This window comes from Schistocerca nitens, chromosome 3 (assembly GCF_023898315.1).
Source record: "Schistocerca nitens isolate TAMUIC-IGC-003100 chromosome 3, iqSchNite1.1, whole genome shotgun sequence".
Taxonomy (NCBI): domain Eukaryota; kingdom Metazoa; phylum Arthropoda; class Insecta; order Orthoptera; family Acrididae; genus Schistocerca; species Schistocerca nitens.
Genome location: NC_064616.1, coordinates 154,538,659 through 154,682,837, shown reverse-complemented (window position 1 = coordinate 154,682,837; position 144,179 = coordinate 154,538,659). Strand labels below are relative to the sequence as shown.

The window sequence follows — 144,179 nt, the reverse complement described above, 5'->3', positions numbered from 1 at the left end:
GAAGGTCAACCCATTTTCTAGAAGATATTGTCCTAAAGGATAACTGCTATAATAGTTGTCCTAGTTATATTCCTGTGAGTGCCCTTGATTGGTTCAACTAATCTCTTCACAATATCCATAGGTTGGTTAGATGCAAGATATGCTCCAGTATGCTGCAGTATACTTCAACGTTACAATTGCGAAATGTCTTGCTATCGCACAATGCGTACAACTTCAAACCATGCTTGGCAGGATTATTGGGCATGTACTGCACAAAACCACAACGTGCACGAAAACGAACAAGCATTTCGTCTATGGTTGCGAACTGAGGGGTTTAGTGCAGAAACGGTGTAATCCACAAATACCCATTTTTTATATTTTTGTGTTTTTTGTTACTTAATGACATTCATTTAATAGCCTATCATTTTTGTACTTCTTTCAGGTGACATTCAGGAGTAAAACATTATTAGTGTAACTTGTAGACAACTATTTTGAAATTAATCGAGCGCGAAATTGGTGTAACCCACTATGGATTCATTTAGTAAAGAAAATCTGAGTGATCCTGGTTTTATCATGGATTTGTTCCACATGCTTCTTCAGATGAAGATGACTCTGATTATGAAACCTCCAAAAGGAAGCTTAAAAAGAGAAATGTGAAAAGACAAAGCAATGCTGAAACAGCAAGACTACAAACATCTGCTGTGTCTGCTCCTATAAATGAGCCACAAAGTAAAAGAGGTAACCTTACGCTCAAAGATCCTGAAAATGATGGACAAATGCCAAGTATCTCAATTAAAACAAGTTACTTTCGTTGAAGGAGATGAAATTGCTAATCTGAATGCGAGTGGAAACTTTATTAATGTTGAGGATGACACTCCTGCCATAAAAAAAAAAGAAAGGTAGGAAGAGAACAAGGAATCCTGTTTTGTGGAAACGAAATCTAAAGAAGATGGAACGTGTTACTGGTAAGTACATGAAGTTTTGTTTCTATCATTGCAATTGTCCTAAAAAGTGTGAGGTTAATGTTCCTCAAGAAGGCAGGCAGTGCAATTTTGAGCCGGCCGCGGTGGTCTCGCGGTTCTAGGCGCGCAGTCCGGAACCGTGCGACTGCTACGGTCGCAGGTTCGAATCCTGCCTCGGGCATGGATGTGTGTGATGTCCTTAGGTTAGTTAGGTTTAAGTAGTTCTAAGTTCTAGGGGACTAATGACCACAGCAGTTGAGTCCCATAGTGCTCAGAGCCATTTGAACCATTTTTCTGCAATTTTGAAAGGTGCTATTCCCTTGGAAAAGAAGGTGAATTAGCTCAAAAAAGTTTTGTCTGTGGATTGGTGCAACAAGCAATGAAGACGTAGTCATGTAGTACAACAGAATCACGTCGTGCATTCACTCGTACATACACCTTAAAGAAACAGGATGGTACTAATGTTAATGTGTGCAGACTTGCTTTCCAAATCTCATCTGGTTGGGTAGATCGTGCTGTTACTTCTTACAAACAAAAAGGAGAAGTTGCTCCAGATAATCGTGGTAAATGTGAACCTGCAAACAAAACTCCTTCAGAAGTCAAATGTCAAGTTAAAGATTACATAGGATCATCCCAAGGTACCACTCATACTACTCCAGAAAGAACAATCCAAATCGAGAACAGTTTAATCTCGAACTGAACATTGCCAAAATGCATCGTTTGTATTTGGATTGGTGTAAAGAACTAGATTACACTCCAGTAAAGGAATCTATTTACTGTCAGGTATTTACTTCAGATTTCAGTTTTTCATTCCAGCCATCACATTCTGATACATGTAAAAGATGTGAAATTAAGAAAACAGAAATAGTAGCTTTGACTGATGAAAATGAAAATGCTGGAACTGTAACATCAACTACATCTTCGAAGAGCTGAATTGGTGAGGTCCCAAATGAAAGACGATTTAGAACTGGCCATATCCGATCCTGAGATGTGTGTTATAGCACTCGATTTCCAGAGTGTTCTTGCACTGCCTAAACTCGCAGTTTCTGAGATACACTATCTACAGCAGTTACGCTGCTTCAATTTCTGTATTCACAATCTAGTGGAAGACAAAGCTTCCATGTATTTCTGGACAGAGCCACAAGGAGGTAGAGGACCACAAGTAGCTGTTTCATTTATTTTATATGTAAAGAAATTGGTCTGGAATAGTTGTGAGGTCCTGCCCACTCGTCGCTTGTAGGGTGCCTATAGGATGCTGCGTTCTCGGAATGTTATACAACAATTCAAGTAAAGTCACATTAATGGTTTTTATTACAAATAAGAAAATTGCCATTACCTAACTTTAAATTTACAACGATGTCGCAAGCGATGGACGACATGCAACATAATTCAGAGTTCTTTGCTATGTACGATGTTCATGCAAGTTTGACACACAGTTTGTGGATCACTAATAACGGCTATCTAGCATTCTCTGCTAGGCTGTCCGTATACTGAGCGACCGAGGCTGCTAGGAGCGGCGCTTATGTTCTCCCTTGTAGGGGCTGGGCGTAGTTTCACCGCCTTCTCTTCTCTAGCGTTTTTCATCTTCGGTCCGGCGCTTGTGGTTAAGCCAGAATAATAGTGGTACTTGTGTGGGGAAAAAAATCGAAATTTCAATCTGTCTGTTACGTTGCTAGATATTGTCACAGATCTAGAGATTAGTGTTGAGACAATTGAGCTGTAATTTTTTGTACAAGGACAATCTTTCATAGCCTATGACAGGATTTCTCATTTATAGATAATGGGATGAAGAAAAAACAATATATTTTTGGAATTATTGGGGTGGCAAAGAAGAAAGGAAACAAATTTCAAGTCACTCATCTACAGGAAAATGATTTTAAAAGCATCAAGCTTTTGAGAGATATAACTGTAAAGAAGAAAATATGTATGCACAGTGACAAAATCGACTGGCTGAAGTTAGAGTGGCTGAAATTTCACAAGGAAAAATCTTTTGAAATCTATTTCTGTGAAACAGTAAATCGAGATATGCCATACAGGTCCATGACTTGCAAGAAAACCAGGAAAGGGTGTTAAATATATCAACCAGGTTGTCTCACGCTTTTAAAGTTATCCGAGGTGAAAAACCCCACAATAACACATGTTGTTGTTGTTGTGGTCTTCAGTCCTGAGACTGGTTTGATGCAGCTCTCCATGCTACTCTATCCTGTGCAAGCTTCATCTCCCAGTACTTACTGCAACCTACATCGTTCTGAATCTGCTTAGTGTATTCGTCTCTTGGTCTCCCTCTACGATTTTTACCCTCCACGCTGCCTTCCAATGCTAAATTTGTGATCCCTTGATGCCTCTAATTATGCCCTACCAACCGATCCCTTCTTTTTGTCAAGTTGTGCCACAAACTCCTCCCCAATTCTATTCAATACCTCCTCATTAGTTCTGTGATCTACCCATCTAATCTTCAGCATTCTTCTGTAGCACCACATTTCGAAAGCTTCTATTCTCTTCTTGTCCAAACTATTTATCGTCCATGTTTCACTTCCATACATGGCTACACTCCATACAAATACTTTCAGAAACGACTTCCTGACACTTACATCGATACTCGATGTTAACAAATTTCTCTTCTTCAGACACGCTTTCCTTGCCATTGCCAGTCTGCATTTTATATCCTCTCCACTTCGACCATCATCAGTTATTTTTCTCCCTAAATCGGAAAACTCCTTTACTACTTTAAGTGTCTCATTTCCTAATCTAATCCCCTCAGCATCACCCGATTTAATTTGGCTACATTCCATTATCCTCGTTTTGCTTTTGTTGATGTTCATCTTATATCCTCCTTTCAAGACACTGTCCATTCCGTTCAACTGCTCTTCTAAGTCCTTTGCTGTCTCTGACAGAATTACAATGTCATCGGCGAACCTCAAAGTTTTTATTTCTTCTCCATGAGTTTGAATACCTACTCCGAACTTTTCTTTTGTTTCCTTTACTGCTTGCTCAGTATACAGATTGAATAACATCGGGGCGAGGCTACAACCCTGTCTTACTCCCTTCCCAACCGCTGCTTCCCTTTCATGTCCCTCGACTCTTATAACTGCCATCTGGTTTCTGTAGAAATTGTAAATAGCCTTTCGCTCTCTGTATTTTATCCCTGCCACCTTCAGAATTTGAAAGAGAGTATTCCAGTTAACATTGTCAAAAGCTTTCTCTAAGTCTACAAATGCTAGAAATGTAGGTTTGCCTTTTCTTAATCTTTCTTCTAAGACAAGTTGTAAGGTTAGTATTGCCTCACGTGTTCCAACATTTCTACGGAATCCAAACTGATATTTCCCGAGGTCTGCTTCTACCAGTTTTTCCATTCGTCTGTAAAGAATTCGCGTTAGTATTTTGCAGCTGTGACATATTAAACTGATATTTCGGTAATTTTCACATCTGTCAACACCTGATTTCTTCGGAATTGGAATTATTATTGAAATATGCTCTTCCCATACATCACAGCTTTTATGAAGATATTAATTCACAGACAACACTTCCAGAGTCTAATACAGACATGTCTGAGTGAAAACGGCGAAAATGAGTGAGTGCTTGTTTACTGGGAGAAACATCTAGACATTTGATGTATTATTACCATAAAAAGTTACATTATTTTGAGTACTAATATCAGTAAAGAGAGAAGTTGTATTTTGCATCCCATGTTTGTAGTAAAATGTGAAATAAATGTTGTTTATTTTCTTTAATACATACTGTTTATTTAATTTAAATATGTTATTTCAGTCATTTTTCTTAAAACTATGACAATGTAGGTTACTGCATTCTGACAGTAAATATACACTCCTGGAAATGGAAAAAAGAACACATTGACACCGGTGTGTCAGACCCACCATACTTGCTCCGGACACTGCGAGAGGGCTGTACAAGCAATGATCACACGCACGGCACAGCGGACACACCAGGAACCGCTGTGTTGGCCGTCGAATGGCGCTAGCTGCGCAGCATTTGTGCACCGCCGCCGTCAGTGTCAGCCAGTTTGCCGTGGCATACGGAGCTCCATCGCAGTCTTTAACACTAGTAGCATGTCGCGACAGCGTGGACGTGAACCGTATGTGCAGTTGATGGACTTTGAGCGAGGGCGTATAGTGGGCATGCGGGAGGCTGGGTGGACGTACCGCCGAATTGCTCAACACGTGGGGCGTGAGGTCTCCACAGTGCATCGATGTTGTCGCCAGTGGTCGGCGGAAGGTGCACGTGCCCGTCAACCTGGGACCGGACCGCAGCGACGCACGGATGCACGCCAAGAACGTAGGATCCTACGCAGTGCCGTAGGGGACCGCACCGCCACGTCCCAGCAAATTAGGGACACTGTTGCTCCTGGGGTATCGGCGAGGACCATTCGCAACCGTCTCCATGAAGCTGGGCTACGGTCCCGCACACCGTTAGGCCGTCTTCCGCTCACGCCCCAACATCGTGCAGCCCGCCTCCAGAGGTGTCGCGACAGGCGTGAATGGAGGGACGAATGGAGACGTGTCGTCTTCAGCGATGAGAGTCTCTTCTGCCTTGGTGCCAATGATGGTCGTATGCGTGTTTGACGCCGTACAGGTGCGCGCCACAATCAGGACTGCATACGACCGAGGCACACAGGGCCAACACCCGGCATCATGGTGTGGGGAGCGATCTCCTACACTGGCCGTACACCACTGGTGATCGTCGAGGGGACACTGAATAGTGCACGGTACATCCAAACCGTCATCGAACCCATCGTTCTACCATTCCTAGACCGGCAAGGGAACTTGCTGTTCCAACAGGACAATGCACGTCCGCATGTATCCCGTGCCACCCAACGTGCTCTAGAAGGTGTAAGTCAATTACCCTGGCCAGCAAGATCTCCGGATCTGTCCCCCATTGAGCATGTTTTGGACTGGATGAAGCGTCGTCTCACGCGGTCTGCACGTCCAGCACGAACGCTGGTCCAACTGAGGCGCCAGGTGGAAATGGCATGGCAAGCCGTTCCACAGGACTACATCCAGCATCTCTACGATCGTCTCCATGGGAGAATAGCAGCCTGCATTGCTGCGAAAGGTGGATATACACTGTACTAGTGCCGACATTGTGCATGCTCTGTTGCCTGTGTCTATGTGCCTGTGGTTCTGTCAGTGTGATCATGTGATGTATCTGACCCCAGGAATGTGTCAATAAAGTTTCCCCTTCCTGGGACAATGAATTCACGGTGTTCTTATTTCAATTTCCAGGAGTGTATATTTTGTTCATAGAGAGCAACAATGAGGTATAAAAGTACAAAAATGTGGAATACAACAATAAAGTTTCGAATTTTTCTTTTAGGTAAAATGATGTAACCCACAATTTTGGCACTGAAAATGCAATTTTTAAGTTCATGTAGAGAGAAAATATTTACTCCTTTTTTTTATAAACACGAAACTTGCGGGTTACACTATTTCTGCAGGAAACCCCTCAACTCCCCTCGGCTGTAGATATTTCTGCAGTTGTGGATCGCAGATGGCAGCAGTAGTGTGAACTGCAAGTCGATTTTTCTGGTTGAAGTATCATCAAACCTCAGTGACAGGAGCAAGAACAGAAAGCGCTTGTAGCTAAATTCTGCCCTGAGAATAATCGCCGACCGCGGGGTCTAGCGGTTCTAGGCACTCAGTCAGGAACCGCGCGACTGCTACGGTCGCAGGTTCGAATCCTGCCTCTGGCATGGATGTGTGTGATGTCTTTAGGTTAGTTAGGTTTAAGTAGTTCTGAGTTCTAGGGGACTGATGACCTCAGATGTTAAGTCCCATGGTGCTCAGAGCCATTTTAACCTGTGTCATTTGATGCGCATAGTTCCAATATGTTTGTGCGTCCTGTTTGTACAGCAATGAGAAACAGTGCTTCTTAAGAGAGCCATTATCGCAGAAGCAGAAGTATATTCCTGCAGTCTCTGTACTTCGCGTAATTGATAGATGATCTCTTGTTATTTATCTATCTATTGGTATTCGCAACAACACAATCAAGTATCTCAGGTTCAAAATATTAGAAAAAACTTACAGTTTGAGTTTTAGTTCCTGTAGCATTGCGTTTCAGGTCAATAAGACCTTGATTATATTCTTAAGTTTTGTTTTACCCGGCACCACTTACGGATTATTTATCCATAAAGGTTCCTGGTCCTTACCGATATAAAAATAGCACTCATCATTTGGAAATTCATTCACTTCATTCACTTCATTCCTGCCATCATACGATGGTTCAGATTCGTTGGAATAATCTGCAGCCTCGATTATTTCTGCTTCATCATTGCTGTCAAAGAAATCAGCATAATCCTCTTCTTCAGATGATTTCAGAAGAAGGTGCTCAGTTTCGTCTGACGTCAGTCCTTTTCTTTGTTTGAACCTTCAAGACAATAGGAAAAGTATAATACTAATCTTCAGTAACTATAAACCATTCATTCCAAGCGCTTTTGCAAAATATAGCTTCTGATCTTCAAAACATTCAGCAGAGATTACGCCACATTTACTTTGTAGGTGTCCACTTTACAGGCCAGTCACGGCTATTGTGGAGGATTTTATGTGACAGTAGTGAAACTTGTCGCCTGACAGTGTCCTCGAAGCGTATCTAGCGCCACTGTTGTGTGCTTGGCGAGCTAACTTGATTACGGAAATAAACCCGAACTGGCGGTACCGTTTGCCGCCACATTCTCGCCGCAGGGTTTTAACCCATTATACCCAGAAACTGCGTACATACATGTTGCTCACTGCAACAACAATTGTTACTCACCAGAATGCATTTTCGCTTTCCGTTACCGAACTAAAGTCGATTTTTGTTTAGGAATACGATTTTATTAACCAACTGGTCTTTTAGTCTGCTTAAAAGTAGTATTATTTTGGAAGATATTCTCTCACTGCGAATAGAAGTTGCAGGTACGCGAGCTATATTTTTGTCACGTCAACTACGTGGTTAACTTATTTTCCTTCCAGAACGGTACAGGATTTTCCGTTCGTTGTAGATACGGTTCCTCCTAAATGTCGTTGGACCTCCAGGTCTTCCCTCTGCAAGTGGTTAGGAGTTGCTGATTACTGGAATAGCTTCCAAAAGAAAAGTACAGTTATCAGTTGAGCTATCACGTCTTACCAATTCGAAAGGCTCCGGTACACTTAAGCATTTGTTCAAAATTTGCCACTCGTCAGATGCGAGTTTGTGAACACCTGAATAGAAAGACGATAAACAGGCTGCAATGCATTCCTTTTGCTCCAGCAGACGTTTTAGCATATAGAACGTACTCTTTCATCGGGTTTCGGTTTCCTGAATTAATTTATCAACAGGTTTTCTTCATTACATCCTGAATCTTACAGAGTTTTTCCATTAGCGTTGCAGTTTGTTTTAAAATAATTGAACAATTTTGTCGCCTTTTCCAGCATAATGCAGAGCTCGCTGTTGCTATTCGAATAACTTTTCATAACTAAATTGATAGTGTGTGCTAAATACGACACCTGCTGCATATCTATGCTGTCACTGTGAATAAGCTGTACCGATGTCACCATACTACTGACATTGTCAGCTATGATTCTTACAACTTTGTTTCCGATGCTCCAGCTTCAAATCAATTTATCTAATGCCTCACTATTATTTAGCGCTGTATGCTTTTCTGGGAAACGGAATGTCTCGAGAGGTAAGGCTTTCATGCACCAATTACTGTTAATGAAGTGACCAGTTACAGCCGTATAAATGCCTCACAATAAGTGAGATCCAAGTATCGGTTGTTAAACAGGTCTTAAGTTTCAAATTTACAGTCTATTTTTCTTTTTGGCAATTTTCTTTACTCGTGTGGCGCATTTTTTCGATCTGGTAGCGAATATTTTTATATTAACAGTACAACAAAACGTCGAAATCCAGTGTCCTTTACGACTGAGTGTGGTAGAAAATCGTCCTTTATTATGGTCTCTAGTGCTGCATCTAGTACTTGTTTCCGTTTGCTTCCCTCTACGACCTATGGAGCGAAAAAAAAAATTAGACCAGTGCTCCTGCAAAGAGATAAGTTATGCTGGAAAACTAGACCATGCAAAAGCTTGGATAGTTTTGATTTTGGGGTATGTTTTATGTTATAGGAGTCCGATTTAAAAGTCAGACTTTGGCGGAATGCTTCGGGCACTATACGACCTTTTGCACGGAATTCCCTTTCTATGCGATTTGAACGAATAGCATAGCCTACATTGCTGGGTATTTTGTCGGACTTGCATATTAGAAGAATGACAATGAGCCTCTATCGATGGAGGTCGATGTTTCATTGCTCAATAAATTGTTTAATTTAAGATGTCTGATAACGCCCTTTGTATTTTCTGAAACATTACGGAGGTTTTTGAGACAATTGTTGCAACTAACGTTATCTGCATCCTTCGTAAAGTATTATCAGTTCCATGACCTCCATTTCGTGTATCCATATTGATTTGAATCACAACTTCATTAGAATGAAACCTGAGACACACGAGTTACTAATGCAGCAAGCCGCGAGCGTTTTTTTTTTTTTTTAGGGGGCAAAACTGCTATGGTCATTAGCGCCCAGTCTGCGACTTATGAAAAGGTAAAAAACGAAAATGGAAACCAGCAGCAATGGGAACGAAACTCAAAAAATTGGAGAAACTAAAAGCAGAAGGAAAGCTTAAAAAACCACTACAGAAAGGGGTTGGTTGTCCCCAAAAAGAGCTTCAAATGACTGACGTCATCTCACTGGCACTAATAAACTCGAGAACGCGATCGGCTGAGCGCGTGTCATCTGCTAAAATGGACGATATTTCAGGTGACAGCTGTAGACGGGCGCGTAACGGAGTAAAATAGGGGCACTTAAGTGAAAGGTGTCTTACCGTCCACAGCTGAGAGCAGTGGGGACAGAGTGGGGGAGGATCGCCGCTTAAAAGATGTCGATGGCTAAAAAGACAGTGCCCTATCCGGAGTCTAGTTAAAATTACCTCCTCCCGACGACGCGTTCAGGAGGAAGAGGTTCAAGCACAGGGAAGAGCTTTCACGTCCCGCAATTTATAATGGGGAAGTGTCGACCAATGTGCATGCCATAAAAGAACAACACGACGACATAAAATATTCCGTAGATCGGCGAAAGGAATCGTGCGAATAGTTGGCCGAGGAAGAGAGACTGCAGCCTTGGCCGCTATATCGGCCGCCTCATTTCCATAGATACCAACGTGTCCTGGGATCCAGAGGAACGTCACCGAGACGCCCCCCAAGTGGAGCAAGTGGAGGCAGTCCTGAATCAGGTGGACCAGAGGGTGGACAGGGTAGAGAGCTTGGAGACTGAGGAGAGAGCTGAGAGAATCTGAACAGATAACATACTGTATCCGCTGATGGCGACGGATGTATTGGAAAGCCTGGAGAACAGCGTAAAGCTCCGCAGTATAAACCGAACACTGGTCGGGAAGCCGAAATCGATTTGGGGTGTCGCCAACAATACAGGCACACCCTACACCAAACGATGTTTTTGAGCCGTCAGTGTAAATAAATGCGGCTTCCTTCATTTGTGTACATAGAGCAGAAAATGCCCGACGATAAACAAGTGAAGGGGTACCATCCTTGGGAAACTGACAAAGGTCACGGAGCAGGCAGGTCCGGGGACGGAGCCAAGGCGGTGCTGTACCCCAAGTTGTCAAGAAAGTTTTAGGAAAGCGGAAGGAAAGAGAATGGAGCAGTTGACGGAAGCGGACTTCCGGTGGTAGTAGGGAGGAAGGGCGGCCTGCATACCCTAAATCCAAGGAGGCGTCGAAAAAAATGTCATGGGCCGGATTAGCAGGCATGGAAGACAGATGGCTAGCATAACGACTTAGGACAGCTCGCCGATTGGACAGCGGAGGTTCAGAAGTCTCAGCATAAAGGCTTTCCACAGGGCTGGTGTAAAAAGCTCCAGACACTAAACGTAATCCACGGTGGTGGATAGAGTCGAGACGCCGAAGAATAGACGGCCGAGCAGAGGAGTAAACTATGCTGCCATAGTCCAATTTCGAGCGCACTAAGGCGCGATAGAGGCGGAGAAGGACCACTCGGTCCGCTCCCCAGGAGGTACCATTCAGGACACGGAGGGTGTTAAGCGATCGCAGGCAGCGAGCCAAAAGATAGGAAACGTGGGAGGACCAGCACAGTTTTCCGTCAAACATAAGACCCAAGAATTTAGCGACGTCCGAAAAGGAAAGGTTGACAGGTCCTAGATGTAAGGAAGGTGGAAGAAACTCCGTACGACGCCAAAAATTAACACAAACGGTGTTACTGGGAGAAACGCCGAAGCCTGTTTCGATGCTCCAAGAGTGGAGGCGATCGAGACAGCCTTGAAGACGTCGTTCAAGAAGGCTGGTCCGTTGAGAGCTGTAGTAGATCGCAAAATCGTCCACAAAGAGGGAGCCCGAAACATTATGAAGGAGACAATCCATAATTGGATTTATGGCAATGGCAAACAGTACAACACTTAGCACGGAGCCCTGGGGTACCCCGTTTTCTTGGGAGAAAGTACGGGAGAGAGTAGTGTTCACCTGCACTTTAAATGTGCGTTCTGCCATAAATTCGCGAAGAAAAATGGACAACCGACCGCGAAAGCCCCAAGAGAACAGTGTGCGGAAGATGCCTGTCCTCCAACAGGTATCGTATGCTCTCTCCAGATCAAAAAATATTGCTACTGTTTGGCATTTCCGGAGAAAATTGCTCATTATATAAGTGGAGAGGGCAACAAGATGGTCAACTGCTGAACGATGCTTTCGGAAACCGCATTGGGCAGGTGTTAAAAGACTGCGGGACTCCAGCCACCAAGCTAAACGGCAATTCACCATACGCTTCAAAACCTTACATACACTTCCCGTGAGAGAAATGGAGCGATAGCTAGAGGGGAGATGTTTGTCCCTTCCAGGTTTCGGAACAGGAACGACGATAGCTTCCCGCCATCGTCTGGGAAAAGTACTGTCGGTCCAAATTCGATTATAAAGGCGAAGGAGGTAACGCAGACTACGGTATGATAAATGCAGCAACATTTGGATGTGGATACCATCCGGTCCTGGGGCGGAGGAGCGAGAAGAAGAGAGTGCATGTTGGAGTTTCCGCATGGAGAAAACAGTATTGTAGCTTTCGCGATTTTGAGAGGAGAAAGCAATAGGTTGCACTTCCGCTGCACGTTTCTTCGGGAGAAGCGCTGGCGGGTAATTTGAAGAGCTCGAAATCTCAGCAAAGTGTTGACCCAATGAGTTAGAAATTGCAACGGGGTCCACTAACGTATCATGCGCGACAGTGAACCCAGAGACCGGGGAGAAACTAGGCGCGCCTGAGAACCGTCGAAGCCGACTCCAAACTTCCGAGGAGGGAGTGAAGGCGTTAAATGAGCTAATAAAGAATTTCCAGCTTGCCTTCTTGCTATCGCGGATGACACGACGGCATCGCGCTCGGAGCTGCTTATAGCGGATACAGTTGGCCAAAGTAGGATGGTGGCGGAAAACGCGGAGAGCACGTCGCCGCTCACGTAGTGCATCACGGCATGCCTCGTTCCACCAAGGAACTGGGGGGCGCCGGGGCAATTCGGAGGTGCGAGATATTGAACGTTCCGCAGCTGTAAGAAGAACGCCTGTAATATGAGTGACCTCATTGTCGACGCTAGGAAAGTGACGGTCATCGAATGTCGCTAGAGACGAAAAAAGTGTCCAATCGGCTTGGGCAAACTTCCAGCGTCGCGGGCGCATGTAGGGCAGTTGAGGCTGCAGTCTAAGGACACATGGAAAGTGGTCACTCGAGTGTGTATCAGCAAGGGCGAACCATTCGAAGCGCCGAGCTAGCGTAACAGTACCGACCGAAAGGTCCAAATTAGAGAAATTTGTCGTGGAGGCAGACAAAAATGTTGGGTCCCCAGTGTTGAGGCAAACAAGATCCGCTTGGTGGAAGACGTCTAGCAATAGTGAGCCACTCGGACATGGATGTGGAGATCCCCAAAGCGGGTGGAGGGCATTGAAGTCCCCAACCAGCAAATATGGGGGGTGGAAGCTGACCAAGAAGATGAAGGAGATCAGCTCGTGCCATTGATGTGGACGATGGAATGTATACAGTACAAAGAGAGAACGTGTATCCAGAAAGGGAAAGACGGACAGCGACTGCTTGGAAGGAAGTGTTTAAGTGGATTGGGTGATAATGGAGAGTATTATGGAGAAGAATCATGAGACCTCCATGTGCTGGAGTGCCTTCAACAGAGGGGAGATCAAATCGGACTAACTGAAAATGGGGGAAGACAAAGCGGTCGTAGGGACGCAGCTTTGTTTCCTGAAGACAGAAGATGACCGGCGAGTAGAATCGTAGGAGGATCGTCAATTCATCCCGATTGGCTCGATTGCTGCGGATATTCCAATGGATAATGGACATAGGGTGGACAGAAAATGGAAGAATGGGACCAAGGTTGCCGTCAACTCAATGACTGCTCAGAGCTTGCGACCTACAGCGTGGAACGGCACTCAGCCGAAGGTAAAAGATCCTGATCGATAGGTTGTTTAGGAGCAGCTCCTGCCACCAGCGATAGGCCGGTTGATCGGCCGCCAGCAGTGCGCCTCAGCAACACAGAAGATGGCCGAGGGCGGTTACCACCAGGTGGTGCTGTAGATGAGACACGCCGTGGAGGAGGAGAGGAACTGGGTTTCTTATTAGCCTTCTTGGAAACATGATGTTTAGATGAAGGAGGAACCGATGGTTGTGAAGTTGGGGTACGTAAATAATCTTCATGGGTATGCTCTTTTTTGGAAGTCCGGGTGTCTGACTTTTCGGCTCGAGATTTAGCAGAACCCGATGAAGGGTGAGACATAGATTGAGCAGGCGAAAGTGGGGACGTTGAACGGGCGATCTTTGCGCTGGCCGATCTGACGACCGTATCGCTAAAGGTGAGATCACAAGTCTGCATGGCCGCCTCCTTTGTTGGCTGAGGAGAGGCAAGGACAGTGCTGTATTTTCCTGTCTGAGGCACAGTGGGCTTTCGACTTGCGAATAATTTTCGAGCAGCAAAGGTCGACACCTTTTCCTTCACTCTGATTTCCTGGATGAGCTTTTCGTCTTTAAATGGGGCAATCTCGAGAAGAAGCAGCGTGGTCACCCATACAGTTGATGCAGCGAGGGGATGGAGGTGGACAAGCACCCTCATGGGCATCCTAGCCACACGTAACACATTTGGCCGGGTTGGAACAGGACTGGCTGGTATGATTGAACCGCTGGCACCGATAGCAATGCATAGGGTTTGGGTTGTAGGAGCGAACGGAAATTATCTCATAGCCCACTTTCATTTTCGATGGGAGTTGAATTCTGTCAAATGTCAAGAAGACAGTACGGGTTGGAATGATGTTCGTGTCAACCCTTTTCATAACTCTATGAACAGCCGTTACACACAGGTCAGACAGGTACTGCTGAATTTCCTCGTGAGACAATCCGTCGACGGAGCGTGTATAAACGACTCCAAGTGAGGAATTTAAAGTGTGGTGCGCTTCAACCTGGACAGGGAAGGTGTGGAGGAGTGAAATACGCAGCAATTATTGTGCCTGGAGGGCATTGACTGTTTCTAACAACAAGGTGCCATTTCGTAATCTGGAACAAGACTTTACTGGACCTGCAATTGCGTCGACACCTTTCTGAATAATGAAAGGGTTGACCGTGGAGAAGTCGTGACCTTCGTCAGACCGAGAAACAACAAGGAACTGTGGCAATGATGGAAGAACTGTCTGTGGCTGAGACTCAGTGAACTTACGCTTGTGAGCAAACAGTGGAAGATGAGGAAACCACTGCGGAAGAATCCCCCATGATTACCGGCGTCTCCGATGGCGCGCTCCTCCCTTGTGGGGGCCCTCTCTGAGGGCACTCCCGCCTTAGGTGACTGTTCACACCTCAGGTCACACCTCCCGAGAAACGGACAGAGGGACCAATCGGCACTTTAGGAAGGTATCAGCTCGGGTAATCATCTCTGCCTGGGCCTGGCCGTTACCAGGGGGTACGTACGTGTCCTACCTGTCTACCCGGGGTGGGGAATTACGCGTTACCCCATCACCGGCTACGCACGAAAATGCGTGGGTCGGCCTTCAGACATGCACAGGGAGGAAGAAAGGGAAAGGGGAAAAACAAAGAAAGGGAAAGGAAAGAAGAGGTCTCAAACGCCGCAGCAGAGAAAAGGGTAAAGAGAAGAAGTAAGAAAAAGAGAAGGACAACGGAAGGATTAAGACATGCAAGCAGAGAAGGCGAAGAATGCGTTACATTTACGAGCGTCCGTCTCCGGACGTAGGCACAAACCATACCCCCAGAGGGGGAGAAAGGGAAGGAAAGAGCCAGAGGTGTGGTGGGGGGGGGGGGGGGGCGAAGATGGGGGATAGGGAAGGATGCGGAAAATGAAGGTATGCAGCCCGGAAAGGAAAGAAGGCGACATCAGCTCGGGATCCCGTGCTCGCTACGCACGTATCCATGAAAGAGTTGTGGACCCCCTGGGGGGAGCCGCGAGTGTGTCTGGTGTCCACATTCACAACAACCCTGGCACATGTCACTGCCGCGCCTCTTCTCGTGAATTTGTTTGTTCGTTTGTTTATTTATTTATTCTTTGCTAATGGACTCTAGCTAATAGTTTTCAGCTGAGAGTATAGGATACTTTCATACAATTTTATATTTACAAGATTGACTGAAAAAGTAATGCCTTCACCTTTGTAACTCTTCAACAGTTGGCAGCATTGGTATGCGGCAGGTACTGGCTTGTTCCGTAGCCTCTTCTCTACAGCTCCAGTTGCTGGAAATCCTTAGCATTGAACGGTTGTGTTGTTACAGTGTAAAGTATGGAACCCTGTGATGACGGTCAGTCAATGCGATTTAAGCAACGTGCAGTAACTGAATTCTTGACAGCAGATGTCACCCCAAAGGAAATTCATCACGGAATTAAAGCAGTTTATGGTGATTGTGTTGATGTGAGTGCTGTGCGTCATTGGGCAAGTAAGTTTAAAGATGTTGAGGGAGGAACATTTGACCTGCGTGACAAACAGAGTTGGACGTCCTGTGACAGCAACCAGCCAATTTCACAAGCAAAATGTTCACACACTTCACGTGCCACCACAGCAGAACTTCAGAGATGGAATCTCACCACAGTATGGTATCCTGCATACAGTCGAGATTTAGCACTGTCTAACTTCTGTGTGTTCCCAATAATGAAAGACGATCTGCTAGGACATCATTATGCTTCTGATGACGTTGAGAGAACTATGAGACTGTGGTTGCGGAAACAAAGTGTCGACTTCTTCTGTGACTTCAGAAAACTTGTTCATTGTTGGCAGAAATGAATCCAATTGGCCGGTGATAATGTGGAAAGTGAATACTGGTAATTGAAGACCACATTCTAAGGATTATTCCTGCGTATGTTTTATTAAAATATTCCCATCCAAACCCAATTAACGGAGGTGGACGCATTACTTTTCATTCAACCCTCGTACACTAAGTGCACAGTAAAGAAAATAATTACATTTTACAGGTACATAAGAGGTTAACATAATTGTCTATTACAGTATAATATCTGATAATCTGATATTTAATACACACTCATGTTGTATATACATTTCTCTGTAGGAGACACTTTAAACGATTTTTAAATAAGTTTAATTCCTTTACTTCCTTAATTGATTTTCGAAGCTTGTTGAAAAACCTTTTGCCTGCTACATCAGGAGCACTTAGTTCCAGTTTTCGCTGTCTTGTATGATAATTTTTTTATTCTTGTTAAGTTGTCATGTCCAACTTTATTCATGAGGTGTTTATAGCTTACTTTAACTGCTATAATTTCTGATATACATTGAAGCGGCAAAGAAAGTAATATACAGTAGGCATGCGTATTCAAATACAGGGATACGTAAACAGGCAGAATACGATGCTGTGGTCAGCAACACCTAATAGCACAACAAGAGTCTGGCACAGTTGCTACATCGGTTACTGCTGCTACAATGGCAGGTTATTAAGATTTAAGTAAGTTTGAACATGGTGTTATAGTCAGCACATGAGCAGTGGATCACATCTTCTCTGAGTTAGCGATGAAGTGGGGATTTTCCTGTACGACCACTTCACGAGTGTACTGTGAATATCAGGAATCCAGTAAAACATCTAATCTCCAACATCGCTGTGGCTGGAAAAAGATGCTGCAAGAACAGGACCAACGACGACTGAAGAGAATCTTTCAACGTGACACAAGTGCAACCTTTCAGCAAACTGCTGCAGATTTTAATTCGGGGCCATCATTAAGTGTCTACGTGCGAACTAATCAATGAAACATAATAGATATGGGCTTTCAGAGCCAAAGGTCCACTCATGTACCCTTGATGAATGCACAATACAAAACTTTACGCCACACCTGGGCCCATGAACGCCAACATTGGACTATTTATGACTGGGAACATGTTGCCTGGTCGAACAAGTCTCATTTCAAATTGTATCGAGTGGATGGATGTGTATGGGTATGGAGACCACCTCATGAATCCAAGGACCCTGCAGGTTATCAGGGGACTGTTCAAGCTGGCGGAGGCTCTGTACCACTGTGGGGTGTGTGAAGTTTGAGTATATAGTACGACCGAGTACTACAGACAGGTGACATGCGTAAGCATTGTCTGATCATCTGCATCCATTCATGTCCATTGTGCATTCCAACGGACTTTGGCAATTCCAGCAGGACAGTGTGACACCCCACACGTCCAGAATTGCTACAGAGTTGCTCCAGGAACGCTCTTCTGAGTCTAAACACTTCCGCTGGCCACCAATCTCCCCAGACATGAACATTATTGAGCATATCTGGGATTCCTTGCAGCATGCTGTTCAGAAGAGGTCTCCACGCCCCTCATACTCTTATGGATTTATGGACAGCCCTGCAGGATTCACGGTGTCAGTTGCCTCCAGCCTTCTATGTCACATCGTGCTGTGGCAGTTCTGCATGCTCGCGGTGGCGGTACACGATATTAGACAGGTGTATCAGTTTCTTTGGCTCTTCAGTGTATATAGCCTGAGTACACTGGTAATACTATACAAAAGCTTGTATAGAAGTTGGTCTTGGCTATACACTGAGGTGATGAAAGTCATCAGGTACCTCCCAATACTGGCCAGACCTTTTGGCCAGCATGGGTTCCCTGCAGCAACACTGAGCCATACTGCCTCTATAGCCGTCCAGAACTGCAGATGTGTTGCCAGTGCAAGATTTTGTGCACATATTGACGTTTCGATTATGACCCATAAATGTTTGAAGGGATTCATGTCTATCTAGAATGTTCAAGGCAACTGCTTACGAGTGTGAGACAGTAACATGGTGCACTGTCATCCATAAAACCTCCATTGTTGAATGGCTGCAAATGGTCTCCAAATAGCTAAACATGACCATTTCCAGTCAGTGATCGGTGCAGTTGGACGGGAGCACCCAGTCCATGGCATGTAAATATGGTCCACATGATTGTGGAGCCACCATCAGCTTCCATAGTGCCTTGTTGACAACCTAGATCCACGGCTTTGCGAGGTCTGTGCCACACCTGAAATCTACCATCAGCTAATAACTTAAATTGGGACTCATCTGAACACGTCACAGTTTTCCAGTCTAGGGTACAACTGATACAGTTACGAGCCCAGGAGAGTCGCTGCAGGGGATATCGTGTGTTAGCATAGGCACTCGCATCGATCATCTACTGCCATAGCCCATTAACACCAAATGTCGCCACGCACTCCTAAGTTCGTTTTAAGTCCCACATAGATGACTGCATTTATTTCATGCAGCGTTGCTTGTCTGTTAGCACTGAAAATTTTATGCAAACGCCAGTGCTCTTAGTCTTTAAGTAAAGGCCGTCAATAGGGGAATAAAACCGAAGTGATGCAAGTCTGTATTGTTGCCAGATTTATTTAAGCTGTCGTCTCTTGTTGAGTGGTCCCCCACCTGTATGGGGTAAGTGTGGCACTGTCGCATTGTCAATGTCACCATCCCCTCCCCCCTTCCCGCACTTGTGAATGGAAGAAAAAGACTGCTTATTCTGAGTTGCTGGAAAGGGAGAATGTAAGCTACTGTATTGGGAATTGTATTCATTTATTTGTGTGTTATCCGGCTGGAAGAATTTCTTAAATTTTGGTGGGGAAACCGGACTGACACCCTAAAAAAAAAATGGTTCAAATGGCTCTGAGCACTATGTGGCTTAACTTCTCAGGTCATCAGTCACCTAGAACTTAGAACTAATTAAACCTAACTAAGGACATCACACACATCCATGCCCGAGGCAGGATTCGAACCTGTGACCGTAGTTGTCGCTCGACTCCAGACTAGCGCCTAGAACCGCACAGCCACTCCGGCCAGCACTTACCCTACAGCCTTGCTGCTTGAAATTCAAATAAACACAACTACTTGAAACTGGTGGGGCGATAGAAAAATGGTCTCGTGGAAAATCGATCTCTTGATATGAAGTAAGTGGTAAATTCGATCAATATATTGCCTATTTATTGGAACATTAAGTTAATCAATTACGTTGCTGCAAAACGTGTTTTATTGTCAAGATGTTGGTTTTTGCAGGGGGAAGAGTTTAGTAAATGCATCACTTAAGTATACAGCCGAGGCCTGGGTGCATAGCCTCCTACATGAGGAATGGAAATAGGTGATAATGGATAAGTGTAGGGGGAATACTTTTCAGCAAATAATGGTGATTCAGTAGAATGAACTGAGGATGCGTTTCGCAACCCACAGAGACTACTGCCTGTACTGGAGCTGCTCACGTTTTTGAAATGGTCAGTCAATCCACAGTGCATTGGATAACTTTGCCATACTGTACTGGCTCATTCAGTCTGGGACAGAGGTGCTCTCCTTGGTGTATGGGGCTCAACTGAGGTTGCGTGGAAAGTGTTTTGTTCCCTCTTTCGGCTTGCGTGTATTTCGACCTTGTGGTGAGCCTTAATCCACAATACCACTCGAAACTGGCGGGGAACTGTTCTATAGCCCCTGCCGGAAGAATTGCCTCCCAGTGATCTTCAAATATATAGCTGCTGAGGAACGTGTACATGCATGCATGGTAAGAAGGGATAGGACAGCAAACTATTTCTGAAGTGTAGGATGTCCAAGACACGCTACCACAACTGATGGAAAAGGCTTCACTACTCTAATTACACATCGAAAAAACCAAAAAACAAAAAACTCGTAAACAATGAATTATAATGCAATACACGCATTGAGAATTAAGAAAATAATTGTAATAACACAATCACTGCAAAAACTGACTCCAAAAGATCTCACGAGGAGAGACTGATGGCATCTGCATGTGTATTCATCTCAATTTGTGGTTACAGACGAAGCAACTTAGAAACAGTCTTACCTCCCCTCCTCCCTCCGCAGGTAGGGATACCTGTTTTCCAGGCCTGTTCTATCTTGTCATTAATGGTAGAAAGCGATTCATCTGCTGGCTATGATATGCCGTTACTGGTCTGCAGAAAACAGTCACAGATGGACAAAAGACTCAAGAACAGACACTTCCTGCAAGCCATTAAACGTATTTCTAGGACTTGCCAGAGTTTTGTGGGTCCTGATGCTTTCAGAGAGGTCCATAAATCTGATGAAGGAATGAGCAACAGAAACAAACTGGAGGGGATTGAGTTGCATTGCAACAGATACAACAGTTGAAGAGGTGTTTGAAAAACATTCAAAATGGCAGAACATTAAACAACAAAAAAATTAAATCTTAAGTGCTTTTGAAAGAATGACTTGCCCACAACAGTTAAAGATAAAATATGAGACCCATTAGATTACTCACTGGAGATATGGTTCATACTGATGGCAAAGAAGAAAACTTTACAGTTGTTCAAGATGATCACATTTTAGTAGACTGCCATGGGAAGTACATGGTTCACCCTTTTGGTAAAGTGATGGCGACTGATATTTCTCCCTCTGGGTGGGGGTACAGGTGGACAAGAATACATTTGTAGACAGCTAAAAACATGGACTGAGAAAGGTCTAAAATAATCGACAGACAACGAAGGTCTTGAACTGAAGATTAAACATCTTACACCATATTGCTAAAATGTGTCAAGAAGTAAAATGTGCTCAATGGCCTGCATGTTCGCTAAAACAAGCAGTAAGTCAGAAAACCTAATTGAGAACTTAAGTTGTTTTAAAAAACAAGGCATTTCACCAGGAAATTAACTGAACAGTTGAGGACAATGGGCATGAAGTGATGGGGGATCACTAACCCTTAACTCACAAGGTGTGGTCTTTCTCTCTCCAAGGCTAGTTGCAGAATGCTTCTATACTCACCCTACCCTCCTTAAATTACCAAGCCTACAATGTTTTGTTTTCAGTTGAGTTATCACCTTCTGTGTTAATTGATTGGGGGAGGAGACCAAACTGCAAGGTCATTTGTCTCATTGGATTAGGGAAGGAAGTCTGCTGTGCCCTTTCAAAGGAACCATCCCAGAATTTGCCTGGAACGATTTAGGGGAAACCACAGAAAACCTAAATCAGGATGGCCGGATGCGGGATTTAACTGTCGTCGTCCTCCCAAATGAGAGTCTAGTGTGTTACTGTGTTTATTGTTGACACATGTTATTGATAAGTGTGAGTCTCTTAGACCATACCTCATGAACTATGTACCTGTTTTCTTCAATACAGTACAACATAGATAAAAATGTGTTGGTACGAATGTCATTTTTAACTTTCCCGAGTTTGATGAAATTGTTAATCTATGGAAGAGGATGTCAATGTTATAGATCACAAAAAAAGAGACCAATTTCACATTAGCCAGTGATCACAGTTCTGTTATCTAACAGGAGTATCATTCAGAGGAATAACTTCAGGAAAGTTATGAAGATCTGTCTCTTCAATGAAATAATGTGTGTTAAAATTTAATGTGTTCCGAGTGGTGATAAATTTAGTCCCAGCAATTGTCAATTTGACAGACTGTGCACTTATCACATGGAATTTTTATGCACAAATTTAAATCCTGGAATTTACTTTTATTTGGAAATTTATTTGCTAAAATGATTGTAAAATTAAGTACTCCAAGAGATTTGTGTGTACTATTTGAAAGAACCACACAAAATTATGTGCTTTTGAGTGATAAATAGTAAAATGCTGCAGGCTTTGTTTAGTGCAATAAAGTTAACTAAAAGCATTTTAACACTAATTGTGAAAATCAGTATTATATAGCATAAATTTTCCAAATGATTTTTGCCTTGAATCTCAGTTTAAACACAGAGTCCCAGAGACCACATCTTGTGGTGTACATTACACCAAAGTCACCTCACTAGTTAAGGGTTATCACATGGTGATGGCTAAAAAGACAGTGCTCAATGTGCAACCTAACTAAAATGATCTCATGATGGCAAGAGGGTCAAGAGGAGATTAGCAAAGCTGGTGGGAGGTTTAATAACCCAGAGTTTGTTCCCTTAAAGGAAAGACCAGTGGTGATGCCAAAGTGGCCACTTGCTGACAGAGCAACACAAATCTGAGGGAATGAAGGAACTAGCAGGTCAAGGTTCAAGGACTGCAGGCTTGGCAGCTGCATCAACAACCCCAATGTCGAGAGTGGTGTGACCAGGGACCTACATAAACACCATAGTGGATCCATCAAGAGTGATGAAGTGAAAGCTTCTTTGACCCTTTGCACTGCAGGATGGACAGTGTACAGCACACACAAAAAACCTTTAACAATACAGGGAAGTTACCTGTATAAAATAATACTGCTTGGATAGCAGACAAACTTTCCTGTGAAACGGCTGGTAGTCTGCACAAGATGAGCAGTAGAGAAAATTTATATAGCTTTCCTAATATCCATGAGCTGCCACCCAATTCCTATTTGTTACCAAGAAATAACTGTACCCAGTATGACCCACAGATTATCATGAGGACTTAACATATTTCTGCTCTAGAAGAACAGGCATACTAAAACCTACAGCATAGATTTCATTTTGGGCACTACTGTAAGACTTCATGTTTCTTCAGTTGAAATACTGTTTGAAAGCAGTTATTTCAGAATCCTCCAAAGTTTAATGTCTCCACCACCAATATTTTGAACCAAGAACACGCACACATGCAAGAATCAAGTTTTAGACAACAGCTGATACGTGGCTTTATCTGACAGCAGAACCTTCCAGATTTTTAATTACCCCTAAGTTCATTTTCTCACCTGGCCAAGAACACAGCACTGTCAACCATTTCTCAACAAGCTTTACAAGATTCTTGAGATGAAGGCTACTTTTGCTGTAAATTCAAGCAATACCAATCCACTTCACTGTAAGCAATGCTTAGGAGAGGTTCTCCATCTTCACACATGCCTTTCACTAAAAGCTTAAGCATGCCTTATGATGAATGGTAGAAATGTTATTTCCACATCCTACACATAACTGATCAAAACTTGAGTGTTAGGAAAAACAAATAGGGACCAGTTCAGAACTGAACAAATAACTTAGTTCATACAATCTTTATTGTGCACAGTATTTCCAAAACACCACTGAAAATTTAAAATTTGCAGAATGCTTGCTACAGCTTAAGTATTTTGTATTTAAAACTAGTTCACAAAAATTATATAAACTGCAGTAAAAATATCAATATCTAAAGCTAGTGCACAAAACAATTAAAAATCAATTCTTATAAAAGTGAAACTTCAAAGATTAAAAAATTCAAGTTGAAACTGTAGTTTGAAATTTTGACACTGCTAATCAGGTGTGTAAATTCCATTAAATTTCATCACAACTTCAGGCTTTTTCTTTGTTGCTCGCTGTCTCTTTCCTTTTATCCGGTCTTCAAACTCACAGTCTGAACATGAGCAGGAAATATCACTGAAAAAAGATTTTTAGTTAGGCTGATTGCTGTTTGAAGTCAAAAAGAAATAATTCTAATCAAAACTGGAACCATAGCTCTTAAGTTATTAGAGTATCACTGGCACTATGATTTTTTCAGCTCTGCTGTTAGGTCTAATCTAATCAGTACATTTCAGAGGAAAGAGTCAAATGCATTTGCCATACAAGATTATTAATTTCATTACTGCTCATAAAAATACAGTGCCACTTTCCTCACCTCTGTGTTTAACTATCCACCCAGTGGCAAAATGTAACTTAGGTGTTGGCAACATATTACCGTAACTGGCACTGCTCCAGTCTAGATTTCAACCAAGGATGGCCTCCCCTGGGCTACACCTGCTTGTAATATAACAGCGTATGTGGTGGCACCATCAACATATACTTTGCACTGTCTCAGTAATTTCCATGTGAGTTTTTGTGAGTATTCCTGGCTAGTTTGTGCAGCACTCTTTTTCCTTAGAAATTGGTTAATGCACACTACAGCTAGAGACAGTTTGGGCACAGTGCATGGCATTTTGTTGTATCTGTGGTAACAGGTCATGAATTAATCAGTTTCTACAGACCAGCTTGTTTGCTTACTGATAGGTGGTGACAGTAAATTTTGTTGGAGTGAAATTGTTTCAAAGGTGTCTTATGTCATCTAGCAGTGGGATTTCGGTAAGATTTTGGGTCAATTGGTGGCTTCTCATTTGGAGTCATTATGGTGTTTGTCCTCTATGCCAATGGTATAGTTTCTTTTAACCAAAATTTAACATGCACCCATCACTAAAGTCTAGCTGTCCACAGGTATTGGCCCATTGCCTCTTTATTGAAATTTTACTGCATTTGTGCATATGATTCCACAGATGTTTCACATCAATTTCTAGTCATTTAAATTTCCCACTAAATTGTTTATTCCTTTATTAGTGTGTCACATTAACAGTACACCACATTTTCAAATTTCTTCAGCAGTATGGCTGCATCCATACCAGTTCACATTTTCCACTGTTGCTTATGAGCATGTAACTGACATGCAGAATGTCAGTCTCCCTTCATAGTGCCCTGTTTGCAGCCATATAATCAGTTGTCCACTACTTTTGGTGGTGGTCCATTTCTGAAGTCTTACACTAAGTGCAAAAGTATTACATAGTGATGAACTGGTAACAAACAAAAACTTACAAAGTTTTCAATATTACAACAGAAGTAATTGAGGACTTATCACTGGTATATGGATAACCAGCTGTTTATTAACAGGACACAAACAGAACTTTATTTCAATCTCTGAGCAACAAAATGTTAATGAGAATGTGAAATTACTTTGACTTGTGATTGCTGGGGGATAGTATCAACTGAAATGTGAGGAGCAATCTGATATTTAACAGTTTGAAGAAGGTAAGACAAACAGTGTGGTGTCAGTGAGGGGAAGGCATCCTATCCTGGAAGACAATGCCATGCCGCACATGTTAGTGCTTATGCAGTGTCACAATAATTGTCCATCCATGCTCAACAGTATCTAAAGCTCCACTGGCTGTTTTACACTGATATCTGTACAACCTCTATACTGTGCACAAAGTGAAACCTCATGACCTGCAGCAATTTGCTCTTCAGTTGGTAGCACAGACTGAAGTTTGACATGTGGCTGGGAAATATTCTATGGAGTGATGAGGCACATTTTTCACTACAGGGTCCAGTGAATACACAGCACTGCTAAATTTTGGGTACTGTGAACTGTATGTTCTGCACAAAGAGCTGTTTCACTTGCCATACAAAGTATGACTGGTGGGTATTCACAATCACCTGTATTCCCTGTCTGAAGAGACTACACACAGGGCCTGTCAGGTGTCCTGTGATGTCTGCACATTGAGACTATAGCACATTAATCATTTTTTGGAACAGCACAGCTGTGTGGAAACCACTGTTTTCATTCAAGATGGGAACATCTGATTTTGCTCTCCCAGTGAGAGATCTGCTTATAGCAACCTTCCACCAACTTGTGATCAGTGTTTCCAAGATGCATGCCTGCCAGATTACCTGCATCCATATGATTTGGCTCTGGGATTTCCTAAAATGTTTTTACTGAGAACACATTTAGTCTACCTGATCAAAACAGGAACACATTTAGTCTACCTGATCAAAACAGGAACACATTGCTCAGATACCACCTGGACTGCTACAAGGTGACCATTTTATGGATACAGCATATATCCAGTGCTTAAGTTGAACATGTTTATGTAGTGGGGAATAAAGTCAGCATTATACCTTTCTGATTTGTTTAACCTTTTCTGCTCACATCCACAGCACATGGAAACATTTCAATACATTTCATTCACAGCGCCAAATTTACATCTGGTGGTCAAAACTAACAATTGTTTTCCAGTGTAAATCAGTTCCACATCAATGCATTAAAATGCCTACCAAGTTTCACTATTATACAATAATTAAAGCTAACATGGGACATCTGAATAGCTGAACTTCAGTTATAATCACCTCATAATATACCTGTTTTATGCTTTCTTCTACTTATAACCAAATATGAAATGCTGTCATGGGGAAATGGTCAAGACTTTACTTTCCAATGTGTTCTAGGTTCCAGAAAGACCTGTGAATGTCCATATCACATAACAGCCAGCCTGCAGCCTCTGTATCTATAGTTACCTATTTTATGCCAAAGAAATTATAAATGTACTTAGAGCTTTGACTAGTTGTCAGTAAAATAACCATAAAATAGTAATTACACATTTACACAAAGTATAGTAGTATCCTGTTGCTTTAAGCAGTCTTAAATAATGGTAAACTGAATATATGTAATATTTAGACATATGTAAACATACCACTGTAAGAATGTAAGTGCACATAACTGCAAACCTGAATTTTACTTTTATTTGCTAAAAACTTTAGTATGAACTGTACATGTTTGCACTGCTAATTTTACCAAAATATGCCAAATAGCTTATAGGCCTTGTTAACATTCTAGTTTAGACCTTTTTCCTATATTCCTGTTTACATAACATTACACAATTCACATATTTGACAGGTACAGCTGATGGGTCAAAGCTTATACTGTATTTTGTATGCAACAATAACCTGGGCCACATTTCTTTAATGGAACCATTGTAGCCTACACACAATCAAACTTTTAGTACCATTTGAATGTTGCAGAATGTGTGAAGTTTTCCAATTCATAATTTTTCAACCATTGCTTTGTGCATTCATTTTTAATTCAAAGGTAGTGTGTTAGTTGAGTATGTGCCAAACTATTCACAAATACTGGATGAAAGAATTTCAAAAACTTGAAATATACTGTAGTAAGAAACAGTTTATAGGAAGCTGCCTTCTCAGACTTTTCATCATTGGTGAGGTGTAGCAGGTATACATGAGTTTAAGAACTTTAATCACAAAAAATACTTCTAATGGCCAAATATTCAAAGGAAATTTATACAAAAGTTTGTTGCATGTAAACTTTTGGCAAGTCACTTTAATGAAGTTATCATATATGACTTCAAGACTGATTTGCAACATTAGAATTACCATTTACACTATCTCCCTCGTGTGCCAATTTTTCCTTAAATAATACATTGTGCCAACTTAAGTTCAAGATTTCTGGCTCATACCATTACATTAGTACAGAACAAGTACCTGAAGCCAGCAAATCAGTGACAGAAATGATGCAATTATGATCTAAGAGAATTAAGTATCCGTTGTTAGTGTTTCATTGTGACTATAAACGATGTTGAAAATTTTCAACTTACATGAATTTTGAAACCTGCAATTGTGTGATTTCTCCACAACAGAGATCTCACTGAATAAATTACAGACTTGTCACCATACCTGATTTTATTTCTCACTGTTCACCTAGAACCACAGCAGTAATCACCTGAAGTGCTTAGTGGTTTGCCACCACTTGAGAGTACCACAAATGTTCAATTGTGTTACAAGTCATGATACAGATACTGGAATTTTCTGCTAAGTTGCCATACCTACTGTGGTGTCACCACCAGACACCACACTTGCTAGGTGGTAGCTTAAATCGGCCGCGGTCCATTAGTACATGTCGGACCCGCGTGTCGCCACTGTGTGATCGCAGACCGAGCGCCACCACACGGCAGGTCTAGAGAGACGTACGAGCACTCGCCCCAGTTGTACGACGACGTTGCTAGCGACTACACTGACGAAGCCTTTCTCTCATTTGCCGAGAGACAGTTAGAATAGCCTTCAGCTAAGTTAATGGCTACGACCTAGCAAGGCTCCATTTGTACCATTGCATGCATCTCAAGATAGAGTCTCACTTGTATCATCCAGAATGCTGTATACCAAAGGACAATATAAAAGTTAAGTGTTTTAGTAGCTACGTTCTTTTCTTTATCACATTCATTACGAATCCTGTTCCAGACTTAACGCCAGACGGCGTGAGTTGACGCGTGCCCTTTCGGCTACTTCACTGTGGACTGGCTGCCTTAACAGTCCACTACATTGGCGACGAGTCTACAAAGGGACTTTCGCGTTCGTATTGCACTAATTTGCTTGTGTCATGGCTTCGCCACATTCTCCAGATGTACTGTCCGAATTTTATCGCTTGCAGAATCAGCAGACGCAGGCATTATTGGATGCCCTTGGACAGCTCGTCCAGGGTCAACGTGCGCTGCAAAACGATGCGGCCGCCGCCGCTTCATCGCTACCACAGCCACACCATGCTGTTGTACCTCAATTTAGGCCCTACGAGGCGGCCAACGAAACATGGCTGGAATGGTCTCGACAATTTGGATTTCATCTTGCCGCCTACAAAATTCAAGGTAATGAGCGGCAGACGTTTTTGCTTTCGTGTGTAGGTGTGTCCACCTACCGTGTGATAGTGAAATTGTTTCCCCAACGCGACATAGCAACTCTGTCCTACAAAGAAATTTTGTCTGCTTTAGATGCCTATTTCAAGGAAACAGTCAATGTCGTTGCAAAACGGTATACGTTCTTTCGTACAAAACGTACGGCCGGTCAGACTAATAGGGAGTGGGTTGCAACTTTGCAAGGACTTACTAGGGAGTGTGCATTTGAATGTGACTGTGGACTCCCTTATTCAGATACTATGGTGCGTGATGCAATAGCACAGAACATTTCTGATGTTCGCATACGGGAACATATTTTGAAACTAGTTAATCCCTCCCTTCAACAAGTGATAGACATATTTGATAGGCAAGACACACTTGACTTTGCTCAGGAATCATTTGCAACTTCGGCAGCCGTGTGTCACATTAACCTGCCCGCCGGGCCCGCAGCACGGGACGCTAACCGGACCTCGCGCACGTCCGCGCAGCTGCAGCCTAGCTCGCAAACACGTGCGCCACGTAAGCGTGCCAATGCAGTTCTAAAATCATGCCCGCGGTGTGCAACTTAACATTCGCGTGAGAATTGCCCGTCACGCCGGGCTATCTGCTTTTTCTGCAACAAGAAAGGACATGTTCAAAGTATTTGCCAGAAAAAGTTCAGATCTGACACTCACAACCATTCCAGGCCCTTTGCTTCGCGCCGGAATCGAATCAAGGACACACAGGCTCGGGAACCTTCGCCCATGGACATTCATGTAGTTAGTGCCACTCCGCCCAGTGTTCCTCTCGCTAACAGTGACTGTGTTCGTCCCACAAAGAGTGTGCGTCGACGTCGACGTAAATCCCGTCACGTCGCGTGTGATTCTGTTCCAGTGTCTGATCAAGTTGCACAAAACAGTCGCTCTTGTCAGCAGGACAATAAACTTTTTGTAGATTTGGACTTTGCCGGACAAGTGATACCGTTCCAGCTCGATACCGGAGATGCAGTTTCATTGCTCAATCATGCCACGTACAAACAACTGGGCACACCTCCGTTGCATGCCACAAATGTTCAGCTCAAGAGTTATTCCGGACAAGCTATCCCTGTATTAGGACAGTGCACTCTTCTTGCAACATACAAGGGACAAACAAAACTTGTGTCTTTTTACGTTCTTCGTTCTTCTTCGGCAGTGAACTTGTTTGGTTTAGATTTATTTCAGTTGTTAAACTTGTCTATCGTAAATCAGGTCCTATCAGTGAATCAGACTGCGCCTTCAGCCGGTGTTTCTAGTCTATGTGAAGAATTTGCAGACATTTTTGCACCAGGCCTTGGTTGCGCTAAGAACTATGACGCACATTTGGAACTGAAAGTTAACGCGCAACCGAAATTTTTCAGAGCGCGCAATGTTCCCCACGCATTGCGTTATGAGGTCGCCAATCGCTACGATATCTTTTATCGGTCCGCTGCTAAGCACGGCGACGCTGCTGCGTTGTCCCGTTTGCCTGTTGCTGCGGATAAAGCATTCGATTCTTCCGAACTTGCTTGCATGTTCATTGATGCGGAAACCGATGACATGGTCGAATCGTTTCCGATTGATTTTCGTCGTGTAGCTACAGCCACAGCTACTGACCCTGTCCTTGCTACTGTTTTGTGTTTTGTTGCTATGCGCTGGCCCTTGTCAAAGTCGCGGATCGAGGATCCGCTGGTTCGCCGATTTTTTGCTCACAAGGAGAGACTTTTTGTACGACGTGGTGTTTTGTTGTTGCGTTCTGATAATGATCAGTCCAGAGTAGTGGTCCCACGTTCGTTACAGTCCTCTGTCTTACGGCTCCTTCACCAAGGACATTGGGGTATAGTGCGCACGAAACAACTTATTCGTCAGCACTGTACTTGGTTCGGAATCGATGCTGCGATTACGAATACGTGCTCTTCTTGCATGGCGTGTGCCGAACAACAATCCGCCCCACCGCAGAAATTCTTTGCATGGCCAAAAGCCACTTCCCCTTGGCAACGCTTGCACATAGATTTTGCCGGTCCAATCTGGAATGCTTGATGGTTAGTTGTGGTCGATTCTTTCAGTAATTTTCCTTTTGTTGTCCAGATGTCTTCCACGACATCGTCTGCCACCATCCAAGCGTTATCCGCTATCTTTTGTATTGAAGGTCTTCCACAGACTATTGTTTCCGACAATGGCCCACAATTCCTGTCCGCAGAATTTCAGTCATTCTGCACGGCCAATGGTATTCAACATCTGACATCCGCGCCGTTTTCGCCTCAGTCAAACGGTGCCGCTGAACGGTTGGTCCAGACTTTCACGTGTCAGATGTTGAAATTGAACGAGTCGCATTCTCGGGAGGACGCATTATTGTTCTTTTTGTCTTATCGCTCTCAGCCCCGCGATGGTCGCTCGTCGGCTGAGTTGCTCCACGGTCGTCCTCATCGAACCTTTATGTCTTTGCTGCATCCGCCGCATCAGGTTCCTGTGCAGTGGCAGACTCCTGCTTTTGCTCCTGGCGACGTTGTCTTCTATCGCAACTATTGAGGTTCACGGCGTTGGCTCGCAGGGCGCATTCTTCGCTGCCTCGGCCGCGCGATGTATTTGGTTTTGGATGCCTCTGGTGAGGTGCGTCGGCATCTCAATCAGCTGCGCCTCTGTCGTCGCCTGGGTTCTGCCGCTCCCCGTCTGCTTTCAGCGACGGTGCCGTCCGGTCAGCACCCTGGGGACCCATCTACTGGCTCGCCTCATCCCCAGGTGTTACCGACGATGCCTTCCATTTTGCCCCATGGCGTCGCGCCGCCGCCACAGCCGCCGCAGCCACCGCCGGCGCCGCCCGCAGTGGACGCTTCGCTGCAGCCGCCCAGCGCCTCCCTGGGTCGCACGCTGCCGATCGCTTCCCGTGACCAGCTGTACTCCGCCATGGAACTCTTGCCCGCTCCGGACCAGATGTCGTCTTCGCTCGTCGGGTGCCCCGACCACATGGAGGTCGACCCTTCAGCCCCTCCTGTCTCATTACGGGCGCATACACCGCATGTTGACGTGCACCCTGGACTAGGTTTTCAGGCGTTTCCTAGCTCCCCTCGGACCGAATGGCAGGGTGCGGGTGGCACAGCCTCGCCTGTTAGGCTCCCCACTCCATCGCATACGTGAACATGGGGTCCTCCCCACAGCGGGCGGAAGCCTTATCACACGACCGTTCGCCGATTTGAGGGGGAGGAATGTGGTGTCACCGCCAGACACCACACTTGCTAGGTGGTAGCTTAAATCGGCCGCGGTCCATTAGTACATGTCGGACCCGCGTGTCTCCACTGTGTGATCGCAGACCGAGCGCCACCACACGGCAGGTCTAGAGAGACGTACGAGCACTCTCCCCAGTTGTACGACGACGTTGCTAGCGACTACACTGACGAAGCCTCTATCATTTGCCGAGAGACAGTTAGAATAGCCTTCAGCTATGTTAATGGCTATGACCTAGCAAGGTGCCATTAACCATTTGTAACGTTGCATGTACCTCAAGATAGTGTCTCACTTGTATCATCCAGAATGCTGTATACCGAAGGACAATATAAAAGTTAAGTGTTCTAGTAGCTACGTTCTTTTCTTTATCACATTCATTACAAATCCTGTTCCAGACTTAACGCCAGACGGCGTGAGTTGACGCGTGCCCTTTCGGCTACTTCACTGTGGACTGGGTGCCTTAACAGTCCACTACACCTACAATGAAGCAAAGTAATCTCCAGAACATCTGCATTGAGTTTCAGAGCTGTAGTCCAAAGATAATGAAATTTGAAGGCATGCAGGAACTATTGGTCATGTTCCAGAGACTGCTAAACAAATTTGAAACAGGTCTCCAGATAAATTACACCAGTATTATAGCTCCAAGAGGACTCAATCTAACATAGCATAGTATAGTATTTGAAAAGGGTAACAAAATTAGCTTAACTATCAGTTACATCTATTTTATGGGCTGTTTGGAAATTACAGAAGTGCCTTAGGCTTTGGATCTTTCTTTGAATGCACCTGGAAGAATACCAAAGCATTGTGTTTTACACAACATGAAGATCAATACCACTCATTAAGAGAAACATGAAAATTCATGGCAGATTTACTTTTCCATGGCTGTTTATAGATTAAAACATGTGGAACACTGTACAGAGGAAGCTGGCAATTAAATACTGAGCATATCAGAGGCATTCATTACAATTTTAGTGGAGGTAATCTGACACCTTAAATTTGCATTCCCTCTCAAGGTACAGGCATTGCAGAAGCATGCAAACAGGGCAAAGCACTGAAATTTGTATGCGTTTTTGGAATGTAGTTTATGACATTTGTGAGTAGCATAGCATTAGGTATAGTTATTGACAGCATCACTTGATCTATAGTGTTTTGCACAGAGGGTGTCTACATTAACAGCTCGAGTTAAAAACCATTTGTACCACAGTTGTCTCAATACGGAGCCAAGAAATTCAGAGGCAAATTAAAAGATTAGTTTTACACCAAGGAAAAGTTCACTGAAACTAAACAAGTACTTTGTTGTATTATGTGCAGAATTGTGTAACTGAATCCAGAGAGAGAACAGTACAGTATCCTCTACAGTACTGAAGGGGACTAATGTCATTTAGGTCCTAGAGCCATTTAATGCAGACTCCTAATCTACATCTCCATGTGGTAGAGTGGGCAACGTCACTTCATGTGATGACTAACAGACAGGGACTGAGGGATGACTGGGATAAGTCTTCAACTCAGCATTTGCTGGGCAGGGCACCCTCTTGCCCTGGAAATAAGAAATCATTTCTAAATGTGGACAAACCAGCTGATTGTCAATGGTATAGGATGTGGAAGGCAACAGGAAACCACCACATTAAAGAACAACAGTTATTCCAGGCATCAGCAGTAAGCAATGCTAGTATCTTCTGTAAAAATTTACAGATATAAAATATTCCCCGAATTGCATCTCTGGGTGGGGACTGCAAAAGACAGAATGTGTAGGAAAAATATCCCAATTTTAACATAGCAACTAGCAATGTGAGAACACTGCCTCAATGAAGCAAGCTAGAAAATCTAAAACTTTAAATGGAATGACGAAATTATATCCTAGGTGTATCAGAGATGATATGTCCCCAACCAAGTGATTTCTGGTCTGAAGAATCTAGAGTCATTCAAACCAGAACTGACCAAGATAGACCAGGAATGGGAGGAGTCGGAATAATTGAGGTAAAACTATGGCTCACGTGTCAAGGAATATGTGCAATATAGCTCTCCAATAATACTAGTCAAACTTTAAACTGAACAGAAGGCCACTGTGATGATACGAATATACATGCCAACATCAAAAGAAGATGCAGTCACTGATGAAATATACGAAGAAATAAGTTATGCAATGAGAAATGTTAAGGGAGATGAAAACCTAGTTACCATGGGGGACTGGAATGTGATTGTGGGTGAAGAACAGCAAGGAAAGAATTGTCAGCAAATATGGACTTCAAAGAGGAAATGGAGGAAATCCACTAATCAAGTTCGGCTTGAGGCACCAATTAGTTGTTGCAAACACTTTTCCAACATCACAAATTAAGAAGATACTCATGGAATGCCCCTGGAGATCTGAGGAGACAAACTGAGGACATTCCACTGAAAGCACATTTTAGGAACCAGGTGAAAGATTGCAGGGGCTATCCACCTGCAGACAATAACCTGCTCCTGATGAGAAGTTCACTCAGTTTCAAATGTTTAAAAAAGAAGCCAGGAAAACTTAAATAGGGAACTAGAAAAACTGAAAACTGATGGACTGGCAAAGCACTATGCTCACAAAACAGAAAACTTTGCTAAAAAAATTTAACATGGAGTAAATTAAATCTGGTATATACAAAGCAGCAAAAAAGATAGTGGGAAACTAAACCCAAAAAACAGGAGTAAATGGCTTACAGCAGATAATATTGAGCTTATACAAAACAGGAGAATATACAAGAATACAATTGACAAATAAGGAAAAGCTGAGTACAGAAGACTAAGGAATTTAGTTAATAGAGAAACTAAGAAAAAGTTTCTTGAGGAACTGTGGAGGTAAGTGGAAGAAAATATGCAAAATGGGAAAAAATGGTTCAAATGGCTCTGAGCACTATGGGACTCAACTGCTGAGGTCATTAGTCCCCTAGAACTTAGAACTAGTTAAACCTAACTATCCTAAGGACATCACAAACATCCATGCCCGAGGCAGGATTCGAACCTGCGACCGTAGCGGTCTTGCGGTTCCAGACTGCAGCGCCTTTAACCGCATGGCTACTTCGGCCGGCGCAAAATGGGAAACTGATTTAGCCTACAGAAAAGTAAATCAATTTTTTAACAAACATAAAACTCAGGCACATTAGAAAATAAAGAGGGGAAAATGCTGTTTGGTGAAGACATGGAAAAGAAATGGAAAGAATACATACAGCTGTATGCCATAACACCTCTTTCAGAGGAAGTAATAGGAAGAGAAGAGCAAGTAGACAAAGATGGCAAGGGAGATGACAGTCTCCAAGAAGAATTTGACATAGCTCAAAGAACTACTGGACAACAAAGCAACAGGTATTTATGACATCCCTGCAGAACTGAAAGAATGCTGGTGACAGCATGAAAACAATGCTGCTTAAACTTATGTCAACCTACAACACAGGAGATATACCAACAGATATCCAGAAATGCATCATTGTTCCTATATCAAAGCAGCCAGCAGCTACAAAATGTGAACAGTACCAAACTTTATGCCTAATATCACATGCACCAAAAATTCTCATAGTTCTGAAGAGAATTTAAGAGAATGTGGAGGATATGCTGAGAAGATCAGTTTGGTTTCAGAAGGGGATTGGGAACAAGAGAAGTGATTCTGGCACAGACTCGCTATCAAAAAGCCATTATAGAAAAATAAACCAACCTATATTGCCTTTGTAGACATTGACAAGGCCTTTCATAACATTATCTGGCAAGATACATTGAGAGTGCTGAGGAAAAGTGGAATGAAGTACAAAGACATCAGTGTGATACTCAGTTTCTATAAGAATGAAGGGGCACTGATTAGGGACTGTCACCAGGAACAAGAAGCAAATATTAGAAAACGGTAAGCCAAGGATATGCTCTCCTATTTATATTCAACACTTGCATCCAGGAAGCTATAGACCAAGTTTAAGAAACTACTGGGGTGGGGATCAAAATTAATGGGCTGAAGATACACATGCTATGTTATGCAGATGATATTGCTATTGTCATGGAAATTAAAGATCTAGAGGAAGTCCTCCAAACAATGGGAAGGATTCTTTGCAATCAATACAGAATGAGAATAAACAAGAGAAAGACTTAAGTGATAGTATGCAGTACAGGAGCAGAATATGAACCCCTGAGAATGAGAATTGGAGGAGAGGAGTGATGGAGGAATTTACTTACCTGGGAAGCAAAATCACAAGGGATGGTAGAAGCTGGTAAGAAATTGTGAGAATAAGAAAGGCCAAAATTGCATTTAATCAGAGAACGAACTTACCAGCAACAACATCAGTCTGAAAATAAGGAAACTTATCATGAAAGCTTTTGTTTTGAGTGTGCCCCTATATGGCTGTGAAACTTGGAAAATTGGAAGAGAAGAGAGCAGACAGCTAGAGGCCCTGGAGACGTGCTGCTATTTAAGCGTGATTGTCAGCTGGAGAGAAAGTAACAAATAAAATAAGTGCTTAGAAGATTACAGGAAACTAGGTCTCTGGAGGTACATCTCAACAAGAGAAAATTGTAGGGCACATCCTACATCATTGGAACAATAGCAGAAGGAGCTATTGAGGGAAGGAATCAACTGGAGCAAACAAGGATACCATACACACAACAGGTTATGAATGATGTTGGATGCAACATACGTTGAAATGAAGAGGAAGGCAGACAAAAGAGGAATGTCACTCTGCTGCAAACCAACCTGTGTTTAACACTAAAAGAAGAAGAATGTCAGATGCAGATTTACACTGAGTTTGGTGTGCTAACAAGATAGGTAAATACGGCATCAAATTTCAGTAACTGATATGAACACCACATTTTACAGATTTTTTTGACCAAAAGGTAGTATTAGAGTCTGAAATGCTTCAAAATGCCATTGGCATGACTTACAGCACCATTCCTTTCCAGAAAGATCATGACCTCTAGCACAGCTATACCAGGTGAAATATTGAATACTAGGGATGTAACACTAGTGCTTACATTAAACTATTCAGTAAGAGAAATTATTAATGACAATTTCAAGAGTACCACCACATTACATTGCTTTGATGAAGCACACATCAAGAGATCTTTGTCTTGGCTTGGCAAGGAAACAAAAGTTCATTCTTAACACAGTCCATTGAAATATGGATATTTGGTTGGTTTGTGGGATTGAAGGGACCAGACTACTAGGGCCATTGGTCCCTTTTTTGATGAACTTTAAACAGGCATTAAAATCACACAGTCTGACAGTGGTTGGCTGACCACAGAAACAAAAAATGGAAAAGCCAACCACCAAGAAATGCACTAAAAACCCCAGTCTCAAATCGTAGCCCAAAGACCAGACTCAACACACAAAGAAAGGACAAACTCTTAGATTAAGCAATAAAAACCCCAGCAATGAATAAAACTCAAAACTAAAGCTCCTGTCACAACATCATTTCATGAAAGTGCAGGAAGTTTATCAGGTAGCGCAAACGTCTGCCTGAGCGGAGTTGAAAGCAGGCAGTCCAACAAGATTTGGACCGCTGTCAAAGCTGAACAGCAGCAACAAAAGTGGATCTTCACAGCACAATAAATAGCTGTGTGTTATCCAGGTGTTGCCAATGCACAGCCGACAGAGGACAGAGTCCTTGCGAGAGACCTGCAAGGAGGAGCGCCATGCACTGGTAGCCCCCTTGATGGCCCGAAGTTTTTTGTAAAGGAAGGGTGCACCATTCTTCACCCCAGGTGCGAAGCACCTTCTGCTGCAAAACTGACCTGAGGTAACTCTCCGAAAGGCCAATCTCCAAGGCTGGTGCATTGACAGCCTGTTTTACCAGCATGTCAACATGTTCATTTTCCAGGATGCCAACATGACCCGGGGTCCACACAAAGATCACAGAGCAGCCGCAACAGGCAAGAGTGTGGAGGGACTCCTGGATAGCCATCATAAGATGAGACTGAGGGGAACACAGGTTGATAGCTCATAAACCACTCACAGAGTCACTACAGGTAACTAAGGACTCACCTGAGCAGGAGTGGATACACTAGGAAGCTTGAGATGGCAACCAGCTCAGCAGTGGGAACACTGCAACCAGCCAGCAGTGTGAGTTGTTCATAATGATCTAAAGTAAGAGCATAACAGACATGACCAGCAACCATTGAACCATCAGTATAGACATCAGAGCCTTTAAACGTGGCAAGGATTGAAAGAAAGTGGCAGCAGAGGGCCTCAGGAGGAACTCAGTCCTTCGGGCCCTGTGCCAAATCGAGTCAAAGGCACAGGTGGGGCACATGCCATGGAGGTATACGCAGAGGGACCCGGAAAAGAGGTGGATGATGTGGAAGATGGAAAACCTCAAGCTCAGAGAGAAGAGCTGTGATGTGAACCGCTATCTTACACCCTGACCAGGGCCGCCATTCCAGAAGATGAACAATCGACTGAGGGAATAGGTGACTATAATTGGGATGCCCAGGCAAGCTACAAAAGTGTGTAGCATAAGTGTCCAGTGATCGTTGGTGCCGGAACTTCAATTGAGTGATACCTGCCTCCACAAGTATGACAGGGCTTGTCGTCCGGAAAGCTCCAGTGGCGAGTCAGACCCCACTGAAGGATGGGGTCCAGCAACTGCAATGTGGAAGGGGATGCCAAACTGTAAGCCAGGCTCCGATGATCTAGATGGAACTGAAATAACGCCTGGTACAGCCGTAGAAAGGTAGACCGATCGGCACTCCAGCTGGTGTGACAACCAAACGGAGAGTGTTAAGATGCCACCAGCACATCTGTTTAAGCTGCCGAATATGAGGGAGTCAAGTTGACTGGGTATCAAATACCAATACCAAAAACCAATGCATCTCCACCACAGCAAGAGGTTCGCCATCAAGATAAAGCCGTGGCTCAGGGTAGACAGTGAGTCGCTGGCAGAAATGCCTAACGCAGGTCTTGGCAGCCGAAAACTGGAAGCCATGTGCTACATCCCAAGACTGCGCCTTGCAGATAATGCACTGTAGCTGATGTTCAGCAGCTGCAATGCCAGTGGAGCTAAGTATAGGCAGAAGACGCCAGCATACAAGGAAGCTGAGAGGCATTTCCACCACCACAGCAATCCCATTAATTGCAATTAAAAAGAGGCAGACACTTAAGACAGATCCTTGTGATACCCCATTCTCCTGAACTCTGGAGGAACTATCAGAGACCGCAACTTTCACACGGAAGGAATGAAGAGAAAATTTTGTATGAAATGTCGAGCGTGTGATGTTGCCATGTCATATGCCATCCACATGTCAAAAAAGACAGCAACCAGATGCTGGCAATGGGCAAAGGCTGTACAGATGGCAGACTCCAGGCACAAGACATCGATGGCAGAGCAGCCCTTACAGAACCGACCCTGACAGAGCCAGAAGGCTCCGAGACTCAAGTAACGGAGTCAACCTTGGCTCACCATGCACTCGAGCAAATTGTGAAGAGCGGTGAGGCTAATAGGGTGGTAGCTGTCCACCTCCAGTGGGTTCTTGCGAGGTTTAAAGATGGGGATTATCAATGCTTTACCATCATTGTGGGGGAACTCTCCCTCAAGATATGGTTGAAAATGTCTAGGAGCTGTCACTGGCAGTCCACCGAGAGGTGTTTGAGCATCTGACAGTGGATGTCATCTGGCATGGGAGCTGCATCACGGCAAGCAGCCAACACTAAGCACTGCATCGGGAGAGGGATATATGGTTTGACATCACAGTGGTAGACAATCACCTTCACCTTCTCAGGTAATGTGTCACCCTCTAAGGCCAAGATGAAGGCACCGGTGGAAACCTGATTATCCCTCTGAAGCCAGTGGATGCAGCAGACGAATTTGACACCTTGTCTCTAAGTTGGCACGCAGCTCATCATCAGACTGGACCATATTTAAGCTTTCATGGGGTGTGATAGTAACAAACATCCCAGCTTTTCACAAGCCAGTAATGCCAATGACTGGGCAGAGGGTTCTGTTTTTATCAGACTGACCTGGACCGCATTATTGAAAAGTCCTCCACCTCGACAAACTTGTCCCCTGAATGCTCTACGAAGAACTGAGGCTTCATTGACACAAAGGATTCCCAATCAGCTCTCTTACAGACTACATACCAGGGCAAATATGTCTCACAGTCCTTCATTCATAGCCTCTCGTTCCCCGAATGGTGTGGCCAGAGAGGGGAAGATGTGCTACGCTTCATTGCTTGTCATTCACTCTGATGCCACCTACTCCAACCAAGGGCCCTCCCCACAGGTGCCACCCAGCCACAGCAAGGGCCACCTAGCAGGATGGCCATTGCCGGGAGTCCCGATGCCCCAGGGAAATAGGCATCTACTCTATGGTACTTTTCGAAGATTAAGAATTTTTCCATATTATACAACCCCAGTTTAAATTTTGTGAGATTTAACCAGTTTTTTTAAAATAAGAGCCTCCATCCCACTAATGGATAACCAAAATGTTAGATCACTATGCTATTTTCCATTCTGTTTGCTAGCTTAATTATTAGTTAGTAGGTGTTTCTTCTGTTGTGTCTAGTTTTGATGTTCATCACCTGCACCAATCCTGCCATACATGGGGTAAACAATCTTTCAACCCCTTGCTGCTGCCACCTCCCATTCCTTCCCCTCCCCAAGTAAGAAAGGGACTGGATCTGAACTTACTCCCTTCAAGACTGATTTCCCTAAACCATTAGAATTCTCTCCCCTTCAAGCACAACTTTTCTCTTTACAAACTGATCTTGTGGTATACAATTCAGCCTAGGCGTTTAGCACCTAACAAACAAGGCAAGAAGGTTATTAGATACTTTAATATTTCAAGAATTTGTCAGTACTGACTTCCCACTGACACCAGCTCCATGAAAGACATTATTACCCTTTAACTGTTGTAGGAATCATGCTTTCACTTAGTGTTAACGTTGTTTTAATTCTTATCATAAAACAATGTCAAGAATTTTGAATTACTACAATATTCTTTATGTATTACTGTCACCAGTCCATAGCTCAATAACACTTACAGTTAATGTTTTGATTAAACTTATGGTTACAAAAGAAGTTCATTTGTTCCATGAACACTGTTTCATACAACTTATCAGCTGCCAAAGCTTTTTAACACACACCTTCCAGTATCATAGTCACTGCAAGTGCTACAGCTATCAGAATGGCTTTCATCAGAGTAACTGTCTTCAGAACAGGTTAGACAGCTAGCACTGTGTGAAGAACCTAAAGGAAGAGAAAGCAAAATTTAAATTTAAACTATTAATATACTTTGACACTGCATAAGCTACATCTGCAATGTTGAAGTGAGAATCATTGGAAACACTGAAAATATCTTATCACTTACACCTTATCTGTTTTAGCAGAAGTAATGAACTGGCAATGTAATTGAAGCCAATAGGCAAGGGAGTCAGGATCAGTAAGCAAACTCACTTGGAAACAAAATTAAACATTTTAAACTGTAGAGGTTCAGAGTGTAAACTTAATGTAACTTATGCTGAATTTATTATTGCAGTGGGGTATCTGTTTAAACTAGCATTCCCTGAAGTAAAGAGGAGAATCAGCAGTTTGACCAGTGGGTTACTGGTATCAACAGGCAATTTAGTTTACCTCTGTTTATGTCTAGTGAAGAACATCCTGACAGTATAGTAGTACAAATCCATAGTGTCTAAATGGAATTGTCAAATCTAATACATTATACATGGTTAAACCAGAGTAACAAGAAAGTATACCAAAATACACAAACCACCAATGTGGAGTGATACTCAGATATAATACTATCAGATACAGATTTGTTATCAGCTTCCATGATGTAGATGCAATATTGTTACCCTTGTGGCTCTTCCTGGACTTGCGGGACCGGCTCTTCCTGGACATGCTCTTCCTCTCCAAGGAAGCACGTCTTCCCCTGGCACTTTCAGAGCTGGAATGCTGCGAGACCTTTTTTGGAGCTGGTTTGGTCTTCGACTTCTTTATGATGGGTGTGGTGTTTGCCTTGTTGGTGGCAGATAGCACCTGGCCCTGCACCCCACGTGTCACCACAGTTATGCCACCCTCCACCATGCCAGTAGCTGCTGCTGATGCACGTCGCTTGGCCTTTCCAGCAGGCACCACCACTCCCTGCCCTTCGGCCTTGTCAGCAGCTGACATGTGCCCATTTGCCTTTCCAGTGTTCACCACTGCAACCTTCCCTTCAACCTTGCCTACAGCAGTGGCACCTGAAACACGTCCTTTTGTCCTTGTCCGCACTGGTGTCTTCCCTACAGCACTGCCTGCAGCAGCCTTGGCACTGTGCTCCACTCTGCCAGCAAGTGGTGAAGCCCTGGCTTCCTGTCTGCCAGTGGCTGCTGCCATACCATTACTAGCCCTCCTCTTGTTGGCCAGTCCACTGTCACCTTTCACACTGGACTTATCTTGATCTTGTGTTGTGTCTCTTCTCACCCTGGTGCTCCTTCTCCGAGATGGTTGCACTTCTGTAGTAACTGCTTCAGACATCTCACCTGGTTTCCACCAAACAACCTAAAAATATAGCTAGAGTTCAAACCTAAATGTTTACTAATTATTAAGAACATGAATATAGTTTTCATATTTATACATTTAGCAACAGGTGGTCTCGAAGTTTCCAAAATACTTTTACTATAACTGTGGTATCTAGATCTCATTCTGTACTAACAATCTCAAAATAACCCCATTGGCAGCAAAGACACCAAGTTAAAAATTTCTGCCACATTTTAACTCATTCCATGGGTTCCATGGGTTTCATGGGTATGTTAAGTACCCTCCTTAATTCCACTAAAATCTCTTCCACTGTATCCATGGGCATCCACAGTAATTCATATGATAAGGTGCAAGAATGCAAAATTTGCATTTCTGATCTGGTGTACTATTATGGAAAATGACAGGAAATTGAACATATTGTGCTTCGAACACATGTAATTATCCACTATTTTTGTCCAAAATCTCTTCCTTTAGCACAGGAAGCTGCTTGTTCTTCCTACTCATGTATTTTAGTTCACAGATAAACACCTGCAGTGTTGGACAGCCCAGTTGGTTGGTTGGTTGGTTGGTTGGTTGGTTTGGGGGAGAGGACAAAAGGTCAGTGGTCCCATCAGATTAGGAACCATCCCAGCATTTGCCTCAAGAAATTTAGGGAAACCACAAAACCTAATCTAGGATGGCCGGTCACTGGTTTGAATCATCATCCTTCTGAAAGAGTCAGGTGTGCTTACCACTACACCATCTCATTTGATAATAGCCGTGTTCATCCTAGTCTACTGCTGGTATACTGCACCAAAGTTTACTTCATGCTCTGTTTGCAGATGCCCCATTCTGGACCTCCACAGGGCTCTGCCTGCAAGTTACAATATTAGACACTATTTCAGCTGTGTTATGTGAAGGTCTAATGAATAACAAGTCACTGTACTTTCCATGTTACTTAGCAAGGCTAAACCTGTGTTAGCACTCCAATCACTCTTACAAATGCTCAAGTTCTGTAGTGAATTAAACATCTGTACCCCAGATTAAAATAAGTGTTAGGAGCCCCACTTAGTGCTCCACCACCCATTCAGTGACACCCTTGACTCAAATCTTCATCCCTTTAACTTATTTTTATCTTTTGTAAGAGGAAGAAGTCACTGAGCTATGCCTGGTGAGTACAACAGCTGTGGAACAACTTTCTTAGTGTTAGTAACAATTTATGAATAATTTAGACCATACACAGTCATGCATTGTCATGACAGACAACAGTCTTTCATATACCACCTCTTGGCCAAGTGTGAAAACTTACTATTGACCATATGAACAGGAATGAACTATGCAGAATACCACAAATATTTAAAAATAAATACTTAACATTACCTTAGATAACTGAAGCCTTTTTGGCCAAGGTAAAGGCCTCATTACAACTATTGCTGCTTAGTATCAGTCATAGCCATTAACACAACTTACCACCAGCAACACCCTTTCTTTCAAAGTTTGGATCATATTTTAACAGTGCTGAATTCCCCTTCAGTTCACCTGCTCACCTGGTGTTTCTTTTGATAATCTAACCTCTAATCAGTCTTAGCAAAGATTTAGCTACAGCCCTGATTTTCAATTCAGGCAATATGATTGCATGTACTATAACTTATTGCCTAGGTGTGGGTTTCAGAGGCCCTGGATAGAATGTGCATTCTTGCAGAATCAGATTCATTTCCTGAACATCCTCTGGTGTGATGCCAATTGATAGACCAGTCACACTAAGTCTTTGAAATGACTGTCTAGACAGACTGACCAGAACTACTGTCTCTGAAGGGTTGTTTAAATATTTGGTGTGCTTCTGAACTGTTTTTACAAGTTTATAACTAAACTTTACACTGACAGTGCTCTCAGGCTAGATGTCACCAAATCAAAGTCACTGAAACATGAGAATGGAAATTGCTGACTATGCAAACCCCACACCAAGCCATTTCCAACACTGATTCAAGAGCATTTATAGACATCTAGCAGTATTTGGGTCTACTCAATCATTTGTCAGCAAAATTCAGCAACATTTTTTACACCTTGCACTAGATAGCAACACACACTGATCCAACTATCTCATGATTTCCTCCCCTTCCAAAAGTAGAGTGGTACCAACATATTTTCACATATATCAGTTTCCAAGTTTCTCATCCCACTTCTGGAAAATAGCATGAAATGTCAAGGAGTTCTAGAAAGTTACAAGCTATTTCAACATAGGACACTTCCACTTGCTTGCCTAAGAGCAAATCCACATTGATTTACTTGCAGCCTGATCAACTACAGGGAAATTTCCAGCTGAGCTATGTTTCCTATACACTGACTGCCCACACCTGTGGTCACCAAGTCTGGACTAGATGAATCAATAGGTAGAATTGAAGTGCAGGAAGCTAGATAAGGTAAGAAAGGGACACACATGAAACAAGTGACCTTTTCTGAATGTAGATGGAAACAAAGCAATATTCCCACATTAACACATGGACAGTCTGCTCACCTTTGTTTGCAACTGTAGTATTGCATGAAATAATGCTGAGTGCTCAGTTTATGGCCTTTAAAATTTAACATAGTGAAAGCTGGAGAGCTTTAATAACATACCATTAATTATATTATTACAGATGATTTTAAAACACTTAAGCATGTGGAGCTCCCAAGGGTGTACCTAGCCAGGTGCTGAGATGGCAGCTACCCCCAAATATCTTTACCATATGCCCCACTAGATTATATTTAAGTTAGAGTTTCAGGTCAGATTCAGTTTTATTTCCACCAACTCAAAAATGAGATGATTCTTGTGGGTTTGTAACAAGCCAGAGTATAACAAAACCTAAAACATTTGAATACTATACTCATTTCCATGATTATTTGTACAGAGTGTCTAAATATGTGAATACATTACAGTAAACTGGAACTGCTGGGATCTGTCAGAATGAAACAGCTATGCAATTTTAATAAATCTATCATACACAAAATACCTAATCTCCAGCTGGGATAAAGTGCTGTCAACACAAATTAACAGATTTTTACTTTAGCTGGTTTAACAGTCCCTGTTAAGATATTCATCTTAAGATTAGAAGTTACCTACCGAAGAAATTAGCAAGCTCCAAACTGTGCTTTATCTGAAACCAAGTTTTTAATGGCTGCCAGAAATTTATTGAAAATGTGTGTTCCTGACTATTTTAACCCTTTTGAAAGCAAGGTTAGTGATGTCAAGTGTTTATGTAGATTGTTCTTATTCCTAGTACTGAGCTACTGGTTGTAAATAGACATTACTTGCAACAACTTTCATTAATGGGCAAATATACTGAGAAGCAGTGGTTAGAATACCAATTACCTTCAAGTTTCTGCAAGATGTTCTTTAATTTACACCACAAATGATTCTTAGTACACACTTTTGCATACTAGAAACTTTTTTGCAGTTTGATAATTTACCCCGTAATATGATCCCAGGTGACATAATAAGCAAAGTAAACAAGTTCTTTTACATTTATGCCCCCAACATGTAGCAATCTAACTGCATATTCAGACTTGTTTAGGCACTTAAATTCTGTGGTACACCTTTCCCACCTGAATTTATTATCAAGTTATCCCAGAAATTTAACACCGTCAGTCTCTGATCTGGACGTATTATGTTATATACATGCTGGAATGAAATCTTACGGATTCGGCAGTAAATAGTGGGTCTTTTAAATGTTTCGGACTTTATTAAAGATCAGTATGAAGGAAGGCAGAAGACTATACTGATTAGTAGCAGGTATACCCAGAGTCAAGAAATCCACAAGTATCATTCACTGCACAATAAACCCTAAGGCCTTTGTAGAATGCTCTTTAATTGTGGTGTGTGTATACATATGTAATGGAGTACTATTTCAAGTGCCAGTCACTCCATTCTTTCAGCACGCTGCTATGCCCAGCAATATTTTATTGCTTAACCATTTTCCAATCCTTTCAGATTCGTGCAAGAGCACAGGCACATTGTTTCTGAGGTTGTCCACAAGACTTATGTATTGAAACTGTCACATGCATTTCTGCTCCGACATTTAAGAAACTGAGGATTCCTTGCAATACTTTAATGAAAGTGAAATATTTCAACTTACTGATTTATGCTAACTTATGTACTGAGTTTTAAAGTTCCAAAATAACTAATAGGAAAGCAGCCACTTGGAAGATTTGCAACATCAAAAAATGTATAGTACCAGTAATCAAATTTCCGAAGTACATTTGTCTAGGTTACATACGTGATTAACACCACAAGATCACAGGTTAATGTAAGTACGAGATAAGCTACTGCAAATGTGAAATGCTGGTACATTAATAACTATTGTAACCTACAGACTGTTTAATCAGAGAGTGCAAACGTGCGTGCATTGTGTTGTACAGGTGCTGGATATTGTAGGATGGAGTTCTGTTATTGCCGCACTCAGTCAACAAAGGGACGAATAATGCTATTTTGGATGACGCTCGAGTTGTGCGATGATTGCCTCTTAGTGCGCAACTGTAGACAGATATTATGGAGCAGGCTAAGGCAACATGTGTGCACACCGTACAGCATTTGTGTTACAAAAGCTGTATGTTTGCGAGTTAACCAGTGAAAAACACGCCTGGAATGCTGCACATAAATGGCAGCACCAGAGGTATGATTAACAAATTGATGTTCACATTTGCAGGCCGCGTGCGTGGGATAAAGAGTGCTCCTGCTGTCATACACAATCACACTCCAGACCGTATCTTCAGGTGTAGGTCCTGTGTGCACAGCATGCTGGCTATTTGCAGGCCCTCAACTGGCTGCAGCCCAACCAAAACACGACCATCACTATCACCAAGTCAACCAGTTTTCGTCAGGAAATACCTCCACCCTGCCCTCCAATGAGCTCTTGCATCACACCACTGAAGTTGCAAATGGTGGTGGTCTGGGATCAGAGGAATGCACGCTACAGGGCATCTGGATCAGAGCTGTCCTTTAAGTAATCGATTTGTAACAGTTCGTTGCGTCACTGTGGTGCCAATCGCTGCTGCAGATGCAACACGATGCGCCAGAGCCGTACGCTGAACACTATGGTCTTCCCTCTTAGTAGTGCCACGTTGCCATCTGGAGCCACGTGTCCTTGCGAGCACACATACTCTTGACTATGGCCTGCCAGCAACCATAGTACAGTGACTGCATTCCCCGAAGCCTTTCGGTGGTACTGTAGAATGAACTTTCAGGCTCTCATAACCCTGTTACACGACTTCATTCAAACTCAGTGAGGTGTTTATGGTGGAGTCTTGCCTTAAAGCCGCTCTTTACCTACCAACTCACCACAGCCAGTCTCAAAGGTAACTAACGCTGAAGACCGTTACAACGTGTATTTACAGCAAACACTTATCCTCATAAGCTCATTATTATCCTGATGATGGCTCTAATGGAACCACTCATGCCACTGGCGCGAAATTTGAGTAGACAGTCTTTCAGATCTAGAAACACGCCTCCCAATTGTGGTTCATGTCGCACATCTCTCTTGGTGCTAATTTTTCTGTCACTGTATTCGCCCAAAACTATCATAACTAGACTACCGGTATTTTTGTTTTACCATTTGATTTGCAAAAATTAATATCCTGTTTAATATCATACCATGTGATAAAGTATCAGCATTTTTAAATTTACGATTTCATCTTTTGTGTAATAAAATTAATTTCATTTACATATGTAAAAGATTTGTCTGAATTTGCAGCATCCTTTACATGAAAGACTACAGTATGGGAAGTTTCCTTTACATGATTCCACATAATTTTTCTGGCTCACAAAGTCAAATGTCCTTGATAGATCACAAATATTTTCTACGCCATTTCGGGAAATACGGAAGGGTCCCATCTAACCCGTCGGCTTTGACCCATGACGTCACAAATATAGCGGAAACGAGAATTCCAATATGGCGGATATAGAAACGTTGCATACGTATCACAAAGACGAAAACACATAGAAAAACAACACACACAAAGGTTTCACAAGAACAATCTGCTAACATTGATAGCAAACAAAGATAATAAACAAGTGGTACTCAAGGCCAGGCAGGGGGGGGGGGGGCTGCGCCCCCCCCTGGCCCCCCCCCCCCCGCCAAAAAAAAACTCCCAACCTAACCTCTTATTCAGGGCTACGCTACAGATCAATGTGTAGGTCAATCAAAAGATAAAAAAAAGAAACAAAAAAAAGAAAAAATATTGATTCATTAGACATAACGAGTAGCGACAAAACATATAGACCATAAAGATTGAACAATCTAATGGCAAACTGATAAAAGCCTCAGACTACGTTAAAACAAAAAGCACAGTAAAAAGGTAAACTATATATTACAGGCCCTAAAACTCTTACTAAGGTAACGTCAACGAGGCAACATCTACAAACACGCCACACTCACAAACCAAACTCCGCGCCGTAATGACGTCACACCACAACACCCTTACGTCACGGGTCAAAGCCGACGCGTGAGATCGGATGTTTCTGTTGACCCCCATTTCGTTGTACAAAGCTCGTAAAATAAGTTACTCCTAACGTTTCCGTTTATTTTTCATAAATCCAGTCATTCTATTTTAACATACCGTAAGAGTCATGCTTCAGAGATTATTTCTGAAGAGAATTCTGGGCTAATTTAAACTTCCGCAGTTCTTCGGCAACTCCATTTCAACCTACCCTGAACCTACAGAGCACTAGGTCACCACAACTAAGGTACTTCCATTCATCTCTAAGTCTCCAACTCAACTTCCACGATCAAAACAAGGATTTTAAGATTGTGGCGTGGTTTCCGATATACGGCGTAAACGCATCGTGAGCAGTCATAATGAAATTTCGTTGCAAAGTACAGTCACTAGTCCGCGACGTCCAATTTTTGAAATTAAAGGCCAACTTAGCCTTTGTATTCTGCTTTTTTCACCGATGCCTTAGCCCTTACGTTACAGACTAGTGCAATTCCTCTTCAATGCCAAGCATAATGCCAGATACCGTTTATTCGTATTATCTGTCCATGAAGATTTGGGCCTTAAGAGAATTTTGTGGTTTTCTGGCCACACAGTATGTTCCGCTATATGCAAATTACCATTTTTCCTTCTTCCGTAGCAATAAGGTGAGCAATTAAGAAACAACTAGCGAGAAGGATGTTTAACACCGCTATCCTATTTACTAATCTGATGCTTTATATCTTAAGTTGTCTAAATACTTTAAACTGTAGTGGATGAGTCAGAAGAAATGAACTGTAACGGCAATATGCTTTGCACCCAGGGAAACAACAATTTGACGAAATCCAGTCTACAATAGCCACCAGCAGATACAATGGAGACATTGCTCAGTGAACCTGCAATTGTTTTAAACAGCCCAATAAAATATAGTAATGTTTTCGGCATTATAGATTTAGTGTTCCAGTATTTGTCCTCAACTCTAAAGCGATGACAAAATGGCATCTGGTAAATTGTAGTTTACATCTGAAAGAACAGAAGTGTCATACAGTGTTATCTGATTTGAAAGTCCCTATACTGAAAGACACTACATGGAATATGTTAAATTTTATTTTAATCCTACTTTCATTGACAAAGCTTTCGATTTTCTATCACATGACTAACTGAAGTATTCAAGTAAACATTTTAAGCTAGAAACTGGCTATTTTCGGCCCCCAAATGTACGGTAATCTCATAGCAGAAGGGAAACATAACTAGAAGCAAATTTTGAGAAAGCAGGTGATCAAATACACTAAGTATTAATTTATGAGCCAGAAAAAATTCTCACTCTTTCTGTCTACGTGAACAGCGAGTTCGCAACTCGTGGGAACACGGCTTATGACCAAAATTACGACTTTTTTTTCTGACGAACAACACTAATAATTCGACTAGCGTGCACACGTAACTCGTATAATTAGTATCTTATTTGTTCCCTTACCCGGTCACGGAGTTTTGTAGTTCTATAGCATAAAAAAAGTCAGTACTTCTTATTCCCTTCAAAAGGGACCATCATTGCTCCTCACCACAGAACTCAATCCACTATTCCTTACAATAGACAGAAAGCGTATTACACATAGTTTATACTTTAACGAAGTGACTAACGCTCACCGAACCACAAACCGTCGCAGTAGGCAGAACTTCCGGCAGTCACAGGAGAAGACAAACTAACGAGCCTCTCATTCGGTGACAGCACGGGACTGGCGGCGAGGGCGCCACTTTTGTCAGATGCAGCGCTGTTTCATCTCTGTAACAGATACCTGAGGATCAACATTTCAAGTCTTTTTCACTGAATACCTGCATCATCAATAAAAGCTTTCAATACTGCATGGGATCGAATATTATATCATCGTTGTTCCTTTATTCATGCCTGCAGTGGATGGATATTTCACAAGTATAGAAATGTGTGTGTTCAGGGATAGTGGATAGTCTCAATAATTCAATTACATATTTTTTATGAAGTCTTTGGAAAGAGAGTAGAGATTTATAATGTTGATACATGGATGGGACGAGTACCCAAACGGGAAACTGCGCAGGACGCATGGGCCAAAGAAGCCAAACTTCCGCATGTTAGCATTTTGACCGACCGACGAACTTGTCGGTCTGTCGAACGGGTAGCACCACCCGATGGCCGACTCCTCCACCGCTCCACCCAACAAATTGTGCCGTCTGTAGCGCTGTCTAGTCAACCGCCCGACAAATGTATTTTGACTGTTCGATTAATTGAGCGGGACTATGGGAAGAAAAGTCTTTTGCCACTGCGCGTGGAGTTAAATGCTACCCTGATTTACACACCGAGCGAGGTGGCGCAGTGGTGAGCACACTGGACTCGCATTCGGGAGGACGACGGTTCAATCCCGCGTCCGGCCATCCTGATTTAGGTTTTCCGTGATTTCTCTAAATCGCTCCAGGCAAATGCCAGGATGGTTCCTTTGAAAGGGTACGGCCGACTTCCTTCCCCGTCCTTCCCTAAACCGATGAGACCGATGACCTCGCAGTTTGGTCTCTTCCCCCAAAACAACCCAACCCTGATTTACATATCAAGGTTCGAGGTGTACGAAACTTGAAGGACAGAGTTTATGGAGAGATTTAAAGACTGTTTGTGGAGCAGTTTTGCGAGGAGTACAGCAATAGAGACGCCAGAACTGAATCACTTTCTTTAATTTTTTTTAACGAATCCATAATGGTTTCGTGTGGCACATAGAGAAAGTAAAAATCCGTCGATCTTCTGTATTTCTGTTTTCAGATTTTATTTCCGAAACATATCGGAAATGAAATCTAAAAACCGAAATATCGACATTTAATGGACGTTAATTCGTTGAACACGCTTGCTTGGTTGATACGGAGGAGGGGACCAAACAGCGAGGTCATCGGTCCCGTGGGATTAGGGAAGGATGGGGAAGGAAATCGGCCGTGCCCTCTCAAAGGAACCATCCCGATATTTGCCTAAAGCGATTTCGGGAAATCACGAAAACCTAAATCAGGATGGCCGGACGTGGGTTTGAACCGTCGTCCTCCCAAATGCGAGTCTAGTGTGCTAACCACTGTGCCACCTCGCTCGGTTTTCATCACTGGCATATGCGTTAAAAGAAGTTCAGTATATATCCAACCCCCCTGCTATGAAGAGAAAAGTGTGTGTTTTTTTTTACAGTTCTAACTGTTGCGAAATGCTTAATTTCATATGTATCAGAGGTTGTATTTATTAGATGATGTGTGCCACCACCATTTGTAGTGTTTCTTCTTCGAATGTGAAATGTGTGTCTTAAGCTTACAAGTCAGCTTTTATGCTACATTTATAAATAAATTAATAACGTTTACACGAACATCTTTTGTTTTATTTATTTTGCTTTACCTTTATATATTTCCTCAGTCAATCAGAAATCACGTTGCTGTTTTCAGGAATGATTTCAGTTAATAATTGCGGGAATCGAACAGCACAGAATCGTAATGAAGCTAACAGCCTCTCCTTCCAGCTTACACCCTCTCTCACGACTGTATTCTTTCTCGTTAAGAATGATCTGCAAATCCGAAATGGATGATTCACCCATTCGTAGACAATTACGAAAATCTTCTGCTGTTAGCTGCTTAGGTGACAGAACGAGGGTAAATTATTTTCCTTGGATTAGTCACTTTTTTGCCGACAGCTTTCTCCTGGCTTTTTTATATTTTTTGCCTCTGAAATAGCGAAGACAAACCATCATATCTGTTACTTTGTACAACAGGACGGTGCTGTAAACGCTAAGTGCAGTCGGTCGGGTCGTGTGTAGGCTGACATGGAATGTCTTGACTATGGGCATCAAAGATTTAGTCGACGCTAACTTGGACGCCAATTGGAAATTAACAGAGACCGAACATGGAACCTTCCCAGTCACGAGCTCATTATATACAGAAACTTGAAAGAATACTCTCACTTCTCTGTCGTAAATTTCACAGTCTTCTATAACGCGGTCCTTCTTGCAGGTTAACATCCCGAGCTGCGAAATACCTCAAGAATTCTATGCTTTATTAGTCCCTACAAATACCTTGTGATGTCCTCCTGCCAATCCATTAGCGGTACTTCGGTGTTTTATAAGTGTTCCGAATTCACGCCTACCCAAATCATCCATAAATACCTAAATAAAATCTGTAGACTTCCTATTAAACAATTTGATATCCGTCGCAACTACTATCAGATCCTTATTCACATTCTATACCATCAACAAATGTGAGCTCGTAAACAGTCTACGACCATGTACCGGATTCTGATTTCCTTTTCTAAATTCCAGACCAAAACGTTTCTAATAAAAACTTTTTCATATCCTTCTTATCCAGTTTCTCATTTTATGTCCCAGACACGAACAACAGCTCTCGTATCCTTCACTCTGCTGCAAATGTGTTCCAAGAGTCGGCCCTCTCTCCAATATTCTTTATCTTCACTGCATAGCTAGTATGCTAAAACCACCACCTTTTGTTAATATACTCCAATACCCAAATGACATATCTTACATAACCCCCCCTCTCTCCCCCCGCGCCCTCCAGAAATCTTAATGATCCCTGCAGCTCCATATTAATCAGTTAACTCCTTGATGCAACACGTCGCTCATTAGGATAACTTCGTCTACACCCATACATTATTTTCAATACGAAGCGCCTACAGCTTCTCTACCCATTATGTTTACCTCTTCGGTTATAGCTGTCCTATTCAACTTCAAAAATGGTTCAAATGGCTTTGAGCACTATGGGACTTAACATCTGAGGTCATCAGTCCCCTAGAACTTAGAACTAATTAAACCTAACTAACCTAAGAACATCGCACACATCCATGCCCGAGGCAGGATTCGCACTTGCGACCGTAGCAGTCGCGCGGTTCCGGACTGATCCGCCTAGAAACGCTCGGCCACCATTGGCCGGCCCTATTCAAGTAAATTACACACTAAAAACCCAAGACTATCCGTCGACAAAAAATTTACAGAAATATCTCATCCACTAATCACCAAACAGAAAGCTTAAAAGCTACTAAAATGATAGAGATTGCATCCCTTCACCATCCTCTACAGAAGCATCCGTCGACCATCCTCTTGATATGACCTAACCGGCACTATACCAGTATCGACTGGATTCCCACTCCAATAAAATTCTATCACGCCCTTGGAATCATCAAACGTCAGGTACTCTACTACGCATTCCAAATCTGCTATAACCTCTTCTATGTTCATCTCTCACCAGCTTGTCAAAATCTCTTCTCCACATCAACATAGAATAATTAAATATTTCATAATCCCCCTGAAATGAGACTACAATGACTCGATTGTTTCCCACGTAATTCCTAGTCTTGGTATTCTGCCACAGCACTAACATATGACCATCCTCCCCCCCCCCCCCCCCCAATCACGCCTACTCGACACCTACACAAACTACACTGAGCATGGAGTTACAGTGATAAGACGATGGACTCGCATTTAAGAGAAGCAGGTTTTAAATTCCTGTCCGGCCATCTAGATACAGGATTTCCGCAGCTCCCTTAAATGGAACAAGGCGTTTGCTAGTTTGATGAATACATGGCCAATTCTTCCTTCCTATATTCCCACAATAGGAGCCTGTGCACCATGATCTCATCGACGCGACGTTAAAGTATGATCATCCTTCGTCTTTTCCTTCTTACACAGGCTCCAGATCCTCTCCCAATCCAATTTCAACAGCCTCCAAATACGACACATCGAAATACGCCTCAATATGTAACCAGAGCATCGCAGGCATTCATAGGCGCCTGCAAAATGTTTACAGGGACCTGGCAGTGGACAAAAGCACTGTGAAACCTGTCTGATCTCCCGCGTGCTGGCTGGCCGCAACAGCTGTGCTACTTCCTCGAAACTGAAGAAAGGGCTTCAGTGAGTTCGTCACCACAAAAATGAAAACGAACTTTACCGTGACAACGCAAAGCTTAATGCAAGTCCACGCACCCGAGTGGAGCTCACGAAACATCACTGGGCTGTTCTTCGTCATCCACCCTACAGCTCGGATCTCGCACCTTTCGATTGGATTGGATTGTTTTAGGGGAAGGAGACCATACAGCGAGGTTATCGGTCTCATTGGATTAGGGAAGGACGGGGAAGGAAGGCGGCCGTGCCCTTTCAAAGGAACCATCCCGGCATTTGCCTGGAGCGATTTAGGGAAATCACGGAAAAACTAAATCAGGATGACCGGACGCGGGATTGAACCGTCGTCCTCCCGAATGCGAGTCCAGTGTGCTAGCCACTGCGCCACCTCGCTCGGTCGCACGTTTCGACTTCCATCTGTTTGCTTCAATGAAAGATACACTCTGCAGGAAGCAGTACGTGGGTGATGGGAGGTTACTGATGCAGGAAGACACTGTCTCCTACGTGTAACATGCGGGCATACAGGACCTGTCAGTAAGGAGGCCTAAGGCCGTCGCATAAACGAAGATTATGTTGAAAAACAGGGTTTTGTAGGCAAAAGAATGAGGAATAATACGGTGTATTGGAATCCTGAATAAAATCAACCTGCAAGCAGGAAAAAGTGTTGCCTTACTTATTGAATGCCCCTCGGATTATACACTCCTGGAAATTGAAATAAGAACACCGTGAATTCATTGTCCCAGGAAGGGGAAACTTTATTGACACATTCCTGGGGTCAGATACATCACATGATCACACTGACAGAACCACAGGCACATAGACACAGGCAACAGAGCATGCACAATGTCGGCACTAGTACAGTGTATATCCACCTTTCGCAGCAATGCAGGCTGCTATTCTCCCATGGAGACGATCGTAGAGATGCTGGATGTAGTCCTGTGGAACGGCTTGCCATGCCATTTCCACCTGGCGCCTCAGTTGGACCAGCGTTCGTGCTGGACGTGCAGACCGCGTGAGACGACGCTTCATCCAGTCCCAAACATGCTCAATGGGGGACAGATCCAGAGATCTTGCTGGCCAGGGTAGTTGACTTACACCTTCTAGAGCACGTTGGGTGGCACGGGATATATGCGGACGTGCATTGTCCTGTTGGAACAGCAAGTTCCCTTGCCGGTCTAGGAATGGTAGAACGATGGGTTCGATGACGGTTTGGATGTACCGTGCACTATTCAGTGTCCCCTCGACGATCACCAGTGGTGTACGGCCAGTGTAGGAGATCGCTCCCCACACCATGATGCCGGGTGTTGGCCCTGTGTGCCTCGGTCGTATGCAGTCCTGATTGTGGCGCTCACCTGCACGGCGCCAAACACGCATACGACCATCATTGGCACCAAGGCAGAAGCGACTCTCATCGCTGAAGACGACACGTCTCCATTCGTCCCTCCATTCACGCCTGTCGCGACACCACTGGAGGCGGGCTGCACGATGTTGGGGCGTGAGCGGAAGACGGCCTAACGGTGTGCGGGACCGTAGCCCAGCTTCATGGAGACGGTTGCGAATGGTCCTCGCCGATACCCCAGGAGCAACAGTGTCCCTAATTTGCTGGGAAGTGGCGGTGCGGTCCCCTACGGCACTGCGTAGGATCCTACGGTCTTGGCGTGCATCCGTGCGTCGCTGCGGTCCGGTCCCAGGTCGACGGGCACGTGCACCTTCCGCCGACCACTGGCGACAACATCGATGTACTGTGGAGACCTCACGCCCCACGTGTTGAGCAATTCGGCGGTACGTCCACCCGGCCTCCCGCATGCCCACTATACGCCCTCGCTCAAAGTCCGTCAACTGCACATACGGTTCACGTCCACACTGTCGCGGCATGCTACCAGTGTTAAAGACTGCGATGGAGCTCCGTATGCCACGGCAAACTGGCTGACACTGACGGCGGCGGTGCACAAATGCTGCGCAGCTAGCGCCATTCGACGGCCAACACCGCGGTTCCTGGTGTGTCCGCTGTGCCGTGCGTGTGATCATTGCTTGTACAGCCCTCTCGCAGTGTCCGGAGCAAGTATGGTGGGTCTGACACACCGGTGTCAATGTGTTCTTTTTTCCATTTCCAGGAGTGTATTATTCACTCTGCAGCAGTCTGTGTGCTGATTTGAAACTTCCTGGCAGATTAAAACTATCTGCCAGGCAGGGACTTGAACCTGGGACATTTGCCTTTCGCTAGAAAGTTCTCTGCCGTTGAACCATCCAAGCACGACTCAACAACTACCCTCACAGCTCTACTTGCGCCCGTACCTCATCTCTTATCTTTCAAACTTTACAGAAGTTCTTCTGCATTAGGTATAATGCAAAAAAGCGTTGAATGACCATCATTGCACCAGTAGTATGGATACCATTGGAGCAACAGAGGTCAGGTTACAAGGTGCTAAAAATCCTTAATAGATAACTTCATAATACAGAAGTATGGCTCTCCATGATGCCGAGTACTCCCTATTTATCAGACATATTCCTCAGCAAAGGAACAGCTATTACCTCTTTTGTCATTTCGCTAAATGTTCGTGTTTTGGTTTTGTGTCACAATCTGTCTTCTTTTTGGAATGTCTCATGTTGCCTTCAAAAGGAAAATAAGTAATCAGAAATTGCAGGTTTTTATGCCTCCAGTGGTGTCGCGACAGGCGTGAATGGAGGGACGAATGGAGACGTGTCGTCTTCAGCGATGAGAGTCGCTTCTGCCTTGGTGCCAATGATGGTCGTATGCGTGTTTGGCGCCGTGCAGGTGAGCACCACAATCAGGACTGCATACGACCGAGGCACACAGGGCCAACACCTGGCATCATGGTGTGGGGAGCGATCTCCTACACTGGCCGTACACCACTGGTGATCGTCGAGGGGACACTGAATAGTGCACGGTACATCCAAACCGTCATCGAACCCATCGTTCTACCATTCCTAGACCGGCAAGGGAACTTGCTGTTCCAAAAGGACAATGCACGTCCGCATGTATCCCGTGCCACCCAACGTGCTCTAGAAGGTGTAAGTCAACTACCCTGGCCAGCAAGATCTCCGGATCTGTCCCCCATTGAGCATGTTTGGGATTGGATGAAGCGTCGTCTCACGCGGTCTGCACGTCCAGCACGAACGCTGGTCCAACTGAGGCGCCAGGTGGAAATGGCATGGCAAGCCGTTCCACAGGACTACATCCAGCATCTCTACGATCGTCTCCATGGGAGAATAGCAGCCTGCATTGCTGCGAAAGGTGGATATACACTGTACTAGTGCCGACATTGTGCATGCTCTGTTGCCTGTGTCTATGTGCCTGTGGTTCTGTCAGTGTGATCATGTGATGTATCTGACCCCAGGAATGTGTCAATAAAGTTTCCCCTTCCTGGGGCAATGAATTCACGGTGTTCTTATTTCAATTTCCAGGAGTGTATTTCTGAAGTGTGAATGTATTTATTATACTGACATGATTTTGTTCCAGTGTAACAACCAAATTCAAATATTATGATTATAAGGATATATTATTCACTCTATATAGATTTTTCCCACAAAATGGGATTTAGTTCATTTTGATTTCATTAAGTCAGATACAGGTGTCAAAGCATGGGTAGCTGGAGAAGAAATCTTAAATATTTACTCGCATTGTAAGAATCCACTGTTGACAATAGATCATATTTAGGCACTGTTGAGGCTGAAGTAGGATGTGGATTAAATTCGTATGTTTCCATTGTGTGTGGCAGCATAAAATGTCAAATAATCTATGCTGAAAGTCAGTTCTCTATGATTTTAGTGTGTATCAAAATGTGATGTACTGCATGGTATATCTAGAGTATTTTTGCACTGTGAGAAAATTGAAAAACATTGAACATGTGAAAATGTTAAATGTAAAAGAGTTGTACAGTTTAAAATATGATAATTTCTTGTTGTAGCTAGAGTGTATGTAAATGTGCACAGTCAACCAAGAGTGTATCTAGCTTTCTTTGGAATGTCATCATTTTCTAATAAATTTTATGTCTAGAGGTTTTTTGTTTAAGTTTTTCCTTCCCATTCCTTTTGCTATATATTACAAAGACGGAGACGAAATTTATTGTTTAGGCGGTATAGTATTCAATATAAACAGAGAGAGATGAAATTTACTAATGATGAGGCAGTGCAGTGTTTGATGTAAACACTAGTAGATTATAAAATAGAGAGAAATGAAATTCACCAACACAGCAGGTGTGAGATAACCTTTACTGATGAGGAGACAGTACAGTATTTGATATAAGCGTTATGTGCATTGCAGGCGGGGGGAGGGGTGGGGGGGGGGGCTTTTAAACAGGTCTGATGTGCAAAGAGGGTCCAGAACCTGAAAATGTCTTTTAGCACTGACTAGACACTTAGCTGTATCAACACATTTTCAGTAACATGTTCTACTGATTTCATGGTTAGAACAAAAAAGTTAAAAAAATTTCAAATCTCGCTCGTTGTTGTTGATTATTACTCTCAACACACTTTTTAAAGAGATATTGATCTTAAATTAATGCCATGAACCTCGAAATATAGAATACAACATTCATTGGGGAAAGTGACATCTACTACTGAGGCTTACATTTTTTGGTCATGTTTGAATGAAAAAATTAAAACATATACTGGCTCTGGTAGAAGAATTAATTAAAAACAATAAATAATTTTTCAAAGTTTTAAAATTAAAGTGATTGACTAGATAATAAATTCCCCAAAAGGTGAGCATAAAGCACCCCTCACCCCTTGGTAGTGTAGCGTGTCGGAGTTTTGTGACACTAGATACTGAGCGTCAGTGACAGAGGGGAGCAAAGAACATTATTTTGTGATGGATGGCGGGAGGGAAGGGGACACTTTGTGGGCGGTGGAATGGGTTCTTTCCTTGGCTCACTGGGTGAGGTGTGAGTATATCATTGGTGGTTCCACTATCAGTTATTTATTGACACTTAAGACACTTTAAACAAACAGAGGAATACATTGTGTTTTAACTAGCTCAATTCCTCCCAGTAGCGGTGCGGCGGTGAGTCGTATCGTGCTGATTACAGTGACCGCTGATGCGGCGACTGCTCTTGTTGAAACGGAGCGCCAGGCGGCGTATACTTCCGTTCCTTCGTCGTCATCGTACCGGTGACCCACTGCGGCGGTGGCGCAGTCTTCTCCTTGTGAATTTGCTCGTTGTGTTATTAACAAGCGATTACGACGTGGAGCGGAGTGCTCCGTCTCTGAATCGAACCAGCGACTTTCAGATTCAGAGTTTTCTGGTGGATTTCTTCAACCTCTAGGTTCACAGGTGACCCATTCAGAGAGGCCGCAATCCATTCTCCCTCACCAGCAACCTGGGTATGTACAACACGAATTTAATACTGGTAACATGTGGGATGGCATCTTCTGCATTGACCTGTTGGCGCGGTGCCGACATCTTCTTCTGTCAAGCAGCGTAGCAGCTAAGTCGTTGCAGCGAAGTCCACTGACTAACCATCAGACTGTCCAGCCTGGAGACGTTTCTTCGTCTCTTCTATCTCCCCTCAAAGGACCACCGCATGCCCATTTGTTGAAGGTATTTATTCAGTGCTTTTGCCAATATCACGAAGTTTCTAGGGTGATGAATGGTTCTTCGGTCGTTGATCTATGCTTCTCACGTTGGGCAGAGACGTGACCAATGTCGGCACATGTGCCAGATTTCTTGTTTTACTTATATGCTGGCGTTGTCGGGCATTGGCTTATCGTCCTCCTCCGCATCGCCAGATATGTCACGCATGTGAGTTCAGTATGCTGACAGTTCCTGGAGCATTGACCGCTGATGTGCGAACTATGCTTGTCGTTGTTCTCCTTGGAAGAATTGCCCATCTGCTCGGTCGTGGATCTGTCAAAGTACTTACTTCTGCTGTGAAAACTTCGCTGGTCGTCGGCGTCGTTGTTCGACTGCTGCCGCTTCCACATATTGTGGCTTAACGTGTCAAAGTCTCTAAAATTTGCACTTAACCTATAATAAGTCCCTATGCATTTTTCTGCCGGATCTCTGCTTTGAAAAACCATAAATAACACATAATTGTTATATACCCTCTGAAGGTTAAGTATGAATACAGCACAAAGAATAAGTATGTATACAGCACAAAAACAGTTAGATCTGCTGATGATGCTATTTGACATAAACGTACGTGTGTGTGTGTGTGTGTGTGTGTGAGTGCGCATGCATACTTAACACATTTTTGTAGATAATCAAATACTTTTTAACACGTCACCAATTTAGGTGAAAACAAAAAGAAAACCTTGCAGAAATATGGTAGTATAACCAGATATATTAAACATGGCAGGTTGCTACTGACTGGCTGTATCATTTTAGATAAAAGAAAACCACTGTGCCATGATTGGCTGTTTAATTTTTAATTCGTGCTAATTTTTTTTAAAATTTTGTCACCAGCACCATCTTTGTTTCCTTTTAATGTTTGTTAAAAAAACTGCACTGTGACTGGTTGTTTCATGTTAGTGGATGCTAAGAAATACTTTTTTAAATTTCTCCAGCATAGCCATTCTGCATTTTTAAGCAGTAAGATTGCATGTTTTATTTAAAAATTTCGGGATAGCATCAGCTTTCAGCTTTTGAATGTGCCGTCACAGCCATTTTGCATTTTAAAACTTTCCACCAATCCCATCTTCGATTTTTTAATTTCTCACCATCTCTAATCCTTGATTTTGAAATGCCCTGTCATCCACCATCTTAGTTTTTTAAATTTCCCGTCATCTGCCATCTTGATAATGTCATGCTTTTAAGGTCAATGACAGACTGTGACACTGTCAGGTTTCAAGGTCGGGAAACTTCTTCTGGAGACCCCACTGACATACTAGTATCAGTCATACACAATATAAGAAAATCAACATCGCTACCAACGTTCTTCCATCATAACTATTGACCTGATCTCTGGCAGCATACGGAAGTCCCGTAACTTTGTGATGTCTCCATGACATAATTCAGCCAAATAAAGGACGTACTACCTGGCCTGAGAACTATTCCTGAAGATGACGACGGAGGAAATCGTCGAAAGCTTGAGACTCAATACATAAGTGCAGCAGTAAGAACTCCGTGGAGCATTTTTTTTCGTAATAATGCCAGTCATTTTCGGTTCTGCTCTAAACTGAACCAGGAACATTCTCTGTAGTTATGCTGCCTCCCGTTAAGCAGCCTTTGTAAAATGTCGTGGCTGATCCTAACCTATCAAATATTCCATTGACAGCACAAGAAATTACTCAGGCTATTTTAAATTCTTTGTTTGTTCTACCCAGCTCCATAACCACGATTAGTTGGTCCACTTACCGACAATCGTTACCGGACGCAGTTGCTACGAGCTGTGACGAGATTGGCGCTAAATCCGAGTTCCAGCCGTCCTTTGACAAACGACCTCTGCTAACACAAAATAAGTCCTTGTTTTCTTCTATCGAAAGTCTATGAAATAAACCCGTTTCTTGAGGGATCAGTAAACTATTAGTAACAGAAGAATATGGAACGCCATTCAAGCGGGAGTGTTGTCAGCAACAGGAGAGCTGCTACAAGAATAAACAATGCTCTGTACTGTTGCATATATTAATGCGCTGCTGATCTGCAGTTAGCGGTCATCGTTGCGGTAGTGTCACGGCGCCAAAACGCTACGAAAGGTTGGTTCCCGTAAGCTCTAAAAATCCTACAAACGAGTCTCCAAAATGCGGCGACATGATCAAAGCACTTTTGTATTTCAGTGTAAATACTAGTAAGGTATTGTTTTTGTGTAAATTTCCTTTAAAAATAAAGTCTCTGTTATTCAACAACTCCTAAGGTGATAGTACAGGGCGAGTCAAAAGTCCTTGGACATCTTCATAAGTTGGAAGATTAAAGGGAAAATTGAAATGTGATGATGGGAACATAGGTTTGACGTGGGGCCGCAACTTCTGGAGTGAATGTCATTCATGGCCGCCATCTTGAAATCCGCCATTTTGGATTCAAGTCATTTTTTTAAAATGGGACGGGGGATGTATGACACATCAAATAACACTCGCTTGGACTCTGGAACTGAGTGGTGTAATTTGTTTTTGTCTATCTTGTACAGTTTAGAAGTTATTAATGTTGAAAGTTACCTTGATACCGACTCATGTCTCTGGATGGACAACACGTAGAACATGTGCTGTAGCAGTCAGTATGAAGGTAATTTCCCAAGTTTGAACGTTAATAACCTCTAAACTGTACAAGATAGACAAAAACAAATTACATCACTCAATTCCAGAGCTCAAGAGAGTGATATTTGATGTGTCATACACCCTCCTTCTCATTAAAAAAAAATGACTTGAATCCAAAATGGCGGATTTCCAGATGGCGGCCATGAATGACATTCACTCCAAAAGCTGAGGCCCTTCATCAAACCTATGTTCCCATCATCACATTTCTATTTTCCCTTTAATCTTCCAACTTATGAAGTTGTCCAAGGACTTTTGACTCGCCCTGTATTACGAGGGGCGTTCAGTAAGTAAGGCCATGCATTTTTTTTTTTTTTTACTCTGTCAGTTTCGGTTGAAAAGATGTGTGACATGTTGCGAGACATCGTGCAATATTCCCGTTTCGGTTCCTTTAATTCATAAAGTTCCGGTAGTCGGTGGCCCTATATGTAGCCTCCAAAAGTAGTGTTTCTAACGGACGTGCGTTCCAAGCAGAGAGCTGTCACTGAGTTTCTTTTGACGGAAAACCAGAGCATCGCAGGCATTCATAGGCGCCTGCAAAATGTTTACAGGGACCTGGCAGTGGACAAAAGCACTGTGAAACCTGTCTGATCTCCCGCGTGCTGGCTGGCCGCAACAGCTGTGCTACTTCCTCGAAACTGAAGAAAGGGCTTCAGTGAGTTCGTCACCACAAAAATGCAAATGAACTTTTCCGTGACAACGCAAAGCTTAATGCAAGTCCACGCACCCGAGTGGAGCTCACGAAACATCACTGGGCTGTTCTTCGTCATCCACCCTACAGCCCGGATCTCGCACCTTTCGATTGGATTGGATTGTTTTAGGGGAAGGAGACCATACAGCAAGGTTATCGGTCTCATTGGATTAGGGAAGGACGGGGAAGGAAGGCGGCCGTGCCCTTTCAAAGGAACCATCCCGGCATTTGCCTGGAGCGATTTAGGGAGATCACGGAAAAACTAAATCAGGATGGCCGGACTCGGTATTGAACCGTCGTCCTCCCGAATGCGAGTCCAGTGTGCTAGCCACTGCGCCACCTCGCTCGGTCGCACGTTTCGACTTCCATCTGTTTGCTTCAATGAAAGGTACACTCTGCAGGAAGCAGTACGTGGGTGATGGGAGGTTACTGATGCAGGAAGACACTGTCTCCTACGTGTAACATGCGGGCATACAGGACCTGTCAGTAAGGAGGCCTAAGGCCGTCGCATAAACGAAGATTATGTTGAAAAACAGGGTTTTGTAGGCAAAAGAATGAGGAATAATATGGTGTATTGGAATCCTGAATAAAATCAACCTGCAAGCAGGAAAAAGTGTTGCCTTACTTATTGAATGCCCCTCGGATTATACACTCCTGGAAATTGAAATAAGAACACCGTGAATTCATTGTCCCAGGAAGGGGAAACTTTATTGACACATTCCTGGGGTCAGATACATCACATGATCACACTGACAGAACCACGGGCACATAGACACAGGCAACAGAGCATGCACAATGTCGGCACTAGTACAGTGTATATCCACCTTTCGCAGCAATGCAGGCTGCTATTCTCCCATGGAGATGATCGTAGAGATGCTGGATGTAGTCCTGTGGAACGGCTTGCCATGCCATTTCCACCTGGCGCCTCAGTTGGACCAGCGTTCGTGCTGGACGTGCAGACCGCGTGAGACGACGCTTCATCCAGTCCCAAACATGCTCAATGGGGGACAGATCCGGAGATCTTGCTGGCCAGGGTAGTTGACTTACACCTTCTAGAGCACGTTGGGTGGCACGGGATACATGCGGACGTGCATTGTCCTGTTGGAACAGCAAGTTCCCTTGCCGGTCTAGGAATGGTAGAACGATGGGTTCGATGACGGTTTGGATGTACCGTGCACTATTCAGTGTCCCCTCGACGATCACCAGTGGTGTACGGCCAGCGTAGGAGATCGCTCCCCACACCATGATGCCGGGTGTTGGCCCTGTGTGCCTCGGTCGTATGCAGTCCTGATTGTGGCGCTCACCTGCACGGCGCCAAACACGCATACGACCATCATTGGCACCAAGGCAGAAGCGACTCTCATCGCTGAAGACGACACGTCTCCATTCGACCCCCCATTCACGCCTGTCGCGACACCACTGGAGGCGGGCTGCACGATGTTGGGGCGTGAGCGGAAGACGGCCTAACGGTGTGCGGGACCGTAGCCCAGCTTCATGGAGACGGTTGCGAATGGTCCTCGCCGATACCCCAGGAGCAACAGTGTCCCTAATTTGCTGGGAAGTGGCGGTGCGGTCCCCTACGGCACTGCGTAGGATCCTACGGTCTTGGCGTGCATCCGTGCGTCGCTGCGGTCCGGTCCCAGGTCGACGGGCACGTGCACCTTCCGCCGACCACTGGTGACAACATCGATGTACTGTGGAGACCTCACGCCCCACGTGTTGAGCAAAAAAAATGGTTCAAAGGGCTCTGAGCACTATGGGACTCAACTGCTGAGGTCATTAGTCCCCTAGAACTTAGAACTAATTAAACCTAACTAACCTAAGGACATCACAAACATCCATGCCCGAGGCAGGATTCGAACCTGCGACCGTAGCGGTCTTGCGGTTCCAGACTGCAGCGCCTTTAACCGCACGGCCACTTCGGCCGGCCGTGTTGAGCAATTCGGCGGTACGTCCACCCGGCCTCCCGCATGGCCACTATACGCCCTCGCTCAAAGTCCGTCAACTGCACATACGGTTCACGTCCACGCTGTCGCGGCATGCTACCAGTGTTAAAGACTGCGATGGAGCTCCGTATGCCACGGCAAACTGGCTGACACTGACGGCGGCGGTGCACAAATGCTGCGCAGCTAGCGCCATTCGACGGCCAACACCGCGGTTCCTGGTGTGTCCGCTGTGCCGTGCGTGTGATCATTGCTTGTACAGCCCTCTCGCAGTGTCCGGAGCAAGTATGGTGGGTCTGACACACCGGTGTCAATGTGTTCTTTTTTCCATTTGCAGGAGTGTAGCAAATTACTTGTCATTTGCTTACAGTCACCGACTGAAACCCGTCTTGGTAGCTGACACTGCTGCTAATGTATGTTTATGCGTTGGTTCTGGACTTTGAAACTTTCAGTTCCAATCCTGGACATGGAAGATACTTTTTGTCTCCAGTATTTAGCAGACTATAATATGAGAGGTGGTGGCATCAAGCAGCTAATCAAACTCTGGGGCAATATCCTGAGGTACATTTCAAATCATTGTGAGATGTCCCACAGCCTGAGAGCAAGTTTCACTTGTCGGTGATTCGTCTGTTGGATGGAAATGTTAAGCCTGACAGCACTTCGGTGATTCTGAAGAGAAAGAGTACATGTGTCAACAGCCGTTTTCACTCTCTCGTTTCCCTCATCATACTCTTCCTCTTCCTCATATCCGTCATCATCATCACCAACATCAGCATCAGCATCAACATCAGTACCAATAACAAAATAAACAAGACGCTCTATTCTATGGCGTATAACTTCACATCTAGTATGTGGGACACACAAGACACTGCAGCGTCGTGCAGTAGGAGTGTTTTCACTGCGGAAGAAGGTATACAGGAAATAAAGTAAAGTAAGTACAGAAGCAAGTTGTCGCAAAACAAAAATAACATGATAGCACTGCTTCTCGGCAAGTACAAAACTCGTTAGAGCCTAATGTTTTCAAAATACATTGTAACTGTCACGCTGCCTCTTCGTATACTCTCCACACCTCGCCTCTTCGTATACTCTCCAGACCTCTTAGCCAATACTCCTTCATAAAGTTTTACGCTTGTTTCTCATACTGGCATAGCTATGTAGCCATTTGGTCTGATATACCAAAATCAGTATCGATAACTTATTTGTCCAATAATTATCTTACAATGATATAGGTCTGTCAGCTTAATACGAGGAAAACGTAAGTCACATATAGAGGCATAGGCGTATACACATGTGTTGAATGAGGAGACGACAGGGCGGGTGGTTGCCGGTTGCCTTGTTGAAGGAGCCATCCTGGTAATTGCCTGAAGTGACTTAGGGAAACTACAGAAAACCTAAATCAGAGCATAAGCACCCATCCTCCCGAATCTGAACCACTCCTTCACCACAATTCTTCTAAAATCACACGAGTCAGCTGTATGAGATGTTCACTTAGTCTGAATTTTCGTTCATGGAGGGAAAGGGCAGTATAGTCTGTGTGATGAGCACGTTTGATGATGGGTGCAATCACAGAATCCAAAAAGTTGAAGCAAGAAGCTAAAACATGGAGAAAACTCACTTCCTTCCTATTCATTTTGAATTGCTGTCTGATTAGTCGACTTTATAAAAGCAGCGTTAACATTAAGCAATCTACGTATTTGTCCACAACAAGTTTTCTGTAGAGTCTTTTGCTACAAGGAAGGAAGGGAGAGGATGTTGTTATGGGTGATCAGTATCCTGTTTCTACAACACAAATGCATATGTGGATTAGTACAGTTCTTTATTTACATGAACTGGAAACATTTACTTAACATGAATAGAGGCAACGTTTTATGGTACAAGCTCATCAGTAATAGTCCTCTTGCAGACTGTAGTAATGTCAACAATGGAAATCCTGCTATTGCAAACTTTAGTTTCTCACTGGTAGTAAAGTAGAATTCTCGTTGAGGTAAACGTGTCCCGCTATAGTCACTAATCTGATCGCTATGTACTGTCAAAGACTGTGATAAACTAAACTCTTTCTGCGAGTAAACTAACAGATGCCAAACTGGATGACTGAGTGGGGCCCTCCAGTCAGCGGTGGCGGCCTAAATATATGCCGTCAAGAGGGTGTTGGCAGCGTGTTGCTTGTGGGTGTGTCTCTGGCCTCTCTCGTGATAGGCACGCTTGATCCAGCGCCTACTAATCGATCTTCGTGCTTCATCTTTGCCGACTGGTGTGCTGACGACAGGTTACGCCAGCACGCTTTCCTATGTACGAACGTACCACAGTTCCCCTCATTATGATTCTGTACCTCTTTTGTAACCAGCTGTATTATTAATAGTTGTATTTATGCCAATAATTATGTCGTTAAACCAAAGTGTTTAGGTGTTTTTGTGGCAGTGGCTGTAAATGTCTAGAAAAATTAGGGCCAGAATTAGCCTTATGATGTATTCCTGAGAGACATGAGAAACCTAGTTATCTGTAGCTATTTAACTTGGAAAGATTATTTGTGCTCGAAAATTGTGATATTTACACTCGTGTGTGTAAACATTTGCTGAATATCCTACTCCTTAAACACAAGTATCTTTATACCATTCATCATACCTTTCCATAACTTAGCTGGCCGGGGTGGCCGAGCGGTTCTAGACGTTACAGTCTGGAACCGCGCGACCGCTACGGTCGCAGGTTCGAATCCTGCTTCGGGCATGGGTGTGTGTGATGTCCTTAGGTTAGTTAGGTTTAAGTAAAGTTCCAGGGGACTGATGACCTCAGAAGTTAAGTCCCATAGTGCTCAGAGCCATTTGAACCATTTTTTTTCCATAACTTAACAGGACAGAAGGTGACATGACACATAAATAACTAAACGCAGGAGTCTTTGAGAAAAACTCACTGTCTAAGTTAAAGAATGTTAACTGTGATGCAACTGTCAAAAGAGATTATATGACTCCAACCCAGTGGCGCCCGTACTATAAGTTTTCTGACATCGCTGAAGAAGATAAATTGCAGTCTGCCTTCCGAACTCATCATTAACTTTGTGTACGCTCAAGCAAAAAGAATGGACCACTGTAGACAAAATAGCAGAAGACCTGGACCACTTGGCCTTAGCAGCAGAAAAACTGGGCCAGGGTGTGGCGTCAGGTAGAGGAAGTGGGTGTCTGAGTCAGTAAATGCGAGATATCCGAACGCTCATTCTGTATTCACCAATGCCCCGTGTGCAAAGGGTTGAATAGCTGACTGGCTGGCAAAGTGTGCTCCAGATTTTCTGGTGGCTACGACACAGACTATAGACTTGACTGAATGCTCGAATCCCAGTGACAGCATCTGGATACCAACAAATATGAGATGTAGAGGCTATAAAACTTATAAGAACGCACTTATAAGGACTCAGTATCTACCGTTCACATTTAACTAATGGTAGATAACTAAGAATGAAAGGCCAATTTTACGTACAAGTTTATTTTTCTAAAATCACTTATCTGCACATGTTTTGGAATGAAGATTAAAACTACAAAAGTAGCTTCCATGAGCATATGATCCATGTGTTAAAGGAGACTCCTCTCTCGTGGCGTAATGGTTAGATGTGTGGAGTGGAAATCTGAAGGGACAGAGTTCAAAGCTACATGCTCCTATTTTATTTGTCGCCTCAATGCATCAATTCACTAGAAAGAAGAAGGCGGCGAAATTTCGGAAGATGTTCATCCAAATTATGAAATCGAGTGAGACAGTAACGAAATGGCTGACGTTACTGCGTATCGGCTTCGCTGTAATTCAAATATTTTTATTCAAATGGCTGAACACGTGGAGGATATTTCTTCACAGTGTTTACAATGTTATTTAAGATTTCGTCATATACCGTTTAGGTCTTAGAACCGAATTCTGGGCCATTGCATATCGTGTGGTTGCACCTGCGATTATTCACAAACTAATTAACAACATACTGACTGCCCCTAAAAGGAAGAACGAGAGGGGGAAGATGAGCAAGAAGGTGGGGAGATGAGCTGCAGTCATGTGTTGAACCATCAAAAAATGGTTCAAATGACTCTGAGCACTATGGGACTTAACAGCTGAGGTCATAAGTCCCCTAGAACTTAGAACTACTTAAACCTAACTAACCTAAGGACATCACAAACATCCATACCCGAGGCAGGATTCGAACCTGCGACCGTAGGGGTCGCGCGGTTCCAGACTGAAGCGCCTAGAACCGATCGGCCACTCCGGCCGGCTGTTGAACCATCATAGCAAACAATAGCATGTGATCCAGAGCAGTGGACGAAGTCAGGAGAGAGCTTTGAACAATAACGGGACACCAATTGCTAATAGAAAACATAACAAATAAATATAGACAAACCAAAGAATACACCACTGGATATCACTACTCATGTCCTGAATTCAACGAGCTGTTGGGCTCCGGTTAACTATAATATGCTTGTTGTGTTGATCGTGGATAGCTGACTGTAACTGACAAGGAACCCCTTGAGTGCGAGGTCGCAAAAGGCCAATGATGCTTACGGCATTCGACGCACCACAGCTTGCCTACCATGCAACCACAATATTGTCTGCTAATGCCAACAGGGGTGGGTCTGAAGATATACAATGGTCTACATCTACATGGTTACTCTGTAATTCACACTTAAGTGCCTGGCAGAGGGTTCATCGAACCATTTTCATACTACTTGTCTACCATTCCACTCTCGAATGGCACGTGGGAAAAAGGAACACCTAAATCTTTCCGTTCGAGCTCTGATTTCTCTTATTTTTATATGATGATCATTACTCCCTACGTAGGTGGGTGTGAACAAAATATTTTCGCATTCGGAAGAGAAAGTTGATGATTTAAATTTCGTAAATAGATCCCGCCACAAAGAAAACCGCCTTTGTTTCAGTGACTGCCACTCCAACTCGCGTATCATGCCAGTGACACTCTCGCCCTATTGCTCGATAACACGAAACGAGCTGCCCTTCTTTACACTTTCTGGTGAGCACAGCATAAGGCTACGGACTGTAGCTGAACCGCTTAGTCGACAAATAACTCACAACAGTGCTACAGTGCTAGTGGTGTTCATACAAAGCAAAGTAATGGTAACGATAAACAAAGCAAACAATCCATTTTATGTACAACAACAGTTGCATAGCTCGAGATTTCGTAAGAAAGGAACCCAAGGAATTTCGCAGAGTAAGAAAGAAATGGCAGATGAAATATTACAGAGGGGCCGAGCGGAGACACTTCTGCATGAAGTCAGAATAGCCGTTGGGTACCTGTGAAGCGTCTCTGACGCTAGTAAAACATTGTCAGAATTTAATTATTTATTAACCATGTTTACAGTCGTTTTGTTCCACACCGTCCTTGAAGCGGATGCCTCATGCAGCTTTGTGTTGGATTCTCGCTGACGGCTGTCGAGTCAGCTCCTCGTTAGCAAGCCCAGGCGAAGAGTAAGTGACTTCACGCCGTGGCGCTCTGCCGGCGCGACTATGGTCCAGCACGAATGGTCTCGTACTACCTGCTGGAGTGTGCTCTATCCCAGTCCGAATTTTGTGTTAACCCTTGATGACCCATCCACGACGTAGTGTTGTCGGAAGCCTTGTGGTCGGGCGATCTCCTTCGTACCGGCCATGTACGTTTCAGCACCCTGAGGCGCCTAATTATTGAAGAGGAACATGGAACGAACGAAGCTCTGCTGTCGGTTTCTGCACTGAATTTTTGGTGCTGTCACCACTCCGCGATGTGGTGTTGTCGGAAGACAGTCAGCTCCTCATCAACAATGGCTCAAATGGCTCTGAGCACTATGCGACTTAACTTCTGAGGTCATCAGTCGCCTAGAACTTAGAACTAATTAAACCTAACTAACCTAAGGACATCACACACATCCATGCCCGAGGCAGGATTCGAACCTGTGACCGTAGCGGTCTCGCGATTCCAAACTGTAGTGCTTAGAAACGCATGGCCAGTCCGGCCGGCCCCATCAACAATGGTAGGCGGCGACGAACAATATGAAGTTCATCAGGCGAAGACCGTCATCTCAGGTACATCTTCGGCTGGTTCGTAGACTGCTCTGGAGTAAGAAGGACCTCTGATTTCGTCTCTTGGTTTCTCCTACGTTAATACTGGCAGCTGTTGTCGTAGATGACAACAGATTATGAAATTCATAGTAAATATGCTGCAACTCATGACGGGTTACGACATATAAACTGGTATGAGATGTTGGATCCAGACTTCAGTACTTGGATGAGTACCTTAAGTAACAAGTAAGGGGCCTTAGAGTTTGAAAGACAGTATTTTCTCTGACGAGAACTCCTAAGCCTAGACTTAGGTCAAATCAGTCTGAAATTTCGATGTGGATTAGATACAGACTAGGTACAGACTAGCGTACAGCAGGAACAGAGCAAAAAGAAGGAAGAAAGAAGAAGATATTGGAAGATCATTCGCCATCCAATGTCACGGAACTTTGAGACCACTGCTAGCTGTCCACTGCAGTAAACAATGGGGGATGCCTTCGCAACTTCCAAATTATGAGTAAGATCCTCCGCAGTTTTGCCGCTACGAAAATATCTCCAGATAGATGGACGCGCCAAGAACTTGCCCGATTAACTGTTCTAAATATCTTCGGAATATGGCCGGTGCACTGGAAGTGCCGAAGGTAATCGATTATATAGGAAAAGTCCAAACAATTTATCGGTCACTAGTAACTGTTTAGAGTCGTCGTCGAGGGGCAGCTGCAGATAGGCATCCTTTATGTCAATATTGGCAAGCACTCTACCTCCAGCGAGACGAATCATAATATCTTCAACTTTGGGGACTGGATACGAGTCAGTGACCTCTTGTGCATTGATGGTCGCTTTTAAGTCCCCACAGATGCGGAAGGTGCCATTGGTTTTCTCGATTAAGATGATAAGGGTTACCATTGTTGGGCAGTGGGAACAGAATCCCGTCTTCTTGCAAGCGTTGAAGTTCCGCGTGGAGCTTGCCCCACATAGCAACTGGAAAATACGGGCTTACAAAATTCTGGAATGGCTTGCAGTAAAATGGTAATGTGTGCCTCAAAGTTGTTCACCGCCATCTTATTCGGCGAAAAACTCGCGGTGAAGTGCTGAATTAAATGTTGCACCTGTGGCGGTCTATCCACTGATTGCACTATTGATGTGGTGTTGTGTATCTCTAAACCCAGGGCATTAAAGAGATCCATACCCAGCAAATAATAGGCGCACAGGGTAGTGGCAACCAGAATGCGAGTCGTAACTGCTTTGTCCTTATAAAAGACACATCCATGGAAAGAACCTGTCACCAAGATACGGGTCCGTGAGGTTAAGGAGATCATGCTGCAGTGTTTCGTCAGGAGCGTGTATTAAAACCATGTCTCTAAGTAGGGAGGAAGCATAAGATTGACGTCACTGTTCAGCAATACACGTGCATTTACAGTCTCTTGACAATCCTTGTAGTTGGGCGATCCACTCGCCGTACAACGCAGATGCTATCTTATGAGAGCTAAAAACTTACGTCTCACAGCTGCGACGTGGATCTGCGAATCAAAATAGTCTGAAAGACTAGCCTTGAAGGTATCATAGGGAACGGCTTGAGGCACTGCTTCAGGGTGAGGTTGTTTCACTACCTGGAACACTGAAAGGCCCACATGAGCCAGGAGAAAAGTGCGGAGCTGCTTATCAAATGTCACCTAGATGCAGAAGTGTTGTTCCAATCTGGCGATGTAGCAGTCCCATGCTTCCGCTTACGGTAGAAGGGCGAGAAGTGTGGGGGCTGTTGGCGGATATTCTGCACCAATGAGTCTGTCTCTGTTAGTTGGCCCGGTACCAGTGGCGTGGAATGGGATATAGCCTAGAGCCTCTCATTGGTCTGCTGCATCTTCTGGAGGAGTATGAGTACAGGGAGCGTGATGTCCACTGTCTGTGGTGGAGCTGCCATGGAGAATGAAAAGTGTGGTGTCACCGCCAGGCACCACACTTGCTAGGTGGTAGCCTTTAAATCGGCCGCGGTCCGGTAGTATACGTCGGACCCACGTGTCGCCACTATCAGTGATTGCAGACCGAGCGCCGCCACACGGCAGGTCTAGAGAGATTTCCTAGCACCCGCCCCAGTTGTACAGGCGACTTTGTTAGCGATGGTTCACTGCCTACTTACGTTCTCATTTGCCGAGACGATAGTTTAGCATAGCCTTCAGCTACGCCATTTGCTACGACCTAGCATGGCGCCATTATCAGTTACTATTGATATTGTGAATCATGTACTGTCAAGACCGACGTTCATCATTAATGGATTAAAGTTAAGCATTCCACCAGCTATGTCCGTTTTTCTAAATTCTAATTTCCTTGTCCTGTTCCAGACCTCACGCCAGCCTGCGTGAGCTAAAACACGTGCCTTTCGGCCTCCTCTAGTAACACGGTGTTGGGTCTCCTGCCAACCACAACATTGGCGACGAGGCAAAACCGCGTTCTTCTCTCAACTGCCCTGATTTACTTGTGTAATGGCTTCGCCACAATCTCCAGATGTACTGTCCGAATTTTATCGCCTACAGAATCAGCAGACGCAGTCCTTACTGGATGCCCTTGGACAGCTCATCCAGGGTCAACGTGCGATGCAAAACGATGCGGCAGCAGCCGCTCCACCGCTAACGCTGCCACAATATGCAGTTACACCAACTTTACGACCTTTTGATGCTGCACTGGAAAGCTGGATGGAGTGGTCACGCCAATTTGGATTCCATCTCGCCGCCTACAGAATTCAAGGTAACGAGCGGCAGCCTTATCTCTTATCATCGGTCGGCGTACAAACGTACCGTGTGATAGTCAAATTATTTCCCCGACGCGACGTAGCAACTCTGTCCTACGAAGAAATTTTGTCTGCATTAGATGCATATTTCAAAGAATCAGTCAATGTAGTTGCGAAAAGGTATACAAAACGTACGGCAGGTCAGACTAATCGGGAGTGGGTCTCAACCTTGCAAGGCCTTACTAGGGATTGTGCTTTTGACTGTCAATGTGGACTCCCTTATTCAGATGCTATGGTGCGTGATGCAATTGCACAGAACGTTTCTGATGTTCGTATAAGGGAACAGATTTTGAAACTAGTCAATCCCTCCCTTCAACGTGTGATGGACGTATTGGATCGGCAGGACACACTTGACTTTGCTCAAGAATCATTTGAAACTTCGCCAGCCGTGTGTCAGGTTAACCGGCCCGTCGGGCGAGCTGCACGGAACAGTAAACAGTCCTCGCGCCCAGCCGCGCCGCTGCCGCCAGGCTCTCAGCCACGTGTGCCGCGTCGGCAAGCAAATGCAGTGCTAATATCATGCCCGCGGTGCGCTACTAGACATTCGCGTGAGAATTGCCCATCACGCCAAGCTATTTGCTTTTGCTGTAATAAAAAAGGACATGTTCAGAGTGTTTGCCAGAAAAAGCTCAGATCAGAAACTCACAACCATTCCAGGCCCTTTGCTTCGCGCCGGAATTGGAATCGAACCAAGGATACTCAGGCTCGCAAAACTTCGCCCATGGAAATTCATGTAGTTCATTCCACTCTACCCAGTGCCACTCTCTCTAACAGTGACTGTGTTCTTCCCACAAATAGCGTGCGTCGACATCGCCAGAACTCCCGTCAAGTCGCAACTGATTTTGTACCAATGTCAGTTCACGATGCACGAGACAGTCGCTCTTGTCGTCAGCAGGACAATAAACTTTTTGTAGACTTGGACATTAACGGCAAAGTGATACCATTCCAGCTCAATACCGGAGCTGCACTTTCACTGATCAATCAAGACACTTACAAACTGCTGGGCACACCTCCGTTGCGTGCCGCAAATGTTAAGTTAACTAGCTATTCAGGTCAAGATATCCCTGTGTTAGGACAGTGCAGCCTTCTTGCAACATACAAAGGACAAACAAAACTTGTGTCATTTTACGTCCTTCGTTCTTCTTCTGCAGTGAACTTGTTTGGTTTCGATTTATTGCAGTTGTTTAACTTGTCTATAGTAAATCAGGTCCTATCAGTGAACCAGACTGTGCCTTCAGACAGTGTTTCTCGTCTATGTGAAGAATTTGCAGACATTTTGCACCGGGCCTCGGTTGCGCTAAGAACTATAAAGCACATTTGGAGCTGATAGTAAACGCGCAACCGAAATTTTTCAGAGCGCGCAATGTTCCCCACGCATTGCGTGATGAGGTCGCAAAAACATTACACGATTTGGAATCACAAGGTGTAATTGAACGTGTCCAGGCTTCTCTCTGGGCATCACCCTTAGTAATTTTGCCAAAACCTTCCGGAAAATTGAGACTTTGTGTGGACTTCTAGGCAACAGCGAATCCACAACTAGTGATTTCAACTTTTCCTTTACCCCACCCGAAGATCTTTTTGACAAACTGTGCCCGGGTAAATATTTTTCGAAGTTGGACCTAGCAGCTGCGTACTTGTAAATACCGGTGGACGAAGAATCCCAGCGCGTTTTGGTGGTTAACACGCATCTTGGTTTGTATCGATTCAAACGACTGCCATTCGGGTGTGCATCCGCCCCTGCATTGTTTCAGCAATATATGCAAACTGTTTGTGCGTCGGTCCCTACTGCAGCAAATTATCTGGACGATATTGTGATCTGCGGAAAGACGGAAGAAGAACATTTAGCCAATCTCAGAACATTATCTCAGGTCTTGCGACAAAATGGTCTTCGCTTGCAGAAGGGCAAATGTGTGTTTCTTGCTCGTGACTTGCCATACGTGGGACATGTACTCAATGCCCAAGGCATACATCCCAGTCCCACGCACCTTCGTGCCATACAAGACTTGCCTTCGCCGCAGAATTTGAAGCAGCTACAGAGTGTGCTGGGAAAAATAAATTACTATAGCAGATATGTGCCACATGCTTCTTCCATTTCAGCTCCGCTTCATCGCTTACGCCGTAAAGGTGTTCCATTCGTCTGGACGACGGAATGCGAACGCGCCTTTCGCCAGTTGAAATCGGCGTTGCTTTCCAATACTTGCCTGACGCCATTCGATCCCCAGAAGCCCCTTTTGTTGATGGTGGATGCATCGGATTTCGGGATCGGTGCTGTGCTTGCGCACAAAGATGGATCGCACGATCGCCCTATTGCCTTTGCGTCCAAATTGCTCTCGTCTGCGCAAAGAAATTATTCACAGATCGTGAAAGAAGCATTGGCTCTCGTATTTGGTGTTACAAAGTTTCATGATTTCTTGTATGGTCGTCACTTTACCATCATCACAGACCACAAACCTTTGACATCGCTTTTTCATCCGAACAAGCCTGTACCTCCACGTACAGCGCAGAAATTGATTCGCTGGTCTATTTTCCTCTCACAGTACCGCTACGATATCTTGTATCGGTCCACTGCTAAGCACTGAAACGCCGATGCGTTGCCCCGTTTGCCTGTTGCTGAGGATAGAGCATTCGATTCCTCCGAACTTGCTTGCATGTTCATTGATTCGGAAACCGATGACGTGGTCGAATCGTTTCCGATTGATTTTCGTCGTGTAGCTACAGCCACAGCTGCCGACCCTGTCCTTGCTACCGTTCTGCGTTTTGTTGCTACGCAATGGCCCTTGTCGAAGTCACGGATTGGGGACCCGTTGGTTCGCCGATTTTTTGCTCACAAGGAGAGACTTTTTGTTCGACGTGGTGTATTGCTGTTGCGTTCTGATAATGATCAGTCCAGGGTCGTGGTACCAAGTTCGTTACAGTCCTCTGTCTTACAGCTTCTCCACCAAGGGCATTGGGGTGTAGTGAGAACGAAACAACTTGCTCGTCAGCACTGTACTTGGTTCGGAATCGATGCCGCGATTAGGAATATGTGCTCTTCTTGCATGGTGTGTGCCGAACAAAAATCAGCACCACCGCGGAAATTCTTTGCATGGCCAAAAGCCACTTCCCCTTGGCAACGCTTACACATCGATTTTGCTGGCCCATTCTGGATTGCTCGATGGTTGGTTGTGATAGATTCATTCAGTAATTTTCCTTTTGTTGTCCGGATGTCTTCCACATCATCTGCCACCATCCAAGCGTTATCTGCTATCTTTTGCATTGAAGGTCTTCCACAGACTATTGTTTCCGACAATGGCCCACAATTCATGTCCGCAGAATTTCAGTCATTCTGCAAGGCCAATGGTATTCAACATCTGACGTCCGCGCCGTTTTCGCCACAGTCAAACGGTGCCGCTGAACGATTGGTCAGGACTTTCAAGTCACCGATGTTGAAGTTAAGAGTCGCCTTCTCGGGAGGACGCGTTATTGCTCTTTTTGTCCTCGTATCGCTCTCAGCCCCGAGATGGTCACTCGCCGGCTGAGTTGCTCCACGGTCGCCCTCATCGAACCTTGATGTCTTTGCTACATCGGCCGCATCAGGTTCCTGTGCAGCGGCAGACACCTGCTTTTGCCCCAGGCGACGTTGTCTACTACCGCCACTACCGAGGTTCACGGCATTGGCTCGAAGGGTGCATTCTTCGCTGCCTCGGACGCGCTATGTATTTGGTTTTGGGGGCCTCTGGTGAGGTGCTCCGGCATCTCAAACAGCTGCGCCTCTGTCGTCTCAAGGGATCTGCCGCTCGCCGTCTGCTTTCAGCGACGTTGCTGTCCGGTCAGCGCCCTGGGGACCCATCTACTGGCTAGCCTCAGCCCCAGGTGTTACCGACGCTGCCTTCCATTTTGCCCCATGGCGACGCGCCGCCGCCACCGCTGCCGCCGCCTGTTCTCCCGCCGGCGACGCCCGCAATGGACGCGTCGCTGCAACAGCCGGGCGCCTCCCTGGGTCACGGGCCGCCGATCGCTTCCCGTGACCAGTTGTCCTCCGACATGGAACTCTTGCCCGCTCCGGACCTTATGTCGTCTTCGCCCGTCGGGCGCCCCGGCCCGATGGAGGTCGAACCTTCGGCCCCTCCTGTCTCTCTGCGGGCGCATACACCGCATGTTGGCGTGCACCCTGGAGCAGGTTTTCAGGCGATTCCTAGCTCCCCGCGGTCCGAATGGCAGGGTGCGGGTGGCACAGCCTCGCCTGTTGTTAGGCTCCCCACCTCGTCGCATACGTCAACATGGGGTCCTACCCACGGCGGGCGGAAGCCTTATGCCACCACCGTACGCCGATTTGAGGGGGAGGAATGTGGTGTCACCGCCAGACACCACACTTGCTATGTGGTAGCCTTTAAATCGGCCACGGTCCGGTAGTATACGTCGGACCCGCGTGTCGCCACTATCAGTGATTGCAGACCGAGTGCCGCCACACGGCAGGTCTAGAGAGACTTCCTAGCACCCGCCCCAGTTGTACAGCCGACTTTGGTAGCGATGGCTCACTGCCTACTTACGTTCTCATTTGCCGAGACGATAGTTTAGCATAGCCTTCAGCTACGTCATTTGCTACGACCTAGCAAGGCGCCGTTATCAGTTACTGTTGAGATTGTGAATCATGTACGGTCAAGACCGACGTTCATCATTAATGGATTAAAGTTAAGTATTCCACCAGCTACGTCCGTTTTTCTAAATTCTAAGTTCCTTGTCCTGTTCCAGACCTCACGCCAGCCTGCGTGAGCTAAAACGCGTGCCTTTCGGCCTCCTCTAGTAACACGGTGTTGGGTCTCCTGCCAACCACAACAAAAAGTCACGAAGTCATTTCATTATACCTGACAATCGGACTAAACTATTAATTGGATCGTTTTACCGACTCCCCGACTCAGAAGATATAGTAGCTGAAAAGTTCAAAGAAAACTTGACTCTCATTTCAAGTAAGTACCCTGCTCATACAATTATAGTTGGTGGTGAATTCAATCTACCCTCGATATGTTGGAAAAATTATACGTTTAAAGCCGGCGGCAGGCATAAAACGTCATCCGAAATTGTACTGAATGCTTTCTCAGAAAATTATTTTGAACAATTAGCTCATGAGCCCACTCGAAGCGTAAATGGTTGCGAAAGCACACTTGACCTTTTAGCAACAAATAATCTTGGACAAATAGTGAGTATTGTGACGAATACAGCGATTAGGACCATAAGGCAGTTGCTGCTAGGCTGAATACCGTAACACCTACAACCATCAGAAAGAAACGCCAAGTATGTATATTTAAAAAAGCTGATAAAAATGCTCTTAACGCCTTTTTAAGAGACTGTCTTCACTCCTTCCGATCTGATCATGTAAGTGTAGAAAAGTTGTGGAATGTTATCAAAGAGATAGTATCGACAGCAATTGAGAGATATATACCACATAAATTAATAAGTGATGGTACTGATCCCCAAAGGTACACAAAACTGGTCAGATGGTTGTTGCAGAAGCAACGAAAAAAGCATGCCAAATTTAAAAGAAAGCAAAATCCCCAAGATTGGCAAAGTTTTACAGAAGTTCGAAATACAGCGCGTACTTCAATGGGAGATGCTTTTAATAATTTCCACAACAAAAGTCTGTCTCGAAATCTGGCAGAAAACCCAAAGAGATTCTGGTCATACATATAGCACACCAGTGGCAAGACGCAATCAATACCTTCACAGCGCGGTAACAACGGTGAAGTCACTGACGACAGTGCCACTAAAGCAAAGTTATTGAACATGGTTTTCCGAAACTCCTTCACCAAAGAAGACGAAGTAAATATTCCAGAATTCCAATCAAGAACAACTGCCAAGATGAGAAACATTGAAGCAGATATCCTCAGTGTCGCAAAGCAGCTTAAATCACTTAATAAAGGCAAGGCTTCTGATCAAGATTGTATGCCAGTCAGGTTCCTTTCAGAGTATGCTGATGAAATAGCTCCATATTTAGCAATTATATACAACCACTCGCTCTCAGAAAGCTCCGTACCTAAAAACTGGAAAAGCGCTCAAGTCACACCAATATCCAAAAAGGGAAGTAGGAGTAATCCGCTGAATTACAGGCTTTTATCACTAACGTCGATTTGCAGTAGGGTTTTGGAACATATACTGTAATCGAACATTATGAAGTTCCTCGAAGAAAACGATTTATTGACACATAGTCAGTACGGATTCAGAAAATATCGTTCTTGTGAAACACAACTAGCTCTTTATACTCATGAGGTACAATACTAGCCATTAAAATTGCTACACCAAGAAGAAATGCAGATGATAAACGGGTATTGATTGGACAAATATATTATCCTAGAACTGACATGTGATAAAAATTTTCACGCAATTTGGGTGCATAGACCCTGAGAAATAAGTATACAGAACAACCACCTCTGGCCGTAATAACGGCCTTCATACGCCTGGGCATTGAGTCAAACAGAGCTTGCATGGCGTGTACAGGTACAGCTGCCCATGCAACTTCAACACGATACCACAGTTCATCAAGAGTAGTGACTGGCGTATTGTGATGAGCCAGTTGCTCGGCCACCATTGACCAGGCGTATTCAATTGGTGAGAGGTCTGGAGAATGAGCTGGTCAGGGCAGCAGTCGAACATTTTCTGTATCCAGAAAGGCCCATACAGGACCTGCAACATGCGATCGTGCATTATCCTGCTGAAATGTAGAGCCTCGCAGGTATTGAATGAAGAATAGAGCCACTGGTCGTAACACATCTGAAATGTAACGTCCACTGTTCAAAGTGGCATCAGTGCGAATAAGAGGTGACCGAGACGTGTAACCAATGGCACCCCATAGCATCACGCCGGGTGATACGCCAGTATGGCGATGACGAATACACGCTTCCAATGTGCGTTCACCACGATGTCGCCAAACATGGATGCGACCATCATGATGCTGTAAACAGAACCTGGATTCATCGGAAAAATGACGTTTTGCCATTCGTGCACCCAGGTTCGTCATTGAGTACACCATCGCAGGCGCTCCTGTCTGTGATGCAGCGTCAAGGGTATCCGCAGCCATGGTCTCCGAGCTGATAGTCCATGCTGCTGCAAACGTCGTCGAACTGTTCGTGCAGATGGTTGTTGTCTTGCAAACGTCCTCATCTGTTGACTCAGAGATCGAGACGTGGCTGCACGATCCGTTACAGCCATGCGGATAAGATGCCTGTCATCTCGACTGCTAGTGATACGAGGCCGTTGGGATCCAGCACGGCGTTCCGTATTATCCTCCTGAACCCACCGATTCCATATTCTGCTAACAGTTATTGGATCTCGACCAACGCGAGCAGCAATGTCGCGATACGATAAACCGCAATCGCGATAGGCTACAATCCGACCTTTATCAAAGTCGGAAACGTGATGGTACGCATTTCTTCTCCTTACACGAGGCATCACAACAACGTTTCACCAGGCTACACCGGTCAACTGCTGTTTGTGTATGAGAAATCGGTTGGAAACTTTCCTCATGTCAGCATGTTATAGGTGTCGCCACCGGCGCCAACGTTGTGTGAATGCTCTGAAAAGCTAATCATTTGCATATCACAGCATCTTCTTCCTGTCGGTTAAATATCGCATCTGTAGCACGTCATCTTGGTGGTGTAGCAATTTTAATGGCCAGTAGTGTAATAAGTGCTCTTGACAGGGGATGTCAAATTGATTCCATATTTTTAGCTTTCCAGAAGGCTTTCGAGACCGTTCCTCAAAAGCGTCTTCTAACCAAACTGCGTTTCTACGGAGTATCGCCTCAGTTGTGCGACTGGATTCGTGATTTCTTGTCAGAAAGGTCAGAATCGTAGTAATAGACGGAAATTCATCGAGTAAAACAGAAGTAATATCCAGCGTTCCCCAAGGAAATTTTATAGGCCCTCTATTGTTCCTGACCTATATTAACGACATAGGAGACAATCTGAGTAGCCGTCTTAGATTGTTTGCAGATGTTTCTGTCATTTACCGTCTTGTAAAGTCATCAGATTATCAAAACGACTTACAAAATGATTTAGATAAGATCTCTGTATGGTGTGAAAAGTGGCAATTGACACTGAATAAAGAAATGCGTGAAGTTATTCACATGAGTACTAAAAGAAATCAGCTAAATTTCGCTTACGTGATAAGTCACACAAATCTGAAGGCTGTAAATTCAGCTAAATACTTAGGGATTACAATTACAAATAACCTAAATTGGAACGATCATATAGATAATATTGTGGGTAGAGCAAACCAAAGACTGCTATTCATTGGCAGAACACGTAGAAGGTGCAACAGGTCTACTAAAGAGACTGCTTACACCACGCTTGTCCGCACTATTCTGGAGTATTGCTGTGCGGTGTGGGATCTACATTAGGTGGGACTGACGGATGACATCGAAAAATTACAAAGAAGGGCAGCTCGTTTTGTGTTATCGCGAAATAGGGGAGATAGTGTCACAGACATGATACATGAATTGGAGTGGCAATCATCAAAAAAAGGCGTTTTTCGCAGCGACGGGATCTTCTCATGAAATTTCAATCACCAGTTTTCTCCTCCGATAGCGAAAACATTCTGTTGGCACCCACCTACATAGGGAGAAATGGTCATCACGATAAAATAAGATAAATCAGGACTCAAACAGAAAAATTTAAGTGTTCGTTTTTCCCGCGTGCCGTTCGAGAGTGGAACGATGGTGGTGGTTGTGGTTAGTGTTTAACGTCCCGTCGACAACGAGGTCATTAGAGACGGAGCTCATGCTCGGGTTAGGGAAGGATTGGGAAGGAAATCGGCCGTGCCCTTTCAAAGGAACCATCCCGGCATTTGCCTGAAGCGATTTAGGGAAATCACGGAAAACCTAATTCAGGATGGCTGGAGACGGGATTGAACCGTCGTCCTCCCGAATGCGAGTCCAGTGTGCTAACCACTGCGCCACCTCGCTCGGTGTGGAACGATGGAGAGACAGCTTGAAGGTAGTTCATAGAACCCTCTGCCAGACACTTTATTGTGAATAGCAGAGTAATCACGTAGATGTAGATGTAATTGGTAGAACAAAAGTTAAAGTTCTGACAAGGCACTATGGGGCACACTCGTCGTGAACGCTATGTCCGTACTGAGCATGAGTAATGAAAAAGTTAATGTTTTAATGTTTCTAGCTGCAATCACCGAAACGAAGGTGAAGTCCAAATGCGAGGAAATGGTAGAGTCCGGTCCCCAACGAGCGACATCTTGGTTGACGAGCGGCGGTTACGGAAGACTGAGCGGCGACAGTGGCGGTGGCTCTGGTGAAGTTCATCGGCTCAGGGCTGGTGACGTCACTGCCTTCTGCTGCCTCGGCCCGAGGTTAAGTTGTCGATGTGTGCAGTGCTACATCTTTGTGACCTGCTGCTTGTGTAGCAGCATTACGATTTCCATGGCAGTACTAACAACAAAGAGACGTGCGTTTACTGTGCGTCTTGTCGGAACCTCCGAAAGGTAATGCTAGCCATTAAAATTGCAACACCAGGAAGGATAGCACACACAAAAATTACACATTTTGTGTGTGTACTGTATAGTAAGAATACTACATGATTAAATTCGTAGGCGATTTGGGTTTTTACAGGGTGTGAAGTATAGTACACAGGGCTGCCACCTCTGACAGAAACAGTGGCTCTAACATGGCTGGGCGGTGGGTTCGAACTGAACTGGGATACAGGCACGACATTCCATGCTGCTTCAACCCTATGATAGAGTTCATGAACTGTAGCGTCTGATGAATGGTGGCGCACCAGTCTCTCAGAAAACCATGACCACATGTCACCAGTGCATGAGGGCTCCAGAGAACGTGTTGTGCAGGGCAATAGTCGAACACTCTCTGTATTGAGGTAGGTCAGAACAGCACGAAAATATTCAGTCTTACGTTATCGTGTTGAAAGACAACATCATAGGGATATGGAGGAGGAGGACGACGAGGAGGAGATTAGTGTTTGACATCCCGTCGTCAACGAGGTCATTAGAGATGGAGCACAAGCTCAGACTGGGGAAAGATAGACAATGAAATCGGCTGTGCCCTGGTAAATGAACCATTCGGCATTTGCCTCAAGCGATTTAGGGAAATCACGGAAAATCCAAATCAGGTTGGCCGGACGCAAGTTTGAACCGTGGTCCTCCCAAATCATAGAGATCTCGTAGGTAGGACGACGCCATTGTCCTTATCACGTCATAAACGTTACGTTTGCTGTCCAAATTACCAGCTATGCGAAGAAGATGTGATCGTGGTGCGTACCTAGAGGAACACCATACCATCACGCCAGGTGTTGGGCTCGTATGAGGATGAAAAATGCAACCTGGCAACTTTCATTATCCTCGGATTCTCCACACACTGGTACATATATCGTGATCCTGTATGCAGAACCGAGACTCGTTTGAAAAGACAACGCTATGCCATTCCTGTGTCCAGTGCTGTCATTGGGCGCACAATTGTCGGCACGCCTCTCTGTGCCCCTGCATCGAGGAAAGCCGCAAAAATGGTCGCTGACAGACTGTGGTACTTCAGACGTCATCACACCATCTGTGTACATACTCTTCTTGCCACAAACAAACCCGGTTCCTGACCCTAGGTATGAGGTAAATGTAAATGTCGTGTGGCTGGTGCCTCCCGTCGGGTAGACCGTTCGCCGGGTGCAGGTCTTTCGATTTGACGCCACTTCGGCTACCTGCGCGTCGATGATGATGAAATGATGATAATTAGGAGAACAGAACACCCAGTCCCTGAGCGTAGAAAAGCTCCGAAACAGCCTGTAATCGAACCCGGGACCTTCGGATTGACATTCTGTCGCGCTGACCACTCAGCTACCGGGAGCGGACGAAGTATGTGGTGAGACCATACGATTCTACACGGCCGATTGAACAATACGTCTGTCCTCTCGGGCGCTAGTCGCACGTTATCTTGAGTTCCTGTATAACTCGAGTACGGCCCTCCTCAACCCACCGATTTCATATTCGTATTGCACTCGTGACGTTCATCTACATATAAGTGATTACTCTGCAATCCACAACTAAGGATTCATCGAACCACCTTTAAACTACTTCTCTGCTGTTCCATTCTCGAACAGCGCGCGGAAAGAATAAACACCTAAATCTTACCGTGCGAGCTCTGATTTTTCTTATTTTATTATGATGATCATTTCTCCCTATGTAGATGGCGCGAACAAAATATTTTCACACTCTGAGGAGAAAGTTGGTGACTGAAATTTCATGAGAAGGTCCTACCGCAGCGAAAAAAGCCTTTCTTTTAATGACTGCCATCCAAATTCGAGTATCATATCCGTGGTACTCTGTCTCCTATTTCGCGATAATACAAAACGAGTTGCTCTTCTTTATCTGATATGGATCCCACAACGCATAGCAATAATTCAGAAGAGGGCGGGAAAGCATAGTGTAAGCAGTCTCTTTGGTAAACCTGTTACATTTTTTAAGTGTTCTGCCAATAAAACGCAGAGTCTGGTTTGCTTTCCCCACAACAATATCTGTGTGATCGTTCCAATTTAAGTTATCCATAATTGTAGTCCCTAAGTATTTAATTGAGTTTACAGCTTCTACATTTGTGTCATTTATCGTGTAATTGAAATTTAGAGCGTTCATTTTAGTGCCAATGTCAATGACTACACACTTTTCATGTTTTAGAGTCAACTGCCACTTTTTGCACCCTACAGATATCTTGTCTAAATCATTTTGTAATTGTTTTTGATCATCTGATGACATTACATGACGGTAAATGACAGCATCATCTGCAAACATCTAAGAGGGTTGCTCAGCTTGTCTACTAAATCGTTTGTGTAGATCAGGAACAACAGAGGGCCTATAACACTTCCTTGGGGAACGCCAGCTATTACTCCTGTTTTACTCGATGACTTTTCGCCAGTTATTACGAACTATGACCTTTCTGACAGGAAACAACGAATCAAGTCTTACAACTGAGACGATACTCCGTAGCAACGCAATTTAATTAGAAGTCGCTAGTGAGGAACGGTGTCAAAAGCCTCTGAAAACCTAAAAATATGGAATCCATTTGACGTTTCCTGTCGACAGCACTCATTACTTCCGACCAATGCAAGCAGTCATATCGTGAAACGGTAAACCGCTGTGTGGACAGGCCACGATTCATTCGCTTCCAATACCGAGACGTGCTGATGGACATTTATCATTCATGTAAGAGGCATAACACGATCTTTTCGCAAACAAACAGCACTCAGATGCAGTTACTGAATCAGAAACCCGCTGTGTGAGATTTCGTCACATACGGAATGCAGATGGCGTTACTCCTAGCTACAGGGTGGTAATAATTAAACTTTCGCTACCTGAGCCAATGTAGACGGAAAATTATTTACCGTATGGATATTTATTTATTATTTATTTATTTAATTAACAGTACAGAGTGCCCCCCCCCCCTGCCCGCCTTGAAATGTAAAGTGGGTCGGATGCTTCTGAATGCAACAGCAAACACTTCTCATTATTACAATGTTATTGGTGTACATGGCTCTGAGCACTATGGGACTTAACATCTCAGGTCATTAGTCCCCTAGAACTTAGAACTACTTAAACCTAACTAACCTAAGGACATCACACACATCCATGCCCGAGGCAGGATTCGAACCTGCGACCGTAGCGGTCGCGCGGTTCCAGACTGAAGCGCCTAGAACCGCTCGGCCACCAGCGGCCGGCGGTATATATTTGATATTTGTTAAAGCTTTTTTAAATAATATGAAGAACATAATATATAAAAATTTCTCTAAGGTTACATCGAATTGAATGCTTAACAGTTGTTAAAATGGTTCTATATAATTTGTTTCTGCCCAGTTGATGAGAATATAATTTATACAATGCAAATTTCAAAGACAAATAAAAAATGTAATACAATGAGTGTGGTGAAAATAATTTGCAATATGTAGAGGGAAGTGATATACCGTATCTGGATGTGTAATGTAGCCTGTGTAGCATGTTGGTTGGTTATGGCCTATTTCTACCTATTTCCGGTGAGAAGGTCTCGGTAGAATCTCGAGCTATTCTCATCTGAAATGGTTTGTACTTGTGTATGTTTACTGTGTTTGTGTGTATTGGTATATCACTGGGAGTGTTGCAAGTCAGGACACTACATGATATTCAGCAGCTGTTTCTTTGTCCTATTGTTGGTAGTTGCGATATATTCTATGTGATACCTTAGATACACACACCTGTATTATACGGATTAAATACTGACTGAGCATTTGTACATGGAATTCATGATTTTTAGCTTTACATGAGAAATGCACTTATGTATGTAAATTTGTTAGTAGAAATAGAATGTAGTTCATTGCTACTTGAATACATGATTCCTTATGGGTACCCAACTTTATAGGAATGATGTTCAGGCCGTGTGCTGCTGGACTTGCGTTGTTCTTAGTGTTAGTGTCATGAATTACCATTAAGCGGCGATACTAGTACAGAGGCATAAGGGTTGAAACACAAGCGTGCATTACAGTTGCTGACAGTCAACATGGGTCTGGACAAAATGTAAAGAGCTCTACTCGTACAGCTGTTTTATCACAATAACAGCTGCAGTGCTGCTGCTCTGCGTGGGTATCGACTCATTAAAGGAAAACTGAGAGGTCGTCTTTCCGCAGTGGTGTTGAAGAACATGATTCAGAAGTTCGAATTAACTGGCGATTCAGGAATTGCTCCTCGGGTAGGTTGACGGCCATTTGCGACACAAATAGTTGAAGAAGTTACTTTTGCCGTGGCCGAGAATGCTGGACGAAATGTGCGATCTTAAAAGCACTGCAGGAGCTGTGTCACGACAGCTGCACATTCTGTGGTCCACTGTTCGAAAAGTGCTGCGAACAATTGTGAAATGATATACGTACCAGGTGTACCGGTATGAAATGAGCGTTAAGATACAAATGTGTCGATAGGGAACATTTGTTGTGAACGAGCCTTAATGTTTTTGTTTTGTTTTGTTGGTATTATATCTGTCAAAGATATTTAGTATACATCAAGTCATGGAACAAACAATATCATACGTTTTCATCGTGTTAACAATGTCGAATTTTGTACCAAAAAGTGATGATTTGCGGAAAGCATTAATTTTTTGTTTTCATTTGAAAAACAGTGCTGCAGAGTCGCATCGAATTATTATCGAGGCATATGGTGATCACGATCTATCAGAAGCAACATGCAAAAGATGGTTTCAACGGTTCAGAAATAATGATTTTGATGTAAGAAATGAAGAACGTGGAAGACCACCAAAAAGGTTCGAAGACACCGGATTGCAAGCAATATTGGATGAAGATGATACATTGAGTCGCAAGCAAATGGCAGCAATGCTAAATGTTGCACAACAAACAATTTCTGATCGTTTGAAAGCTATGGGAAAGATCCAAAAGTGTGGAAAATGGGTGCCACATGAATTGAATGAAAGCCAGATGGAAAACCGAAAAACCATTTGTCAAATTTTGCTTCAAAGACATGAAAGAAAATCAGTTTTGCATCGAATTGTTACTGGCGATGAAAAATGGATTTATTTTAAGAATCCTAAACGGGAAAAATCATGGGTTAATCCGGGACAACCATCGACATCGACTGCAAAACCAGGTCGATTCGGTAAGAAGACAATGCTCTGTGTTTGGTGGGTTCAGAAAGGTGTGGTGTATCACGAGCGTCTAAAACCCGGTGAAACTGTGAATACTAATCGCTACAGACAACAAATGATCAATTTGATCTATACATTGATCGAAAAAGGACCAGAATGGGCCAGGAGACATGGCAAAGTAATTTTTTTTACACGACAATGCACCTGCACACAAAGCAAAACTGGATCAGGATACAATCAAAACACTTGGCTGGGAGCTGCTACCCTACCCGCCATATTCATCAGACTTGGCCCCTTCCGACTACCATTTGTTTTCATCAATGGGACAGGCATTGGCTGAGGAACACTTCGATTCCTACGAAGAAGTCGAAAATTGGGTGTCTGCTTGGTTTGCTTCAAAAGACGAACATTGGCGTGGTGTCCACAAATTGCCAGAAAGGTGGTCAAAATGTATAGAAAGCAATGGTCAGTACTTTGAATAAAATGTTTTTGCTTTTTAATTCAAAATTAGTGTTTCATTTTCACAAAAAACGCTCATTTCATACCGGTACACCTGGTACAAACTTCCAGGTTGTCTTGGATGCAGATGGTCGTCACGCTGAGCAACGTGAGTAGCCTTGAACGTAAACATGGTACGCACTTAACACATGCTACCCTGTCATATGGAAATCAAAATGTGTTTCTTTCAATGATTAGTTCGTTCTTTCTCTTTCGCAGCTCCTTTCATGTTACATTGACCCACGATCATTCGTTTTTCTTGGTGCCATGCCAAACAGCGAAAGCTTAATTGTAGTTACCCTGTATTACCTGCTGTTGGGTTGAAATGTTAATAGTTTGCATATCTAAGTACCGAGTGATCAAAAAGTCAGTATAAATTTGAAAACTAAATAAATCACGGAATAATGTAGATAGAGAGGTACAAATTGACACACATGCTTGGAGTGACATGGGGTTTTATTAGAACCAAAAAATACAAAAGTTCAAAAAATGTCCGACAGATGGCGCTTCATCTGATCACAACAGCAATAATTAGCATAACAAAGTAAGACAAAGCAAAGATGATGTTCTTTACAGGAAATGCTCAATATGTCCACCATCATTCCTCAACAATAGCTGTAGTCGAGGAATAATGTTGTGAACAACACTGTAAAGCATGTCCGCAGTTATGGTGAGACATTGGCGTCGGATGTTGTCTTTCAGCATCCCTACAGATGTCGGTCGATCACGATACACTTGCGACGTCAGGTAACCCCAAAGCCAATAATCGCACGGACTGAGGTCTGGGGATATGGGAGGCCAAGCATGACGAAAGTGGCGGCTGAGCACACGATCATCACCAAACGACGCGCGCAAGAGATCTTTCACGCGTCTAGCAATATGGGGTGGAGCGCCGTCCTGCATAAACATCGTACGTTCCAGCAGGTGTCTATCAGCCAGGCTGGGGATGATGCGATTCTGTAACATATTGGCGTACCTCTCACCCGTCACGGTAGCAGTTACAAAACCAGAATCACGCATTTCCTCGAAGAAAAAAGGCCCGATAACGGTAGATGTGGTAAATCCAACCCATACCGTGACTTTTTCGTCGTGCAACGGAGTTTCCACGACAGTTCTAGGATTTTCGGTAGCCCAAATTCTGCAGTTGTGGGCGTTGACAGACCCTCGGAGCGTGAAATGAGCTTCGTCGGTCCACAACACGTTACTCAACCAATCTTCATCTTCCGCCATCTTTTGAAACGCCCACACCGCAAATGCCCTCCGATTCACTAAATCGCCAGGTAACAGTTCATGATGCCGATGGATTTTGTACGGATAGCATCGGAGGGTACGCCTAAGTGCCAACCAAACAGTAGTGTATGGAATGCCGGTGCGACGTGCGACTGCACGAGCACTGACTTCCCCGTGCATACACGAACCTGCTACAGTCTCCATTTCTTCCTGAACTTTCTCAGCAGCATTACACCTTATGCTCGGTCGACCACTACGGGGTCTATCGCCTAAACAACCCGTGGCTTCGAACTTCGAAATCATTCTCGCCACAGCTGCATTTGTCAACGGACCTTTACCCGTTCGAATCCCCTTCCTATGGCGATAGGATCGTAACGCTGAACTAGCACATTCCCCTTTCTGATAATACAGCTTCACTAAAAGCGCCTTTTCAGGTAACGTCAACATGCTGCGATTGCTGGCGCATCTGATTCTCTCTCTCTCTCTTTTTTTCTTTATTGATTTTCAATTCCCCCCGAAGGGGGCGGGCTGGCAGCAGCTTACTACGCTGCTCTACAGCCTACAAACTTTTTTTAAATAAAGGAAGAAGAAAGAAACAAGGTAAAACAGGCGATAAAATGGTGATGTAAAGTGTAAAATGGCATAAAAATGCGGAAAGTGAAAACAGAAAGCAAAAGGGGTTGGCAATGTAGATAAAATACACAGGAATCAGACAAGTAACATAGTAGACACACAATTAAAAAACACGGCGACAGTCTGGTTTCTGTTCGCAAGAGATAAAAGGCACACCCAGCGACAGTATGATGGCCGTTCGCAACAAGTCCCAAAAAACACAACACGGAACACTCACTGTAAAACACGCACTGTAGAACACTCACTGGAGAACACTGCACGAAAGTGGCAGCACAAAGATGACACTCCCGAGCCAAAGGCAGATGGGGGGGGGGGGGGGGACCTGCAGGAGGGGGAAAAACAAGGAGGGAGGAGAGGAAAAAAAACGAAAAGGGGGGGGGGACCAAGGAGGGAGAGGACTAATAAAGGGGGAGAAGGGCAGACGCGAGAGGGAATGAGAGGAGGGAAATGTAAAAGGACGCGGGGGAGAGAAGGGCGCAAAGAGAGGGGAGGTGGGGAAGAAAGAGGATGAAAGGGGGGGGGGGAGGGAGCCCGGGAAAAAGACAGAGGAAAGGAGGGGGAGTGAGGATCAGAGTTGATAGGAGGGATAAATGGAGGGAGAGAGGGCATCATCCGGGAGGGGGAGTTGATGGAAGCCACCTTGGGAAAGGAGGTGTAGGGTGTAGAGAGATTCTCTCTCTCATTACAGCTCCTTTTATACACGATTGTCATGCACAGTCAGTGACGTTTTGCTGTCCAGCGCCATCTGTCGGACATTTTGTGAACTTTGTTTTTTCTCGGTTCTAATAAAACTCCATATCATTCCAAGCATGTGTGTCAATTTTTACCTCTCTATCTACATTATTCCGTGATTTATTAACTTTTCAAATTTATACTGACTTTTTGATCAGCCGGTATGTAGTACATTTAGAGTCAATTTTACGTTTATCTGCTGCCCTCACAGTGCTGCAATTTTAGTGATTGGCACTGTAGTTTCGATTATACCTGAGGGAGCAACGTCCTTCGCAGCCTCCATCAGCCGGTACTCAGCGTCCGCAGGCTCCGGCGATAGGTACGGCTGAGGTAATCCGACGCCAGGTGGTGGAGCCGTCCTCCAGTTGTAGGGTGTCGGGTCGGTGCGTGCTCCAGTGTGGCCGTGCCAGCAACAACACCCAGCCGGGGGTGGCGGCAGGAAGTGGCCCCGCGCTTCCTGCGCCGACACGTGCGCGCGTAACACAATCACCGCTCCCCGTTTACGGATAACAATTAGAGGAGAGACCACCTTGCTGCCGTGGTCGCGGCTCCTCTTACGGGAAGCGCCTAACCGCTCCTCCTGCACGCGCTGCCCCAACAATTCGCGCCCACACAATCGCTTGGCAGTCCAGCGTCTGCTAGGCTGTGTTACAGATATGGAACAGTGCGGACAAATATCTTAGGTATAGTTGAAAAGATGTAATTACTTCTGTAAAAACGTTTACGATAAATCGTAAATATGTGGAACGAGTCAGTTTACAAAATACTGAATTAACTATTTTTTAAATATGGTAAGAAGCTAACTACGTACAGACTAGTTCACGCAACTAAAAGCGCAAGTAAGTATAACACTTTTCCACTGAATAAACTGCGAGTTTATGAATAAACAAAAAAAATGGTTCAAATGGCTCTGAGCACTATGGGACTCAACATCTTAGGTCATAAGTCCCCTAGAACTTAGAACTACTTAAACCTAACTAACCTAAGGACATCACACACATCCACGCCCGAGGCAGGATTCGAACCTGCGACCGTAGCAGTCCCGCGGTTCCGGACTGAAGCGCCTAGAACCGCACGGCCATATGAATAAACAGTCTTCTGCGGAATAAAAGTAGTTGCCTTGAACTAATTTTATCAACTTACTTTCCGAGCTACTGTTGATATCCGTTAGAAACTTAATATCATTGGGTAATTATTTAAAGATGTTAGTAACAGCATTATTCGCCCCTTTCTGAGCTAAAATCCGTTTTAATTAGGAGTAGTGAAAATTATTTTCTCATGAAGTATTGTTATTATGGGTATCTTTATTCCTTCTGAACTCTTCCGAAGTATTTACAGCAAATTTCATGAGGGAAAATATGTCCTGTGATGGTGTAGTTGAAATATCCAACTCTTTAAACAGCTATCTAGAGGGCTGTTGAAGGCGAGTACCGCATATTATTCTCGCGGCATGCTTTTGTACAATGGAGACTTTCTTCTTCAAAGATGAGTTGCTCCAGTATATGATTCCATATGACGCCATCTAATAAAAATAAGCCAAGTATCTTAACTTACTGATTTTCCTGTCTCCAAGACTTCTAACAAAACGAAATGCAAAAGTAAGTGATCTAAGTTGTTCAAGAAGCTCTAATTTTTTTTTTTTTGTCATCTACGTTCTGTTCAAGACGTACACCCAAAAAAGTTTGTAGATTCTGCCTCTCTTGCATCTTGCAACTCGTGCTCTTGCACTGGTGTTGTACCCTTGGATGTGCAGAACTGAACATGCTACGTATGCTGAAAGTGGCTGACGATCTGCAAAAATTAAAAAAAAAAAAATAACAGTTACTGATCCTTACACAAACATTATGTAAGGTTTCATCTGTTGCTGTATGTTTATTGGGTATTTATTCTTCAGATAGCTCAGCCGTCTTATGCAGCATTTGATAGTTATTGTGCTAACCGTCGCAAGGTAATCAATAAGAGTTTCTTTTGCGTTCTAGAAAAATTGCTCATAACTTTTTCGGAAGATGATCTCTCCTTTTTGGTTTCCAACCACTGCTTTACTGTATCACTTCTGACAGGTATCTTTGCTTTTCTCGCTTTATCTAAGGAAAAAAAAAACATTCTGTGTACTATACATGTAGTAGCTCGTTATACGACAAGTAGCTTTGGCAATTAATAAGGGCCGGCCGGAGTGGCCATGCGGTTCTAGGCGCTACAGTCTGGAGCCGAGCGACCGCTACGGTCGCCGGTTCGAATCCTGCCTCGGGCATGGATGTGTGTGATGTCCTTAGGTTAGTTAGGTTTAAGTAGTTCTAAGTTCTAGGCGACTGATGACCTCAGAAGTTAAGTCGAATAGTGCTCAGAGCCATTTGAGCGAATTAATAAGGTAATGCTCTGTCACAAGTCGGAAGGAGGGTTCGAAAACTACAATGCTCTACTAGGCATAGTGTTATGCCTTCTGCTTGTCCTGACCTGAAATCCGGCTCACCGAGCTATTTGTAGAGGGGATACTAACAATGGTGCAACTTGATATTTTCACACATACAGCACTGCCACAGGAGACAGTCAGATGAAAGCCTAGAAACAACAGGGTATCGAACCCCAGACTTGTGAATAATAATAGTAATAACAATAACAATAAACACAAGGGCGAAATATCCGGAGAAGAGGAAGGGTGGCATTATTTCTCGAACATTTACTTCTTTTAATGTCACTCAACCACTGGCTCACATTATGTAAGGACATCTGACGATGACTTGTGGAATATAGATGAAACTGTAGACATAGAGTAGAACAGATGGGTACACGTTAAGCTGCATCTGCAAAACATACTTTCCCTTCTCATATAGGTTGCACTGCTACTAATATAGTCCAGTCCGTTCGTTTTCCCGTCGACCATCGCTGTGCTGCCTGCGTGTACTCCTATTTTTATGTATCTTCTAACTATATCTTATATTCTCCACATGTGAAGTACTCTTTCCCCTTTGCTTCTCTTACATTTCATGAGTGGCATGTACAGAAATGGAAGGAGGGGTGGAGGAGGGGAGGGGGCAAGGGGAAAATTAAATGGTTGGCATTTAACTACGTACACAGATGGGCTACATTACTACGGAAAACCGCCAGAAAAACAGAGCAGCCGCTGATTGTGCAGCATGAATTCGGAGAGTGATTAAGGTTACCACAGTTGCGTCAAGTCGTGCTCTATTTAAACTCGTGCCTCGTCACCGCTACACGAAATCAGAGAGTGAACATTACAAAATCAGTATGACGAATACTCAGGTGAACGATCGGATCGTCAAGTCAGATGTCAGACGTGCACAGTATTTGCACAGAAGACCCAGATTACATCAGGAGCGTAGATGGACGTGATAGCCTATATGCTGAGAGAAATTGATCAATTACATTTCAGAAGAGAAACTCCTTCACCATTTATCAGAGAAGCATATCAATATCATGCAAGAATTGGCTGCAATTATTTAAGGACGGCGAAAATATACCTTTTCCACATCTCAGTGGACGTGTAGAATAATATATATATATATATATATATATATATATATATATATATATATATATGAAATGTATTTGCTGTTGCGATTACGAACAACCATCAGCTGTACAAGGGAAGAAGGACAACGAAAATTTGGGCCAGATTGGGACTCGAGCCCTGATTTCCCGCTGCACGCCAGCGCTCGGTTCAAATGGTTCTGAGCACTATGGGACTTAACTGCTGTGGTCATCAGTCCCCTAGAACCTAGAACTACTTAAACCTAACTAAGCTAAGAACATCATACACATCCATGCCCGAGGCAGGATTCGAACCTGCGACCGTAGCAATCGCGCGGTTCAAGACTGTAGCGCCTAGAACCGCTCGGCCACCCCGGCCGGCACGCCAGCGCTCGCGTTAACCGCTTTGGCTATCTGTGCATGACTCACAGCCTGACCCAAAATTCCACATGTCGTCGTCCTTGTGTCACAACCTCTACTCCTACACATATTATGTAATTCCTGTACAGGGGAAGACATTTTAATTGAAAGTCGCTGCCTGGTAGCGGCGGATAAATACGATATGGCAGTACCTGTGTAGTTTAGAAGAATGATGCAATGTTTCTTCGGCCATGCATGCATGTCCGATAGGACAGGCATTGCAATATCGTATTTATCCAACGATACTAGGCAGCGAATATCAATTAAAATATCCTATCCTGTATGGGAATTACATAACGTGCGTACGAGTACAATGGGTGACGCAGAAATGACGACAAATGGAAGTTCGGGTCTGTCTGTGATAGGCAAAGCGATAGTTCCGTCTCGAGCGCAGAGCGGGGTGTTTGTTAGTTTATCGTCTCACCGCAGAGTCGCGGGCGCGCGCCTGGACATCTTTTCCTCAGTCCTGTTTGTGTCTTCCTGTGTGTCGCATCGTTGTTTGGTCCGTAGCGTCAGTTATTGTGTGTGTCCGTTAGCAGTGGCGTAGTCCGCTCATAATATCCAACGTGGGTTCCAAGTGTGTTCCAAGAAAAAGTACAGTATGCTTTAGTTTCGATAAATCCACGCTTTCAGTGCAGCCCCGTTTTTAGGAGACTCATGATTGGATTGTTAATACAATTCATGTAAAGTTTGATCAGGTTCATACTGCCTGTTTTGATACTGATAACTACGTCGTTTGGATCCACTTCAAGTAGTCAGGCTGCTTTTGCGTCATAGTTCTCAAGTTCCCTTTAAGCATCCTGATGGTCCCTTAAGTGCGGTGCTTCTTGCTAACACGGAACTAGATTATATCAATATCTGAGTGTTCAGTCTGTCGCCGGAAGCTGACGACGGTTTGTTTAAGATGTTGCTCCCTTATGGTGATATGAGGGGTATAGGACGCGAACGCTGGTCCTCAACACCGGTTGCAATGTTATAGCGGAATCCGTTCAGTGGAGGGGGTAGTCAAACGTAACATTTCTTCCTATCTACAGGTCTGCTGTTATTGTATTTATATACTGTATAGTGTTCAAGTGGGGACATGCTTTCTCTGCAGTGAAAGTGGCCACCTTATATCTAACTGCCTGCGGCGAGTATTTGTATTGCATTCCACATTTGAAAGCGTCGAAAACTGACATTAACTTATCTCGTTTCTACTGCTAACTGGGTTGATGCCACGTCATCCTCTAGTGCAATGGAACAACAGAGGGATGCGCAGTTTACTGCTTCCGACTTTCTGCCTTTACACTCGCAGCACGGTCCTGAAACTGTTGTTGCCAAGCCGACAGTGTCCGCAGTGCAAAGTAATAGACGTCGTACGCAGGATGGCGAGGAGTCGGATACGTCTCCTCCTCACCCACCCCTTAGCCGAGCGGTCTAGGGCGCTGCAGTCAGGGACTGTGCGACTGGTCCCGGCGGAGGTTCGAGTCCTCCCTGGGGCATGGGTGTGTGTGTTTGTCCTTAGGATAATTTAGGTTAAGTAATGTGTAAGCTTAGGGACTGATCACCTTAGCAGTTAAGTCCCATAAGATTTCACACACATTTGAACATTTTCGCCCACCCCTCCCTGAAGTAACTTTATCGGTTGATGTATCTTGTAGTGTTGAGTCATCCATTCCAGATGGGGTCAATAGTGCGAAAACATCTACTGAGGTGTCTAGTGTTGCCCCAGTACTCTTCTCACGGTTGAAGTAACTCCTCCGGAACCACCCAATGGTCGTTGGGTATTCTGATGTTCCAATGGCTCAACAGCAGCAAATTGAGGGTGTCCTAAAATTACCTGTTCCTTGATATCATCCATTCAGATGTCAGAACCACCATCTGTTGTTACTCCAGCGGAAGCGATTGGTGGCCATGAAATCCCACCTGTCGACCAAGATGTTAGACGTCGTACCTCTCTAGTGCGTTGATCTGAATTGTAAGGATCCCATCCCATTGAGTTGTCGTCAGTGGCTACTTGTTTGTCACCAACTTTGGATGATGATCAAGAACCGCCTACGTCCTCGACTGCCGACTCTGTATTATCATTTAGTCGTTGTAAACAATGCGTCAACACGAACGGGCTCTGGCTCGTGGAAAGAAGGAACATAAAGATTGCAGAGGCGGAGGAGCCTGCCACCCTCTGACTCGTCACTGGCCTCGGCAATGGATTTTGACACTCATTGATGACGTAATTCAGTTGCTCAGCACCGCGAATTTCGTTTTTGTTGTTAAAGTATGCAGGCTTATAAGTTTCTTTCTTTGAATTTTAATTGGGTGGCATCGGATCTGCGTCTCGCTTCGTTGCATCAATTTATGTATAGTTTCTGTGCGGACGTCGTATTCCTACAAGAAGTACAATTTGCTGGTTTTTGTCTCCTTGGGTTTTACAGTGTGTTTAATGTGGCTCCAGAATGTTCCACGGGGACTGCCTTGTTTTTTAGGGAGGGCATTCCCATTAAAGGGATTGAAGTGCTTGATAATGGTAGAGGAATAGGATGTACTTTTCTTTATCTGACCTGACCTCGACTCACCTTTACGTGCCGTCCAGTACTGGATGCATTTTGGAGGGTACCCGATTTTATAAGGAAGAGGTGGTTTATTTGTTAGGGAGAAGTCTGCATAATATTCTGATAGGTGGTGCTTTTAACTATGTGTAGCGTCCTGTAGATCAGGATCCCAATTTTAATTTGTATCGGGAATTGTAAGATTTAGTTCGTTCCTTGAAACTGCAAGATTTTTGTGGCTGTAAATATCCGACTCTTGTCAGATATACATACCTATTTGTCTAATACATCTAGCAGTAGGCTTGATAGATTTTCTTTCTCTAATAGGATCTGTGATTGGATTTTGGGTGTTGATGACATCCACGCCAGCTATACTGACTACTGCGCAGTTACTGTTACTTTAAATAACACGCATCAGTCGGTGACATTGTTTCATTCGCCCTGGATGCTGAATGTGGCGCACTTGTGGGATCCCTCTCTTTATGAGGTGATCCGGGAAGTGTGGGAACGTAGTCTCTCTTCAACTGCGCGATACGCCTCTGTTGTGGAATGAAGGGTTTAACGGGCAAAGCCGGCACTCACACAAACGTTGATACGATTCTGCGATGACAGAGCGCGTAAATTTCGGAGGAGGCAAGAAATTTTCTACTCTCTCTTACTTTACCTTTATAAAGATGTGCATCAGGCTCCACTACGGATTGCAGAGGTCAACCGCGTGAAGGTGCAGTTGTTACGGTGGAAGCTGAAGTATTGGCAGAAGTGCCAACACCGTGTTGCTAGAGGAGGCCGAAATGCACGCGTTTAATTACACGCAGACTGGCGTGAGGTCTGGAACAGAACAATGTCTTGAGAATTGCAAATAAAGTACGTAGATGATGTAATACTTAACTTTAATCCATAATTGGTTCAAATGGCTCTGAGCACTATGGGACTCAACTGCTGTGGTCATCAGTCCCCTAGAACTTAGAACTACTTAAACCTAACTAACCTAAGGACATCACACACATCCATGCCCGAGGCAGGATTCGAACCTGCGACCGTAGCAGTCGCACAGTTCCGGACTGCGTGCCTAGAACCGCGAGACCACCGCGGCCGGCCCATAATTGGTGTACATCGCTCTTGACGGTACAGGTTTTATAATAAGCTCAATATAACTGGTAATGGCGCCTTGCTAGGTCGTAGCAAATTACGTAGCTGAAGGCTATGCTAACTATAGTCTCGGCAAATGAGAGCGTATTTGTTAGTGCACCCTTGCTATGAACGTCGGCTGTACAACTGGGGAGAGTGCAAGGACGTCTCTCTAGACCTGCCGTGTGGCGGCGCTCGGTCTGCGATCACTGACAGTGGCGACACGCGGGTCCGACGTATACTAATGGACCGCGGCCGATTTAAAGGCTGCCACCAAGCAAGTGTGGTGTCTGGCGGTGACACCACAGAAGCAACGTCAAATGGAAGGATTAAGGATGAGATACAAACCAAGTTCCGTGGTGGTTGATGAATTGACTTTTTTATGTCATCTCATTTGACACCAGACTCGTCGTCGATGTACGTGTATCACGACTCTCAAGAGTGAGGTCAGTAATGTTGAGACTGCATGAAAGGCCATATTGTATGCTCTACGTCAATTCTGGGTTGGGTTGCATGTGGTATTCGTTCCTGTCGATACGTCATTCGATTTATTTATTCAGTCTCTGGATCGTAGACTTACAACTGCTCATAATGCTGCGTTTTTAGAAGCTTTCCAATGTGACTATGTCTATTTCCTTATTGTAAGATCGCAGTCTCGCAAGTTGCCGAGGTTGGATGGTCTGCCTAAGGAGTTTAATGTGCGTTTTTGGCCTTCGTTGGGTGGCTACTTTTACATTACTTTTGAACGAAGTGTTGCGAGGAGGGTTTGTGCCCAACTCGTTGAAAGCTGGTAAAATTGTGTTAATTTCTAAAAGTTCTGGGAAGGAGGCAACTGATAAATTTCGTTCAATTACCTTATTAAATTTTGATTATGAGACTGTGGCGAGATCGGGGAAAGTTGTTGCTGACCATCAAAGTTGTATTCCTGGTCGTACTACCCTGACCCCGGTAGTAGACTGTCGTGATATATCGGGGGCCGCTGTTACTTCTGTTTCTGATTATCTGGCATTTTTGGATTTTGACAAGGCGCTCGACCACGTCAGCCTTGGTTTCCTGTTGCAGGTACTGGAAGCCATTGGGTTTACAATTGACGCGCACAGGGTCTCGTATAATTTGTTTAGGGCTATCCAAGCTTCGATGGTAGTCAATGGCCATCTAACATCCCCAATTACTATCCGTAGCGGTTTTCCTCTGGGAATCCGCTTTTAGTGTCATTGTTTCTTCTATCACTTGAGCCCCTTCTTCGAAGAATCGTCGCTCAGTTACAAGGATGGACAGTCTTGGGCGAGACGATACCGGTGTGTGCGTACGCGGATGATGTGATGGTGTTACTCCGTTCTTCCGCTGAGATTCCATTGCTCAAGGCTACGTTAGATGTCTTTCCCATTGTATCTGGTTCCCGCATCAACGAAGGGAAATGTCGATTGATGAAATTACGGGGTTTTGATAATGCTGTCATTTCGTGACCGACGGTGGTCGATAGACATAAATCTTAGGGAGTCATAATTGACCGTTCTCTACTCCAGATGCCCTGTATGATGAGGTAATATTAACACTATGCTTTTGGGATTACTGTGAGACGATACTAATCTCTTCAAGGACATCAGAAGACAGTGCAATGTTGCTCACGAACTCAGAGATTAATAGTGTTTTCTGCAATCCCTTGAACTCTTCCCTTCCAACTGATTTTCTAGTCATGTCATTCGATCATCTATTGAAATGAGCATTCAGAGCCTGGTAGGACTTCCATACTGTTTGCACTGCTCTAAAGTTTAAGGTCACCCAACGCACTGAAAATACTTCTTGTTAAGTTCTGCACCTAACTCTTGTGCAACAGCTGACAGTTCACGCTGATTCTTTGGAGATTGATGATACAACGCATACAATTTGTTAAAAAAGATGTAATATGGTACACAAGGAACCTCTTCGATTGCACCATCAGCCCCTTATTCAGTTCGGTGGCACAAACAATGCCATTTGAATAGTTTGTTTTATTTGTTCTTACGCCGTTCTAAAACATCTGCATTCCTACCTAGCATCACACTTGCATCATCGCTGCATTGTCATTGAAATAACTGAAAAAAAACTATGCTTCAGGCATTTTAGAAGTTCTACTTCTATTGTTTCTGCATTCGTTCTGTTAAGTTTAATAATATCCAAGAAGAAGGTATTTACGCAACCATCATTGATTTCAAACCTTAAATACACTAGTAAAACTGACTGTGAAGCAGCAGATGTAGACTCATCAATGAGTACCGAGACCTTGGAATTCTCGATATTATGGATGAGCAGAGCTTCTTCCTCATAGTGTCGGCAATGCAGTCTACGATGTTGGCATATCTGAGTTTACTACGCGGCGTTCTGCTCATGTGGAGACCATTTTAAATTTTCAAATCCACAAGCTTGTGAAAGTCTAATTATGGTTTGTCACTTCTCGCTGCAAAATATGCTGTGTCAAACACTGTCCTCGTACTTCCGAAAACATGTTTCTACTGTTAATCTAAAAGGTTTTCTACAACATCGTCTTGTCTTTCTTTTCGTTATCTGCATGCAGTTAAATGGGCTTTGGAATTCCTACGTTTATGATTTTTTACTCGTTGATGTTAACTGAGCTTGATTACTTCCACAAACTGGTTGGTTCAAATGGCTCTGAGCACTATGGGACTCAACTGCTGAGGTCATTAGTCCCCTAGAACTTAGAACTAGTTAAACCTAACTAACCTAAGGACATCACAAACATCCATGCCCGAGGCAGGATTCGAACCTGCGACCGTAGCGGTCTTGCGGTTCCAGACTGCAGCGCCTTTAACCGCACGGCCGCACGGCCACAAACTGGACCCACCGAAATACTACTTCATTTTTTATGCATGTACACTCCCTGCGATTTATTCACTTCTATGTTGTGCAGATCTATACATACTGAGCAACCCAACTTACCTTCCATACGCACTAACCGCTCATATTTCGTCTTAAATTTTCTCCAAGTACTGTCGTTCCAACAAACGCGATAATTAGACATGTTTTGGGAATCCAAATAATCGGAATAACTTCACTTGATTGGCTTTTATCTTCAACAATACTTGTTTCAGTGCTACTATTCGTATATGAAGTAGATGAGCCATTATAAGCTTCACGTTTTTTCGAACCACTTGGACCATCTCCTGTAGTTGAAACTCCGAAACTAGATTTCCTGAAGTAATCTATTATACTGCGTTCCACACTGAAAAAAATACACCTGTCAATTTCTAGCACAGTTTATTCACTTTTCACTCAAAAAATGTAATACGTCAGGCTTTAAAACGGCAAAGTAATACGTAGAACCGAAGGAGTCAACAGAGCTGTACACTCCAATGCCAATAAGTTCACTGAAAAGAAAACTGAACAAAAATACACGCCCCGACGGTGCAGTGGCTAAAGATTAATTCTGATAACAATCGAACTGTAAACATACAAACGAAAGGCACGACATTCACTCGAAATAAAAAATAGGTCTACTGTAATGATATCATAGCAGAGGGTCAAGTCAAGAGCCGACATTCGACATTGTAGCTAGATCACTGAAGATTGCAATATCAGCATAAGGAAGCGGGAAATGGTTTTATTTTGCTTCAATCTTATCTTACAGATTAGCTGTCAGATAGGAGTCAGGTGTTGTCGTATTATTGACCTTCAGACGCCCGCGAAATTTGAAGCAACGTTAGTGCTCGTGCGGTGCCATTTACACCACCAGAAATTGGTTTTCGTTTTCGAACTCCCATACATTATTACATCGGGCTATAGAGTCAAATCAGTCAATGTCAAGGTGACGCACCGTAAGGTGAGCCGATAGATAACCAGGGCTTATCTGAGAATCAAGTGCTTCAATAGCTACATGTTCAAGAGGCCGTATAAATGCCGCCCACACGAGCGCCCGAAGGTTAACGAATACATCAGCGTGCCGAAGAAGGGAATTAAGTGTTTCCAGACATAAATGATAATTAATTGCCGGCCGTTGTGGCCGAGCGGTTCTAGGCGTTTCACTCTGGAACCGCGCGACCACTACGGTCGCAGGTTCGAATCCTGCCTCGGGCATGGATGTGTGTGATGTCCTTAGGTTAGTTAGGTTTAAGTAGTTCTAAGTTCTAGGGGACTGATGACCTTAGAAGTTAAGTCCCATAGTGCTCAGAGCCATTTGAACCATTTTTTTTTTATAATTAATTGAAAGCCTCAGCTGCCGACAGGTGTTGTTGATATACCTCGATGGGGACAACTGAAAGTGTGTGCCCCGACCAGGACTCGAACCCGGGATCTCCTGCTTACATGGCAGACTCTCTTTCCATCTAAGCCCCCGAGGACACAGGTGAAGAGCGCGACTGCAGGGACTTATCCCTTGCACGCTTCCCGTGAGACCCACATTCCCAGCTGTCCACAATCGACATACGTAATGTACCTAATAGATATTTGCCCATCCACTTATTACTCGCACACACTAACGTGACGATTCCCGTAAGAGTTCAGGCAACCTGTGCGCATTCGCACAGACGAAGGTCAATGGCTGGGTAGCCATTTTCAGACATTATCATATCGTACGATGTGAGCATCTAAAGGCGAGGCGACATCGCTTGTGCAAGGCCGCTCAGTGGCCGGCGCAGAGCAGCCCAGAACTGCCAAGAATTGAGCAGAGTCTTTGTAGGACCAGTGTGTGCGCGCGTGTGTCAATAATAATGGAAAACGAGAAATGCCGTCCAAACAAAGTACGAATTTCCTTTGGTGTTCCGACACTGCACGGAAGTTTTCAGTGTTGTGCAGAGCCCCGTAGTTTGATGTCCACACCGGTCGCGCTGCGCCGAACCTTCTTGGCTTTGCGCGGATACCCGACCCCACGCGCCTGATATTCGTTGTTCTTTTTTATTGCCTTGTTTATGTGGGCCATATATCAATGCTCTGTTGACTTCACAGCTAATTTGTTCTATAAGGTATAACTCAGAATTGACGTTAATTTAATTCAGAGAGGCGATGAAAGAGTATTACTGTAATAAGAAAATATTCTCCACGTAAAATAGTAAGGGAACGGTGTACCCCTCAGGAAAAAAGTGGGGGGACGGCATCCACCCGCGTCCCCCCTCCAATACGACCCTGCTAAAAACACGAGGAAACACATAATGAATTCACAATATTTAAGTCTTTAAAGCACCGTTTTCGAAAAGTGGCTGTAACTAGCGGCAAAAGAACAATAGTGCACCACACAGAAGGAGAAACGTGGTAACAGTGTGAAAGAAAAACTTCAGAATATAAAATTGTGCTTATGTTTCGGAAATGAAGTGGTAATGTGACCTCCAGAGCAGATGAGAGGAAACACAGATGCCTACAAACTATCTCACTGAAGATGCTTTAGAGAAAGAAAACGGCGAAACGCGCCAGGCAAAAGTAGATTACAGCTGCAGCAAGAAAACTCGGTTTTATTTACAAAACAAATAAACGGTTACCTTACTTTTTTCCAGTTGTCTCGTTGTCATTTGACTGTCCTTTATGATTTACATTTAATTGGGATGTCATATTAGCACTTGTATCCTGATATTGTTAATTTATTTTTAAAACGTCACTGTTGTATGTTTGTTGACTCACGGCAACAAAGTATGCTGTTAAAATTTTGATACAGTTTTAGCGCATTAGTTGTACAGTTATCTCATATCCACATTCTGTGACTTACGTTTCGCGTTATGCAGGCGCAATCTTAGAGCGAGCGTTTTATTCTGCGTCAGCTCTTCCCAGTGTTTTCAAAAGTATAAAAGTCTCAACAACAGACGTCACAAGACTCCAGACAATAAATAATAATATACAGCCACTTGGGACACTAAGAAAGAAAAGAGGAAGTATCTTGGAGTTTAACGTGTCAAGTACATTACAGATGGAGATCTAACTCAGATTAAGAAATACTGAGAAGGAAACCAACCAGGGGCATTCTGAAGGAAGTATGTCAGCCTTCTCTTTCAGTAAAGCTGAATCAGAATGGTTACACAATGATTCTAAAAGAGTTTCTTCCGAAAGCAGAGCCACCTTGTTTGGAACTTGTGACTGCTGTAAAGTACTGTCCTGTTACAGACGGCCGGCCGTGGTGGCCAAGCGGTTCTAGGCGCTTCAGTCCGGAGCCGCGCGACTGCTACGGTCGCAGGTTCGAATCCTGTCTCGGGCATGGATGTGTGTGATGTCCTTAGGTTAGTTAGGTTTAAGTAGTTCTAAGTTCTAGGGGACTGATGACCTCAGATGTTAACTGCCATAGTGCTCAGAGCCATTTGAACCATTTGTTACGGACGACAGTACTTAGTTTACGTTAATACATCATGCTGTTACGTTTCACCGCTTGTTGTTGAGTATTTAGTTATCGTGCTTCTCTCGCAATGTAGGTCTGAACGTGATACCAACAGCTTCGTCACAAACGATGAACCTGTCATGAAGGAATAGGGTACACTATTATGTTGATTGCAAGTGACAATGGAGTCAACAAAAAGCATTATACATTCTTACGAAGCCCGGTGAAATAATTGCGGTGAGCCGGTCAACGTTTGCAGTTACCAGTACAGTACAACCATTCTATGGGGATCCCCTCCAAACTATAGCCGGTACACAAACTTCAGCCCAGTAATTGCGTAAAAGAGCAGATGAGTTATGTAGATTTTACTGCCATTACTGAACATGACAGGTGTTTGTTCTGACGTATCATTGGGTATAATGAAATGGAATTTCCTAAGTATCAGTAAAGTCAGAAGCATATGGCTATCCAGGACTTCGAGAACCAACGTTATCACTGATGTAGAACGTGAAAAACCGAGAATTAACGCGTTTCGTGTTGTTTCTAATAGACTGTTTCTGCCACTATTGCTCTTCGCCGAGAGAACTGCTACAGAACACGTGAAGCCTGAGGTATTAAGACTGTACTCAATGTCAGAAGTCGTGGACGGAGACGACTTGTGAGGTTCTTTTCAAGACGCGGTTACACCGCGTTGGAGTATAAAAGTCCGGAAGTACCTGAGTTCACAGATCGGAGGACTGTTTGCACATCTTCTGCAGACATTGAATTTGTGTATGGTCATCCTTCTAATTGGATCTTTCGATGTATGGGTTTTTGTCAAGAAATCCTAGGAGGATGTGGGGGATATGGTACTGCAGCCTCCCCCAGAATTACACCTGATTCTTCTTAATCTCAGAAACAAAGAGAGAGAGAGAGAGAGAGAGAGAGAGAGAGAGAGAGAGAGAGGAGTGGACGGAGGAGATTGTTTGCAACATAGCTTTCAGACATATCAGTCTCAAAAATTTTCTTGCTATTGTACTTCGTATTATAGTAGATTAAGAAAACACCTTTGTCTACTCTAGAGAAATTGGAGACTGCACGGTGATACAAAATTTCTATGAGCTCAGTCCACCTCCCTCTGGATTCACCTCTGCATCCCTTCAGTCCCAGTTACATTGCCTAAATTGAGATATCATGTCTTCATAACCACTGACCACGTCTCAACAGACCTATTTGAGTGTGCTTGGCGAGAATGGAACTACTATCTTGACTTGCGTCGTATTACTCATTGCACTCACGTGGGATACACGTATAAGTTCGCTGTTTCAGGCAGTGGTATTGTCATGCATTTATAGTCAGTGTTGGTGAAATTTTTTACTAACCACTCTGTATAGTCTCTCATTTAAGTTAGAGCGAATATGAGACCATCTTAAAATTTTTATACATTTAAGGTCGGTAGGTTTGTTAACTACTCTTTCGGCAGTATTTTAACTGCAAGATACGGTCGGAGCATAAAAAATACTTTCAGCACATCCGATTCTGAGGTTTACAGATAAGCAAAGACAGAAATGAAGAAAATGGCGGACATTGTTCTATAACCATTAGTGCCTACTTACGGGCATCCTGAAACGTTTTTAACTTGGAATGTTCCCCCTCCTGATGGAGCTATAGGAAAACAAAGTGTATACATATATTAATTGTTGTGAGTGTTTGTGTGCGTGTGCGTAGTTCTCTTCCAGTGCTTGCACCGGCTCTCTTCCTGTGTGTCATTGGATAGGTCCGCTAATCGACAAGGGCTGTTCTTCGCAGAACAAAGGCGATCTCCACCCTTCCGCACTCAGCGACGTGTGATTCATCGCTGCTATCGTTTTCGTGCTACACACCTCGTTAACAGGCGATTCGGCCCTTACCACAGTGTGGCAACAGTTCGAGTTTTTCTGCTTCCTCCCGTCCATGATGTCCACAAATACAGGTTTCGTGGACCACCACGTGTTTCATTTAAAAATGCGATAATAGTTCCCGGCCCTCTTACATTAATTTTACCTTCTGAGAACTTAACTAAATAATACCTACTAATACCGTGCTACAAATTATCAACGATTCTCTAACTAGTCCAAGTCAACGGAGGAAAATTTGGAGGAAAAATCGTATCGTCGAAAATTTTTGCACAGTGCTAGGAGGAGTGTCAAGTACAACATACTAAATATCCTGACCGACGGGGTGTTAGCGTTCGGGGTGGGTTGGGCTTAAAGATCACTTTTTTACGTTTTTCTGGAATAACTCGAATAAAACTGCTTCTAGCGAAAATGTTGCCCGACAGAAAATTAAACTACATTAAATTTCCTGCAAAACAGGTCCTATTCATTTTTCTCTAGAACTAATAGTTTCCGCGTCGCAGGGGTGGAGAAACCGCCAATTATTAAAAATATTGTTTGAATGATATAAAATTGTTTATTGTCAAATGAAGTGGGTTCAAAATGGCTCTGAGCACTATGGGACTCAACTGCTGTGGTTATCAGTCCCCTAGGACTTAGAACTACTTAAACCTAACTAACCTAAGGACATCACACACATCCATGCCCGAGGCAGGATTCGAACCTGCGACCGTAGCAGTCCCACGGTTCCGGACTGCGCGCCTAGAACCGCGAGCCACCGCGGCCGGCGAAGTGGGTTAAGAACGAGTATTACATGTCTGTACCACATATAAGTGCAATAGAGCCGTATTAAGAGATAAATTACGTTCTCGGGGTGTAACAGGGTGGAGGGCGGAGATGTATGAATAAAGGCGTGAGAGAAGGCAGGTGGATGGATCGTTCTCATACACTTCCCTCCATCATAGGTCGGCAAACTAAAGGTCGAGCAGATGATTCGCCACTCTATCTAACCCAACACGTCACAAGAAGCAACTACAGAATGTTTATCAAAGTTATATTGGCCCTCCACGGCGCACCTTTTAAATCACTGGCGACGCCGTGTGCAGAGATGTCTGGGGAGCTATCATTGTGTACAAAATGTGTTAACACTGCACGGAATACAGATATGAGTTACTAATAACAGTACCGCATGTTATGCATATGGACACAATATACGCAAAGCTTTGCAAACTGTTCTACACTACTAGAGGAGTAATTGATTGTCAGTCATCCTGTTCGGCAGCTTCAGTGTTCTTCCAGGGTAGCCAAATTCTCTAACCACGAGCGCTGCACACTTTTCAGTTTACAGACGGACTGTACTACTCCTGCATTTCCTGTTCAGTTCTCTTCTGCGAGAATACAAAATAACTTCACTGGCCTCGTGTTTACACACTGAAGAACCAAAGGAACTGGTATAGGCATGCGTATTCAAATGCAGAGAAATGTGAATAGGCGGAATACGGCGCTGCTTTCGGCAACGCCTATATAAGACAAGTGTCTGGCGCATTTGTTACATGCGTTACTGCTGCTACAATGGCAGGTTATCAAGATTTAAGTGAGTTTAACATGGTGTTTGTGGGTCCTGCACACTCGTCTGTTATAGGGTGCCTTAAGGATGCTGCTTTCTCGGATAGCTATACAACAATTCAAGCGAATCACATTAATGGTTTTTTTTTACAATAAAGTAGATTGACAATACATAACTTTGATTTATAATGTCGTGTCGCAAGCTATTGGCGACATTAGAATAATCAATTCACTTCGCTGTGTAGAATGTCCATGCAAGTAATGGATATTGATCACAAGTAATAGCTCTTCAAGAGCTCTCTTCTAGTCCGGTTCTACTTGTGTCCGCCCTCTACTGTCCGGCCGAGGTTGGAAGGAGCGGTGCTTACATTCTCTTCGGATAGAGGCCGCTCCTGTCGTGGTACGGTCCTAGTCAGCGAACTATAGACTGGCGTCGTCTCACAGTGTTCTCTGTTCTTGCGTTCTTTATCTTCATGCCAGCGCTTATTGTTACGGCGGCACAGTGTTACAGTCGACGCACGAGCGATGGGACACAGCATCTCCGAGGTAGCGATGAAGTATGTATTGTACCATACGACCATTTCACGAGAGGACCGTGTATATCAGGAATCCGGTAAAACATCAAATCTCCGACATCACTGCGTCCGGAAAAAGATCCTGCAAGATCGGAACCAACGACGACTGAAGAGAATCGTTAAACGTGACAGAAGTACAACCCTTCCTCAAATTGCTGCAAATTTCAGTGCTGACCCATCAACAAGTGTGCGAACCATTCTACGAAACATCTCGTGTACCGTGTACCCTTGCTGACTGCACGACACAAAGCTTTACGACTCGCCTGGGCCCGTCAACACCAACATTGGACTGTTGGTGACTGGAAACATGTTGCCTGGTCGGACGAGTCTCGTTTCAAATTGTATCGAGCGAATGGACGTGTACGGGTATGGAGACTGCCTCATGAATTCATGGACCTTGCATGTCAGCAGGGGACTGTTCAAGCTGGTGGAGGCTCTGTAATGGTGTGGGGCGAATGCAGTTGGAGTGATATGAGACCCCTGATATCTAGGTACGACTCTGACTGGTGACAAGTACGTAAGCATCCTGTCTGGTCACCTGCATCCATTCATGTCCATTGCGCATTACGACGAACTTGGGCAAATCCAGCAGTACAGTGCGACACCCCACACGTCCAGAATTGCTACAGCGTGGTTCCAGGGACGCTCATCTCAGTTTAAACATTTCCGCTGGCCACCAAACTCCCCAGACATTGACATTATTGAGCAGATCTGGGATGGCTTGCAACGTGCTGTTCAGAAGAGATCTCCACCCCCTCGTAGTCTTACGGATTTATGGACAGTCCTGCAGGATTTATGGTGTCAGTTCCCTCCAGCACTACTTCAGACATCAGTTGAGTCCATACCACGCAGTGTTGCTGCACTTCTGCGTGTTCGCGGGGGCCCTACACGATGTTAGGCTGGTGCACCAGTTTCTTTGACTCTTCAGTGTATATTGGAGTTATTTTCAGTTTATTAAACGAGTACTTATTTTCACTCGTTAAGCGAGCTATTACGTAAAAACGTTCAACAGTAGGAGCTGTCAACTGTCTACCATATTGAAGGGTCTGTCCCAAGCTTAACACGCAGTTAGTACGTACTAGGCAATGTCAATCACGTAGTCTCAAAAAATGGTTCAAATGGCTCTGAGCACTATGGGACTTAACTGCTGTGGTCATCAGTCCCCTAGAACTTAGAACTACTTAAACCTAACTAACCTAAGGACATCACACACATCCATGCCCGAGGCAGGATTCGAACCTGCGACCGTAGCGGTCGCGCGGTTCCAGACTGTAGCGCCTAGAACCGCTCGGCCACACCGGCCGGCAATTATGTAGTCTCCACTATCACTGTCTGAAATACTTTTCACAGCATGAGGGGTATGGAGTGAATCACTCCAGTCTCAGCTCTCCCAAAATACGAAGAGAACCAGAGGCTTACTTTGTCTCCCTTTGCTGCAGAAGTAGGTCACCAAGGTGGCATGAGTCAAGCAATGCATTATAGCAGTTTACTGTTATAGACTTGAACATGATCAGTCCCATTCCATTAGACATATTCACACCCATGTTCAAACAAATACTGTGGATGTGTAGTAAGTGTCTCCACTCAGTGCAGCCCACTGTACAAGTTCCAGCAATTTATGAACGGAAAAGATTTATGCAGTCTACCAGCAACAGAATTAATGGTGATGGAAGTTCAGCAACTTTCTGGTCATCCGTTAATTCACCACCAAGTGACTACAACATAATTACATGGCTTTAAAAATACACTGTCGACAACAGACAGCAGCAAGGTGCCAAATATATCTATCCAATCCATTTCCCACGAACACTATACATGTTACTGACAACATCACACTTACAAATTAAACACACAGGAATACTTCAATTAACAGCTTCGAATAAGTACTCACTTAATAATCTGAAAATAACTCCACATAAAAATACGAACTCATATAAGTTATTCTGTGGTGGTGGTAAGCTCCTATGGTACCAAACTGCTGAGGTCATCGGTCCCTAGGCTTACACACTACTTAATGAGACTTAAACTAAATTACGCTAAGGACAACACACACGTATGCCCGAGGGAGGACTCGAACCTCCGACGGGGGCAGCTGGGCGAACCGTGCAGTGCGCCTAAGGCCGCGCGGCTTCCCCGCGCGGCTGAAGTTATTCTGTCTACTCGCATAAGAGAACTGAACAGGAAATGCTGGGGAGGTATAATCTGTCTATAAACTGAAAAGCGTACAGCGCTCATGGTGGAGGAAGTCGCCTAATCCAGAATACCACCACATCTGCTGTACCGGATTACTAACAATCAATTATACCTTTTTTTTGAAAAAAAAACTACATTTTGTCAATGGAGTGAGTGATTACTTTGTAAATTTGTTTTTGTTTGTTTATAGATGCAATCACATTCTAATGACACAGTAATAATAAGTTTAATTAAACGCAATCAACAATGCAATAAGAATCAGCTTAATTCTTCAAGGAACTCCTCGACTGATTAGGAGTGACCCATGAGGAAACTCTCCAGTTTCGATTTGAAAGCCCGTGCATTACTGCTAAGATTTTTGAATTCGAGTGGTACAGTAGTTTATTGAAAATGGATGCAGCAGTATACTGCACACCTTTTTGCACAAGAGTTAAGGAAGTCCGATCCAAATGCAGGTTTGATTTCTGCTGAGTATTAACCGAGTCAAAGCTGCTTATTCTTGGGAATACGCTATTATTGCTAACAAGAAATGACAGTAACGAATATATATATTGACAGGCCAATGTCAAAATACCTAGGCTTGTGAACAAGGGGCAACAAGAGGTTCGTGAACTTACACCACTTATTGCCCGAACCACCCATTTCTGATCCAAACATATCCTTTTAGAATGGGGAGAGTTACCCCAAAATGTAATACCATACGACATAAGCGAATGAAAATAAGCAAAGTAGACTAATTTTCGTGTCGAATGATCACTTACTTCTGATACTGTTCGAATAGTAAAATTGGCTGTATTAAGTCTTTGAACAAGATCCTGAACATGGGCTTTCCACGACAGCTCACTGTCTATCTGAACACCTAGAAATTTGAACTGTTCAGTTTCACTAATCATATGCCCGTTCTGTGAAATTAAAACGTCAGGTTTTGTTGAATTGTGTGTTAGAAACTGTAAAAACTGAGACTTACTGTGATTTAGCGTTAGTTTATTTTCTACAAAGCCATGAACTTAGGTCGTGTACTGCACTATTTGAAACCGAGCCAATGTTGCACTCAACATCCTTTACTACCAAGCTTGTGTCGTCAGCAAACAGAAATATTTTAGAGTTATCCGTAATACTAGAGGGGATATCATTTATATAAATAACAGGAGTGGCCCCAACACTGATCCCTGGGGCTCCTACACCCCCCCCCCCTCCAACTCCCACTTGACAGTACCCCACTCAGACCCCACATAACAGCCGTTATCAACATTGTGAATAATAACCTTTTGCTGCCTGTTGCTAAAGTAAGAGGCGAACCAATTGTGAGCTACTTCCTGTATTCCGTAATGTCCAACTTCTGGAGCAATATTTTGTGAAAAACACAATCAAATGCCTTAGTTAAATCAAAAAAATATGCCAAACGTTCAAAACCTTTTGTGTAGCCCATCCAGTGCCTCACAGAGAAGAGAATACAGCATTTTCAGTTGTTAAAGGACTTCTAAAGCCGAACTGTACATTTGATAGCAAATCGTGTGATATAAAATGATCACTTATCCTTACATACACAGCCTTTTCAATAAGTTTTGCAAACACTGATGGCATACAAATAGGTCTACATTGTCTCTTTCTCCCTTTTTATAAACTGGCTTTACTACTGAGTACTTTAATCAGGAAACTGATCATTCCTAAAGGAAAAATTACAAATATTGCTAAATACAGGGCTAACATGTGCAGCACAGTACTTTAATATTCTGCTAGACACTTCATCATAACTATGAGTGTCCTTAGTCTTCAGTGATTTAATTATTGACTCAATCTCCCTCTTGTCTGTATCACAGAAGACTATTTCAGACATCAATCTTGGAAATGCATTTGACAAGAAAGATACATGATTTCCTGTAGAAACCAAATTTTTATTTACTTCACCAGCAATGTTCAGAAAATGATTGTTAAATACTGTACATATATCTGATTTATCAGTAACAGAAATATTTTTACTGTGAACTGACTTTATATTGTCGACCTTGTGATGCTGATCAGGCACTTCCTTCACAACTGACCATACGGTTTTAATTTTATCGTGTGAATTAGCTATTCTATTTGCATACCACATACTCTTTGCCTTCCTAATAACATTTTTAAGCACCTTACAATACTGTTTGTAATGGGCTACTGTAGCTTTATTGTAACTACTTCTAATATTTTGTTATAATTCCTGCTTTGTTCTACAAGATATCCTTATCCCACTAGTCAGCCACCTGGGCTGCCTATTACTGCTAGTACCCCATTTAGAAAGTTCTAATGGAAAGAAACTCTCAGAGAGAAATGTTAATTAATTGAAACCCTCAGCTGCCAGCAGGTGTTGTTGATACACCTCAATGGGGACAGCTGAAAATGTGTGCCCCAACAGGAACTTGAACCCAGATCTCCTGCTTATATGGCAGACACTCTATCTATATGAGCCACCAAGGACACAGATGAATAGCACGACTGCAGAGACTTATCCCTTGAATGCTTCCCATGAGACCCACATTCCCAACTGTCCAGAATCTACGTACGTAATGTACCTATGTTCAGTAAGCCCATGTTGAATAATGTTTTTCATGCAGCCACAGGACGTTGAGTTATGACTCAAACTGTGCGCAATAGGCTGCATGATGTGCAACTTCACTCCCAATGTCCATGGCGAGGTCCATATTTGCAACCACAACACTATGTAGTGTGGTTCAGATGGGCCCAACAACATGCCGAATGGACCGCTTATGATTGGAATCACAGTCTCTTCACCGATGAGAGTCGCATATGCCTTCAACCAGACACTCGTTGGAGACGTGTTTGGAGGCAACCCCGTCAGGCTGAATGATGTAGATACACTGTCCTATGAGTGCGGCAAGGTGGAGGTTCCCTGATGTTTTGGGGTGGGATTATGTGGGGCCGACATATGCTGCTGGTGGTCATGGAAGGCACCGTAATGGTTGTACGATACGTGAATGCGATCCTCCAACCGATAGTGCAACCATATTGGCAGCAAATTGGCGAGGTATTAATCTTCATGGACGACAATTCGCACCCCCATTGCACACATCTCGTTAATTCATTCCTTCAGAATAATGTCATCACTCGACCAGATGTCGACAGCATGTTCTCCAGACATGAACCCTATCGACATGCCTGGGATAGATTGAAAAGTGCTGTTTATGGACGACGTGACCCACCAACCACTCTGAGGGATCTACACTGAATCGCCGTTGAGGAGTGGGACAATCTGGACCAACAGTGCCTTGATGAACTTGTGGGTGGTATGCCATGACAAATAGAGGCATGCATCAATTCAAGAGGACGTGCTATTGGGTATTAGAGGTACCAGTGTGTATAGAAATCTGGACCACCACTTCTGGAGGTCTCACTGCATGGTGGCACAACATGCAATAAAAAGGGTGACAATGATGTTTATGTTGATCTCTATTCTAATTTTCTGTACAGGTTCCGGAACTCTCTAAACTGAGGGGATGCAAAACTTTTTTTGATGTGTGTGTGTATAAAGGGTGTATCATATACAGGTACAGATGTTTCTATTGGTGAGTGAGGACCACATACTGAACAACATTACATCAGTATTTATGTCATTTGCAGACTAATAATTGTAGCCGTTACAAGTCTTATGTTTTTAGGTTGGTTAGTACCTCTAAGTACATGTGGCAAAAGCAAGCCATTAATGATTATTTTCCCCTAGCAGCAGGTCAGGTGTTGAAGTGTGGATACAAAAGAAGTTAGTTTATACTGACAGACACAGTCCACATAATGGTGCAGTCTGTTCATGAAGAAAACATTGGATGATAAAGTTTTGAGACTTTGAGGCAGAGAAAAAACAACCAATACACCAATACACTGATGTGTGTGTGTATGTTAAGGTACCACATACAAAAATATATGTACTTATACCTGTTACACCCTATATAACAAATCTGGTTTATTTTTCACCAGAAAGGGCCATATCCCTCAGAATAGAGATTGTTGAGTATCCATCTATATTACACACACATGCAAAAATTTATAATTTATGGAATGCATACTTCTTATTAAGGATATGGTGTATATTTTATCAACTGCAATCAAGATGTCGTGCACTATTACCTCAGAATCAAGATCACAGAGTATCTATCTATATTACAGAGACAACCAAAAACCTGTTGAATTACCTCACATAATGCCTCCTCCTCATCAAAGAAGGTGTGTAACACCCTGTACTTCATCATTTGCAATGAGGATGCCTCACACAGTATGGGTCAGATAATAAAATACAGTAAGTATAATCGTTTGAGGTAGTGTGTTTGTTCCAACATAGGCCTCGGATTTGGGAGGCTTATAATCTGTCCAGACATTTCAGTTTAGGTTTTTGATGGTTGGCTTCTCCTCATTAAACATTGGTGTACATTCACAGAATGTGAATGTGACTTTCCTCCATGTTCAGGTGTCAGATCTTATATCATTGTAAAATAGTCCTTGAACAAATAAATTACTAATACTAAACAGTCTAAGAAACGCCGCAGAAAAGAGAGAGACAGTTTCCAAGTTTTCTAAGTGGTAATTTGTCTCTTCTACTGTTTTAATGCTACAGTGTGTTGTTTGATGGTTTCATAGAACTTCAACACAGACTCTTTGCTCTCATAGATAAAGTTTTGCTGTAATAAAATGTGTTTCCTTCAAATTAACACTAGAATTACCTTCTTATACAAAAACCTTTGGTGTAAGGGTATGCAGTGGCAAACATTTTTTAATTTTTTTGAAGAGACTGTACCTCATGGTACTTCTCATGAAGTGCAAGAATTTTCAGAAAATAAATATCTGATAACTGTAGAACATAAGGTTTGGTAGCATATGAGTCTTACAATGGCATGTGATTCCACACAGCATAAACGATGTGTTTGTGCTGTTAACCACAAGATAAAGCAGCTAACTGCTAATGTCTAAAGTTAGAAATCAGTACAATAACTCTGCTGACACAAAGTCAGTGTTTAATGGAGACATTTTAGGTTCAAAAAGTACTCTATATGTTGTGACATTTATTCAGAAATAACAACTATCTGAGTGCTTCAGTCCAAGTCTACAGTTCATACTTATTGGCTATTGCATGACACTTATGGACTTCAGTCTGAGTGACTGCATATTCTATGCACCCACTGGCAACTCCACTGGAAACACTGTTCGGGTGAGCACTCAGATTCATATGGTGAACTGTGAGAAAGACTCGAATATTCTGGATAATGATTTAATACAATGCATGCTTGCAATATATACTGCCAGTAAAACTGATGACAAAAAATATTTACAATATGTAGAGATAAGTCATAATAAGCTTCTGAGCTCACATTAACCAAATGCATCTTTACACACACAAATAGCAGCAAGGCACTCATAACTAACTCTAATTGCCTCTAATTACAAAAGAACTGTTAACCTACAGTTTGACATCTGAACACAATGGCATGTACAAAGCATGTGACTAATTCCGTAGTAAACAGCATTGTCAAGAAGAGTATTTCAACAGTGTATCATATATTCATCAGCATTTAACAACTATTCATGTTCCCTTATGTAGTGATTTTTCTGATGATCTGTGAGCGTACTCTACATTCCAGTATTATTATATTATCTTCTGAAATGATGTACTTCTGTACTTCATACCTTGTGATTTCATCAGTATATTTTTCTGGTTAATGCAGGTAACAACCATTATACCTATATTTTTGTCACTAGAAAAATCAATTATGTCTCAGAATTATGGTAATTTTATCATTCATCTTTTGGAAATACTCAAATTAGTATAGTCTCTCCCCCAAAATTTTTGAGTTTTTGATTTTGGAGTCATCTAGTGCCATGAGACAGTTGAACTTTACATGTAAAACTAACACATTTAATGGCAGCAGTAAAGACAAACCCTCATCATATACTTGAGTCACAAAGCAGTCAGCAGACACACAAACAAATCTGAAAACATTGCTTAGTTTCCAGATAGTCATTCTCTAGAGTTACCTAGCTGGAATTTTTATATACAAAACTGAGAAGGGTATTTCCAAAGAGTGAGTGAAAATTGCTGAATCCATTATGTAAAGAATGTAATTAATGTACAAAATTTTCTTAAAACTTTTATGTAATACTCTTACTGACATACACGTAGTAACTAAAAATGACCATTGACTGGAGCATATAACTGCCAAAATTCATGCGCTTCAACAAATAGCAACTGAAAGGTTGTCACACAAAGAGAAAAACAATCTAATTTTAAGGATGTGTACAAAACTTGTTATCATTTATCACTAACTAGGTACTAAGAAATGGAACAAAGAAATCTACAGAACAGAAAATGCTCGAACTTAAAATGTGGAAATACTTCAGTAGCGTACAATAACATAGTTCTAATATTTTTAGGTAACTACTGTAAGATTTTAAAAATTGTTGATACTGTCAGATAAGAGTCAGCAGAAAGAGGCAATTCTATAATGACTGTATGCAATATTGAATGGGATGATTAGGGTGAATGGGGTAATTCAAAGAGAAGAGATTTGAGTAGAAGGATATATCTATGAAAACAGTGCTTATAATCCACATGGAAAGAAACTTAATAACAATTCAAATTTGAAACTGAAAAATAAAAGTTTCTTAGGGTTAGATAGTTTCTAAATGAAGCAACATGACTTTGTTGGGCAGAACATGTGACTCTCATGCCTGATAACCTTTGAGGTAAAGCTGTGGTGATGAGAAGACCTGAGGGAGTACATCAGAGAGGCAGACCCAGGACATAGTGCGTGGTTCATGTCAAGTTGAAGAATATGCTTTGTTGACTGTTTGCATAAAAACAGAAGATATGTGATCAAATTTCACTCCACACTCATTAGTTTTGGATTATTATCTGTAACATACAGCAGTTCTGGTTATGAAAGCAGTAATACCAAACAAGAATCACCAGAAATAAATAAAATGTAGTCCATGAAAGTAGTTTCATCTGTTCACAACAATAACACTATGTAACTTCAAGCCTGATCATCACTACAAAATCAAATGTAGACAAAAAAGAACCTAGCTTGCCAGCCTAGAATTTGCAGAATTGTCCCCAGAATTGATCATGGACCTTTGGTTCTGAGTTGAGTGTAAGGACTGAACCAGAGATTTCGAAGGTCCTATGAAAAGCTAGGCTGCAACTTCCTGGACTTACCTGTATTCCATAATGTTGGGTGCTTTAAGATCCCCCTACATGGGTCAGACATGCACTACACATTGAAGGCTGCCACGCAGGTAGCTGAGTGTGTATGGGGTGCACAAAGGGTGTTATAGATTAAGCAACTCTTCCAATCCAGGTAACAGTAGCTGCAGGAAGCTCAGAGGTATCAGTCTAAGATCAAAAGAAATACCTGCCCCAGGTGAGAGCATGAAAATCGTTATGGTTAACTGCAAAAGCACTCCCAACAAAGACCAGAGTTTGAAGTGCTCCTGAAAAGCAGTGAAGTTCACATACTATTAGGTGGAGAAAGTTGGTTCAAACCTAAAATTGATAGTGGTGACATTTTTGGGAAAAATTTAAGTGTATATTGAAAGACAGGCAAATGGGAAATGAAGGTGGTTTATTTGTCACAGTAGACAAGAAACTCAAATCCACAGAAATAGACATTGAAGCTGTATGTGAGATTGTTTGGGCAAGATTCTGTATCAGGGATGGGCATAAAATGATAGTTGGATTCTTCTACCATCCATGTCTATCATCTGTGTAACCAAAAACCTTGGAGAAATCTCAATGCACATATACATAAATTTCCCAATCATACTGTAATCATCAGTGGAGACTTTAATCATCCACAATCAACTGGGAAAATTGTAGTTTTGTTAGTGGTGGGCATGATATGACATCCTGTGAAACATTAATAAATGCCTTCTCTGAAAACTACCTAGAACAAATAGTTCAGAACCCCACTAATGATGGAAATATATTTGATCTAACAGCAACAAATAAACCTGATCTCTGAGGACATCCACATCGAAACTGGTATTAGTGACGACGACACATTTGTGGCAACAATGATTATCAAAGTACACAGGTCAACTAAAATAAGCAGAAAGATTCACATGTTCAGTAAACCAGGTAAAAAATCACTAGTGTCATATCTCAGTGAGGAACTTGAAACTTTTAACACAGAGCAAGAGCATGCAGAGGAGCTATGGTTCAACTTTAAAAGAATAGTTGTTCATGTGCTGGGTAGATATGTACCCAGTAGAACAATTCATAATGAGAGGGAATCTCCATGGTAAGCAATCACTGTAAAGAAACTTCTAAAGAAGCAGATAGTACTGCATAATAGTTGTAAAACAAAGCATTGGGCTATAGATAGAGAGATGCTGAATGAAACACATTTGGATGTCAAGAGGGCAATGCGTGATGCCTTTAATGACTACCATAGCAGAATATTGTCAACTGATCTTTCACAGAACCCAAAGAAATTCCAGTAATATGTAAGGCTGTTAGTGGCACCAAAGTTAGTGTCCAGTAATTAGTGAATGAGACAGGAACTGAAATTGAGGGTGTTAAAGCAAAACTTATATGCTTAACTCCTTTTCAGTTGTTCCTTTACAAAGGAAAATCCAGGAGAATTGCCCCAATTTCATCCTCATACTACTGAAAAGACGAAAAAAATACATATTAGTGTCAGTGGTGTTGAGAAACAACTGAAATTGTTAAAACTGAAAAAAGCTCCAGGGTCCAGAGGAATCACTATCAGACTCTCTACCGAATTTGTGGCTGAGTTAACCCATCTTATAACTATAATCTGTCATACATCCCTGGAACAAAAACAATGCCCACTTCTTGGAAAAAAGCCCAGGTAGGTGTAGAGGTAGATAAATGAGGGAAAATGCACTCTTACACTCAGAGCTACTGCATCATAGATGCAAATGGGGCCCTTTAAATAGAGAGGTGTTTGGAGCTGAAGAACATATTCTGTTGTGCTGCCATTCTGTCTGTGGCACTAAAACCACAGAAAGTTATAGTCTATTGAGTATCATTGAAACCACGACAAGATCGATAATGGCCAGCCTGCTATTTGCCATACTAGGTCACAGCGGAATGTCTGGGTGGGCAGCACCTTGCTCACCCCACCACTACCACCAACATAGCAAGTGGTCATGGCACTGACTGGTGGCAGCATCATATATTGCTGATCAGAACCCCTTTGTGGTACACCCACTTACACCTAGCTGCTGACTGCAGCTCTGAAGACACTTGCAACTTTTTGCACTCTGCACAAAAAATAAATGATATTACAGATGCTACTATATCACTGATGCTTCTGTGCATACAGTCATCCAAGTACAACCAGGCACAACATTGCTTAAGTTTGGTGACTGGCAAAGCTGATGGCTAGGGATTTTAATGTATTGGCAGAATGGCTGACATACCTAGGTTTTGGTTACCAATTACTCAACTACATTTTCTGAATAGTAATTCTAGCACTTATTCTTTAAATTTATCCAGGTTTTCAGTAGATTTTAGAACACAGACCTTGTTTGTAAGTTTACAGTATGAGTGGTAGATTGTGGTTTTTCCAGTGTATTTGTGTGAAACTGGAACTGAGTGAGTGGCACTTTGACCACGTTTGTATTTTATACTTGATAAGCTTTGTGGGTTTTAACCACATTCATCTTGGACTATTTTAGTAAAGGCATTAATAAACTTGTTGTTGACCTCTCTCTCTCTCTCTCTCTCTCTCTCTCTCTCTCTCTCTGTGTGTGTGTGTGTGTGGGGGGGGGGGGGGGGCGTTGTAGGAGTACATGGGAGCTGTGTCACAACATGAAGTACAGTCACAATCCCATTACATAATTAGACAGCAGACAATACTGTCAAGTACAGAAGAATGCCATTTGACAGGCTAAACTGCTAAACTTTTCCATTTTTCCATTAAACCAAGAGAATTAGAAGATTTCAGAACACCTATGATTAGTAGTGATAGAATTATTAGGGGAGAAATTGAATGCTCAGCTTATTATACTTCTTCTGTGTGGAGGGTGGGGCGGGGGGGGGGGGGGGGATGAAACTGTTAGTTGTTCTCAAGAGATGTAAAAAAGAATATTAACCATTTCTTGTCAACAGTTGGGAAGGTAAGCTAAAATTTTCTTGGTAAAGGCAAGTATGCAAGGATTTTACATGCAGTTACTACAGAAGAGTTGTGTACCATACAGCTACATGAAACAAAGAAATATAAATTTGAATTAATTATTAAATCATTGATGTGTAAGTATAGTATGATGAAACATCTGCTGGGCCAATGAAGCTCCGGGCACCAAACATTAGTTCTTTATTCAGTCAATAAGTCTTCAACAGAAAGGAATTTCCTGACTGATTAAAATGTTTCCTTGCAAAGAATATTTATCAAAAGCGAGGATAATGTAATGTAGACAATTACAACCCAATTTCGTTACTACTAGTCTGTCTCATGTTCTTGAGAAGGACATTTACAGGATGTCAGTTATTGAACTTTATGAAATAAATTTGTCATAACTTCTGAACAGTTCCTGTTAGGACATTCAAGCTGCATGGTTGGCCATGGGGCATAATGGGAATTAGTATGTGCGTATGGTTCAGTTTATCAATGAAGCCCACTTTCATTTAGATGGGTTTGTCAATAAGCAAAATTGGCTCATTTGGTGGACTGAGAATCTGCAACTCATGATTGAGAAGTCTCTTTACCCTCAACAGGTGACTGTGTGGTGATCAATGTCCAATCAAGGAATAATTGGTGCAATATTCCTTGATCGCAAAGTGACTAACAAACAGTATGTGAAGGTTTTGGAAGATTATTTCAGCCCCTTTATCCAAAGTGACCATGATTTCAACAAGATGCGGTTTATGCAAGATGGAGCTCGACCACATCAAAGCAGGAGAGTGTTTGATGTCCTGGAGGCCTTGGGGACCACATTCTGGCTCCAGGGTACACAGAGGCCACTGGCATGGCCCTTGATTGGCCACAATATTCTCCAGATCTGAACACATATGACTGCTTTTTGTGGGGCTATATTAAAGGTCAGATGTACAGCAATAACTCCTAAACCATTGCTGAGCTGAAACCAGCCATTCAGAAGGTCACTGACAATATTGATGTTTTGACATTTCAATGGTTCATGCAGAATTTTACTAATCACCTATGCCACATCATCACGAGTGATGGCAGGCACATAAAACATGTCATAACCTAAATCTGAATACCTGTAGTGATGTTTACTTGTTGAATAAAGTGTATGCATGCTGTAGTTTGCAACTAATTTATGTTTTTTTTCATATAGTTCAATAATTGCCACCCCGTATGAAAGAAGAGGAATACGACTCAGTGCAAATAATTTGTAGTCAGACTAACAGTCTGTCTTCAGAAAAGAACAGGAAATGCAACTTATTATTTTTGTATTTGTACAGACTAATCATAAACTGAGGTTGGTAGTTCTTTTGATTCAGTTAACATAAGCATTTCATTATGTGGATCATGCTGTGCTTATGCATGAGTAACACTGTGTAACTGCAGAAAAGGCTCATCAGTAGTCCCTTTTGTGTCTAGCATATAATAACCAGAAGGCTGTTAGTTTTAAAAATAGTGATAAAATTGAGTCTGGGGGTTATGTGACATGATGGGGACCACATGATTATGTTCCAACTGCACTGTTTTTCTTCATATATATCATTTAGACACTGTAACATGGCAGTGGGCATTAAAGATGAGAACTTAGATTACCTGAGGGGAGAGGAGTAGTGCTGGGCAACAAGCGTTGCCTCCTTCTCGAAGACCTATAATTCGCACCTATGTTTTATGTTTGAGCAAAAGCAGAACTGACACACTCTCAGAGGTATCACTGATCCCTGACACTCAAATCTCATAATGGACCAAAATTAGTCTGTTTACTCATTTCAAAATAAGAAAAGAAAACAGAGTGAGGGGGGGGGGAGACAAAATAAGTGTCTCTGATGTGCCAAGTGCTTTTTGTTTGATTGCTATTCTGTAAAGTCATATTTTACAGTTCCAAGAAAGTTAAAATTTTTTGTGATCCACTGAATTATGCATTTAAATTGTCTAATATAGAATATTTTGTTATTTGGTTCCTCAGTTTCTCCCAGAATATATCTATGGATATACTGCCAGCTATTGGTGTCCAGAGAGCAAAGAATTTTGCACTTATCCTGTAGGTAGCAGCAAAATCAGTGAAATATTGTGCTCTTTGGACACAAACAGCTGCCAGTACATTTGTGAATTATTTTGTTCTTTATGAGTGCTAATTGTGAGCCCACTCTGTCATGATGCATTTAGATAAAATTAGTACTGTAGTCCAACTATCCCTGTGATTTTCAAGTTTTTTTTGTGCATCGGTGATGTCCTTTTTCTTTAGTGCCATCTAATATGTAAAGACTAGAAAATCTAGTTCTGTACCTCTGAGTTTAGGTCTTCATTGTTTTGTTAGTGAACCTGCTTTCACCATTGCATTGCCTGTTCATCAAGGACACAGTTGAATAGTCATACTCTTGTGTCTTTAAATTGTTTGCTCATTTTCCCCATAAATTTTACTTTTAATTCTGTCTCCTTTATGATGTCTCTAGATCCAATCCAAATTCTACTATAATTCCACAGAGAGATTCCCAGTCTACGTCAATGGACTCATAGTTCTGCTTTTTTGAAACTGACAAGCATAATGACATCTCCTTTGTTTGCTGTGTTGTATTTTGTTGATTTCTTGAGGTTAAGAATTTTTTCATGAAAATTGATGTTTTCTGAAGCCACCCTGGTATTTATCAATATGAGGATCTAGTTGTGGTTCTGCTCAGTTGAGAAAAGCTTTGGACACCATTGTTTAGGTGACCTGTAGTAATGATTCTTGTTTCAGCGTATCATACCTCTTGTTTTGTGTAATGGAACTATGACTGCTGTCTTCCAGTCATCAGAGACTTCTTTGGTTTATCAGATTTCATTAAAACATTCTTTGAGCCTTATAATGAAGTTACTTATATGTGAGTATTACCGTACTATTATACTTTTAATTATTTAGCCAAAATTTTTGAAATCATATAGTAACTTGTTCCATACTCAAATAGCTCTTGTTTCTTTGGCATCCTGGAACTGCAGAACATCAAATACTGAGATCTTAATAATTAAATCTATTAATAACAGTACCAATTAACTGAGAAAAATTACAGGAATTTGAGGATATACTTTAAATTAGGATATGCAAATTGTTTTAGATGCAATAAACTTCATAGCCAAATTTCACCTACTCAATCTTGTTGGACTGAACAAGAAACTAACAGCAACACCCCCAAGTACAAGAGTTCCTGATTTCAAAGTTTTTGATGTGGGACATTGGTCACCACTTAATTAATTAATATGTGCAAGATGGCAGTTAATTCGAAGCAACCATTGCAATTTAAATGTGACTCTTTTGTTGTGACTTCCCACCCCCACTTACAGTTGGTGCCAACCAGAGATGGCTACAACAGGCTACCCAGCCCAGTGTGCAGCTGGAGGAGTGAGCGCTATCGGTGTTACAGGATTGGTAACATGCAATAGTCTGAAGTCTTCCTAACTGACAAAACTATGAGTCCAACCCACCTAGATCTCACTCCATTTGTGGTTCATATGAGATATATCGTTGTGGAGACAAGTCGTTATCAAATGGTGGCAGAGTAACCATTAGCTCTGGGTGTCTGTCTTGGTCTGTTTGTTGATACAGACCAGTGCACAGATCCAGAAAGTGTTAGCTAGCACGGGTAATCAAGAATTGTTCATTGTATTCCCCCCTGCATGATTTGAGAACACTGTTGTTACAAAGTAAACTGAGACTTTATTAGTTGATTCTCTGCTGCTGAATTCACTGCAACTCAAAAGATGCTATCTGCATTCTGAAGATTTTGTTCAACCCAGGCAATGCACTGATAATTGGAGTTACATCTCCATGCCAACTGTCATACTTGTTAGGATTATCTTTGCTCTTTTCAACAACTTCAATAAGTTTCAGCTTTTGGGAAAGAAGAGTCCATTGAATCCAAGTTTATTTTTCATTTCTTAGATTATCTATGGTCAGTAACAATGATTAAAAAACTGACTACGCTGCTTGTGGTAGGGATGAACCCTGATTTAGATTTGCAAATATTCTGGTTTTGGTAAATGTTTCCCATGCATCAGTAGAGTGCAGTACCTGCTTGTATAGTAACGCTACTGTATCTGGCAGTGTTTTTGTTATGTTTTCAAATCCTTTGGATTGAAGAACATAACACCATTTTTTTCATACATGTGGCTAATTATTATGTCAGTTTGTGAAACCTTCTTCCCATGTACTGCATTTCATTCTGCTGACCAGTTTTCCCCAGTCACAGTATTTTTTGCAATAAAAGCCCCATTCCCACTTGTGCTTCAAGATTTCAATTATCAGCAATTTGTTTCCTGTTGCCCTGCCGGTTGTGGAGGTAAGACAATTGACCTCCACAACTCCATCACACTAGACATTAACATTCATGTAGGGCCATATATTTTTTCAACATTTATTTTATAAATAACTGTGCTTCCATATTGAATAGCAGGAATTGAAACACAATTGTTACAAGAAGAATTTCCCAACAAGTACCTTCCATTAGCACTAATATTTTTCTTAGTAGATGGATCATTGAGGAATATGGTGCATGTAACATGTAGAATTTAGTGGTCATGGAATATCATAGGTCCATGCATAATGGAGTTCCCACTTACCTGTGTGATATGATACAACATTGATTGTACTGCCCCTTTCCTGAAAAATGAATTGGTCATGGAGTCCTCTAGCATGGCCAGGTAGACTGACAGACTTTATTCTACTTTATTTCTTTTTATGAGGTCATTTGATATTCGTAAACTATGAATCAGAGATTCCTGACATCTTCACCCTCTGTCAGAGAACACAATATGCCATTGGCCTTACATGAAGGAAGACAGACATAATGAATACTGTTCAACAATCCTTTCTGCATAGAATCAAATTCTGCTGTACAAAACATAATCATCATATTAAATAATACATACGAAAATCCTATGAACTTTTATGTGTTGGATTTCTGTATTATTTTCGGGTCTCATGCTTTTATTATAATCATTTGCATTAAATGAGATGTAAAGTAGTATTCATATTTTTATTGCTATTTGTTTTACTTATTCTTTGAAACAGACTTAAGAAAGACAAGCAAAATTAAAATTCCATTAACACTAATACCGTTCCATCTTACATTTCCTTTCCCCTGTCACTTACTCCCTATGCAAACCATCAGTTGGAAGAAACAGAGAATAGAGAGGAAAGAGGAGGGGCAGGAAAATATGGTAAGAGAAGAATTGTGTGTGTGTGTGTGTGTGTGTGTTTGTAACATATTCCTTCATTAAAGAGGCTTATAGTGCCAAAGTAGTGATAACTCATAGTGTTAGTTAAAATATTAGACTTATGTTCATGAGAAGCAGGCTTCCGATTACAATACGGCCATCAAGATTTAGAATTTCTGTGCTTTTATCATTTAATCCTGAAGTGGGTGTGCCTTTGTATAAAGTGTGCCAGTCACAAATAATATTTTCTTGTACCGTTTCATCGTTGCTTTACAACTGCATGCCTATTCCTTCATTATTGCTTCAGCTAACCTAGTGCTGAGTTGTACCATCATACATCCAAATGAGCAACAGTAGCATAAAATAAACCATGTGCTAGGCTAGAAAAAATGTATGATCCATGCAAGAAAATGATCCACATTCTGAGCTAGTGGAACAATCCCACAATGAGGCAGTTGTATATGAGATAATTATCAATTTAACAAACGGTTGGCTGTGATCTCATGCAAATTGACTGTTTAATGCTTCAGGTGTGTCATTACTGTAGCGTAAGGTTTGTACAGAGCATCATGGTGACATAATGAAAGTTTATTTTATTATTTTTTAATTAAACTGTGATTTAGCTCATATAATGTAAGTTTATTTTGTCATTCTTAATTAAATTAAGATTAAACTGTGGTTTTGCTCTGTCAAATTTACCTTGGTAACAAGAAGACAGCTATTCTATAAAGGTGTACAAAGTGCACTGCACACTCACTTGTGTTACAAAAATCGGAGTGCTCACTCGAGGGTTAAGATGAATACCAGAATCATTCCTTAAAAAAAAAAAAAAAAAAAAAAAAAAAAAAAAAAAAAAAAAAAAAAAAGCCATGGCCAGTTTTGCTTCACTCTACCCTCTTTGTTCAATGCATCTGGTGCTCAGTGTTGAGTGACTAGTGGTCAAACTGTATCCTGGGTGACTACCTTCTTTCCTTCCTTCAGCATCTTTGCCATATACTGAGTAGCAACTTTCTTTTTCAAATATTGTTACATTCCATCCTGGATTTTCAACTGTGTGACTTCCTTAAAAAAACTGACTCAGTCTGCAATGAGCTCGTTAGCCCATATCATGGCATCTCACTCTGTGACGCAATAATTTCCTGTGTCTAACACCAGTTTGGATTACATTAACTGAGAGGATGTGAGGCACTGTCAAATTTAATGCTATCGGGAGCTATCCAGCAACATAGAGAATGAATGACTATCTGTACGCTTAGGCTTAAAAGTACCAACCTTCCATCAACACAACCCTGGAACTGTAATCCAACAGTACTCTTATTGTTAACATGACTTATTCTTTAAACGAAATATACTTATTTTTTCATGACCTGTCATGTGAACAGGTATAATGACAGTATTGACGATTAGTGGCTCACTCATGATGCTCATTCTGTACTCATGACATCTGATCTTTACTCTCAGGCAGAAACCTTTCTGAATGCCAGCCCTCAAAAATTCGTTCAATGAATGATTTAGTTGTATAATTTTTAGAGTATTGTACCACAGCAGGTGATGTATTAAATGTGATTCTTGATATTAAATGCTTTACTGTGTTGCAGATTTAGTTGGTTCCATGTGTTACTACATAACTGTAGGTTTTTTGATTACTTAATGAGGTGGCACATAGGAACTGTAACTCATGAAATATTAGTTCACTATATTAAACTAATAAATAAGAGATTTACTTAAAACGGTGCCCAGTGTAAAAGTCTATCTTGTGTCTCGTCAAAATAGCGCCAATTTTGTTGGTAAAAAGATAGTGTGTGTACAATATAGAAATATCGAAAGTAAATTACATGTTTCTAAATTACCGGAAATACGGAAGCGTCCGATCCCGCCCGTCTGCTTTGACCCATGACGTCACAAATATGGCGGAAACGAAAACACGCACACACACACACACACACACACACACACACACACACACACACACACACACACTTTCCACAAGAAGCCTAATGATACTAACGGGACAAGCGCGGGAAATGGGGTGTTTTGGGTGGGGGGCAAACTAAATACAAACAAATTTAGACGCCTTGCGTAGCTACAACGTGTAAGTGAAGACAGCCATGCATGAATACCCACCCACTTCCCCAGGGGTCGTAACCCCTGCAACCCATAGAAGATAAAGATGCTTCAGTAGCTGATTAGTGTTTTTTGTCTTTTTTTTAAAAAAATCTCACGGGATAGAACGAACAGATCAGAAAAGTAAATAAAATAAGATAAAACAGAACTGGAGACAGCCACACTCAAACCAAACTCCGCGCCGTCATGACGTCACACACAACACCCTTACATCACGGGTCAAAGCCGACGCGTGGGATCGGACGCTTCTGTCGACCCAAATTACCACTCATGATCAGTAAACTGAAAGTGGATATTAGTAAACTTACATTAGAAAAACGTGAGCTGATGTTGATGCAGGAAACGACGAAAGAAAACTCGACGTATTTGGATAAGTTGACAAAAGATATCTGCATAAATAGGTCACAGAGTGTCGGAAATCAAAAAAAGTGTGAACGTAGCATAAATTTAGTCCACAACAAACGCTGTAGTGTGTTATCTTCGTTAAATTATGAAAACTCCAAAAGTAAACAAAGTGCTCTTGCATCGTCAAGAAGTAGTGTATTTACGAGAGTAACCCCAAAAGTATGGTCTCCTATTTTTTTATAAGTACATAGACCTGTTTTTTTGTACAGTGGTTTACAGCTTGAACATTTACCTATTTTTCGACATAATCACCATTTCTGTCGATGCATTTTTGTAGACGCTGTGGCAGTTTTTGTATACCCATGTCATACCAGCTCGCCACCATGCTGTTCAGAAAGTTATTAACCTCTTCTTTCACCTCGTGGCCAAAATTGGAATTAATAGTTTTAGACTAAATCGGTTTTGCATTAAGGTATTAGCAATCTACCAAATTTTGCTGCCATACATTAATTACAGTCCACTTTGGACCTCTCTGAGTAGCTGCACTTTATTTTTAACCACCCAGTACGTAACATGATATAATGTTGTATGTGTTATAAATAGGTATAAGTACAACATGGCCAGTAGACTGAACATAACTTTAAGCATTAAAAACTAGAACACAGTATTCAAGTAACATTCAGGAGGAACCAATTGTGTACACAAAGAGCTGTAGCAATATACATAGAAAAGAGAGGTCGGGCATAGCTCAGCTTGCCTTAAATAAGACTGGCGTCAGTGGTAGGCTCTGATGATGATCTCTCTCACTCACCCGCTCTCTCTCTCTCTCTCTCTCTCTCTCTCTCACACACACACACACACACACACACACACACGTATGAGGTTCTGCAGACAACACAGCACTGCTGGATGCATAGCCTTTGGGAAGTACACTCCCACGTCACTGCATTCCTCCTCTCTTAGGGAGATCATGGATTCTTGAGATGTCCATGCTATCCTGCAACAGGAGTGTACATCTGAAGTGCTTTGGGTGCAGACACATTCTGCGCAAAACTTCCTGTGTCAAACCATACGGCAATACCGGGGCTGTTTCTATGTCAACCTTGGGAATTGGCTCTGGTGACGGTGCTCATGATGCTGATAATACTGGTATCAGCAGTTGCTCAGAAACGGGGGACAGAATCCCTGACAATGCTGTTGGAAGCACTAGTGGAAATGCTGGTTCAGCCATCGAGGATGGATGTCCTGCCCATGCAGGAGTGGTGAACTGGCAGCAGCAGGTGATGTGACGCCTGATGTAGACAGGTTCAGAGGCGATGGTGTGAAATCAGGGGCACCCGGCCATCTGTGTGAAGTTGAAGCTGATCATGGTGCCTAAAGCAGAGACCCTCCTGCGTGTGGATGTCACAGAGACACAGCTCCCAGCATCTGGCGATGACAGCTGGAATCCATTTAGGGCGACATCCGAAACCACACACCCAGAAAATCACACCTAGCTGGAAGGGACGTGGCGGCTGCATGGGTTGATTTCCAGGTGGAGGACACAGGAGGAGTAACAGTGTCGTCGGCTGGCACGCCTGAAGTATCTACGGCAGGCTCTTCTCGCCGAGCGGCATGAAATTGTACAAAGAGAGAAACTGACCTAAGGCAATGTTCGACAAAGAGTTGGGAATACATTTTTTCTTCTGAGTTTTGAACATTCGCACTGGGCATTCAGGCATACTGTTAGATTGTGGATGGAATGGCGGGGCAAGCATGCGACAGACACCACGGGAATCGCAAAATGCTGCTAACTCTTGCAATGAAAATTGTGGACCATTATCAGACACTAACGTCGTGGGCAAGCCTTTGAGCGAAAAAACATTTGGACAAGGCTGCGACAGTTGCAGTCGTGGATGTGGAAACACAACGAACGACATACAGAAAACGAGAATATCCATCAACGACCAACAGCTAATAAGCTTTGAGAAAGGGGCCAGCAAAATCCACATATGTTCAGTCCCTGCATGAGATGGTGTCGGCCAAGGAGACAACGACGCCCAGGAAGGAGCTTGGTAACCAGGTGGGTAATGTCACCACCCAAGCTGGGCCAAAACGCATGTCAATGGGCCAATGCTTTTGTGTGTAATACACCCCAATGATCTGCATGTAATAAATGGAGATCCTCCAAACTAAGCACTGAAGTGATCACTACCTGGGGGGGGGGGGGGGGGGGGGCGCATGATCCATGTCTAAAAGCAGCACACTATCCATAATGGAGAATCAGTGTCAAAAGATGTAATGATTATGAAGGGGGGTCAGATGCACGAAAGGTGGTGAATCCGGCCAACCAAATTGTACGAATGTTGTGATCTTCCGCAAAACGGGATCCGAAGCTAAAGCCTTCAGAATCCTTGTCTCAGTTACAGGAAAACCATCAACCATCCGCTGTGAGGCGACATCAATGTGGAAACAAAGCAATTTCTCCTGATAAAATCCTGGATTCTGACAAGCCGGCAGGCGGATCAGTTCATCGGCATTTACGTGTTGATTCGTGGGCGGAATGAATCTCGTAGTTGTGACGCGAAAGAAAAGAGCCCCGTATTGAATGCGATGGGCCTCTTTATCTAGTAATGACGCAGAAGGACTGAATAAGGAAACTAATAGTTTGTGGTCGATGACCACGTGGAATTTGATACCATAGAGAAAAACATAAAATTTCTTCAGAGCATATACAATAGCCAAGGATTTCTTTTCTATCTGAATCTAGTTTGAGCAGGAGTTAGCGTTTTTGACGCACAAGCAATATGCCGCTCGGTGCCCTCGAGATACTTGTGAGCCAGTATGGCCCCTAACCCGTCCCGCGCAAGGACCAAATGGAGACATGTTTGGTACGTCACTAAGCTGGGCGCAGATTGCAACAGGCCCTTAAGGGTGGAGAACTCGGTTTCGCAAGCCAGCGACCAGCGAAACTAAGTCCCTTTGCACAGCACGGCATGTAATGGCTGTGCGACAATCGCTGCCCCAGGTAAAAATGTATGGTAGCAGGCGACTTTGCCAAGAAAAGTAGCAGGCGACTTTGCCTAGAAAAACCTGAAGTTCTTTGACTGGCGCAGGGCGTGGAAGCGACACAATAGCAGGAACATGTTGATGCAGCGGTTTGAGACCCTCGCGAGAAACTTCAAACCCGAGATAAACAGGAGAAGGTTGAAAATTTTCTAAATTACACTTCAACCCGGCCACTTGGAGGACAGAAAGAAATAGTACGGATATTTTGTAAATGTTCCTCAGTGGGGGCACCGGAAATAGCAATGTCATCCAAACAGTTGACACAACCAAACACAGACGCTGTAAGTTGCTCCAGAAAACGTTGAAAAATTGCGGGAACACTGGCGATTTCAAAAGGCAGCCGCAAATACTGGTATAGCCCAAAAGGGGTATTGACAACTAACATACGTTGTGATTCTGTATCAAAAGGGAATTGTAAATAGGAATCCGACAAGCCAATTTTTGAGGAATATTGACCACCTGATAGCTTCCACAAGAGTTCGTCTGGTTTTGGTATCGGGTATGTATCCACTATAGATTGAGGTTTCACAGAAACTTTAATGTCGGCGCAGAGACGTAACTGGTCCGACGGTTTCTTTACCATAACTGAACGGGTAGTCTATTCACTGGACGCAGTAGGCCCAACAACGCCGGATTCCGTTAGGCGATGTAATTGACCTTTAACATGTTCCCTGGGTACCAATGGAACTGGACGGGCCAAAAAAAAAAAAAAAAAATCGGGGCTGAGCTAAAGATTTCATGGTAAAGTGAACTTGAAAATTTGTGGTACATCTAGTCCAGGAGAGAACTCAAAACATAATCCATCTACCTGTGTATACGGCACTTATTCAGATACTAAATTCACCTAACCTGAAATGGTAAAATCAAGCAACTTAAAAGCATCTAATCCAAAAAGTTTATTTGTATAAGCGTTATCTACAACAAGAAATGTAAGTGAACGGACTACTTACTAGCAGGTCAATGGACAGAGAACTGGCCTAGGATAGGAATGCTCTGTTTATTGTAATTTACCAACTTTCGTGACATAGTTTGTGAGTTTAACATGGTTACCGCGGCTCCTGTATCCATTTGCATGTGCAGAACTTTACGAAGAACCCTAACTTCAATGAAAAGCTCGTTTGGCGCAACATAAATAGCCGATACAATGTTTACGCCAATATCTGCTTCAGGATCGTTGCCCTGAATGTTCGCATTACAAATAGAATTAATATAACCTTTTTTGTTGCAATTATGACAGGTAGCCCAGCGTTTTGGACAATCAAGGCCATAATGGTTGATGAAACAGTAAGTGCAGGATGGGAGCGTGCAATGCGTACAAGTGTGTTAACTGTAAGACGGCTCAGTTGTGAGAGGAGTGCGGGGAAAGGAGGAAGCAAGCATTGAATGGCGAGAGGTGACGAGCCTTTGGGGGGGGGGGGGGGGGGAGGGAGGGACAAGGCACGCCTACCAGTTGCAGTGCTGGCACTACAAATTGCGCGTCATGCTTACACGAAAGCAGACGAAAGGCTTGGAAGTAAAACTCGCTTTAAATGTTGTTCGTAAACGAAACTGAAATCGTCATGTACATTAAAATCTATTTATATAAAAATGAATGTATGTATGTTTGTCTACTATGCGCTCACAAAACATTTGGAAATGTACTGTAATATGAATGAGTTTCGAAATAATACAGTAACCAGTGGTGTTTCCATACAAAGCAATACGGTAGCAAGGACAAATGAAATATAAGGTAATTAGGACGAAATAGAGGGCTCCTTCAAAGTGATCGCGAACAAAATATCTGAAATGGAAACTCACCTTTTCTTGCCAGGCGTTTGTGGTGATACGCCAGGATGATTCTTGGAAAACTGTTTGAATCTTCCAATGCCACACATGCTTTGTCCTGTGTATGTAGCAGCTCTCACTGAAGATTTGTAAATGGGGTGAAGTAATTTTTTCTGCTCTCTTTCCCTTTCGCAGCATTCAATCACACGCAATATAATTTGGGAGCATCGCTACGTAATACTGGTTTCCTTCTAACCGTAGGCCTACCGGTAGGGGTTGTTGGCGACTCCAGAGATGGACCAGCAACTACCTCTTCACTCATTTTGATAATGTTTAGCACAACTGCACGATAAAAACACGCAGAACAGTACAGCGCAAAACAATTACGAAGCAGACGACAATGGCTACCTTGTATAACACAGTCAGCTACGTAATGTTGCCAGCAGTCAAAACTGTGTGCTTACCGAAGCCTCCCGACGTTTACCGACTTCTACCGATTCAGGACTAGGGAGAGGTCTGCCATCTAAAAGTTTACACACTGTACGTTGCTGTTTACTGGCCTGTTAACTTCGTCGGTCCGGCTGCTGCCGGGAGCGAGAACGGCCGCCTTGACGCTGTGATACAGTGCGGACCGCCGCGACTATGTCAACCTGGTGAAGATGGCACACGACTTTCTAGAAACATACGCATTTTCAGAGTTCTTGATAGATATGCCATAGTTCTACAGTTCTGTGTACAAAATTTGAATAGTTCTGCAGAGTTTCGCCAAGAAAACACTACTATAGGGAAAATTTTAATCTTGTACAAAAAAATTAATTGCCAAATTTGCGAAAACAATAATAATAATCAGAATTCTGAATATGAAACTTCCTGGCAGATTAAAGCTGTGTACCAGTTCGCAGGAGAGCTGTGAAGTTTGGAAGCTAGGAGTCGATGTACTGGCGGAAGTAAAGCTCCGAGGAGGGCTCCTGAGTCGTGCTTGGATAGATCACTCGCTAGAGGCGTGAAAGGCAAAGGTGCCGAGTTCGACTCTCGGTCCGGTACACAGTTATAATCTGCCGACGACTGAAGAGAATCGTTCAGCGTGACAGAAGTGCAACCCGTCCTCAAATTCCTGCGGATTTCAATACTGGGCCATCAACAAGTGTCAGCGTGCGAACGATTCAACGAAACATAATCGATATTGGCTTTCGGAGCCGAAGACCTACTCGTGTACCGTTGATGGCTGTACGACACGAAGCTTCACTCCTCGCCTGGGCCCGTCAACAAAGACATTGGACGGTTGATGAGTGAAAACATCTTGCTCGGTCGGATGAGTCTCGTTTCAATTGTATCGAGCAGATGGACGTGTACGGGTATGGAGACAACCTCATGAATCAAGGGACCTTGCACGTCTGCAGTGGACTGTTCAAGCTGAAGGAGGCTCTATAATAGTGTGGGGTGTGTGCAATTTGAATGATATGGGACACCCAATTCGTCTAGATAGACTCTGACAGGTGACATGTACGTAAGCATCCTGTCTGATCACATGCATCCATTCATGTCTATTCCAGGACAATCCGACACCCCACAGGTCCAGAATTTCTACAGAGTGGTTCAGGAATACTCTTCTGAGTTTAAACACTTTCGCTGGCCACCAAACTCTCCAGACATGAACATTATTGAGCATATCTTAGATGCCTTGCGACGTGCTGTTCACAAGAGATCTCCACCCCCTCGTACTGTTACGGATTTATGGACAGCCCTGCAGGATTCACGGTGTCAATTCCCTCCAGTACTACTGCAGATATTAGTTGCGTCCATACCACGTCATGTGCGTGCGTGCTCGGAGTGACCCTACAAGATATTAGGCAACTGTACCAGTTTCTTTGGCTCTTCAGTGTATCTGAAGCTTGGTGTGGAGGAGAGGGTTAGAATGATGATACGTCATACCACGACTCAATCTGATTACCGGCAGGTCGCGACAACTCGAACTACTGTGCAATAGTTAAGACCTGAGAGAGGGATGGACTTTTACATTGGAGGGCACGCTCTCACCTCACGATCCGGAGCTAAACGAATGATAGCATCTATCACCACCTGATCAGCACACGGCTCTTTATACTCATAGGACACAAAATGACAACGACGACTTTGTCCATGGAGTTCAGCCCCCCATACTCTATAAGACTGATGTGATTGCTTCCTACAGAGGTAAAACTCAACCTAGGATGCAATAACATGGTTGCGCTTACAGCAGTATTTTGAAAGAAGGTCACACATTTGGTCAAACTTTAAGGAAAACGGATCCTGCAAAGGGGCGAGTTGACATAGGAGTAGATACATTCTTGGAGATATCCACGAAAGGAACAGGGCACGACATAAAATGGCATGAGTAATCCAAATGCTTGAAGGTGCTGTAACAGACGTTTCTCGTATGCGTCCCATTCCTCAACGGACTCGTCAAATGTAGAAAAAGGAGGCGGATAAACCATGGCGACTGCAGAGGGTAAGGCAGCAGGCGACACTGACTGATGAGCATGCTGACTAGACAAAACCTGAGTTTGGTTGTCTAGTGTCTGTGGTTGATTGTGCAACGCTGTGGTGAATGATTCTTGCTGTTCGACAAACCGACGTAAAATGTCCTCCTTAACACCAGCAGCCATCGTCAGATTAGACGCAGGATCAACCACAGCAGAAATTTGCGCAGAGAACAGGACCACACTCTTCGCCAATCGCGTTGTAGTTAGGTTTAAGTACAGCACGACCAGTAGACTGAACACAACTTTATTCCGCGGAAGCATAAACAATTAGAACGCGGTATAGTTCAAGTAACATTCAGCAGTTAAAAATTATGTACACAAAAAACTGTAGAAAACACATAGAGAAGTGAGGCCGAGCATAGGTCGGCTAGCCTTAAATAGACTAGGACCCGTGGCTGGCTTTGACGGTGACCCCCCCCCCCCCTCTCTCTCTCTCTCTCTGTCTTACTCACCCCCCCCCCCCCCCCCCACACACACAAGTCTGAGGCGCCCTCTGCGGACAACATATTACTGCCACAAGCGCGGTCTTTTGAAAGTACGCACACGAGTCACCGGAGGATGTCGACCTTAGTATTACAGAAATTAAATAGGAGGTATTTATCTGAACTAAACACCGTGAAAGGAGTCAACCTAGAGGACTGTAATGGGGTAGACCGTTAAACACCGTGAAAGGAGTCAATATAGAGGACTGTAATGGGGTAGAAAGTTTTACTATATGATAGATCGCAAATGAGGTTTGTAGTATTTCTCACATATTTACTGTTGCTGTCGATCTACATACACTAGGAATCTCATTTCAGTCTTTCACATAGTGTAATGTTTTGAAAGTGCTTCTCCATTACAACCCTGTAGATTGACTCCTTTAGTCGCGCGGGATTAGCCGAGCGGTATAGGGCGCTGCAGTCATGGACTGTGCGGCTGGTCGCGGCGGAGGTTCGAGTACTCCCTCGGGCATGGATGTGTGTGTTTGTCCTTAGGACAATTTAGGTTAAGTAGTGCGTAAGCTTAGGGATTGATGGCCTTAGCAGTTAAGTCCCATAAGATTTCGCATACATTTTAACATTTGACTGACTTCTTTCACAATGTTTAGTTAAGATATATGTTCGCTATTTGAATTCCGCAATACTAGGGTCGACATACCACTTTATATCAGGTTATATAACTATATTCTTTTTGAGAAAATGCACACCATGTCATTACTATACTTTTGTTACTGTAATCTTTGACTAGTTAAAGAACATTTGTAACCTTTTATTCACTCACACTCCGTATTTATGTCTCTTCGACAATCACATAATATTTGTACCTTTGCAAATTATAACGAGTCAGTGAAGTTCTCAACAAGTATAGATTACTGCAATTGTGTTGATCAACAGCACACTTATATTGATTATGTTCGTACAGATTCTTGTGATGGTTATGTATAGTGTATATTTGACTGTGTCGTATTTAACGAAAATTTATATTCAATTCATTGATGTATGATGTGTAAGTACTGCATCTTTAAAACGATTTTTAATTTACTCCATTGTTTATGTTGCCTGTGTATATTTTGTATTCATCTCTTTTGTACCTTACAGTTTTCTCCTATGAAGATGGTTGTTATCATTGAAACCAGTACAGAATTGATATACAGTTGTAGAGCTGATGGTGCAAATATGCTTTCTTTCAAACACTTAAAAGCTGTACACAGTCATCTATGAAAAGTTTTACTAACTGTAACAGGTATTTATGTACTACTTAAAGCAACATATGAAAATTTGTGCCAGACAAAGACTCGAACCCAGATTTCCCGCTTGTAGTGAGCAACCGCCTCACCATTATGCTATCCGACATGCTCTCTGGACTGACCCAAACATCCATATGCCAAACACCAATCTAACCCTCCTCATAGGTTATTAATTCATTTATTCACACTCGCATATCTTGTGATTCCGCTTCAAGTTTTAGAATCAAAAATCAAGACGTCATAGACTACCATTATCATTTTCGTCAAAGGCCCATCTCTGCCTTATTTATATTTGCTTCGATGGTGAACTACTGTTTCAAATATTAAAATGTATTCCAGAAATTCAGTTTAACTGTTATACATATAGCTGTACTACCTGAAGTGACATAAACATTTCTGCCAGACCAGGACTCAAACCTAGATTTCCCACTTCTAGCGAAGAGTCGCTTTACCACTAATGCTATCTGAGTACATTCCCTGGACTGACCAAAACTTCCATTTATGTCACTCACCTATCTGTTTCTACTCATAGATGAGAAGAAATAGATAGGTGACATATGGAAGCATAAAGAACAAATGAGAAGAAATAGATAGGTGTTCGACATATTTAAGTTTGTTTCAGTCCATGGAGCGTGCCCGGATAGCCTTAGTGGTAAGTTGACTGCTCATGGTAAGGAGTTAACCCGGGCTCAAGTCCCATCTGACTCGAATTTTCATGTGTAGCTTTAGATAGTACCGTATACTGGGTATACTTTGCCTCACTTTCTTCTGACATTTTCTTCAAACACTTCTACAGTCCCCCATATTGGATATATAGATTTTTCTTTTTGCACAGATACTTTTAAGAATATATTCATAAAGCTGTAGACTGTTTGACCATTATAAATTTTTAAATTTCATCTTTGTACATCAAAAAAGTATGGTGCAAAAGCAGCCCAAGAAGGGGAGGATACTCTGCACTAGTTTAAGGATTCCATGAAACATAGAGCAAGGAATGGATGTAGTGCAAAATTGTTACTTTGGAAGGTTACTTTGCACCATAGTCACAAACATACTTCACTTGAAGTATGTGTAAAAGTTTATTAACACAGACAAAGGTTCTTCTAATGGATGCAAAGATTTGCAAAATTGCAAAATTAGACACAATTTCTTTAAAGAACCTATCAGAATTCAGTTTGTAACCAAATTTAATTTAATTCACACAAACTGAAGCAGCCATGTTTGCTGAGTTCCTTTGATGGATCAATGGACACCAAAACATTTCGCCAACTGTGTTGACACTCGGCGCGGTGTCTGATAGGAACGACTGTAAAGACATTTCTCATTTAGGGCCGTTTCCATCAACCACCGCTTCGAGAGTCAACTTAATTTGCGCGACTAGTAAATGTTGTCATGCACTTACACTTTCTTGGACTGTGTCTTTCCACAGTAACTTGTAGTAAGAGATTTTATGTTACATGTATCCTAAAAATAATGAGACTGAAAATTTTTCTTACCTTAGAATTACTTTCAGGTATCAGAATTCACACGAAAGTATTGGTAGCAAAATTGCGGATGAAATAGAGAGAACATTTCGACGACACCCTATGACAAATCGAAAGCACTCTGGCTACAACAAAGACCTTCCAAATGTGATAGGCGATGTCAACTGTCGACTCAATGATGAACTGTCAACTATCGATTCATTATTTGCTCACCAGTTTATAACAAAAATCATCTGGGATGTTGTGCAAAGTATCCCAAAAGGGTGCAAAGTGTCCCCGGCTTACGTTACATCTATACCTATTATACTTGAATTCCAGGAATCTGTTCAGCTTGTGTTTCTGTCTGCTCCATTCTGTGGTCTGTTGCCTTCATGTGTGTTCAAACGTGTGTGAATTGTTAAGGAACCAAACTGATGAGGTCATCGGTCCCTAGACTTTCACACTACTTAAATTATGCTAAGAACCACACGCACAGCCAAGCCCCTCCGGCGGGAGGGGCCAAGCAATCCGTGACATGGCGCCTAAACCACGCTGCTTGCCGTCATGTTACGCCTTGTTGACATACATACTGGCACATTAGCTTAGCGCTAACCTACTCTGTTACGAGCTCACCTAGTAGAACTTTACAAAATTTTAAGCCTGTGCAATAAAATTATTCTCCCTCCCCTGTTTCAAAAAAATTCGTCCCGAATTTTACCTATGCTTATTCTCTACAGTAATCTCATAAATCTAATTACATAATAGTACATGGCGCAAAATTTTGTTGCTCGTAGAAGCTGGCTTACATAGATTGTTTGCCAAATCTGTATTATCATCCTAAAGTTTTGGTTTGCTGACCCTTTTTTTTTTGCTGATCCCTATTTACCGTTGTCACAGGCTACCCTAACTTATAGATTCTTTATTCTACATTTCTCGGTTTTTGTTAGTTAATCACACGGGAGGTATCTGATGTGTCGGTAAGGCTGGAGGATGGGTACTTCTACACATGAGAGAAAAGTAATGTAAGCAACTTTTTATCAGTAACATTGCAAGACTAGAGGTCGTAATGCTTATGGTTACGACGTTTCGGCGTGGTTTTTCCTGGTTTTGCTGAATATGTTGCAACATTTGCCCCATGGAAATTTTTCTCTGCTGAGATACTATCAGTTTGCGTAAGGAATGTATGAGATCAGGATTCAGGGTGTGATTAAGGTAAGGTGGAATTTACGTTGGCAGTTCTTCAAATGGTTTGTCTGGCCAGTACAATGCAGAGGGCATGAACTGGAGTACAGTCGTACCCGTGAGTGTAGCTGGGAGGCGGAAGTTCGTCCCAGCTATCTCAAAAGTTCACCAAAATAGCACTGTCATGTAACTCGAACTTTACCATGTTCTGGGGTTTTCCTTCCCTATAGCAGTTCATAATTACAACTTCTGGTTCAAAGACTGAGTGTATCCAATGTGCTCCTATCTTTTCAAAACGACACCGTGGCTCCGATATTTCTTTCTGACATTCCGTTGCCTTCGTTTTCCCGAGGAACATTTACATCTCACATGTCTGTGCGTCAGTATGCTCTTTTCTGGCTGGACAATGGTGATATTCTACTTCAAACTCTCTTGTATGGCGCACAGTGACATAACAGCGTAAGTTTCTCCATGCTCAGAAATAACTAGCACCTCCCGTGTCTTTAACTGAACCCATTTCCCACCGCTCTCCATTTTACTGGATAAGGGTGAATAGTGCAACATTGTTTCTGCGTATTCATCCCTACCAGTGGTATCTGAACTAACGCGTATAACCTTGCTCTGTCCGTTTGCCACGTGGAAAACATTGTTAAGTTTTCCTCCAACACCTCTGATATGTGTCGCAGCTCCTTTAATGATCTCATCTCAATTCTTGCGTCATCCTGTTTTCATTGTATCCTGGGTATATTGGACTAACCCCATTATGTCCGACTTCTGCGACACTGAGGTGACTAGCAATAATACAGTTAATTAGAACACTGTGAATAAGTAATATTTTATTAATTACAACAAAACTTATCTTTATATACACTAAGATGGTATCTGTTCTTTCGGACATGTCCGAAAGAACAGATACCATCGGTGACCATGCAGCTATTTAGAATGAAATTACAATGAAAGAACACCCTTAGCTGCTTACAGGCGTTGACATACGTCAACGGGGACAGAGGAAGAAGATGGCCAAGTGGCCGGTGAGCCTTAACTATATATATATATATATATATATATATATATATATATATATACTAAGATGGTATCTGTTCTTTCGGACATGTCCACTTGACCATCTTCTTCTTCTGTGCGAATGCACAAACAGTGCCCGAACTCTTACGGGAATCGGCAACGCGCCGCGAGTAAAGAGTATAATGGGCGGGGGCACTACGAATGTAGTGCGGGACAGTACGTTGAGAATGTGGGTTTCGCGGGAGGCGTGCCAGAGATAAATTCCTGCAGTCGCGCTATCCTCTGTGTCCTCGGTGGCTCAGATGGACAGAGCGTCTGCCATGTAAGCAGGAGATCCCGGGTTCGAGTCCCGGTCGGGGCACACATTTTCATCTGCCTGTAAGCAGCTAAGGGTGTTCATTTCATTGTAAAAACTTATCTTAGCTCGCCAGGCTTGGCTGTACCTATGAAACTGCAGATGTGGACTTGTTGTTCAGAACACACTAAATGAGCCACAGTTACTGAATGGTGAATTGATACAAGTTCAGAATGACCTTACTGTGGCTTCACTACGCTCTCTAGGAAACACAAGTTCATAGACACTTGTTGACACAGTTCTGATAGCGTTGGCGCATAGGCACAGTTCTTAGGAGACAGAAGTCTGTTCACTCCCCGATGGTTGACTAGGGCTGTGTCACGGCTAGTAGGCAGCAGAACGACGTTCCTCCGACAGGAACTTCCTGGAAGTGGGCAGCATACGACCCCGAAGAAAACTCCCCCCTGGCCTCTGGCGACGCTATTTCAGGGCAGAGGCACGGCAATGGCGCCTCTGAACTACGGGAGGCATGACTTCTTCCTAGCATCTCATTGGAGCCACGTAATACCGCTTTGCTGTGCAGTATCGATTCTTCGAGCGCCGCTCTCGATATACGATGACACTGCCAACCCCACGGTTAACTCACCTACAATCTTATTGTTACTCGGAACGTCTTGCTTCTAAATTCGACGGCTGCATAGTATGTCATCCTTCTATTCCTTTGGAAATGCTGCCGACGTTTCCACATCCCTAAGCGCGTTATTCAGGTCCTGGATACCTTCGTTACCCTCTCTTCCAAACACTATTTTTACGATTTTTGCTCCTGCGTCCAGCCACCATTTTTTCCTACGAAATAACGTCCGTGATACAGTGTCAAAGATACGCGTCAGTTGAGCTCTCAGTTTTCAATGTGGCTGCCTCAGTTCCAGTACACCTCAGCAACAATTTTGTTACCCTGTGCTTCCTTATGTAAATACACGATTGCTTCCCGCAGTCTGTGAAATTCTTTTCTTATCTCCCTCACATCAGTAGTCAGCCTCAGTGTACACTGGCGACTCATTATCAGCACATTTGGCTGTCGAGAAAATAACATACTTGTCCCCATTGGTTGAATGCCAAATGTATACACTGGTCCTCCACTGACGCCGTGCAGCAACATTAGTATTGCTGTAGCACATCCAGTTGTTCTTGGTGATTCGCCTCCTAAAGATAAAAACTTCCGTCACCCTCTGCCTCTTTCGAAAATAACTGTGCAAGGTCTCCCAGAAGTGTAGCGACAAACTTCGTGGGGTTGTAGAGGGTGTCTTCAGAAACAAATCGAGGATAGCAAGACCTGTCCAGAAGCCATCCAACGACGCTACAGTGCTCGAAGTTATAGGCGTCGGCTCCTGCCATTTGGCCATGCCTTCGGCAGCAAATGTGGCGTTGTACGCTGACGAACCTTAGGCGGAATGT

At 43.3% G+C, this 144,179-nt stretch overlaps 1 protein-coding gene across 1 annotated transcript; it reads right to left on the bottom strand.

The window, feature by feature from the left end:
- Nucleotides 1-23,605: 23,605 nt before the first annotated feature.
- LOC126249113 (uncharacterized) lies at nucleotides 23,606-134,656 on the bottom strand. Its single transcript, XM_049950763.1, has 5 exons — nucleotides 134,544-134,656; nucleotides 50,279-50,414; nucleotides 41,545-42,232; nucleotides 40,837-40,939; nucleotides 23,606-23,729 (listed from the first exon to the last, which is right to left on the bottom strand). Exons 3-5 carry the CDS (start codon nucleotides 42,206-42,208, stop codon nucleotides 23,606-23,608), a joined length of 891 nt encoding a protein of 296 aa, XP_049806720.1. The 5' UTR covers nucleotides 42,209-42,232; nucleotides 50,279-50,414; nucleotides 134,544-134,656.
- Nucleotides 134,657-144,179: the final 9,523 nt, after the last annotated feature.

Excerpts from the sequence above, each read along its gene's own strand:
- LOC126249113 (XM_049950763.1), bottom strand. The coding sequence starts at position 42,208 with ATGTCTGAAGCAGTTACTACAGAAGTGCAACCATCTCGGAGAAGGAGC. Across the intron at positions 40,940-41,544 it reads GTCCAGGAAGAGCCACAAGG|GTTCTTCACACAGTGCTAGC; the intron begins GTAACAATATTG and ends CTCTTCCTTTAG. Across the intron at positions 23,730-40,836 it reads AGTGACTATGATACTGGAAG|TGATATTTCCTGCTCATGTT; the intron begins GTGTGTGTTAAA and ends ATCTTTTTTCAG.